The 144,179-nt window shown below is 39.7% G+C and overlaps 1 protein-coding gene and 1 long non-coding RNA gene across 3 annotated transcripts; one reads left to right on the forward strand and one right to left on the reverse strand.

The window, feature by feature from the left end:
* The first annotated feature begins 3,544 nt into the window (after nt 1-3,544).
* SLC39A8 (solute carrier family 39 member 8) lies at nt 3,545-83,576 on the forward strand. 2 transcript variants are annotated; one of them, XM_043571668.1, is made up of 9 exons: nt 3,545-3,776; nt 4,524-5,002; nt 30,936-31,098; nt 39,392-39,561; nt 40,651-40,773; nt 41,247-41,414; nt 78,779-78,986; nt 79,408-79,592; nt 82,066-83,576. In XM_043571668.1, the coding sequence occupies exons 2-9, from the start codon at nt 4,784-4,786 to the stop codon at nt 82,213-82,215; spliced, it is 1,386 nt and encodes a 461-aa protein (XP_043427603.1). In that variant the 5' UTR covers nt 3,545-3,776; nt 4,524-4,783; the 3' UTR covers nt 82,216-83,576. The 2 variants fall into 2 exon arrangements, with proteins under 2 accessions (XP_043427603.1, XP_043427611.1); XM_043571676.1 differs by lacking the exon at nt 3,545-3,776 and adding an exon at nt 3,955-4,096.
* Nucleotides 8,880-14,520, reverse strand: LOC122478034. Its single transcript, XR_006295814.1, has 3 exons — nt 13,919-14,520; nt 13,716-13,818; nt 8,880-8,975 (listed from the first exon to the last, which is right to left on the reverse strand). It is a non-coding gene; the product is annotated as an uncharacterized LOC122478034 (long non-coding RNA).
* Nucleotides 83,577-144,179: the final 60,603 nt, after the last annotated feature.

The raw sequence follows: 144,179 nt of genomic DNA on the forward strand, positions 1-144,179 counted from the left end.
TTATTAAAAAAAGGACTGGAGCCTCCACACCTTCTCCAGGGGCAGTCTGTCTCTACTTTCCATCAATGTCCACGAATTCACCAACCCAGAAGCTCTCTAAACTTAGTCCTTTTGGTTGTTGTTGTTCTTTTATGTTTATTTTTTATTTTTGAGAGTGGGAGAATGAGAAGGGAAGGGCAGAGAGAGAGAGAGAGACAGAGAATCTGAAGTGGGCTCCATGCTGACAGCAGTGAGCTCAATGCGGGGCTCAAACTCATGAACTGTGAGATCAGAACCTGAGTCAAAGTTGGACGCTCAACCGACTAAGACCCCCAGATGCCCCTGTCCTTTTGGGTTTTTATGGAAACTTCATTACATGGGTATGGTTGATTAAATCATTGGTTTTTGGCGATTGAGTCAATGTCCCTGACCCTAGGGGTCAGGGGAATGGGATGGAAAGTTGTAGTCTTCTAATCACATGGTTGATACTCCTGGCAAACAGCCCCCATCCTCTGGTGGGGGTCCAAAAGTCACCTCAGTAACATAACAAGAGACACCTTTGTCACTCTCATAACTTAGGAAATTCCAAGGTTTTAGGAGCTGTGTGCCAGAAACGGGAATGAAGACCAAGAACATATTTCTTATTTTAAATGACACTATCAATCTAGTCTTGAAGCCAAGACTACACTGTATGTTAGCTAACTGGGAGAATAAAAAAAAAAATCATTATCACACGTGCCACGTGAGGCAGCTCTCTGCTCACCACAGAGTCTGGTACCTAATGCTACTGTTCAGCAGGGTTTCTCTCCTCACCATCAAGCACAGATGACTTTATCACCCATCCAGACTCTGACTCTCCACACTCAGCTGCCTCTCTGTCCCTCAACCCGTGTATTCCCTCCTGTCTTTGCTCTGGCTCTGAGACACCACACTAAGCCACCGTGGATGCACTCAGTCTTCTAGACTGGGCTCTGACAAACTGTACTGGGACGAATGCTCCCCTCATCATACCTGGGTGCTGACATTCTGTGCTGGGGTGCATGCACATATTCTTGCCGCATTAGGGATGCATCTTCTGATTTTCCACGTTCCCTTCACCATCTGGATGCGTGTGTCAGCCTGTGTGGGCTCTAACTGCTCACACTAAGTTTCCCTCCTTCTTGGATATCCTTCTTCTCTTGTTCAGGTTCCAACACCCCTCTCTGGGCCACTGTGACTGCCCTCCACACAGATACTATTTACCAATGCTATGCTCCACCTCATGGCTTTAAGACTGGAGGGAGCAGAAGAGAAGGGACGGGGAAGAGGGGAAAGGGTTGTGCTATCGCTTCAATTTGCTTATTCGTCCTTCCACGGGGAAATGAATGCACGAGAAAGTTTAAAAGATGCCCATTTGCTCCTTATTTGCAAAAGTAACAAAAGATGTGGACTGAGAAAAATTTGAAGCTATTAGAAAAAGTAAGACTTGACTTTAAATATCGTTTCCACTGGAGAATTGAACTTGTATTTCTCTTATAGGTGTTTCATGTTTCGTTCTGATAGATGACTCCTAAATTAGACATTTATAAATAAGGCTGGAATGGATACTTGTTCTTCTGTCCTAACTTTCTTGTTTCATAGATGAGGGAATTGAACCTATCACCAAGTTTCTCAGGTGACATTGTCTGGAAGAGAAAGCATCGTTCAAGATCCTGGCTGGTGTTCCCGGCATTCTCCCCTAAACATTATCATTTAAAATTATTTAAACTTTAAGGCAAATTTCTGAAAGAAATTATAGCTTATAGCATTCCATTTTATATTTTAAACTGGAAGTCCTTTTTTCAGTAATGATATGGCTGATACAATGTCATATTTTGGTCCCCAAAACATTATCTGAGTAGTACTTTGGTGATTATGTTTCATTAGAGTGGAAAATCTAGAAATTAGCCTTACCAATTTGGTAGTTAGTAACTCGTAATTTTCTGAATGTCCTGTCTTAATTGCATGCCTAAATTATGTTAGCTGCATTTGGTAAAGTTGCCAAGCAAGTTGATTATTATTTTTTTAATTTATTGTCTTTCGGGGTTGATGGGTAGGTAAAATATACATACAGAGACATGAATGACTAATGCAAAAATTTCATTTAAAAAATCCATAATACAAAATTTGTATTATTATTATTTTAGAGAGAGAGAAAGAGAGAGAGAGAGAGAGAGAGAGAGAGAGAGAGAGAATGTGCATGTGTAAGTAGGGGAGGGGCTGAAGGAAAAGGAGAGAGAATCTTAAGCAGGCCTCATGCTTAGCATAGAGCCCACCTGGGGTTTGATCCCACGACTTTGGGATCATGACCTGAGTTGAAATCAAGGGTTGGACGCTTAACCAACTGAGCCACTCAGGCACCCCTAAATTTTATGTTACTTAAAGCCCATTTATATTTATGGAAAATCCAACATCTTATCAATGTTGCAGTTCAAGCTGGGAATGAACAACTTGGGTATGGATAAATGATCTAGAGCATTCATTAATTTCTAAGAATCACCTTGAGTCATTGAGGCCAAAGGGAAAAATAGGCAGCAAACTACACTTAAGAACCCAATAAAAATTGAGCACCTGAGTGGCTCAGTCAGTTAAGCCTCTGACCCTTGATTGTGGCTTAGGTCGTGGGCTTGTGAGTTTGAGCCCCACATAAGGCTTCATGCTGAGAGTGAGGACCCTCCTTGAGATTCTCTCTTTCTCTCTCTCTGCCCCTCCCCACTCTCTCTCTGAATAAATAAACTTTTTTTTTTTTTTTTTTTTTAAGAATCCGATAAAAATCTTGAAGAATCCCATCATCTGTGTAATTTAAGAGTTTAACTATGACATGAATTTACTTCTGGCCCTTGGGTGAAATATTTGCCCTTCTGTAATTTCACAAATTATTACTAACAAATGTTAGATTTTTATAATGGAAAGGGACAGAGCATCAGGATCATTTTGCTGATATTCCTCTGAGGCAGGAATCTGTCTACCACTTACCTGTGCGTTTGAAACACCTTCAATTGTGGAGCAATCACTACCCCCCAAGCATTTGTGCTTTATATTTCACAGAAACCGTCCTCCTGGTAATTTTGCCCTGTTACTGCTGCCTTCTGCTCTCTGTAGTTAGAATACAGTTAAACATTTTCCATATGATAGCTCTTCAGTTATGTCCACCCAAATCCTCATCCTTCTGGAATTTTCTCTCTGTGTCTCTGTTTTTCTCATTCACCTCTAAGTTTCTCATGGGAGAGGAGATTTTGTCCCATTCCTCATCTCCTTGCCTTTTTCTGCCCTTAGGGTCTCCTAAGATCTGATTTAGGAGGCTGTGCACTCTCCTGGTGAAAGGCAAGAACACTATGAATTCTTCCTATTGTATTTAGCCATGTAGCAGGGAATCAAGGTTTACTTTATTTCTGGACAGTTATATCCACCAGACACAACCTTTGTCCCCAAACACCGCCTTCACTTTGCACAAACTTGTTGACCTCACACCTAAGTCAGCTTTTCTTGAACCCTCATTTGAACAAACAAACATTCATTCTGATCTGCGGATATCCTGTGCGGCGTCAGGAAGGGCCGGCTTGGGCAGTGCAAGCTCAGTTAGCCTGCCACCACGCTGGAGATTTGGTTTCCTTTTTTCCTCCGGAGTTTACGAAGTGAGACAAAAAAGCAATTCCTGCTAACCTCTTAGACAATGCATGGGGCTCTTGACTCTATTCCAGGAAGTCAGTTTCATCAAGGTAACAGATCACCGAGACCAAAAAGGAGGCTGGGGACGCCGACAGGGACGTGGCATTCAGGTAACCCCCCAGGGTGCGGGTGGGGAGCCTGGTCGGACGAGGAATGCGCAGTGCACACGAAGAGGAAAGGCCAGCGGCCCTGCGCCCCGGCGTGGACGAGCGCGGGAGTTCAGGCTAGGGGAGGGTGTGTGTGTGTCACCACGTGCTAGAGAGGAGGGGACAGGGCCCGCCTCTTATCTGTCTGTAAAGGGCGCAGGGCCGATCTCGGAGTTTCAGAGCTGACTAGCCAGAGACAGTGTTGAGAGAGAAAGAGAGAAAGAAAGAGACTGAGACTCACGTGGACACACACAGAGACGCAGATACAGAAACAGACAGGCGAGGTGAGAGGTTAGCAGGCTAGTTTGCCAAGCCCAGAGAAGAGATCTGGGAGAGGGAGGGTCCCGTTTAGACGCAAAGCCCAGGACTTCGAAGGGGCTGTTTCCTGCAGCTCCTTGGGGACTGCCCGTCTCACCCCTTCCAAGTTTCCTCTACGGGAATTTAGCAGCGAGACAGGAAGAGGAGGTGGGGTTCTACCGTGCGAGTGGTTTTAGTTCTTCCTAAGCAATTGCTTGGTTTGGGGCTTTATATCCGGGAGGAGCGTGTCACCACACTATGCAAATCCTGGGACATTTGCAAACCCGGCTCCGGGGCAGTTGGCCCCACGCCCGGCCGGGCCTTCGAGGGCTCGGGCCACGCAGTGCTCCCGGGGCTGGCCGGCGTTGGCCCGCTGGCCTTTATCTCTGTCCCCCTTTGTCCTCTTTATCTTAGGCTCTCCAGGAGGCCCGGGGGCCCGCTGTGCCTATCGCTCCCCGCCCCCCGGCTGCACCGCCACTTCAATGCCCCGCAGGTCGCGGGCTGCGGCTCTTCCCAAGGCGGCGGAGGACCAGGGGCGCCCGCGTCACGGCTGACTCGGACCCGCGCCGACAACTGAACCGCGCGCGGGCTCTTGGGCACCCGCGCAGGTGCGCCCAGCGCGTCCCGGTGCGCTCCAGCCCGTTTCAGGCCTTCGAAAGGCAGCCCCGGCCAGGATGGCCCCGGGCCGGGCGGTGGCTGGGCTCCTGCTGCTGGCGGCCGCGGGCATCGGAGGGACGGCGGCGGGGCCCGGGCTCGCCTTCAGCGAGGATGTACTGAGCCTGTTCGGCGCGAATCGCAGCCTGTCGGCGGCGCAGCTCGCGCGCCTGCTGGAGCAGCTGGGAGCCGCCCCCGTGGAAGGTGTCGCGGAGCCCGGGCAGCTGCACTTCAATCAGGTACGGCCCTTCCAGTGTCCGCGGACACCCATGGACTTCCATTTGTGTAGGAACGCTATTTATTTGGGAAGAGCGAGGGAAGAAGACTTTCGGGGCATTTTTCAAGTGCGGGGCGGTATCTGATTGGCGGCACTTAATTTTCACCCCACTGGGCTTCTTGAACCAGGGTTAAAGGGCTGGTGTTGTTGAGGGAGCCAGAAATTGCAGTTTTACGCCTGATGAGCTGCGAGGTCAGACGCTTGTGGTCATAACATTTTATAGAAAAGTTTATGAAGTAGTCGAGGGCGGGAAGCACCTTTATGAGATGCTTTTTAGATTGGAACGGCGTACTTAAGTCTTCCCAGCAAAGATACTGGCTCACCTGGCACCCTCATTAACAGTTGCTTGGTGCACCCTCCTCATCTAACAGCTAAGAACTGCTGACGAGATACTTTGTAGTTGTCTTTCCTATGTAGGTTTCATGAGGCCTCCAGAGCTGACGGGTCTGTTGTACAGAGATAGGGAAACCAATGAGAGCTTGACCAAGATCGTATACCCAGTTGGTGCCGGAACCGGATTGAGTCTTAGTTTTCAGTCATTTGTCAGGTCAAACGTTTGATTCTAATATTCGTTCAAAATAAAAAATATATATATTTCTTAGTACATATACAGTATTAGCTGAGCATTTGGTAATGTCTTCGATTTAAGGACAGCTATGAGCTACCTAGGAGAATTTTAAGATCATACCTATTAGTAAATTTCAAAAAGGATGCTGTTGTAGATTCCTAGTCACTTCCATGATAAATATTCTATGATTATTTCTTAAAACCGTCAGGTAGGCAAAGGGTGCTTTTAGCATCCTCCCCAAACTCCTCCCCACTTCTAAAAATTCAGTTAACTCAGTGCCTTGATTTTTTTCCCCTTCTGCTCTTGTTCCACTAACAACTGAGGATGAATAGCAGTGTGCAGTATTTTGCCTAGTGTTTGTCACTTGTGGGCAGTGTTAGTTTGTGTTACAAAAAGTTTTTGTGTTCTGAGATGTTTAGGAAATACTGCATACTATGTATTCTCCACTCTTGGGAATTTAGCATTTTCCAATGTATCTAATCTTGGATGTCAGATAGGGAAACTGTAATCAAGTAAAATCCTTGCTAATACCACTATAGGTAGGTTTGCATTCTTTTTTATTAGATATATCTTTCCTCAATTAAAACATACAATATTCAAGAAGTAGAACTTTCTGGTGCCATGGGGTATCAGAGGGCGGCCTGCCTTTGACCATGAAGCGTTTTGTGGTCCGTTTACCTATGTTCTTTAGTAAACTGTATATAGTTCCATTTCTGGCATGACATTACATTTGGTTTAGTGTCTGAGAACTTACATGTTGGAAAACTGAAATGCCTCCATAGTATATAGATCTTTCAGAAAATAAAGCAAACACCTTCCTCAGTACTTTTTGTCTAGTTGCAGTCTCTTCTTTTCAATTAGGGGAAACAGCTGACTAAAGTATTTCTAGGTAGGAGTAGGAGTGGTGGGTCATATGCTTAGAAAGAAGCTTCAGGATTTCATTTGCAGCTGCATATCTGTGGCCCACACATTGTTTTGATTTAAATTATCTCCTTATCTTGTAGTGTCTGGAGGTGTAGATGAATTATAAAGTGACAAAAGACCCCTGAGCCATCTGTTGGCAAAGACACTGGAAAATATGCCTAGATTATTTAGGAAGATCAGTTAACTTTATTAGCAGTATGATCCCAGTTTATGAGTAAGTCGGATGCCTCAATAAGTAAATTATATGTACATTGACACCTTGTTTCTTGTTTCCATGTTTGCATATTTAACTACCTTCATTATGGCCTTCGTGGGCATCAAAAAGAGACATGAAGAAGCCCGTGATTACTTTGGAAACAAAGGGAAGCTGAGGAAGGTTTATCATGTAGTCAGGCCTAACACATATCAACTTGATGTTCTAAAAAGTCCTAAAGAAAACAATAGTCATCCGTTAAATGGTGACAGATGAAAGGCCATTCCTGAGAATCTGTTAATCTGCTGGCATTCATATCCATTCTAGCAGGACACCATCCAGTCTGGAACAAAAGTTAGAGCCATTAATATCTCTGTCTTAAAGAATGTATCTTCAGTTTCCTCACCTACAATGAAGTAGAATAAATAATACATGAACCTGTTGTGAGAAGCTTGACTTTCTGACTTTGAAAAAGGCTGAGAAAATAGAATTTATTTTGATGAGCCAGGGATTTATTCAGTCTTCTAAGAGATTTATTTACAAATGGCATTGCTCTTTGGATGGGGGCTGTGATGTTTCTTAGGTAGGCTTTTCTCAAGTCATAGACTACTGTATGCTGGAGGTTGGTTAGACAATTTTGGAAGGTTTTCTAATATTTTTTCCCACATCCTTAAGTACTATTAAATTAAGTTGTTGCTTTGGGAGACCAAAGTGATCTGAGTTTAAACTGGAGACAATGGAACAATTGAGTTTCTCCTTCTGCTGCTTATGGTTACTGGGGGTATAAAGAGCAGGTGGAATAGGCAACCCAGACAGCGAGGGGAGGGACCTGGGACATGAATGAGTCTCTGGGGCGCCATGACTGGGTGTAAGTCTGATCTATCTCGGGGAGTTCCTACAATAAACAAGGGCACCCCAAGGGGCGCCTGGGTGGCTTAGTCGGTTAAGTGTCCGACTCTTGATTTCGGCTCAGGTCATGATCTCACAGTTGGTGAGATCCAGCCCCATATCTGGCCCCATGTGGGGTGTGGAGCCTGCTTGGGATTTTCTCTCTCTTCTCTTTCTCTCTCTCTTCCTCTCCCTTCTACCTTTCCTCCACTCTCTCTCACTTTCTCTCTCTCAAAAAAAAAAAATACACAAAACTATCCCCCCCCCAAAAAGCAGGGGCACCCCAACTGAATGAATATCCTGGGTGATTTGATTTAGGGGATTTAAGAATGGCCTTAGTGGGACCTTTTCTTTGTTCCAGTGTTCACTCTCATTCTCCAGGTGTTCTTTTCTTTTAATTTTCTCTTCAAAAAAACCTCACCTCCTAGTTCTTAGCTGTAGATACTACCTAAGCAGCATGATAAAAAGGAAGACTCTCATCCTCCAAATGATAACACTAAGCTTCAGGAAATGACTCTTTTCAGATAAATCAGTCACCCAGGGAGGGATAGTTGGAAACGAGGGAGTGGGTGTGGGACTTTGGCATGTGAGGTGAACTTGTTTCATCCATCACTCAACCTTATGTTTCACTTCGCTCTCTTAACTTTTTGTTTTTTTTCTCACGGAAAACTCCCACTTTTATGTTTCCTTTCACATTCCTACACCTAGTTGCCTGAACCTTGTTTGTTTTTGTATTTAAAAAAATATTTTTTAATGTCTTATTTATTTATTTATTTATTTTTTGAAAAATTTTTTTTCTTTTTTTTTTCAACGTTTATTTATTTTTGGGACAGGGAGAGACAGAGCATGAACGGGGGAGGGGCAGAGAGAGAGGGAGACACAGAATCGGAAACAGGCTCCAGGCTCCGAGCCATCAGCCCAGAGCCCGACGCGGGGCTCGAACTCACGGACCGCGAGATCGTGACCTGGCTGAAGTCGGACGCTTAACCGACTGCGCCACCCAGGCGCCCTGTCTTATTTATTTTTGAGGAAGAGAGAGAGACAGAGTACGAGCAGGGGAGGGGCAGAGAGAGAGGGAGACACAGAATCTGAAGCAGGTTGCAGGCTCCGAGCTGTTAGCACAGAGCCCCATTCGGGGCTCGAATTCATAACCAGAGTGGAAATCAGACGCTTAACAGACTGAGCCATCCAGAAGCCCCTTGTTTTTTATTTTAGATGTTTATTTATTTATTTTGAGAGAGAGAGGGCGAGCTCCAGCATGCAAGCGGGGAGAGGGGGGGGGACAGAGAGTGAGGGGGAGAGAACCCCAAGCAGGCTTCATTCCTAGCAGTGGTTAGATTCTGCAAACTTCGAGATCATGACCTGAGATGAAATCAAGAGTCAGATGCTTAACCCACTGAACCACCCAGATGCCCCCCTGAACTTTGTTTTTAAACCTCTTCCAATTCGTATACAATCTTCCTAATGCAACACTTGGAGTATGCATCTCTCCTTTCAAAACTTAGCCATGAGCCTTCTCTTTGCTGGTGAAGTTTAAATCCTGAGCCTGGCATTCAAGGCCCTGTGCCTCTAGGTTGACCCTGAGATGTCATCCTACCTCTCCAGACCTGGCACTCACTTAACTAAACTAGTCACTCTTCTGTGAATTCACCTGAAACTTTTGCACAGCCACTTCCTAGCTAATTATCTTCCTTGTACCCTTCCTGTTTCCAACTAGGAAGTCCTTCTTTTCCTTGAATTACCCTATCAAAATCATATGTTCTTAAAAGCCCAGCTGAACTCCTCCATAAAACCTCTCTGGGGCATCATAGCCAGCACTGATTCACTGATTTCTGTCTTTTTTGAATTCCTGAAATAGTTTTTTTTAATGCTAATTACATTTAACTCTTCATGTGTTTAACAGATGTCTTGAATGACTACTATAATTAGGGTGGTCATTTTTAAAGTAGAAATCTGATCATATCACTCATCTTACTAAAACAATTAAATTCCTTCAAGATAAACTTCAAACATTTAAATGTGGCTTAACCCCTTTTATGATCTGGTTCCTGTGTATTTCTCAAGGCTTGTCCTTTGCCGCTATTCTCATCTTAATGGATCTCCCTTAGTTCCTCGCTCTCCCTATATACCTGCTGATGCTTCAGGTATCCGTGTAGGCGTTACTGCTTCTGAGAAGCCTTTCTTGATCTGCTCAAGCATTTAGTAGGAACCTTTCTATAATCCTATGTTAATCGGTGCCTATGCAATCATAATATAGTCTATCTTGCAATTATAATATAATATGTAAATAACATCATGAGTTACAATACACACATGATTGTAAACAAATTGAAGGGAAGGACCTGACTCATCTCTAGGGGCTAGTGTAGTGCTTGGTACGTAACACATACGTATTACCTATTTTTTGAGTGAATGAGTGAAGATTGTTTAATATAGGTAAAATAGTTTGGGCTTTCCCATGACGTTAGAGTTTATTGAGGGAGGTATGAGATATGCATACATAACCACAATGCACTGCAGCATGACATGTGTCATTAAACAATTGCAAACAAAAGTGTAACAGGATCAGCCTTGTGTTTTCAGAAGATTCTTCCACATGAGAGTGTGGAATGTATTGGGTCGGGCCAAGACAGAATGAAGGAGGAGTCTGTGGTGGTTTGCAAGAGATGTAATGACTGTGTGGGCCTGGAGACAGTCGGGAGGTAGCATAAAGACCCTACGTCTTGGAGAAAAGCAGGCAATAAAAGTGCCCCCAAATAAATATCTTCTACTTCAATCTTTTGCCTGTTGTGTCATTTAACTATTGTTAAATCTTTTCCTTCATTAGTTTCTGGCCTAATGATGCCAGAGGGAGAAGCAGTGAGGTAACTGTAGGCCTTTTATTTCAGTGGATGGCCTGGCTAGTGGTGTGTGGTGTGTGTGTGTGTGTGTGTGTGTGTGTGTGTGTGTGTTCATGACATATGTATTGTATGCATAGTTTGTTCTATTGTACTTTTTCCTGGGGTGGGGGTCATGGTAGGTTAGATGAGGGAGGTTGTGGGAACCGCTGACATGAATGGAGGAGAGAAAGAGCATCTGTTCTTTTGGCTTTTGTGTTCTGAGAAATGGCTGGGGTAAGTCTTCTAGGAATGCCTTCCAGCCTGCTCGTTCAGGTGAGAAATGAAGGGCGGGACAGAGGGCGAGGTTGCATTTAGGTCTCTGGTTGCTTTTCCTTTAAGACAATGTACCTATTCTGATCTATTACATCACTCTCATTTAAGTTGACAGAGTACAGTTAAATCATTGTTTCCTAGAGGTTTTGGGAAAACGAAGGACACTCGTAATTCATTTGACTGTGATGTCAAGAATTTAGTTTGCTTCTTTGCCAGGTATGATTGGAATCTGTCCAGGAAAATGCCCTTCATTCTTTCCATATTTAACTACTCTAAGAGTCACACGAACCCTTTTGTACAAAACACAAATAATTGTGTCTAGGAATTTATTTGTCTTGTACTATGTGCCATAACTCTTAGCCAGTTTATTTGTATTATCACATTTCATACTCCCAACCCTACGATAATGGCACCATTATTATCTTCATTGTCCACATGAGAAAAACGTGGTACAGAAAGATTAAGTAACTCACCTGGTGTCACATGGGAGGGGGTAGAACCTCAGGCAATCCTCAACGCTATAGGATAGTGGATTTTTTGAATTATGGTCTTGGAAATCATACTCTCTCTACCCTGGGCCACTATTACCTCAGATTTTGAATTGTGAGTAGAAGTTACTCATCATTGATCGCTTATCAGCTTATCCATTGCTTAGCCACTTGAAGGGAACTGTGCCAAGAGTATAGAAACTACAGTGGTGATAATGAGTCCTTTTCCTCAGAGAGCTTATAATCTAAATAAATAAGACGTGAAAGGTATACAAGGCAAACTGCGTAGTTAAGTAATCGCTAAGGCAAATATGGTGAGAGATATCACTAGGCTGTCTGTGGTTAACTGTCATATGAAGACTGGTGATAGCATGTGCTACTAGTTCATTTTTCTTATTTTTAATTTTTGAGAGAGAGAGAGAGAGAGTGAGAATGGGCGGGGGAGGGGCAGAGAGAGAGGCGAGAGGGAATCTTAAGCAGGCCCCATGCCCCGTGTGAAGACTGATGCAGGGCTCAATCCCACTATGTGAGATCATGACTTAAACTGAACTCAAGAGCCGGGTGCGTAGGTGACTGAGCCACCCAGGCGCCCCAGCATGTGCTACTAGTTTCAAAGGGTGAAGGGGGTGCCTGGGTGGCTCAGTTGGTTGAGTGACCGACTTCGGCTCAGGTCATGATCTCACCGTTCGTGAATTCAAGCCCTGCATTGGGCTCTGTGCTGACAGCTCAGAGCCTGGAGCCTGCTTCGGATTCTGTGTCTCCCTCCCTATCTGCCCCTCCCCTGCTCATGCACTGTCTGTCTGTCTCTCAAAGAATAAATAAACAATAACAAAAATTTTAAAAAAAAGAAAGGGTGAAAGATCATCATTTTGGGAAACGTTTCAGGGAGGAGTTACAAATCAGTAAATTCTCCTTTTGGATAAGTTTGCATATCTGGTTCAGTTTCTAAAATATTTGTTGATTGAACATCTGCTTGTATCAAATGTGTCTCGTACTATTAACCACAGAATGGACTTTCCTGTGGGCAACATGAATTCTTTTATAGAATGAAATTGTCCTTGATTCTTTCTTATATGATGAATTTTTCTTGGAGAAAATATTTTGGCAGCAATAGTTTTCCTAATTCTGAGTTTTAAGTCTTCCCTCTGAAAGGCATATTAATCAACTTGTGTTTTCCTATAGGGATAGACTCCGAGTAGGAGAGAAACACCTATGCCTCCTGTTAAAACTTTCAGTGCTGTTTTCACTTTTACTCTAGAAGGATTCTGGCAATGAATTTACTCTCTCTTCTGGCAGTTGAGAGGGTAGATCCTCCTTTAGGTGCCTGTGAAGCAACTGCCTTGCTGGCTGCACAGCACTGCAGAAAGTGGTTTGTGCCAAGGTGCTAGGAAGGAGTTGAAGCAATGAGGGAAGAGTAGGTGAGCAGAATGATTAACTCTGGCTGTAGGCAGGTCAATGCTGCAGTTAGCAGGAGAGGGCAGAGGTAAACTTTTTTCCTTACTGGGGATAGATCTTTATTCCTTGCTCACAGTAGAGTAGCTGGGTGGGGAGATTTGCAGTTTTTATGCTTGCCAGGATTCATGCCATATCCTGCTTCCTGATCATACCTATCTTGGGATATGCTGAGGTGCAGGGACTTCATTTCCCTGTCATAAAAACCCATTGCTGGGGTGCCTGGGTGGCTCAGTCAGTTAAGCATCTGACTTCAGCTCAGGTCATGATCTCACGGTTCCTGGGTTCGAACCCTGCATCTGGCTCTGTGCTGACAGCTCAGAGTCTGGAGCCTGCTTCAGATTCTGTGTCTCCCTCTGTCTCTGCCCCTCCCTCGCTCGTGTACTCTCTCTCTCTCTCTCTCTCAAAAATAAATAAACATAAAAAAAAAACATTGTTTTTCAACTATGATTGTTTTAAGTTTTCTAAACTTAAGGGTTTTAAATTTAATGTACACTAAATTTCATGTACATTTGAGTCCTCTATGTGATCAGTTTCTTTTGGTTGTAGTAGTAGAGATTGGGGGAGAAAAATAGGAATATAAATAGGAATGGAAAATAAGGCCTGAGGTTGAGAGGGATTGATATTCCTCAGGGAAAAGAGATACAGCCCTATATAAAGGGAGCTTATTGAGGTTGGTAATAAGAGTTTGTAAGTCACTTATATTCAGAGTGGCACTTCCTCAAGGGACTATCCATATTGCTAAGGGCAAACAGTTAATATTGGGGTCATTTACAGTGCAATTTATTTAAAAAAAGAATGTTACTAAACTGTAGACCACCAAAGAAACTATAGTTTTCAGAAAGTTTTCCCATTCCCAACTCTAGATAACTCCCCAACTCTAGTAGGTTCCTGCTTGTAATTGAAGCTAATTAATTTATTCTCAAACTATTCCCAGTTGTCTATTTCAGGGGCAAATGAGTTTGCCGAGTCTTGAGATTTATAAAGAAATGAAACTATCATTGAATTACCTTTGTGATGGAGGGATTTGGGAGCATAGAAAATCTCCAGAATGGAGCCTTGTTTCAGTTGGTTTCTGTCTCCTTCCAAAGATCCTCTGTTGTTTTTCTTGGCCTGGAGTTTAAGGAGAACAAAAACAAAAATCTGTGAATCTAGATCAAAGGTGTTAACCTGAAAAGTAGTATTATGCCTTGCAAGTCCAAGTATTTAATACCTTGACTTTTTTTATGACTAACTGAATGGCTAGAGAACAAAAAACAGGTGTGCCTTGATAAGGCCTCTAAGGCTTTAGTTCTATGAACCTAGCTCAAAAATAATCCAGAGTTGTCATCGATTTATTTGGTGAGCTTCTTAGATCTCTAACTATAGTAGAGAATACAACATAATGGTTAACAATTTGGCCTCTGGAATCAAACAGACCTGGGCTGAAATTCTAATTTGTCACTTATTACCTGGGGAATCACAGGAAAGTCCTTAACCTCCTTAATCCTTAGTTTTTACATCTGTGAACTGAAAAAAAAAAATGAACTGTACTCATAGGATGGTTGTTTGAACTAAAATATAAAAACAATAATAACATTTATTGAGCAATTACTATATTTTAGGCACTTCTATCTTCAGCGCATTATATGTAGTAACTCAAATAAATTTTTTTTCCCATTACCTATGTTACTCCAAATAATGAATAACAAATAAAGAAATACATGTAGAACATTTAGCGTCATGCCTGGCTCGAACATATGCTCAATGCATACTTTATAATACTGTGTTACTTGATATAGTGATAACTGTTCTTAACAAAATTGTCTTTCGCTGGAGGCCTGAGCACCCTAGTGTCGGTCAACTTACAGAGGAAAGCACTGCTATAAAAAGACAGTAAGGATTAATGAAATGAAAAGTTCAATGAGAAATATGCCAGTCCTAAAAGCTCAGTAGGAAGTATGTCAGTCCATTGACTTTGGTTTCAGTGTTAGTTTCCATGACAGCTCTTACCTTGAGAAAGTCTTTGACTGTTTGCTTCTGCTTCCCTTTTATCAAACACTGGGGATAAATTCCAAAAAATGTAAGCCTTTGGTGTATAGGCTAAAGAAATAATATTGAGTGTTTCAATGTGCGTTGAAGTTAATGAATATTTCTTCTCCTCCAGAGTTCTGCTGAGGCTGTGTTGTATTGTTTTTATCCAGCATTTACATCATACTGAAATGTGAATGGTTGGGAGTGCATGGTGTATTTCTAGAAATTGATCTAATTGCGGTTTTAAGTGTAGATTTACTTCAGGATCTCTGTATGGGTTTTATAAGCGGACAGAATCCAGGGTCCTTCACGTCTAGCTGGCCTTGTTAGTTGGAAAGCAGGTAAGAGAACAGGGGCTACTTTGGTCTCCCTGGGATAAGTTTGGCACGAGAGTTAGCTCAAACTTCGTATGAAAGGGAATGATAAAAAAGTAGGCTGATTCTAAGTTGGATCACAGATCCTGCTTCGTGCGAATGTTGAACACGTGTGCTAGAAAACACACAGCCTCTTTTGTTAAAAAATGCATGCTATTGATGATACCAGGCAATTGAATTTATATATCAAATCATGATGTTCTACCATTTTCTTTTTTTTTTTTTTTTTTTTTTTTTTTTAATATTTTTTTTTCAACGTTTTTTTTATTTTATTTTTGGGACAGAGAGAGACAGAGCATGAACGGGGGAGGGGCAGAGAGAGAGGGAGACACAGAATCGGAAACAGGCTCCAGGCTCCAAGCCATCAGCCCAGAGCCCGACGCGGGGCTCGAACTCCCGGACCACGAGATCGTGACCTGGCTGAAGTCGGACGCTTAACCGACTGCGCCACCCAGGCGCCCCTCTACCATTTTCTTTAGGAGCAGAGATCTCAGAATTTAGGGATAGTCTTTGCTTACTTCACCTACACACCTTAATAAGAAAAGCTACACATTGGCTCTATTTAAAAAAAAATTTTTTTTTAACGTTTATTTGTTATTGAGAGACAGAGACAGAGCACAAGCATGGGAGGGGCAGAGAGAGGAGGAGACACAGAATCTGAAACAGGCTCCAGACTCTGAGCTGTCAGCACAGAGCCCGACGCGGGGCTCGAACCCACAGACCGTGAGATCATGACCTGAGCTGAAGTAGGACGCCCAACCGACTGAGCCACCCAGGCGCCCCGGCTCTATTCTTAATCGTGGGATGAATGCCAGTTAAAGAAATATTCTGGGTAGGACCTTCACTCTAGGAGAGGAAGTAGGTTGTGTTCTAAAAGGAATGAGGTTAACATTTATGGAGTACTTATCATGTGCCAGGCACTGTGCTCGGTACTTCCTTATACGTCATCCCATTAACCCTCCTAATCTCACAGGATAAGAGTTCTAGGTATTCCCATGAGGAAAGCCAGTCTTAGCTAGGATAAATACGTCACTCAGAGTCAGAGCTCAGAAGTGGCAGAGTGAGGATTCTTTTCCAGAGGCACTGGACTTCAAAACCTATGCTCTTTCCATTTTGTTCCTCGTGCTGAAGAATATCATCCCACGGATGAGCTGCTTGATTTTCCGAAATGTCAAGTGTCCCCTACTTTCATCTATGTGCCTGGATGTCAAGGTAGAATTGATGCGAGCTTCTTGAAGTCACTGGGAACTGTACAATCGTTTGAAGCAGGAAGGTGTTCTCTGCTGATATTACTCTTGTTCAGAAAACAAGAAAAAAGTTATTATTATTATTTTTCCCCGCTGAAGTTGTCTCTGCAACAGTCAGGGCTAGCTCTAAAACCTGATGTTAATTCCTTCACAGCTATTTTTCAACCTTGCAATGTTATTTTCTGATTATTGGCATTAGACACTCAAAACAGTATTGGGGGAGAATTAAGACATACCAGCTTGCCCAGAAACTGAGACACAAATAAGTCATTTGGCAAAAGTCACCAAGTATCCAGATTTGTCTTGGAGAACAGACATTCCAATCTGAATGCCTGTTTCTTCTCCACTGTGCCGGTTTTGGGCAGATGCTATGTTACTGGGGCCCCTGTGCTGTGAATTCCCTGAATATCTCACGGTGTTTATGCACTGCTTTCTGTATATAATGGGCCAGTGGAAATATTTGAATTGCCATTCCGTTTTCTCACCTTCCAGTCACTCCACAGCACACTGTGGGCTCTGTCCCTAATGCTTTCATGAAATTACTCTGCAGGACATCACCCAGAACCTTCTTACTGCTAAATACAATGGGCGCTTCCCAGGTGAAACACACCCTTTCCTTGCCTGTGACTATGTGTGCTTTGATTTTCTTACCTCTCTTTCTGCTTCTTTTCAATTTCAGTGTTCTTTGCTCGTCTTTTAAGTATTAATGTTCCTCAGGGTTCTACCTCAAGTCCTCTTCCTTTTGATTTTACACACTCCCTCCACATAATGTCCATCTGTCCTCCGACTGAAGTTTTCACCTGTTCGTAGATGCTCCCTAAGGGGGTTGGCTGGGTCCAGATTTCTCTCTTGAGGTTTAGCCTGGCACATCCTGTTGCCGATTGATGTGCAGTCCTCTCCCGTCCCCAGCTCAGCAGGTCTAAACCTAATCCAGATGGAGCTCATCAACTCTATCCTTTCTCCATCACAGCCTCCTGGTAATTCCATTCTGCCAGTCTCAGTGATCAGCTTGGTTGGTTGACTAAGTTGAAAAACTGGATGTTATTCCTGAAACCCCTCCCCCCTTATTGCAAATGCACATAAGTCCTGTCACAGTAAGGTCAACATGGTTCTGACTCAATCTTTCTAAACTCCAGGGTTCTCTTTAGTCTGATAGGGATAATTTTACCTATTTTATGGGATTGTTGTGGAGATTAAATGAGTTATTGTATCTTGCCATTCTGTCATGTGCCTGGCATGCTGCAAGTGCTCAATACATGTCTGCCCTGTTTCTCTTGCTGCCACTGCATCCAGTCCTGTCCTGTGTCCCTTCCTATGCTCCACAGTCCTGCCAGATTTCATCTCTAATATGCAAATTTGATCATTGCACCCTCCTTAAATGGCTTCTCATTACTGTTAGAATAAAATCTAATGCGCTTGATATTCAAGACCCTGCAGTATATATTCCTACCCCTGTATTTCTCCAACCTTATTTCTCCTTTTTCCTTCACATCTCAACTTAGATAATTGCTTTCTCTTGGAAGCCTCTGACAATCCCAATACTTTCGGGTGGGTTAATTATCCTTTCTCCACACCCTAACACTTACCAGGCCATACTATAGTTATTTATATTTATATCTAAGCCCTGCAATAGTCTGTAAGACCTCGGAGTTTAGGAATCGGGTTCATTTCAATCACTTTCTCTCTTTCTATAGCATAGTATCCGGCATTTAGTAGGTATTTAGAAAATATTTGTTGAATGAATGAATAGCTCCAACATTTTAACACCAAATTTTATACTAACATATTAAAATAACTTAAAAAAAATTTTTTTTGTGTTTTATTTATTCTTGAGCCAAAGAGAGAGAGAGAGAGAGAGAGAGAGAGAGAGAGAGAGAGTCTATGAGTGGGGGAGGAGCAGAGCAAGAGAGGGACATAGAATATGCTGCAGGCTCAGGCTTTGAGCTGTCAGCACAGAGCCTGACGTGGGGCTCGAACTCACAGACTGTGAGATCATGACCTGAGCTGAAGTCTGATGCCCAACCAACTGAGCCACCCAGGCGCCCCTAAAATAACTTCTTAAATCAACCTAAATGTCTCATTTGATTCGAGGCAAACTAGCAATTCCTTTATTTGGTGCAGACAAATTTTTAAAATAGTATAAAAGAAATAGCATGTTAAAGTGTAACCTGTATAGCATCAGAGAAGGAAATAATAAAACTTTTATTTCTTCTAATTTCTGAATTTTGTAAAAAAAATTTTTTTTCTCATTTAGACTTGGATTTTCTCCATGGCTTATAGTTATAGTTCTTAGGGCAAGTTGGAAAAGTTGGTGTTAGTATAGCTTATTTGTAGTATCAGGGCCACACCGAACTGATTCCGGAAAAGTTTCATGGCATAGCAGAGAAACTTATGATTGGAAAATTTGGCTCTTCAGAGGTGAATAACTGGTAAATGACTTTCAGGTTATTGAGTTGTATTTCTCAGAATTATACTCAGATACTATGTGCGAGTAGTTTCCAATTTTTTAAATCCATCCTCCCTTTCTTTAATCTGTCAAATATGTGATTGTTATGAATTGAGTGTCTTAGATGGTCCAAAGCCTTATTAGGTGTTGAAGAAGATATAAAAGGACTACATCTATCCTTTCGAGATCTTCATGTGATCTTACTAAAGAGATATCCATTTTCATGAACAGATGATAATACAAAGAAGCACACTGTAAGTGCTAACCAAAAAATACCACGGGCGTTAAGAGTCTGGTGAGCATGCAGTATTAATCAGCGGAGGTGGGGGCCAAAGGTCAGGACAGATAGGAGTTGGATACTTTGAAGGGATATGTATCAGAATTCTAGGTAGGGATCATGGGGCATGCAAAGTCCCAATACAAGACTTGTTAAAACTTTTTATTTAGAATAAAGAGTTTGGGGCACCTGAGTGGCTCAGTCAGTTAAGTGTCTGCCTCCGGCTCAGGCCATGATCTCACGGTTTGTGGGTACAAGCCCTGCATCAGACTCTGTGCTGACAGCTCGGAGCCCCTTGGGATCCTCTGTCTCCCTCTCTCTCTGCCCCTCCCCTGCTCATGTGCTCTCTCTCTCTCTCTGTCTCTCTTTCTCTTTCTCAAGAAATAAATAAAAACATTAAAAAATAATAAAAATAAAATAAAATAAATCGGAATAGAGAGTTCCAGTATGCTTTTGGAGGATGGTAAAGGCAGTAGGAAGATTGGAGACAGGCAATTGAAGTTCTTCCGTGTTAGGACTTTAGATGCTTGGCAGAAGGAAAGTTTTTTATTTTTGTGTGGGGAGCTGTTTGAGTAGAAGAGTGACAGTGGCAGTGTTTCAATAGAAGCAATCTTATGGGGATGTAGGATAAATAGGGTGAGAGGTATATTAGGTAAGATCAATTAGAAGCTCCCAGCTTGTCAGTTAAGTGGTCTCTGGAGGCCTATGTGTCAGTCTTATGTGCCAGACTCACGTTTGTACTCTTTTGTACTCTTAAAAATTATTGAGAACACCAAAGACCTTCAGTATATGTGGTTTATATCTATTGATATATACCATTATAGAAATTAATGTTGAGAAGAATTTTAAATATGTAACATATTAAAAATAACATTAATAAGCCCAGACTATATTAGCAGTTTTTAATGAAAACATAATTGTATTTTTCATGATAAAAAATTAGTGAGAAGAATGGCATTGTTTTACATTTTTGTAAATCTCTTTAACATGTGGCTTAGAAGACAGGTATATTCTGATATATGCTCCTGTATTCAATTTGTTGTGACATATGTCACATAGCTTCTGGAATAGCCATTGTTCACTCATAAAAAAAATGCAAATGCAGTCTTGATATTATTATAAAAATAAGTTTTACCTTACACATTCTCTGAAAGGGTTTCGGTAATCTGTAGGGGTGCCTGGATGACGTCTTGAGACCTACTGTCCTAAAGATTTTTCATAATATTGGGGCTGGGGTGGATTAAGTCATTCCTTGTATGCAGAGGTGAGATGACTTTGAAGGATGAGCTCACCCTTGTGACATTTGCCCCAGTCCTGACTGGAGAGCAGTCATATCTTCTACACCTTATCTCTGAAGGGGCCGAGTGGAAGGCCCTTGGTGAGCAGCAAGACCCAAAGACCTTTTGATCCTGGCAGCAAATGGGAGAAGGCTGTCCTCACAGGTGATGGAAAGTAGGGGGGTTCCTGCTAGCTGGAGGCAGGTCAGGGTCAGAAAGTCAAGAATCCACACTGAGTGTCTGTGCTCTGATACCATGCCAGCTTTCAGGGGCAAGGACGCCTTGAGAAACTGAATGTGGATGGGACAGGTCTGAGACATGTGTCAACAGCTATGGTAAAATCAGAAAAGTCTTTAAACCTCTTTTAAAAAGTGTATCATAGCTTTTAAAGTTTCTTTTTCTCTAGTAAAATAAAAAAATTCCAGCTTGTCTTAATTGTGTTTGGAGGAACCTAGAAAAAGAGATTGAAGAAACTCCCCATGATTTAACTTTATTTTTCTAATTGGAACAGGAATACACATACATTGTCTAAAACTTGGCAAATATAGAGAAGCAGAGAGGAAAAAATAAAAATCACCCATAATTTCATCACTGAGAGAGAAACACTGTTAATATTTGAAGCATACATTTCCAGATTGGATTGAACCTTATTTATAGAGTGATGTCATTCGATACATACCGTTTCACGATAATATTATTTCCCCGAACAATGTATCACAAAGCAAGCTATTTTCTTTAAATAATATACCTAAGGCCCTTTATGGCTCTTCTTTAGGAGCAGCTTTGAGAGTGAATGTGAACGCGTGTGCGCACATGTGTTTGTGTGTGTGTGTATGTGTGTATTCTGCGTGGAAATGCATCAGCACTCTAGTGGCTTCAGTAAGAGGTGTGAGAAGAGTTGAGGGAATGATGGAAAAATGAATCGGGAAAACAGAGCTGGGATTGCTCAATTAGCCACCTCTTGAACCTAGAGATCACGTGTCTAGAATGTTCTTTGCGCAAACCTTAGAAAAAAATCCCTTTTATCTTGGTAAAATTGTATTGAGAAGATGTTGAAGAGGAAATGAAGAGGGAAAAAGTTCAAGAGAATGTTGCTTAGTGTGACTCAGTGCCATATATATATTGAGCAATACCAAGGGGGTTTGGAAGAGGTACTCAACGCTCCTTGTGACTAAGGCTTGGTAGTTCCATTATTGCATCAGCAGCAACTCTGGAAGTGGTGCTTTCAGTCATTCTGACTTTGAACACGCCTGCTGCCAGGGTGGAGCATCGAAATCCCTGGTTCCATGACATTGTGCAGTTACCCCTGAAAGGATGAACAGGTACTGTCCACGTGTTTCATGGTCAGAAAGGGCCTCCCAGTTGTTAAACTCAAACCACCTTTTCAACATTTCAGTATTTAAGTTGTTCTTTTGGGAGCTTTGGCTAGTCGCCACTTGGAACCACTCTAATGTATACCACACTTTCTGGGCTTGTTTGTTTTTTCATAATTTTCTTTAGGTTACTACTGTGAACTTAAAATGTTTTGCAGTTGTCTTTTAAAAATACTGTGAAGACAAGTGAGGGGTTCATGTATTCATTTACTCATCCATTCATTCCACAAGTATTTACTGAACCCTACTGTGTGCCAGGCGCACAATTTTATATATATACATATATATATATATATATATATGTATATATATAAAATAGCAAAATTGTTATATATATATATATATAATAGCAAAATTGTTAGTATTAGCATTCGTAAATACTGTGGTAAATGTGATCTCAAGGATTCCAGAGGTTTTGTTTCCATTAAATAATTATTTTGGATCTTCACCTTTTCCTCCTCTCAATACATTCCTAACAATCTATGGCCAGTCGTGCTGGTCTCACAGTCATATGGTTATGTGATGGTAGCTCAGGTGGATGAACCAACCTGGTGACTCCTCTGCTTGAGCTGCAAAAACATGGAATTGAAAATAGTAACACGGATGCAAAGCATTCAAAATGGCACACATACAGGTATTCCAGATTTGATGATCCTGTTACAAGAGTAGCTCATGGCAATGTAGCAACCATGGATGTGTGGCTGAGGGTATGGTACCAGGTTCTGGGCTGTCTCTGTGTGAGTGTGCCCAACATTCTTGTTTGGGTGACCGGTAGAAGGGCTATTTGAGGGGCAAAGAATCACAGCCATCTTGCATTTCTTCCTTAATTCTCACCGTGGTGAGAAAACCTGGTTGAAGTTTGATTATTCGCGAGGTTTCTCCTTGGGTAGAACGCTAAAAATGATCTAAGAGTAATTTAACTCTATGACTCATGTCACTTTAGGGGCAACAAATATACTCCTTGCCAGGGTCTAAGTGGTTCTCTCTTTCATTATTTGTGTTCTTCTCATTCTCAGTGTTCAGCCAAAAAAACATAGGGTTATTGCAGCAAGAGTATTGGCTTAGAAGTCAGAAAATGCAATAAGACATTGGTTTGAATTCTGTCTTTAACATTTATGAGTTGTTTCATCTTGGACAGCTTACTTTTCTAAGATATCATTTCTTTATCCCAGATTTCTCCTATAGCCTACTTTAGTAATTGATCTGGGAATTAAAAGAAATGGTATAGATTGAGCATGTATCTTTTATGTGCTTCTCAGTACTCCTATAATAACTGTTGCTTATAAAATTCATTTGCAACTAATCACATACTTACTTGTGTTACTGATTTCTGCCGACGGAAGTTTTTGTGGCTCGTATCTTATCTCTCCAGCCAACAAACGCACTGACTTAGCATTTCAGACTCAGCACATGTATCTAGTCTTCCAAGAAGCCTTCCCAGACCTCTTTCCTCATAATACCTTGCATGTATCTTTACTATTCCCCTTCCCACGTTGTACTATAGCTATATCATTTGTATATATATGTTTTATCTACTGAATGATGAGCTTATTGAAGATGGAACCATGTCTTTTTCTCAGCATCCATCAGAACACCTGGCCCAGAGAAAATGTTATCGACCTGTATTTGGTGAATGAATATTCACCAGTGGCAGTGAGGGAAAAGTAGGATTGGCTTTGATGAGAGTAGAAGTGATGAAGATTTTGGATGGATTCTTATTCAGACTCTTACCTGTCACATCTCTTCAAAGAATGGGAGATGAGTCATTCACTTGGGGTAAAGGGAAGGAGGAGTTGTTTGGTTTTCATCTCAGCTACATACACGGCAAATTCCAGAAGGTAGCCGTAGTTCCTGCTGTAAAACAACAGGTGTGGCAGTGCAGGGCAGGGTAGAGAAGTCACTAAAAGAAAACGAGGTAGACAGGGTTCTTTTTCAGACTTGGATTCTTTTTTTTTTTTTAATTTTATTTTAGAGAGGGAGAGAGAGTGAGTGTGCATGCATGTGAGTTGGGAAGAGGGGCAGAGGGCGAGAGGGAGAGAGAGAATCCCAAGCAGGCTTTATGTTCAATGCAGAGCCTGATGCAGGGGCTCGATCCCACAACTCTGGGTCAAGACCTGAGCCAAAATCAATAGTTGGACGTTCAACTGACTGAGCCACACAGGCTCCTCAGACTTGGATTCTAATCCCAGTTCTACCTCGGGCTCCCTTGGGGCTTGGTAATGAAATTTAAAGTTTGTGTGGCTCAGTTACTTGACATCCTAAAAAACTGACTGGACTAGATGTTTCATTCTAACTTTGACTGTCATTGAGTCTAAATGAATCACAAAGTGCTGCCTCTTCCTACGTTTACCTTCATAAGAGAAAACGTGGCACAACTAGCAGTGTCCTGATTGGGTTCGTGAACCGTTCAGTTTCCACAGAAGCACAGTTCATGGAAAAGCAGAATCTGAAATAATCTTTGGGGTGACTTTTGAATAGAATGATATTTCACTTTCAGTGTGGTGTGAAAGCCTTGGCATAGTGGGCACAGGATCAGATGTTCCTATTGTTCTTTATTGTTTAATCTGTGCCATTTGATGAGACAGCCAAGTAGAGAGAGCTGCCTATGTGTTGAGAAAAGGAAGAATGGAGAAGGTTTAAGGAGTGGAAAAGCTTATCGTTTTGTTTTCCCATAGGTTCTGGACATAGCTTCATTTCCTAGCTTTTTTAAATTTTATTTTTATTTTTTTCCTTTTTTTTTAACGTTTATTTTATTTTTGAGACAGAGAGAGACAGAGCATGAACGGGGGAGGGCCAGAGAGAGAGGGAGACACAGAATCTGAAACAGGCTCCAGGCTCCGAGCTGTCAGCACAGAGCCTGACGCGGGGCTTGAACTCACGGACCGCGAGATCATGACCTGAGCCAAAGTCGGACGCTTAACCGACTGAGCCACCCAGGAGCCCCTTCATTTCCTAGCTTTAAAAATGTCTTTTAGGATGATTACTTTATAGATCAATCAGTAGTCTTTCATTTGTAAGTGAAAAAAACTTAATTTTAATTAGCTCAAGTCACAAAGGGAATTCATTGTCTCAGGTCACTGAAGAGTCAAGGGGCAGAACCAGCTTTAGGCACAGCTCTAACCAGGGGATTAGCAACTGTGTTGGAAACCTGTCATCTCTACGCATTAGTTCACCTTCTTTCACATGCTGGAAACGTGGCCTAAGGGAACCCCAGGCTCATAGCAATCCTAGTCAAAAAAGATTTTTTTCAATAGCTCTAGGAGACAGTGGACTGGTCTGGGTCACGTGTTCTCTGATCAGCCCCAACTACATCACATAGAAGGAGGCTCCCGTGGCAGGAAGATGGTCTGTTACTGGATGATGGGGATCTCAGGCAGGCAAAAACAACAGGCATTCACTACATTTTACTGGCCTAGAGGACTTCTTATGTTTTGGGCTTTTCTCGCTCTTTCTTGTTCTCTGGTTTCTCCTGCTGCTTTTGCACAAATTATATATGTGTTCCTAAACTCCAAAGCTTTTCTCTTCTTTCTGAACTCTGTCGATCCCCCCCTCCTCCACTCTCCCTCCCCCCCCCCCCCATGCTTTTATCTCCTCACGGAAGACAGTCACGTCCTTATCTCTGGCCTCTACCTTTCTTGGAAAAAGCTCACTCATCATTTCCATCTGGTATTTCACAGGCCTTATAACTTAAAATGTCTCAAACCAAACTGGCCACCACCCTCCCAAATGTATTTCTTTTCCTACGTCCCCCAGTCACATCTGTGGCAACAGCCGCTGTCTACTTTCTCAAAGGCCTAACCTCAGAGTTGTTTTTGACTGTTTCCTCTGCCTATCATTTCTCCCTTACGGGAACATTCCTAGCTCTTTATCATTGTGTCTCATGAATTTATCACTTTTTCTCAGGTTTTGTAAACATTGGTGTGTGATTTATTTCTGCCACAATTATTAGATTTCTTAATGGAGGGTGTTAGGACTTACCTTTGTGTTATTTCTTTCTTGGTTGTCAAACTTCAACTTCCCCCACCTTCCTCTTCTCCCATCGGTAATTATACCCAGACTTCTAGGATTCTAGAAATTTTGTTAAATGAAGAAAATAATTTATGCAACATGTAGTACAATTACATGGTTATTATACTTGTAATATAGTACAACAGTAGTTGAAGCTATAAAAACAGATTGTATTCAAGAACTGTTGCAATAGGGGAGAAGGGACCTCAGTGTAGAACTGGGCTCATTTCCAAATACATCATGGACAAGTGGTGATTTATAACCAAGGAGCAAGGTGGGGTCAAGGAATGGAAAATTACTAAGAGGGAACATTAGGGATTTGGGGAGGAGGAGGATCCTAGGGATTTGGGGAGGAGGAGGATCCTACTTAATAGGATCCTTACTGAAGGCAGGCAGGAGTGATCAGATCCCAAGGATTTTAGCAGGATTCTTGCTAAAATGGGACAATGCAGACCCTGTGAGAATGGATGCAAGGCAGAGGCCTCAAAGGATTAGAGGAGCCTGACCAAAGTTTAGCCAAGTACAGGGCCTGTGTCATTATCTATGCTGTGTGATTTCAAATCTTGCCTAACTCGTTGGCATTTATTATTAGCAAGTTTTAACTGTACAAAATGTTGGGGAGGAAGTGCCCTAATCATTCAACCCTGTCCCTGTCCCTCCCTGCATCAGCATTTCCACAAAGATGTGTCCTGAAAAAGATGCAAAAACAAAACAAAACAAAACAAAGAAACGAACAACCGCCCCCACCCGCCAAAAAAAAAAAAACCCCACAAAAAAACACACCAACAAAAAGAAACCAAACCCAAAAATTTCTGTCTAGCCAGAATTGGTGAGGAAGAAGGAGTAGGGGAAATAGAAGAAGAAATGCATGGAACTATTTGGTTAAATGATTCTGGATATAATTTGAGATCTCGTTTATGATATGCATCTAACCCCCTTTACCTCTATATCTTCCTTACTTGGGTACTTCATCTGAATAAGACCCGTTTGAGATCGCCTTCATGTGGCCAAGAGACCAAAGGAGTTAAAAAAAAAATTGGAGAAAATGCTTTGAGAAAACAAGTCAACCCACTGAACATTAGGGTGGCAGGTGGTTGGAGTTTGCCTCTGATAGCACAAAGCTCAAAGGGCCGGCGAGCTTCCGGTGCTACCCTTGACAATAGCGGTGTTGTAAAAACAAATAGATGCCAAGGAGGAAAGCTCAGTGCATAAATGTAAAGCAAGATGGCAAAAAAGCTCAGGAAGTTTTATCAAGACGGGTACTATTCAGGCTCATCATCCGGGATTGTTCTATGAAGAGCCCTGGTGCCTCCCGCTGCTTTCATAATTTATTCATTGTTTGTTTTGGAGGTGAAGGGGTGTGTTTGAGAGGATGTTTGACCTTCCTTAACGGTTCAACCAGTTCTGTTGTCACCTCACTGCTCTGGCATTGGGCTCTCATCCTGTTTATCCCTGCTCTGGGAAACACCGCCCTTTCTTAGACAACTGCTTTCTTTGTTTCAGGTTCAACTTTGTTAAATCAAAGCATTATGGAAATCTAGATTGTAAAGCCAAATAGGCGGTTGTGTAAAGTTATTTGCATCCTACTTGCCGGTAGATAGCTATTTTAAATAAATCAGGCCTGCCATTAATTCAGTTTTGCCACACTGCTAGGGTTCTGCTAGTACTCTGTCCTCGTTCTCATTATAAGGCAAGGCCTAGAGTTGTGGTTTTTTTTTTTTTATTTAAGTTTTTCTTTAAATTTCCGTTAGTTAACATACAGTGTGATAATTAGTTTCAGGTTTACAATTTAGTGATTCAACCCTTCCATGCAACACTCAGTACTCATCACAACAGGTCCACTCCTTAATCCCCATCGCCCATTTCACCCCCCACCCCCCACCCTCACCCCTCTGGTAACTATCAGTGTGTTGTCTATAGTGAAGAGTGTTTCTTGGTTAGGCAAGGCCTAGAGTTTTGTTATCTCTCCACCTCCTCGTTCTTTCGGGGATTGAGTAGTTGCTACTGTCAAAGTGTGATTATCCGTGACCACCTGCCCCCCCAAATTTCTACACAGACACTGCACAGACCAGCAAGACTTTAAGCTGTCTTACACTATTGTAGTCCTTCGGCTGCGCTATTTTTTTCTAACTGTATGTAGGAGAGTGTCTTTAATGATGCACGGTGGGCAATTAACGCATTTTTTAAAAAATTTTTTTTTCAACGTTTTTTATTTATTTTTGGGACAGAGAAAGACAGAGCATGAACGGGGGAGGAGCAGAGAGAGAGGGAGACACAGAATCGGAAACAGGCTCCAGGCTCCGAGCCATCAGCCCAGAGCCTGACGCGGGGCTCGAACTCCCGGACCGCGAGATCGTGACCTGGCTGAAGTCGGACGCTTAACCGACTGCGCCACCCAGGCGCCCCAGTTAACGCATTTTTGAGGGTAGTGATTTTCAAACTGTTAACTGTCATTTACTGTAAGAAAGTGAATGTGACATTGTGATCCAGTGTATGTATACATGGTTTGTATAATGTGTAACTGAAGCAAAAGTGTCACTAAATGATATCTTGTTATGAGTGATACACTCCATAGTTCCTATTATAGTTTTTGCCTGCTTACAAAATGCTGACTGTGACCTTGTAAGTGGATTTTCTGACCCACTAATGAGTCACAATTTGAGCCTGAAAAGAACTGCCTAACAGTCATCAAGTTTTAGGAAGTCTAGGATGCTAATTCTGAGAAGACTTTGGAAATTATCTATGGGCGGCTTCCCTTTTCATCCTATTTCATACTTAGAGGAACTTGAAGTCCAAGTAGGTGAAGACTTCTTGTGGGGAAACAGTGCTGTCTTAGCCGCTATTTATGCTATTACCCACATTTAGTCCTGGAATCATGCAGTTTAACCACAGGAAATCTAATTTTTGAGGCTAGGAATTTTGCTCCTGGGTGGTTTCATGGTAACGAACAAAGTATTCCCACTTTCCTTCCTCCTATGGAGCTATTTTCTCCCTGCATTAGTTTATTACCCCCCTCATCTCTGCCTAAGGGAAGACTGCTAACACAACGTTGCATTGGTACCCCCTGTTCTAGGGATGGCACACAGCTATCATTGTCATGAAGCCAAACCCATTGTCATGGGTTGAACAAGGAACAGACTTAGGCACGTACTTAGGCAGTAAAAAAACAAAACAGAAGTCCAAATGCGCATTTTCTTTAAGGCAATTGCAGTTTTAGTTTTGACAGCTGCATACATCTCGGTATATTTGATGTTTTTTCATCATTTCTTAATACTTAGTAGTGATATCCTTATACTCACATCTTACATTTTTAGTGGCATTATTTCTGTTGTGAAGGAAAGGGCTTCATGGTCAAACAATTCACATCAACTTTTGAGTTCTCAAATACCATTCATAGAGTGTTGATCAGTTTGGGCTGCCATAACAGACTACCATAAACTGGATAGCTTGAACAATAGAAGTTAGTTTTCTGGGGCGCTGCGTGGCTCAGTTGGTTAAATGTCTGACTTCGGCTCAGGTCTGATCTCACTGTTTATGAATTCAAGCCCCGCGTCAGGCTCTGTGCTGACAGCTCAGAGCCTGGAGCCTGCTTCAGATTCTGTGTCTCTTTCTCTCTCTGACCTTCCCCCACTCACACTCTGTGTGTCTTTCTTTCTCTCAAAAACAAATAAACATTAAAAAAATTAAAGAAAAAAAGAAGTTAGTTTTCTTACAGTTCTGGAGACGGCAAGTCCAAAACTGAGGTGTCAGAAGGGCCTCTGTCTGGTAAGGGCTCTGTCTTTGGATTGCAAATGGCTGCCTTCTGTCTGTCTACTCACATGGTGGAGAGAGGGCAAGCAAGTTCTCTGGTGTCTTAAAGACCACTAATCTAGCTGGACTAAGACACCACGCTCATGACCTCATCTAACCTTAATTATCTCCCAAAGGCCCAACTTTCTTTCTTTCTTTCTTTCTTTCTTTCTTTCTTTCTTTCTTTCTTTCTTCCTTTCTTTTTTCTTTTCTTTTCTCTTTCTTTCTTTCTTTCTTTCTTTCTTTCTTTCTTTTTTCTTTTCTTCTTTCTTTCTTTCTTTCAAGTTTTTTTATTTTTGAGAGACAGAGAGAGACACATTGTGAGCAGGGAAGGGGCAGAGAGAGAGAGAGAGAGAGAGAATCCAAAGCAGGCTCCAGGCCCTGAGCTGTCAGCACAGAGCCCAACGTGGGGCTCAAAAGCCCCAACTTTAAATATTATATTAAGAGTTAGGGCTTCAATATGTGAATTTTGGGAGAACAGAGTCTAGACTATAGTACAAAGCTAAGATCTTAGTTTGAATATTGGCTGAAGCATGTAAAGAACTTTTCTCAATTGTACTTATTAAAGATAGACTCTTCTGTTTGAGTGAATGGATATTTTTCACACTCTATAATTCTTACAACAATTATTAACAATAGTAACACATTTACTTTCTTTTATATTCCTGGTAATGCAAGTATGTGGACTATGGTTTACAGTTAAAATATGCCCAAGAGTAAAGAGTAAGTAAAATGATACCTTTAAAAAGTTATTTTCATAAAGAATTTTTTTCCTAATGCAGGTTTTATTCCTCATTGATAGTTAATGAATTTCTATGCAGCCTAGCACTATTTTTAAAACTTTATATAGTATAGAACAGCTACCCGCTATCAGTGAGAACAATACATATTTTAGCAAACTACCATATGTACTAAAGATATGCTTTAAAACAACTTTTGTGTATTGGGATTATTATTGCTGTCTAGGAGCATGGATGAGTTTCTTAACCAAGAAACTGTAGAGGAGCCAGGTGTTTGTCTACAAGAAACGTTGCAGAGAGCTACCCCAATCGCCTACACAAAATATCCATTCTATCTAAAGAAAAACAGAGAGGGGAGATTGAGAATATAGAATAGTTTTAAAGCTTTTCATTTGACCCCTGTTGGTCCACTTTTAATATTTTTAAAGTCCTTGGAAATCCCCAAACTAGTTCTTACCTTTTTGGCTGCTCTAGGTAGACAAGAAGAGTTTTCTTCCCCCCTTGTTTTGCTATCTTTTTCTTATTTCTAGGTTTAAAGAGTTGTGGGCTGTTTTAAAATTACAGGGCTTCTGTGTAAAGTTTGGGCTGTGTATCTAGATAAAATATCCTGGGTCTCCTTAGAGTATCTTTGCTTGCATGCTTTTACTATGCTAACACATATGTTTACTTTGTTTCTCCTGTTTCAGTGTCTATCAGCTGAAGAGATCTTTTCCCTTCATGGCTTTTCAAATACTACCCAGATAAGCAGCTCCAACTTCTCTGTCATCTGTCCAGCAGTCTTACAACAACTGAACTTTCATCCTTGTGAGGATCGGCCCAAACACAAAACAAAACCAAATATTTCGGAAGGTATGTTGGAAGGTGTTTTTTTTTTTTCTTCTCCTGTTTGTTTGAAAAGCCTATAGGCTAGTTTGAAATTAAATCAACATGTTTCTTTCTCTGCTTTATTGCTTTTATTTAATCTACCTAGAACCTGTTGGTAAAATGCTTATATTCTGAAAGTGTTTAGAATAAGAATAATTAGAACTCATTTAAGCTTCATAAGTTGTGCTCTTCTATTTGTGGAGTCAAAGTTATATTTGGTACCAATTAAAAACTTTATAAAACATTTGTGGAGTCAGAGTTATACTTGGTACCACTTAAAAACTTTGTAAAACTCAATTCTTGATTTTAAACAATAGATGCCTTATACTGTACTTGTTGGATTGTATGTTAACTATTTGGCTCATAACTGATAAGGTGATATCCCTTACCTTGTGCTTATCTTATTATTTAAAAGCTTATCAATTTATCTGTAATTTTCAGTAAAGGGATAAAGGAATAGCCCACTTAGATTAAATATTAAGGTTACGAGTTATGATTGTTTTAATTTTCATTAACAAAAGAAAATGCCAGTGACTCCTCTTTAAGTGCCTATAATAGTATTGCCATACGTACTGCATTTCAAAGGAACAACCTGCTGCAAAGAAATTCTAAAATCTGAGAAAACAAGTGCATGCTTACTGTATAGTTCACCTACTTAACCATGTAGAAGAATTCTTTTCCAAATAAAATAAACTATTTCTTCCACGGGTCTGTTTTCCAGCTATGTGCAATTTCTTGGTACCCTCAAATCATTAACCTGACCAACATGGATATTTTAATTCTCTTTTTTTTTTTACATTGTTCATTCAATAAATGTTTTTATTTTAATTTTTTTTAATGTTTATTTATTTTTGAGAAACAGAGGGCACGAGTGGGGTAGGGGCAGAGAGAGAGAGGGAGACACACAATCCAAAGCAGGCTCCAGGCTCCGAGCTGTCAGCACAGAGCCCGACATGGGGCCAAAACCCACAAACCGTGAGATCATGGCCTGAGCCGAAGTCGGACACTTAACTGACTGAGCCACCCAGGTGCCCCAATAAATGTTTTTTGAATGACATGCCAAATGCTGTTCTGGGCATTGAGGATTCAGTAGCAAAGAAGAAAAATTTCCTGCCCTTTCAGGGCTTACAGTATAATGGAGAAGAGAAATAATAAACATTTATACAAACAAGCAACTAAGTAATGTAATTTCGGAGTGATAAATGCCATGAAGAAATTAAGTAGGTAAGGGATAGAAGGAGATAGCGAGTGAGTGTGATTTTCAATACATCAGAGAAGGCCTTTCTGATGAGATTACATTTGAGCAGGGTCCTGACTGAAGGTAAGGAGAGGACCACAGCAAGATGTTCTCTGGAAAAAGAACATTCTTGGTCAAGGGAACAGTCACCATAAGCTTGACAATGAGCTTGGCGTATGTAAGGAACTGCAAGAAAGCCTGTGTGTCTGGAGCATAGGAAGCAAGAGGGAGACTGGAAGGAAATGATGCCCTGGGCCGTGTAGAATGCAGTAAATTGACTGGGTTTTGCTCTGAATGTGGTATGAAGACACTGTAGGGTTATAAATGGGGGAGTGACATGATTTTGTTTGGATTTGTACAAGATTATTCTACCTGCGGTTTGAAGAATAAATTGTAATGTGGTATGAGTGGATGCAAGGGGATTAGTCAGGAGGCAGTTTCCCAGGGTTGGTGCTAAGGGTGATGGGGACTTGGGCTGAGATGGGAGAGGTAGAAGGGAGCAGTGATCAGATCCACGATGGATTTTGGAAACTGTGCGAAAATGGATTTGCTTCTGGATTAGATGTGGGGGTTGGGAAAGATGAGTCAAGATTTGACCCACAGAAGCTGGAGAGATGTTTGTGCCATTTCCTAGGGTAGAGAAAACCGGGAGCAGCAGTGTCTTATGGAGGAAGCAAGTGGTGAGGATTGGGTATAATTTTTCACATGATCAGTGTCAGACACTGATGTAGACCATCAAGGAAAGTTGTACAGTAGTCAGTGACATGCACACATTTGGTGTTCAGACAACAGGTCAAGGCTAGAAATTTGTCACCTTAGAGGTGGCATTTGAAGCCACTGGTCTGAGTGAGCCCATCTAACTTGAGTATGAAAGAATATAAAGAGAGAGAGGATAGAGAAGAAAAGGGACACCTCAACAAAGGAAGTGCTGATTCCACTGATTTATTCCTTTGTGAATATGTATGTACTTTGATCTCTCTCTATCTTCGTAACAAGAGTGGTAACAATGGCAAAAATAATGATGATAGTCGACTGTTACGCAGTATTTACTATGTGGGTGAGTACTGTTCCAAACACTTGACCTATGTTAACTCATTTAATCTTCATTCAACTATGTGCTGTGGGAACTACTGCTCCCATTTTACAGCCAAGGAAACGTATGTATGGAGAGCATAAAGTCATTTGCTCAAGAGTACACAACTTGCACGTGATAGAGCCTTTTTCAAACCCAGCTGTCTCAGCTTCATGATCCATGTTCTCTCTTATATTCTGTATTTACATTCATGTAAAGGCCCCAAATATACTTTATGAATATAATTAGCAGTTTTGTGAATAACAATAATTTCACAGCGAATTGTTTAAGCAAATATTTTTTCTAGATTATATACTAAATAGGAATATGTTTGTATTTCTACAAGTTTGTCTAATATAATTTGCATTTTGTGTTCAAAAGCAAATTCAGGAATGCTTTGTATATTAACTTTTAATAATAGCGTAACATAATAAAAACATAGATTCTGAAGTCAGTCCACCTGGACTCAAATCCCAGCTCTGTAACTTTCCAGCTATTTTGGGCACGTGACTATGCCTTTCTGCCTCAGTCTTCTTAGCTAAAACAGTACCTTTCTTATAGTGTTGCTATAAAGATTAAATAATATTTGTAAAGCACGTAGAATATAATATAGCATTTGCTTAGGCACTATATATATATGTCTGTTAAATAAAATATATCCACCATGTACATAATTCTGGGTATAGGAGATGAAACTTCAGAAAAAGCAAGTCCTCTACTCTGCATGTTAGTGACTGCATTCAAAAGTGTTTTTAACCCTAATTCCCAGATTTCCTCTATCTTAGGAACCGGGAGGTAGGAACAGGGAATTGGGAAGCAGGAAGTGAGGGGATTCCAGGGTCAACACTACAAAGTCATAAAATGGAAAATCAATAGTTCTAAGTTACAAGAGTAGGCAGGCACCAAATATTTGGACAGAGGCCCAAGAAAGACAGAACTGGCTCTTAGGGTATACATAATCTTAGGAATTGAAATGGGGCTGGAGTGGGTGGGATGGGGTGGGAGAAGATAGAGAAAAATTTCTGGAGAATTAGGGTAACTGGTAGAGTACTCTAAGATGTTTAATTTGACAGTATATTGCCTTTATTTGGTGCACTGTCTTGTTTTATTTTAGTGCAACTATGTGTGCTTCTGTGTTGAGCAATTTATTTAATATCTCTGTGCCTCAGACATCTCATCTATAAAATGGAAATAATTATACTACCTTCCTTCTAGAATTGTTGGGGGTATCAAATGAGTTAATATATGCAAGTGCCTAGAACAGTGCCTGGCACAGAGAAGGAAGTCTGTATTCATTCCTCGTATAAATTTGTTCATAGGTTCACTCCATTCCGTGCTCCTTGTGTAAGCCTATTCTTTTAAGTAATGAAATGCACTTGATTCTTGATGTAACTGTTTACTAATGTAGAGTCAATTCTGAGCTCATTCAAAAAATGAAAAACCAAAATAAAACTAATCCAAAGGAGTCGTGATATAAGGATTTTATACACATGTTTACACTGATGTTTCAGTGGGCAGATAAAATATTCTCATTTATCAGAGACCTCGTATTTTGTGATTTTGAAATTGCCTTTCAGGTGCTTTTCTAAGCTCTTATTGATGAATACCATGAACTGATAGTAAATCAAATTCTTGAGGAGATAGATGAATTGTTTTAACAATAATTTAATGATCCAAAATTGGTGCATTTTTTTGATGAGGTCACAGGATGCTGTTTAATGCAAATAATAAGTAAGAACAATAGAATTTTACTTGCACATCCCTGGAGATCACATTGTCCAATTCTGTAGTAGAATCGGTAACATAAGTTAAGCTCCAGAGATGTTGAATGGCTTCCTCCAGGTAGGATATCTGAGGAAGGATGAGAGCACAGGGCTCCTCACTCCTAGTTCTTTATATAACAATGAGCTAAATGAACTGAAATTTATATGGTGGTCTACTAACTAATTTATCATTTTTTAAATTATAAGGACATGTACTGGAGGCTTACTATATATACTAGGGACAACATTAACTGGCTTATTTTATTTTTGTAGAAATTCTATGAAATAGGAGAATTAAATGAGTTAGAGTAGATGCAATTTTTAGAAGAATCTTAACAAATAGTGGTCTCTCAATAAATGTTAGCTATTGTTACTAATTTTCCTTGGAAATTTATCAAAATCTTTCAGAGTTCACTAAGAAGAGAGAGAAAGGATCCTCTTTGAATCAGATCATTAGAGGGAGTCCTTTGTACATGTGGAGAGGGCCAAGTAACTTTCTTATAGTAATTTATTCTTTGGTGCCCCAGTTGAGTGGATGAATGGAATTTTTTTCTTCAATAATGTCCTGACAATACAAGAAGAGGAAGTTATGTAGTATGCTTAGAAGATGATGATTCATACCCCCCAACTTCCCCAAGTAATTCTGATAAATATATACAATAGTAACTAAGGTTGGAAAGATTAAATAGGCAAATTTTTTTTTTTTTTTTTGGCAAGAGTTCTGGGCTGTATGTGAATGAATGTCATGAAATATGTATGTCATGAAATATGACATTCACTAGTTCATTCATTAAAGAATGTGTGCTATTTTCTGGGCAATACTTTAGGCGCTAAGGATGAAAAAACATAGCTCATCTCCTTGAAAATGTCTTAATTTGTAACGTGTAGACAAATATAAAAGTGATAAAACTACTTTAGCACACACGATATGGTATATGGCCCAATTATCTTTAATCAAAGAGCAATGGGGACAGCTGCCTGGAGGAGCTAGGAAAGTTTCATAGAAGAGGTTTTGCAGTTGGCTTAGAGAAACTTGTGTGAGTTTCTTAGGCAATGAAAGATAGAAGGATGTTTTCAGGTAAACAACCACAAGTAAAGGTAATTCCTTACTTGGAAAGCATTGTGTTAGCATAAAGGCCATGTTGAGAAGCATGTAAATAACACTGGAGAAGTTGTGGGGAAGTCAGTTTATGAACAGCAGTTTTGAATAGGGGCACGAGATGACCAGTTCTGTTTTAGGATGTAAGTCTGGAGGCCATGTCAAGTAGGGGGAGGAAGACCAGACAGAAGACTCATAATGCATCAGAAGAGGAAGTAAGAGAGGCTGAGGGCCTCCACTCAAGGCACTGCCAATGAGGATGGAGAAGTTGGAGTGAGAGAGGCCTCAAGAAAAATTGATAGAGTTTGGTCGCCAATCATCTATGAAATGGACTGCTTGGGGTGAGAAATTGAAATTGATCCTAACATTTGTGCTATCTATGGAAATCACAGATTTCTCAGGGGAAGGTGATGTGTTTAGCATGTGTATGTGGTTTTTGCCTTAGTTTGGTACTCAAAAACTGCATTTTTATTTTAGTTTCAGCATGTGTCTTTCCTGTTTACCCAATGAGATTATAAATGTTTGTTGAATGAATGCATGCATACAGGCTTGTGAAGGGTAGAAGGCTATTTGTATTAAGGGGAACCACACATCAATATACCACGGCAGGAGATATGGGACGGAGAGCTTTCTCCACGTGGAAAGTCTAAGGAGAGTAGGTAGCTTGTGTTAGGTGATAAGGTAGTAAATGGGAATGAGGTGGGCCTTTGTAGTTCCGATGAGATGACTTTGCAGGGCCTGGTCAGGGGTCTGGAACCGATAGGAAAGCATCTGGAGAAGATAAAGTCATGGTCAGTGCTGTGATGAGTCTTGTGGTAACAGTAACATTTATTTTCTGTTCATTTCATTTGGTATGCCGTACAAACTAACTTGTATTGCTTTGTGTGTGTCTGTGCCTACACCATTTCCCAGTTCCACAAGTAGAAGATCCATGTTCCTCGTTGGCAGGAACCATGGTTTGGTCTATATCGTAGGCTCCATGAACATTTGCGAAGATTATTTGTAGGTAGAATCGCTTGAACTAGAATAATGGTGAGCAATCTTGTATTTAGGAAGCACAATGTAAAATTTTTACAGCTTTGTTCAGTTCCGTGGTCTGTTAAAAAGAATACCTTCACAGGAGTAAGGAAGCATATTGCTAAAATATGTTGGTCCTGGGGCCAGACTCCCTGGGCTCAAAATTCGGCTTGCCATCTGCATGACTCAGGCAGCTCATCTGAACTCCATGTGGTTTGGTTTCCTCAACTGTTTGAAGGAGGTAATAGGAGTACTTACCTCACAGGGTTTTGTGAGGATTAAATTAATTAATACATGTCAGTTTCTTGGCTTAGTGCCTGGCAATGGTGAACACTTATAAGCATTAGGTGTTACTATGGTACTCTACTGAGGGTGTCGGTGAGAAAAGAGGTCTAACATTTAAAAATGCTTTCTCCACATTTTAAAGAAGTGGCAATGCAGAGGCAGCTTTCTAACCTTTCATGTTGTCCTTTGTGCACAGCGTGTGAGGCATAGGCAAAGCCACGTGTTGCACAGTTCCAGGGGCCCATTTGTATGTCAGCCTGCACTGCCATCCGTGACTGTCCTGGGGTCACACAGCACTCTTCACCTGCACTCTGAGTGTGTCCTGAAACCAACCCCTCTAGGATAATCCGGAGGAAATTGAGGTCACATATGCCATTAGCTGATCATATTCGTTCATTTCATCGTAAGCAACATTTATTAAGCACCTATTGGGTACCAGGCCTTAGAGTTGGAGGTCAAAGACGTGTCATCTCCTTCTGTCACCAGAGTCTTCACTTTATAAGATATTTTCACCTTACTCTGAGGTTTGCAGGGCCAGTTGTGCAATGCAGCTTCTCTCTGGCTCCCATGTGCTGCCCTCCTGAGTGCTCACTGCACTTGGCTGAGTCCGGGTCCTGGAGGCCCCAGCTGGAAGGCCCAGGTGCTGTCTTTCCAAGGAGGTGCTCTCCACAGGCACCTGCAGACAAGTGATTATGACAAGCTCAGTGTCAGCAACTATGGTCACTTTGAAGCTACATGTACCCACCCATTTCCACCCCTACCCTCCACTTATCACCTTGAACCTTTTCCCTGAAAGTCACACTGCCTCTATATTCCTCTGAAAGACTCCATTTTATTTTATTTTATTTTATTTTATTTTATTTTATTTTTTTTAAAGATTCAATAGTTTTATTTATTTATTTATTGAGAGAGAGAGGGTGCAAGTGAGTGAGGGGCAGAGAGAGAGAGAGAGGGAGGGAGGGAGAATCCCATGAGGGGCAGAGAGAGAAAAGGAGAGGGAGAGGGAGAGGGAGAGAGAGAGAGAGAGAGAGGCAGGGCTCACCTATGGGGTGTTCACCCAATGCGGGGCTCGTGCTCACCTAAAGCAGGGCTTGAACTCAGGAACTGTGAGATCATGACCTGAGCTGAAGTCAGATGCTTAACTGACTGAGCCACCCAGGTGCTCTGAAAGGGTGAATTTTAAACCAGGCTTCAAGCTACAGATGAAAGTAGGTGACTTGGAGCCTGTGGGCCTCACACGGTTTGTCGTTATTCTAGATGTTGTCCTTGTCCAGATCCCCCCCCCCCCCGCCCCCGCCGCCCCCGCCGCCCCCTGCAAGCTATAACGTTCTTTGAGCCCATAAGCGTGCTTTAGGGCTGATGAAGGCTTAAGCACTGTAACTATGAATATTATTCTATAGTAATGTTGACAGCTTTCTGTATAATTTTCATTGAGAAGATCTTGTTTTAAAGAAGATATCTGATTCGAGCTTTTGAAGAAACAAGTTGTTTCAAACTTTTTTTTTTTTAACAAATTTTTTTCAACGTTTATTTATTTTTGGGACAGAGAGAGACAGAGCATGAACGGGGGAGGGTCAGAGAGAGGGAGACACAGAATCTGAAACAGGCTTCAGGCTCTGAGCCATCAGCCCAGAGCCCGACGCGGGGCTCGAACTCACGGACCGCGAGATCGTGACCTGGCTGAAGTCGGACGCTTAACCGACTGCGCCACCCAGGCGCCCCTGTTTCAAACTTAATGTACAGTAAGACTTCATTTTTGGCCCCTTTGCTTTGATTAATTGCTACTCTTTTCCTCTCATCTACAGTTTGGGGATATGGATTCCTGTCAGTGACCATCATTAATCTGGCATCTCTCCTCGGATTGGTTTTGACTCCATTGATAAAGAAATCTTATTTCCCTAAGATTTTGACATTTTTTGTGGGTCTGGCTATTGGGACTCTATTTTCAAATGCCATTTTCCAGCTTATTCCAGAGGTAAGGATGTTGGCTCTTTGTGAATAATTGTTTCTTTTAAATGTTTCAGCACTTTGTACATTTTAAGGCTCCATAATTCTCACAGCATTTTATGGTCTGGTTGATAGTGTTGGATGAGACAAAGCTGAATCACAGCAGAAGAAAAAGCTTGTCTCAAGCTACAGGAGATGTCAGTGTTGGAGATAAAATTAATATTCTAGGAGGCCAGCCACCAGGACGTGCCCAGACAGCATTGGGACACCTCTGAGGGCCTTAAAACTTTTTTTGTCTTCCATTTGGCAGCTTTAATTTTTCCACATACTTTTATTATTTATTGATTTTTCTAAAGAGCATGCAATGTCAAACTTACTGAAGATATACCACAAAATGTCCTTATATATTTACTATAGCTTTTACTTAAGTTTGTGTTTCTCGTCTGTTAGGAACACCTCGATTCTTTATAGTTTGAAACTCCAGCTCTTGCCCTGTGTCCTTTAGACAGTGGATTATTTCATTCTCGTGTGTGTGTGTGTGTGTGTGTGTGTGTGTGTGTGAAAATCTTTCTTGGGCTCAGCCCTTGAGTTCTTTATCTCTTTAGGACCTACCAGGACCCTCTAGGTTTAAAAAGGTCTCTCTTGGGAAAACAGTAATCCAAGTGGCTTTGCCATGTTTGCTTTAAAAATTTGAGTCTGGATATGATGGACAAATACATTACTTTTAAGAGAAAATGGATTATCAATGTCTCATTTTTTTATTACCCAGATCTAATATTATCTATAAAGATGAGAATCAGTGCTTCTTCTTTACTACTAAAAATTCCTCTCTCAAGGCAAATATTTCTGAAGGAACTATTTGCCAAGAAACTAGAAGATATTCTGGGTCTTTAATTAACAGAACTTTGGTTATAAGACCACTGTGTGATCTCTTACAGTTTGGTTACTTAAATTTCAGAGTTTTTGTTTTGTAATTTTTGTGGGTATTTCCCAATATTACCTCATCTGAAGATGGACTTAGAACTTTGGTAAAAATTGTATACTGAAAAATTTTGGTATCATTTTCTAAAAATCAAGTTAAAGTACTTAGTTTTACCCGAACTTTTTTCTCTCTTAGGCTTTTGGATTCAATCCCAAAAGTGACAACTATGTTGAGAAGGCGGTTGCTGTGTTTGGTGGCTTTTACGTACTTTTCTTTTTCGAAAGAGTGCTTAAGATGTTATTAAAGGCGTATGGTCAGGTAAATGGACTTTATTTAAAATATATGATGTTTGACCCCCTACATCTACTTAATAGCTGTATAGGCATATAAAGGCAGGAATTTTATCCTTATGATTCTATGAACTACTCAGTTTTTAGGCTGGTGAATGTGAGGAGAAAGAAAAGAGTCCATATATTAATAAGGGTAAGAGAAACACTTGATTCATACGGTGGAATTTGGAACAACAATTAAATGTCAAAAAATGTGCACAATTTGTATTCGTTCATGTTCATCAAAATAAGGAGGCATATGTACCCTAACATGAACAAACAGAAAAAACAAAATCTAATAAATGAAGATACATTTATAAATCTAAAAAGATTACATATTGAATAGTCATACAGATTTTCTCTTACAAATAAAAAGCACTAGACTCCCTGCTTTCTTGGATGTGTGAGGTACCATGTTTCCTTCTTATAACCTCTTCTTCCTTTAAAAATTGTTTCATGTAGAATGATCATACCCACTTTTCAAATGATGATTTTGGTCCTTCTCGTGAGAAAACTCATCAACCTAAAACGTTACCTGCAATCAATGGTGTCACGTGTTATGCAAATCCAGCTGTCACAGAACCTAACGGACACATCCATTTTGATAATGTCAGTGTGGTATCTCTCCAGGTATGGCATTTTCACTTTACTATATTGCATCCTTTATACAATGTGAAGACTTCTGTGAATGCAGCCAAGTCAATATTTAGACACTGAAGTGCGTCTCACTTATTCTTGTATATGTGGAAGTAAGTGGAATGTGAGTCTGTATTCTTTTTCCAATTTTCCTCCCTATATTTACTCTAAACAAGTGAGTTAAGCAAGAAATTGTGGGTTACTGGATCTGAGACTTCACTATTCCCTAAGATCATTTAACTGTATGTATGAGTAACTTGGATTTAGTGCTATGTAGCAAACTTAATCAGAGCATTTCTCTTATTTTGCAATTCTTTCAAGATCCAAAACCAAAGAAGCCCTTTGGGTAATTTTGAAACTGCAAGAAACAAAATTTGTAAGCTATTAAAGTCATGTTCATTAATTAATTGATTTAGGATTTGTATCTCCATCTTCTAAATAACGTTAATAGGAATCATTTCTTGAGTGAGTATTATGTGCCAGGTAATATGCTAGGCACTTAATTGTTTTGTCTCATTTACTTTTTATAGCAATTATTCAAAGTAGGGTTTATTTTCTATGTATTAGAACTGTTTCAGTTTCAAATGATGGGAATCAAACACAAATTATGCGTGCAGAAAGGAGAGTTTATTGGAAAGACAGTGGGCTGTCTAATGGAACAGCCAGGCTGTAGGAAGAGTGAGAACCTAGGGACCATTAGGACTGTTAGAACTCCTTTGCCCTCTCCTCCTTCCTGTATCTTAGAGCCATTCTTTCACTGTGCGGTGACTCCTTCCATAGGTGGGAAACACAGCCACCAGCAACTCCTGAGATTTATGTCTTATAATTTCAGCCACTAGAAGGAAATTTAACCTGACTCTTTCAGTTCTAAATACAAAATTCCTGGCAAGTGTCTCCTTGGTCCGGCTTGCATTAGATGTCCACTTCTAGACTAATAGAGTTGGGCCCCTTGTATGACTGCCAGGGCATATGGGTGGAGTAGAGGAGTGTTTAGGAAAAAGGGGTGCTCGGGTAACAGTGTCATTTGTGTTCATAATAATTCTCATTTGACAGATGAAGAAAATGGGACTTTAGATGTTGAATAACTTCTGCAGGGTCACTCAGCTAGTAAATAGTAGATCCAGAAGCTACAAAGTTAAACATAATGTAGAAAAGAAACATTGAATCAAGGAAAGTCTGCTAAGAAAAAACAAGTAGAAAAAAGATATCTGGAAGAGGTTATTATGGCAAATGACCTGAGTTTCCTTCTGGAAAGAAAACATGATCCATCATGTACTTTGCCCCACCTGATTAAGGAAAATCTCAAGTGTGTTTGAAGAGGCAGTTTTATGTTAGCACTAAACTAAGAGAGGAAATTATTTCATGCAATGTAATGAATGATGTTTTCATTCAAGATTTTGCAAAGAATATGAAATGTTCAAGTAGATAATTTCTCACAATAATTATAGCTAACATTTATTAATGCTTAGGGACTCTGCCTAGAATTTTAAGTGAATGGCCTCCTTGGACCCTCATCATAGTCTAGGAGATAGAAACTGTCATAATTCAGAGATTGTAGTTTAGAAAGGTTAAATAACCACCCCAAGGACACACAGCTCCTGCGTGGCAAAGCCTGGATCAGGATTGAGGCCATCTGATGTTGAAGCCTGCACTCTTGCTGGACTGCCTTCCTCAGGTCACAAATTCTCTACTAGAATCAAGATGATGACATTAACTCTTGACTTGATAAATATTAATTTTCTTAGAGGAAGAAGATAATTTGACCCTAGGCTGTTGCTTTCTGAGGGCAAATAAATTGAACTGCTCGAAAGTTTGATTTTAGTTTTAAAGTTTTTGGGATCCTGATTTATGATTTACTATGGCCAGAAGACATGTTTGTATAAATATTAGCACCCTGACAAAAATGGGATCCTACACATGATCCTGTTTCACATAATTTAGAAATATCAGTTGAAAAGTTATTCTTACTCTATTTCTGGTAGTGCTAGTACACAGGCTTTCATTCATTTACTCAATAAACATTTATCGAGTACCTGTTCACTGTCCTGGGCCCTGGGGTTTCAGAAGCAAATGAATTCTTGTGAAGCCATAGTTTATTTAGTAGACAATATAGAAAAGAGTAGAACAAGAAAATGTAGCAATACTTTGGTGAAAATATAGTATGGTGATGTGGGGTGACACGTGGGGGCTTCTTTGATCAACAGAGGTCCCTCCACAGATCAGCAGAGAATTGGATAATGAGAAAGAAGAACCAGCTATGCAAATATCTGAGAAAAAACTGTTCTAAAATCTTTGAGAGTGATCAAATGGGTTATATACAAGGGAACTGGAATTGAAATGGTATTGGACTTCTGATACCAATTCTGGAGACCAGTGGCACTATTCCTTTGGTATTCTAAATAGAAACAACTGTGGAATTGTAAACCAAGGTAAACTACCAATCTAGTGAGAGGGTGTAATGAAGCTAGGATTCTGGAAATATACTTCCAGGAATTAGAAGTCCAACTCCAGTCAGAGAAGATGTGTTCCAGGATGACAGCCATGCACCAGGCTTTGAGATGAGCCATGCAAATAGTCCTGACACTAATTTCTTATGGGGACTATTTTCTGGCCATCTGGTTGAAGGTATAGTCTTAAATGAAGATAGACTTAAGTACTGAGTAATGTCTATTATTTTCAATTTTCTTTTTTAAAAATGTTTATTTATTTATTTTAAGAGAGAGAGAGAGTGCCAGCATGGGTAGAGGCAGAGAGAGGTGGGGGAGGAGAGATAGAATCCCAGGCAGACTCTGCACTGACAGCTCAATTCCATGAACCATGAGATCCTGACCTGAGCCGAAATCAAGAGTCAGTCACTTAACTGCTTGAGCCACCTAGGAGCCCCATTATTTTCAGTTTTCTTTTTATATTGCATTAAAAAAATCCTAGAGGGGAAAACCAGCAGCAACCGCTTTGACCTCAGCCACAGCACTTTCTTACTAGACATGTCTCTGGAGGAAAGGGAACAAAAGGAAAAATGAGCTATTGGGACTTTATTAAGATTAAAATATTCTGCACAGGGAAGGAAACAATCAACAAAACTAAAAGGCAACTGACAGAATGGGAGAAGGTATTTGCAAGACATGTTGGATAAAGTGTTACTATCCAAAATCTATGGAGAACTGATCAAACTCAACACTCAAAAAACAAATAATCCAGTGAAGAAATGGGCAGAACACATGAACAGACACTTTTCCAAAGAAGTCATAGAGATGGCTAACAGACACATGAAAAGATATTCAGCATCACTCAGCATCAGGGAAATATAAATCAAACCACAATGAGATACCACCTCACACCTGTCAGAATGGCTAAAACTAACAAGTCAGGAAACAACAGGTGCTGGCAAAGATGTGGAGAAAGGGCAATACTTTTACATTGTTGGTGGGAATGCAAACTGGTGCAGCCACTCTGGAAAACAGTCTGGAGGTTCCTGAAAAAATTAAAAATAGAACTACCTTATGACCCAGCAATTGCACTACTAGGTATTTATCCAAAGGATACAAAAATGGTGATTTGAAGGGGCACATGCACTCCAGTGTCTTTGGCAGCACTCTCAACAATAGCCAAATTATAGAAAGACCCTAAATGCCAATCAACTGATGAATGGATAAAGAAGAAGTGGTGTGTGTGTGTGTGTGTGTGTGTGTGTGTGTGTGTGTGTATGTAAATGGAATATTACTTGGTGATCAAAAAGAATGCAATCTTGCCATTTGCAACAACGTGGATGGAACTAGAGTGTATTATGCTAGAGAAATAGGCCAGAGAAAGACAAATATCTTATGATTTCATTCATATGTGGAATTTAAGAAACAGAACAGATGAACATAGGGAAAGAGAAGGAAAAATAAGATAAAGACAAAGAAGTAGGCAAATCATAAGAGACTCTTTTACATAGAGAACAAACTGAGGGTTGCTGGAGGGGAGGTGAGTGGGGGGATGGGCTAGATGGGTGATGGGGATTCAGGAGGGCACTTGTGATGACCACTGGGTGTCATATGTAAGTGAGGAATCACTAAATTCTGTTCTTGAAACCAATACTACACTATATGCTAAGTAACTTGGATTTAAATAAATAAAAATAAAATAAAGTAAAATTGCTTTTAAAACACACACACAACAGGCACCTGGGTGGCTCAGTTGGTTAAGCGTCTGACTTTGACTCAGGTCATGGTCTCGTGGTTCATGAATTCGAGCCCCGCATCGAGCTCTGTGCTGACAGTTCAGAGCCTGGAACCTGCTTTGGATTCTGTGTCTCCTTCTCTCTCTGCCCCTCCCTGGCTGGTGCTCTCTCTCTCTCTCCTTCTAAAATAAATGAAAACATTAAAAAAAATAAATTAAATAAAACACACACACACAAAATTGAAAGCAGTAGAATTTTAGAAATACCCTAAGAGCTAAGATATTGCTTTAAGAGATAATAGAGTAATATATATGATAGTGATTTTAATAATAAAATTAAAATATTTTCTAATTTGGGGCACCTGGGTGGCTCAATCAGTTAAGCAGCTGACTTCAGCTCAGGTCATGATGTCACGGTTCATGGGTTTGAGTCACAGTTCATGGGTTTGAGCCCCACGTCAAATTCTGTGCTGACACCTCAGAGCCTGAAGCCTGCTTTGGATCCTGTGTCTCCCTCTCTCTCTGTCCCTCTCACACTCACCCTTTGTTTCTGTCTCTCTCTTAAAAATACACGTTAAAAACCTTTTTAAAACATTTTCTAACTTTTAAAAATGTTTATTTATTTTTGAGAGAGAGGAAGTGGGGAAGGGGCAGAGACAGAGAAAATCCCAAGCAGGCTCTCAGCACAGAGTCTGATGCAGGGCTGGATCCTACGATGGTGAGATCAGGAGCTGAGCTGATATCAAGAGTTGGATGCTTAACCAACTGAGCCACCCAGGTGCCCCTCTAATTTTTATATGATAAAAAGGATTTAACCTATATGACCCCATTGGAAGAACAGGACATGGAAAATTCATGGTTCATTTCTGAGTCCAGAAATGCCTTAAGAATTTTGTTGATGATTCTTGTTGCTATTGCTTCAATGAAGTTTTTTTTTTCCAAATTGAAAATAATAAGAAACTAAGAGTGAGTTATGAAAGGTAGTCTAATTTGACATTCTATCAATAGAAAGTAAATTATATGACAATCTAGATAATAGTGTGATTCCAGATTTTGCTAGAATATAGGAAGAACAAAAGCATTGTTACAGAATAATTAAAATGCATGTCTTAGGGATGTCTATAAATATTCATCCAAACAATTCTGGTCCATCATAGAATACTCAGCTGTGCAATTTAGTTGCCTTTGGTATTTTGTCTGTGTTCAGTCATATAAAAACCAGAGCTTTACACATTAAAAAAAATGTATTGGCATGAAAGTATATTTATTACAGTAAGAGGATAGAAGATATTTTATTTAACAGTTTATTAGCTTGATTATAACTTTATCTTTAAAATTTTTTAACATTTATTCACTTTTGAGAGGCAGAGAGAGACAGAGTGTGAGTGGGGGAGGGGCAGAGAGAGAGAGGGAGACACAGAATCTGAGGCAGGCTCCAGTCTCTGAGCTGTCAGCACAGAGTCCGACGCGAGGCTCGACCCCAGGAACCGTGAGATCATGACCTGAACTGAAGTTGGACGCTTAGCCGACTGAGCCACCCCGGCTCCCCAGTAACTTTTAAATATTTAGACAAATTAGTAAGACTTCCTTAGTACCCTTGCTTCAGATCCTGTAAATGTTAGGCACCATAATGCATGTAATGCACAGGTGTATGTGTGTGTGCCTTATTCAGTTATTGCCATTAGGTGATGTTTCACAGCTCTCCCAGTGACACTTGTTGCTTTCTTCTTTTCTCTTTCTATTATATAACCCTGTGAAATCATGTAAGTATCTGTACAGCCAGATGAGTCTTTTCCCTGGGAATCTATAGCTTTAGAAGGACTGTATTTGTTAGGTGTTGACTTCCTAGAAATGTCAGGTACTCTGGAGAGTGTTAGCTTTTTCTGGGCCACTAGAGGGACCATGTGACTTATTTCTCCTGTAGTCTGTAATCAGTCTTTTTTCTAAAGGAAACCTTTTGTGCTTCCATTGGGGAATTGATGCCAATAAAGACAAAGGGATGAGTCACCTTTTTTTCCCCTAATAAAAGAACAATTATTATCAGCCATTTTTAGAAGTTAACTATGGTGAATTTTATGTTTAAAATTGAGGTGCAAAAGGGCTGCCTGGGTGGCTCAGTCGGTTAAGCATCTGACTCTTGATTTCAGCTCAGGTCGTGATTCGTGAGTGTGAGCCCCACATTGGGCTCTGTGCTGGTAGTGCAGAGCCTGCTTGGGATTCTCTCTCCCTCTCTCTGTTCCTCCCCACTTGCGCTGTCTCTGTCATTCTCTTTCTGTAAATAAGTAAATAAATAAATACTTTAAAAAACTGAGGTGCAATGAAGTAGAATTTAGCTGCAAAATGTGGTGATGTTAGAGGCACTCACTTTGTCAATAACTGACATGAAGCGATAATCTCCAAATTGAGAGATTACATTTTTGAGGTGCTTGGGTCTTCATGTGAGTCCAGTAGATGTTAAATACACTTAATTCATTCATCAAACATTTACTGAGTGCCTAATATGTGCTTGGCACTATTCTAAGTACTGAGTATACATCAATAGGATAGAATAAACTTTCTGCCCTTTCATAACCTAACTGAAATATACCAGAGTGTGGAAAGCATTCTTCTTTTTAAAAGTAAACTCCAGGGGCGCCTGGGTGGCTCAGTCGGTTGAGCGTCCGACTTCAGCTCAGGTCATGATCTCACGGTTCGTGAGTTCGAGCCCCGCGTCAGGCTCTGGGCTGACATCTCAGAGCCTGAAGCCTGCTTCCGATTCTGTGTCCCCCTCTCTCTCTGCCCCTCCCCCATTCATGCTCTGTCTCTCTCTGTCTCAAAAATAAACATTAAAAAAAAAAAGTAAACTCCACACTACACGTGGGGCTCGAACTCACAACCCCAAGATCAAGAGTTGTGTGCTCTACTGACTGAGCCAGCCGGCACCCCTACGTTCTTTTTTTTAAAGTATGAGATAGAAAAAAAAAACTGATGAGAAGCCCTGTCTATATGTGTGGGGCTTATATAGGTCTTTTCTCTTGGGTTCTTGGTTTTTCCCCATTCCTGCCCAGAGGTGGGAAGGCAGGTGTGTATTCCTGGCTGTCCATGTTGGGAGTCGTGTGGGAACAGAAGGGGACTGGGCACTGGGCCTATCTGACTTCATACCCCTGTCTTCAGCACCACACTTCATTTCAGCTTTCAGTTTTCTTTGGGTCCTTAAAGGAAAGGTCTCTCTGCTTCAATTTTCTCAAAGTCTGAGTCTCTAGTCATCATTTGGGGTGGTTGCCTTGATGCATGGTCTTGGGAGCAAAGATCTGGGGTTCTGATTGCTCCCTTAATAAACTTACAGTGAATTCTCTTCTTTTCCCTTTTAGTGTTTATTTATTTGAGAGACAGAAAGAGAGAGAGAGAATCCCAAGCAGGTTCTATGCTGTCAGCACAGAGCCTGGCTCAGGGCTCTATCCCATGAACCGTGAGATCATGACCTGAGCTGAAATTCAGAGCTGGGCGCTTAACCAACTGAGCCACCCAGGTGCCCCTGAATTCTCTTATTTTTAGTTCCACTCTTCTTCCATCACCTTGAGAAGTACTTGGTGCCTCCATTCCCTAAAGTTCTCTGAGATTCTTGGTCCCACATCACCTTGTTTCTTGTTGACTTTTTTCTTGTATGAAGTCAGTTAGAACGATCCTCCACTTTTCATCTTCCAAAATAAATATCTCAATGTTGTCATATCATCTGCCATGCTTTCTGTCCTGTGACATTATGACCCTTTTATTTCTTTATTTTAAGGAGTTTCAGGAGGGACTACAGATAAATATATATATATATCCATTCTGCTGTATTTCACTCAAAGCCTACTGATTGTTTAAAATCACAATATTTGAAGTCATACAGAGAAATATAGGTACCATATGTTTTCACTCTTATGTGGATCCTCAGAAACTTAACAGAAGACCATGAGGGAGGGGAAGGAATTAAAAAAAAAAGTTAGAGAGAGAGGGAGCCAAACCATAAGAGACTCTTAAAAACTGAGAACAAACTGAGGGTTGATGGGGGGTGGGAGGGAGGGGAGGGTGGGTGATGGGTATTGAGGAGGGCACCTGTTGGGATGAGCACTGGGTGTTGTATGGAAACCAATTTGACAATAAATTTCATATTAAAAAAAATAAAATCACAATATTTGGAAAACAGAAAATGGTTTCTTTCCTATATGTGGTTATATCAGGCACTAGTTAAAACTGAAAACTGTGTAAGTAATAAGATTATGTAAGAAGTTATATTCATATTTCTTGATTGACTGGTATTTATGGAAAAGCAGATGATGTCCCTGGACAGTAGTGAAGAGGAGTTCTGGGTAGGGATCCAACATCAGGAGAATTTGCTCTCACTGGATCTCAACGCTTCCTTGCCCTGCAGGCCATTTTATTTGGCTCTAGTCTTTGTGCTAGAAAGTCACAAAACTTGATACCTGATTCCTCTCTGAATTTAGCCCACTTCTCTAATACTAACTACATTTTTATTCATTTCTAGTGAACCTTTTCAAATTTTTAGGAATATCTGTTCTAAAATCTTCTCATTACTCTGCAAAATACCCACTCCTACCTTTGCTTCTTTAGTGAGATGGAGATCGTTATTTGGAATCTGTGAACTTGGCTGTCTCATGTCATCTCTTATGTCCTGAAAACTGCTCTGTTTCCTTATCTGCTCTCCACCTTCATATTTGTGTCAGGACTTGTATCCTTTCTCTCTCTGTCTTTTTTTTTTTTTCTTTAAGTTTTTTTTTTTTTTTAAGTTTATTTTGAGAGAGAGAGGGAGGGAGAGAGAGAATTCCAAGCGGGCTCTGGGCTGTCAGCGCAGAGCCTGACATGGGGCTCAGTCTCACGAACCATGAGATCATGACCTGAGCCGAAATCAAGAGTCCGATGTGGACGGTTAACCGACCAGGCCACCCACCCAGACATCCCTCCTTTCTCTTTTTAAAGCAAGTTCCTCCAAATGTGATCATCTTTCCCATGGCTTTTTCCTGTTTCCATTTATCTTTCCTGAATCTCTACTTCTCCCCATGTCTACAAACATGGGTTCAGGTCTTTTTACCTTATTCTTTCTTCCTGACTCTGCTACTCCCCAAGAGTTTTCAACCCTCCCTCTTCCCACACTGTCCAGCCTCTTGAAAAACTAATACCGAAGACTCTGTGTCAGATACTTTCTTAAGTACTTTATGTATATTAATTCATTTATTCCTTATAGAAACAACCCTATGAGGTCCGTACAGTTATTATCTCCATGTTAACAATGTGGGAACTGATGTACAGAGACGTTAAGTAACTTAACCTAAGTCACACAGGTATTAGGTTAGGATTAAACCCAGAAACCCTGATCCTAGGCCCGTCTGTTAACCCTTACCCTGTGCTACCCTGCCCATTATTTTCACTTGCTAACTAGTCTTTATGTGTGCCTTCCTCTTTTTAATCATTTCCTCAAATATTTAATCATGTCTGATTTAAAAAAAATTACTACCTGTTCTCTGAAATTTCTTATTGGGTGATACAAGTGATTTTTCTAAGTGGCACACTATATTCTTTTTTTATAAATGTTTATTTTTAGGGAGAGAGAGAGAGTGAGAGCAGGGGTGGTGCAGAGAGAGGGAGAGAGAGAGAGAATTCCAAGCAGGCTCCGCTCTGTCAGCGCAGAGCTTGATGCGGGGCTCGAACTCATGAACTGTGAGATCATGACCTGAGCCGAAATCCAGAGTTAAACGCTTAACCGACTAAGCCACTCAGGGGACCCCACACGCCATATTCTTAACATGCATTCTCATTCTTTTTGAGACATACCTGTAGTTTAGCACATACTTGAGTACTTCTTATTGGCTGGATGCTAGGAATATAAAGGAAGGTTCTTCACCGAAAGCCATTCCTTCCCTCTTGGAATGGCTTCTTAGGTGGCTTCTGTGATGCTGCAATAACCTTCACCTGTCACGTTAGCTACTACTTCCCTGGTGTTGTCTCTGAATCTCCTTTCCCTTGCAGGGCGACTGGATGTGGAGGAGGAAACAAGGGTTGTGGCGTTACACAGGGCCTATGTTCACGTCTCAGCAGTAAAATGTTAGTTGTATGATTTGGGGAAAATCAATTAATGTCTCAGAGCCTTTGTTTGCTCTTCTGTTAAATGATGAGCAAAAATCCTTAAGCTAATGATTTTTTTGTTTTTTTTTGCAAAATTAAATAATTTGTTGCGGGTTACTTATGTAATGGTGTGTCTGATACATTGTATGCATATGATAAATACATATTTCTCTTCTTCCATTTGCCAGTTTTTATCTTTCTTTAGTTTTTAATCATAGCGATCTCATCAAATCCTATCAACTGAATCTTCATTCCTCCGGGAATAACTTCTAAATCTATATGCTTAATTATTTACACAACATCCTTTACAAGAGGGCTTTTTGTACTAAGCCACAAAGGCTTTTGAGTCTCTTTGTATTTTTCCACTGGGAAATGCAGTGAAACAGAGAGTAACACATTGAGAGGATAAAATACAAAATTTCACGGTTCCTTATCTCCTTTATTTACCTTTTTTACAATTTGAGCACTTTTCCTAAAAACTAAAGTTTGATTTTTAAAACTTGAAGGCCATCTGGTAATAAAGACAACCTTCCGAATGTAAATGCTTGCGAGTCTGACATTGACTTTCTGTTAAATAGACTAAAAGAATTTGAAACATTTACTCTTACTTAATGAAACAAAACTTTAAAGGCTAATTTAATTTTCCATTTGAATGATATTATCAGTTTTTGTGGCCCAGATTCTCTATCAGAGTTGTTCAGCTATGCACTTCTAAGTGCATTTCTGTCACACTCTGACACATTCAGTTCAGTTGAAAGGACATTCCTAAAGATGTTCCTAAGGGAAATCCCTAAGGAGGGACTTAGGGTTATCTGCTATGACTCCTTAAATTAACCAATCATTTGGGCAACTAAGACATCCCTGACTTCACGCAGGGAGGCTGGCGTTACCACTGACGCATTATATCTTAACGAAAGAACTTTGGTACTACCAACTACTAGACAGCTGGGAGAATCCAATAGTTAATGTATATGAAAGTGCTTTTCAAGGTAGTCAAATCTGTACTATTCTGTCTATTTGCTTAAGGACAGACAGTTGCTTAAGGGTTTCAGTCAGGGACTGCTATGATATCCAAATGAAAGGGGAAGATATTAGCTAATCTCTTGATAAATATTATATGGTTACTATTTTTGTGGCGTTTAAAATTTTAATCAATTGATATATACTATCAGGTCCATGCAAACACAATTAAAGTGTTATGAACTTTGACTCTTGTGTATAATTTGTAGACTTTTAGGGCATTCTTTCCCCTCTGTATATATGTACATACACATCCTATTTAATTTCTGTTGAATGAATAAATATCTGAGAGTAAAAAAGAAAAGAGAAAAGATATTCAAAGACAAGACTTCCCACGAAAAATCTTTTCAGTCTCCCTAGAAATTGACATAGATATGTTGACTAATTCCTATCCTATTATTCCTATCCAAAGAATCTTTTAAAATATCCTCAAAGGATCCTACTCAGAGTAGACAGAAGCTTTTTATGAGTTATCAGGATAAGATGCCAAAAATGTTTTGGTTTTGAACTTGATTTATAAAATGCAGAGTAAGATAAAAAAACAATTCTGTTTGATGTTGGTGGGAAAGAGGGAAAGACAAATATGATAAAAGTTCCAGTAGTATTGGTCAGTCTTGGCAAGAATTGGGTCTTCTAGGCTTGAAAGACCAAAAATGAGCATATGAGCCTGGGTTATAGAAAAAATTATTGTGTGATTGACCCAAATTAGGCAGTTAGGAAGAGATGCTTGGAAGAGAGCTGGGTGGGGGTGGGACAGCAGAAAGGAGGAAAGATGATTAAATTTTCTCTAAGTAAACATTTTTATTGAGACAAAACATACAGAAAAGTAGATAGGTCATCATTGTACAGTTCTATGAAGTTTTTAAAATTTTTTTTTAATGTTTATTTATTTTTGAGGCAGAGAGAGACAGAACATGAACAGGGGAGGGGCAGAGAGAGGGGAGACACAGAATCTGAAGCAGGCTCCAGGCTCTGAGCTGTCAGCACAGAGCCTGATGCGGGGCTCGAACTCACAGACTGCGAGATCATGAGCTGAGCTGAAGTCGGAAGCTCAACCGACTGAGCCACCCAGGCGCCCCTCTGTGAAGTTTTACAAAGTAAATTTGTTCCTGGAACCACTACCTATACCATGAAACAGGATATCACTGGCAATTCAGAACCTTTTTTTTCCCTTCTCTTGTGGTTGGTTATACCTTTCCATCCAAAGGAAACTGCTCCTATGAGCTTTAATGTCATGTAGGAGTTTTTCATAGAGTATGTAATCTTTTGTATCTGGCTTCTTTTGCTCAATAGCATTTTTGTGAAGCTCATTTATATTGTTGCTTGAATAGTGGTTCATTCATTTTCACTGCTTTATAGAATTCTATCATATGCATACATGAATTGTATCAGTATCATCATGAATTTAACCTTACCATGCCTATTCATGCTCTTATATTTTTATTATGTATCTATATATCCACAAGTATTGTATTTCTCACTTTTAAAACTGAGAAAAATAGTATTTTGGACATTTCATTGTGCAACTTCCTTTTTTTTGCCCAGATTTTAGTACTTCTATTTCTACTTCATTCATTTTAACTGCGTGATGTTACCACTCCTTGTGATCCATTTCCTCTAACGTTGCCTTTTTCTCTTTTAGCTTTTTGCTATAACAACAATGCTGCAATGTGCATTCTTATCCATGTCTCATTGTGCCTGGGTGTAGAGTTTGTCTAGGGCTGAGGTGCATGCTAGTGGCATTTTGTGTAGAACAATTCTTTGTGTTAACTCACCCTGTGCATTGAAGGATATTAAACATTTAAGGCTCTCGGGGTGCTATTTGTCAGACATAGCACTCCAGTCCTTAATGACAACGGAAAAATAGTCCCCATTACCTTCACACTTCTAAATGCCCTTGGATGACATTCTGATTCAGAGTCATTGACCTAGAGCTTTCTTCAACTGCAACTTTGTGAGACAAGAAAATGATTTAAAAATGACTGTTTTCTCTCATCTTTTGAGGATGGTAGAGTATCATTCTACATACACAGAAGAGAAAATAATTTATTAGGCATGATGGATACCTTAAGGCATTAAGACTTGATTGTCTTGCAGAACCTCTGTGAGAAAGATTGGGATATATAGCTAAACTCAGAAGAAATGGGTCATAGGGTATGCTCACAGATAATTTTACTGAATAGCATTAAATTGCTCTCCAAACTATTATGCTTTTTACATTCTTGTCAACAGCAGAAGAGAGTTCACATTTTCTTTAGCAATACTTAAAAAAATTTATTGCTGGAGCACCTGGGTGGCTCAGTAGGTTGAGCATCTGACTCTTGATTTCAGCTCAGGTCATGATCCCAGGATTGTGGGATTGAGCCCCACAACGGGCTCTGTGCTGATTGTGGAGCCTGTTTGAGATTTTCCCTTTCTACCTCTCTCTTTGTCTCACTCTGCTCTTCTTCCCTACTCATGCACCCCCCTTCTAAAAATTAACTAAGTAAAAAAAATTTATTGCCAATTTTAATGAGTTTTTTGTGATTAAAATAAATGATATCTTTTTGTGATTTTGTGATTTGCCTTTGTATATTTCTGATTACTGGTGAAGTCGAGTGTCTCTTTATCTGTTTATTGATCATAAGCTTACTTTTGTGTTTCCTGTTCATCTATTTCCCGTACTTTTAGTTGAGTTTTTTTATTGATTTATATTAAAGAAAAAATTATTCTGATGCTTGTTAAAATGGTGAAGAGAACTTTAGTCTAGACTAGGGTCGACTCTGCAGAGGACAGGGATTGGACTCAACCTGGAATACAGCAAAGGCAGCTGAGGATTTGTAACCAACAAGCAGAGTGAAAGGGTCAGTGGATAGGAAATTGTTAAGAAGAGACATCACGGGTAGGGGAGTCCTTATAAAACTGATTTGACAGGATTCCTGCTACAACTGGACCCTGCAAGAACACACACAAAAGCCTAAGATTGAGGCCTCGTTGAGAAGAGGGCTCAGAGGAGCCTGACCAAAGCCTGATCAGAGAGTCTTTGTCATTTGTAGGAGTTTTACATATATTCCAGATCCTAATCTTCTTTGAGTAAATGGGCTACAAATATATTCTTGAAGTCTGTGATTTCTTTTTTCACTTAGTTTATATTTTGTTTTTAGAAAGTTTTAATTTTCATGCCAATATATTAATACTTTCTTCAGGCTTTCTACACTGAGTTTTGTTGGAGAAACTTTCCCTTTGTCAAAGTAAAGAAGATATGTTTCCATACTTTAAAAAAAGTTTATTTATTTTGAGAGAGAGACTGTGAGAGAGCATGCAAGGGAGAGGCAGAGGGAGAAAGAGAGAGAGAGAGAGAGAGAGAGAGAGAGAGAGAGAGAGAGAGAGAATCCTAAATAAGATCCATGCTGTTTGCACAGAATTTGACATGGGGCTGGATCTCAGGAACTGTGAGATCATGATCTGAACAGAAATCCAGAGATAGATGCTTAACCAACTGAGCCACCCAGGTGTCCCTTTCCATACTATTTACTAAAAGTTTTAAGTTTAATTTGTCATGTGGAATTTATTTTTCTATATGATATAAGAAAAAGATCTACTTTTTTTTTCTGTATAGATAGGCATTTATCTTAGCTTCTTTTATTGAATAGATCATTTTTATCTCTGCTATATATGATGTTTCTATTTATCAACATGTCTGTATGTGGGTTTTCTATTCTTTTTTGTTTATCTGTATATTAAAAAAGTTCCTGGCTTAATACCACATTACCTTAATTGTTATAGTTTTTAGTAAGCGTTGAATTTTCTAAAATAAGACTCTGCACCCTGTTTTTTTTCATTGAAAATTATCTTTGTTCTTCCATATCAATATGGTTTTTTTGGATTTTTATTGACATTGCATTGAACTGAGAGATCAATTGAGGGACAGCTGACATCTTTATAATATTTCAGATTTTTCTTGTTTTGTGATTTTCAGATATATTTATTCCTAATTATTTTGTAGCTTTGCAGGTATTCTAAGTGGTATCTTTTTCCTACTATATTTTCTTTTTATTTTTTAAAGATTTTTATTTTATTGTTATTTTTTAATGTTTATTTATTTTGAGAGAGCGAGACAGAGAGCGCAAGTGGGGGAGGGTCAGAAAGAGAAGGAGAGAGAGAATCCCAAGCAGGCTCTGTGCTGCCCGTGCAGAGCCTGAAGTGGGGCTCAATTCCATGAACCATGAGATCATGACCTGAGCTGAAATCAGGAGTTGGACAATTAACTGACTGAGCCACCCAGCAGCCCCTAGATATTTTTATTTTTAAGTAATCTCCACACCCAACGTGGGGCTCAAACTTAACAACTCCGAAAGCAAGAGTCTCATGTTCTACCGACTGATCCAGCCAGGTGTTCCTCTACTATACTTTCTAATTGGCTATTGCTTGTATGCAGAAGTGATAGATTTTGAAAAGTAACTGTATCCTGTAGCATTGCTGAATTCTCTTACTATTTTTTGAGTTTTATTTGCTTACTTTTTTTGATTTTGTATGTAAACATTGAAGAGCAAATAAGCACATTTTTTCCTTCTTTTCTAATTGTCCAAAAAACTCTTATTTTTCTTGCCTCATTACATTGGTAAGGATTCATGAGATAATGCTGAGTAGAAATTGTGATGGTTAGTATTATGTCTTTTTTCTTTTTAATTTTTTGACAATGATGTCTTTTTTTAATAATTTTTTTTTCTTTTTAACGTTTATTTATTTTTGAGACAGAGAGAGACAGAGCATGAACGGGGGAGGGTCAGAGAGAGAGGGAGACACAGAATCTGAAACAGGCTCCAGGCTCTGAGCGGTCAGCACAGAGCCCGACGCAGGGCTTGAACTCATGGACCGCGAGATCATGACCTGAGCCGAAGTCAGATGCTTAACCAACTGAGCCACCCAGACGCCCCTTATGTCTTGTTTTTGAGTTTGATGGGAATGCTTTTAAATTCAGTAGGTTGCTTGCTTTAGTTTATTTTTTTAATAGGTATTTTCAATTAGATTAAGAAAGTTCCTTCATATTCATAATTTACTAAATGTTGTTCTCAGTGTTAGATTTTATTGGATTTTTTTCTTTTTCTATACTATAACCAAATATGGATTATCTATAATAGTGAATTTTTTTTTTTGCTTTTAGAATTGAGGACTGTTCAATCAGGGTGAAAGACTAAATGAATAAATAAGTTATTTTTTCTCACAAAAATTGTGTCATTTCTAGACTACAGTGTTGTTCATTAGAGGTAATTGATTAGTAACTTTAAAAACTGCCATCAAAGAACTTGAGTCGGATGGATTTGAGTTTAAATTTGGATTCTGACAACTAATCAGGTTCCTTTACTTTTCTAAAACTTACTTCCTCTGTAAATTGAAAAAATGTCTACCAGTCATGATTATTACTAGGATTAAATGAAATATTTTAGAAGTAATAAATAAGCATAGGTATGCAGTAAATATTAAATCGTATTACTACTACTACCATGCTATCAAACATCACCATATTCCTGAGAAACAATGGCGGGTTAAGTGAGGATAACAGTGGACAGGATTGTGTATGGACTCAAAGCCACAAAGTCCACTCTTTCAATGGCAGAATCGAGCCGCTCTTGACAGGGGATTTGGTAGACAGTTGTGGCATCACATGTCAGGTTTATAAGCACATGTCAACTGAAAAGAGGAGAGCATTTTATCCATATTATCTCTTGTGAAGATATGGTGGAAAACATTTTAAAGGTTTAAAAATGGATGACGTATTTCAACGCGGGGACCAATTTATAGCTAAGAGTTGTATTAATGAAGGTTTCTAGAATAATGGAGGAGAACAGAGCTTTCATGGCAGTTTGCAGAGAACAAAACCACATAGCAAGTTTGAATAAAGGATCTGATGGCAGTTGAATTGAATTGTAATGTTGATTTGCTTACTTTTCAAAAAAAATATCCTAATGTCAAGGTTCATTAGGTGGACCACTTTGGTGGTCTGTTAGGTGCACTTCGGTGGACAGAGTCCTGTACATGAGGCAATGCTATCTACAGGAACATTAAAGAGAAAAAGTGGAAGAAAATGGCCAGGGTCTGGGGGGGGGGGGCGGATGGGGTGGTGCTATGTTTCCAACTGTGAATAGAGGAAACCCTGTGGGTCCCCGGTATACAGTAGATTCTACTTGATATGATGTGTCTTTGTTTACATTGCCCAAGCACAGTGTAATGAATGAAAATAATAGATCAGCTTACACAATAATGAGTTTATTTGAAGATGGAAAACTGGTGTGGGGTGGGAGAGAAAATTTTGGAAGAGTTTTTAAGAAAGAGGAGATTGGGAGGATCTGGCCTGATGGCTGAAACTGTGAGGAGAAAAGACAGAGGGATATTAAAAGTGTGAGCTAGATAAATCTTTCCTCAGTGTTTCGGAAAAGGCTTTGGTAAATAATACATACGTTTTCAATGCTTCTGAAGCCAGATATGGGCTGTAAGGAGAGGAAAAGCTAGACTTGATAAGTAGAGAAAAAGACTAGGAGAATGAGCTATTTCAGTGAAGGGAAAAACAAGATTTGGGAAATCCAAGGGAGATTTCATACAAGGAGGAAATTAGAGTGGACAGGTAAAGCTTGAGGATGCAGAATAGAATGGAAGTCACGGTAAGAATGTCTGTTGGAGCAAATTCCTAGAAAAGAAACAAAGAGGGACTTCGTAAACAGATGGAGCTGTTAATTATGAAAGGAGAGTTCTAAGATGGAATTCAATGTTGGAGCGATTTATATTCTGTTAGAATTCTATTCCAAGATGGAGTGGAAGGTGGAGAACGTGTCTGTGGTTAGAGGAGAAGGAGTATGTGTCAGATGGCTTCCATCTCAGGCAAAGGGGGAGTAGCAGTGAACGAGCGTGGGGTTGGGGAACAATGGAAAGGGTTTGGATTGGACTCTGTTGATATGGGGGAGGTGACTAGAGATCATAACAGATTGCTGGGCAGAAAGGCAGAATTCTCAGCCCTGAGCTTGTGTCTTTACTTTCAGGGTTGAACATGTTGAACTTTATAGCCCAGGGCCCACAGACGTGGGCACCACTCTGCACAGATGTGAGACAGAGAGAGCAATAGTCCATCTGGGTAGAGTTGCAAACTATTGCAGACAGAGAGAATGGCATGCCTGCTATCTTTAGAGGATGGAAAGTGCAAGGAACCAGGCCATCACATATGAAAGTAGCTTGCTCCTATGCTGAAGTTCCAGAAACATGATTTTGCATTCTCTTTCCTGGAAAGCTGTCTCTGCACAGTTTCTTTTCTCTAGTCTCTAAAACATAGTCAGTGTCAAGTACATGTCAGATTTCTATTACTTGTCACTCCTGAATAATTGACAGCAGTGATGGTGATGGTGGTAGTTGGTGTGTGACGACGGTGGTACCCAGCACGTGCAGGGAATATACTCAGTACTTAACAAACACTATTCATGCACAACCTTGATTGGTAGGCGGGATTATGTCCATTTCACAGATGAGGAAACTGAGTTTCAGAGAGGTCAGGGTTAATTTGAACTTAGAGCAGTCATATGCAGAGTGCTTTTAACACAGCTAAGTTACTTCCCGATTTGCATGCTTCTCATCAGCTAAAATGAATACTTTTTTTTTCAATATATGAAATTTATTGTCGAATTGGTTTCCATACAACACCCAGTGCTCATCCCAAAAGATGCCCTTTTCAATGCCCATCACCTACCCTTCCCTCCCTCCCACCCCCCATCAACCCTCAGTTTGTTCTCAGTTTTTAAGAGTCTCTTATGCTTTGGCTCTCTCCCACTCTAACCTCTTTTTTTTTTTTTTCCCTTCCCCTCCCCCATGGGTTTCTGTTAAGTTTCTAAGGATCCACATAAGAGTGAACACATATGGTATCTGTCTTTCTCTGTATGGCTTATTTCACATAGCATCACACTCTCCAGTTCCATCCACGTTGCTACAAAGGGCCATATTTCGTTCTTTCTCGTTGCCCCGTAGTACTCCATTGTGTATATAAACCACAATTTCTTTATCCATTCATCAGTTGATGGACATTTAGGCTCTTTCCAAAATTTGGCTATTGTTGAAAGTGCTGCTATAAACATTGGGGTACAAGTGCCCCTATGCATCAGTACTCCTGTATCCCTTGGGTAAATTCCTAGCAGTGCTATTGCTGGGTCATAGGGTAGGTCTATTTTTAATTTTCTGAGGAACCTTCACACTGTTTTCCAGAGTGGCTGTACCAATTTGCATTCCCACCAACAGTGCAAGAGGGTTCCTGTTTCTCCACATCCTCTCCAGCACCTATAGTCTCCTGATTTGTTCATTTTGGCCACTCTGACTGGTGTGAGGTGATATCTGAGTGTGGTTTTGATTTGTATTTGCCTGATGAGGAGCGACGTTGAGCATCTTTTCATGTGCCTGTTGGCCATCTGGATGTCTTCTTTAGAGAAGTGTCTATTCATGTTTTCTGCCCATAAAATGAATACTTTTAATGAAATCCAAACATCACAAAAATGTGAGAAATTGAAATCACAAAAATGTGAGAAAAAAATTCTTGCCTACTTGACAAGCAAGCATCTATCATGTACTTGGTACTCCTTAAAGGTACTTATAGACATGTAAAAAAAAAAATTGTAGGGGCGCCTGGGTGGCTCAGTTGGTTAAGCAGCTCAGGTCATGATCTCACGGCTCATGAGTTCAAGCCCCACATCGGGCTGTGTGCTGACAGCTCAGAGCCTGGAGCCTACTTCATGTTCTATGGCTCCCTCACTCTCTGTTCCTCCCCAGCTCATGCTGTCTCTCAAAAATAAATAGACATTAAAAAAAATTGTACTGTAGTGTGATGAGTACTGTAGTAGAGGTACGCACAGTTGCCAAGAAAGATGTGGCACACATTAAGGTGGGTGGCAATCCAAGTGAAGTCGGCATGGGTACTCTCCTGAGAAGGTGATGCTTGTACCCATCTTTTTTTTTAGAGTTTATTTTATTTTGAGAGACAAAATGAGAGAGAGAGCATGCACGAGGGAGGGGCAGAGAGAGAGAGGGAGAGAGAATCACAAGCAGGCTCCGTGCTGGTCAGTGTAGAGCCTGACGCAGGGGTCAATCTCATGAACCATGGGATCATGACCTGAGCTGAAATCAAGGGTCAGATGCTTAATTGACTGAGCCACCCAGGCGCCCCGATGCTTGTACCCAACTCAAAGGGTGGGTGGGAGGCTGCTAGGTAAATAAGATTTGGTGAAATGGTAACCGAGATGCAGAGGATACTTCCAATTATTATTTTTAAACATTTGGCCATTTAAAATTTTGAAAAATTTAGGGAAATGTGCCTATAGAGTATTCTTAATCATTCCCCTCAGGAAGCTTTTTGATGAAGCACATTAACTTTTGCAACAGAAGAATATACATGCCCACCAATTATTATGTACAATATAAAGGGGTTCATGAACCCATTGAAGTGCTTCTAGAACCTCCTAGATAATCCCTCTGATGTAGAGGGATACTTGAAAGAAGAAAAGAAATGCCTAGGGGTAAAAGTAGGTAGCACTGAATAGTAGGTACTTTACAGCTCTTATTATGTTGGATTCTTACAACAGGCCTGTGAAATAGGTATTAAATTTATTTACAGATGAGTAACTTAAGACTCTTAAGTCACTCACTCAAGTTCACCCAGATGATAAATGGCGAAGCTATGATGAAATCCCCTTCTGGGGTCCTGATTCCCAATTGCATATTCCTTTCGGTACACGTGACACTAACTTCCTAAGGGCTGGGGGAACATTGCTATAATCAGTTCCGATTTCTAACAATGAATTTACAAGTGAATTTCTGAAATACAACTTGAAGTGAGTTGAGGATTACCTGCACAGTGAAACCTCCTTAATTTTGATTCTACCAATCTGTCGTAGCTGATGAATTATGACTTGTTATATTTTGTTTATATGCTGGGCTACATGCTGGGCTGTAGAGTATCTTGGTAGTGTCTGTAAGAATTGTTTTGAATAATTCTTATAAGGCAAGGTGCTCCTAAGGTTTTTAAGTGACCTAAAGAAATAATAACTGAGTTGTGATTAGGTAATTAATACGCTACATTAGTTTTATCCCTACAATGTGGCAGGTTTTCTTCAGGACCTCTACCCACCCCCCACCACGCTTGCTGTGGGAGCCATTTGCTGGTGTGAGTTGTAGAAAGCAATAAAAGTGTATTTATCTAAACACGTTCTGTACTAAATTGCTTTCACTAATCAAGCAGGACTTATCCCTATTTAGAAGAATTAGTGAGGTTTTACTCAATTAAGCTTGATGTCAAGTTAATTTTCCCCCTATTAGTATAATGAAAAATTTCTGTGTTGCTCTGTCATGCATGCTGATTGGTAAAAAAAAAAAAAAAAAGGAGAATGGATGTCAACACATTTTTCTTTTGATGAAGGAGGAAGAAATTTAAGAGGTTCAAGTAAATTATTCTGGACATCAGAAAGTTGCTTAATTCTATTGTAAAGAAAGCCCAGTTGCAAACCAGCATAAACAATGGAAGAATTTAAATATACGTTCTATTCCTGGTGTGTCCTGATGTTAAAACATCAGTTTTTTTCAGAATTTTTAAAGATTGCATTATAAAGGATGTTCAATGTCATAAATACTGGACTGGCCAAAATAAGCCTCTGTCTTTTCTTTGACTTCTGCTATCATTTGAAAATACTTATAAAGTGCTATATTCTTTACATGCTCCATCTTGCAGTTTGGGAATAATGGATCAAGACCTGGTAAGTGATTTTTACTCAGTAGATTGCATGATGGAAAATATGTCAAAGCTTGAGTTGTTTTATTGTAATAAATGGAATTTATGTCCCAGGGAGAAGTGCTTGGGGAGATAGAATTTATTCTACATTCGGTTATTCTGGGTTATATTTACTCCATATATTTTAAAATAAAGATCCTAAATTAGAAAGATCACAAAGTGAAAGCATCTTGCAAATGACGTGTGGACTTGCCAAGATGTTTTTTGAGTTTGATAGTACTATACTATATAGTAGAGTATTAGCAGATTGTCACACACACACACACACACACACACACACTCATCTGTAGATATTTATCTGTCTCTCTATTCATATATATTCATTTTTATGTCTCAGGCACGTGTCCAAATCAAAAATACCACTTTCAAAACTATTAATACTTCACTGATAATCTTACTCAATAAAAAAAATAATTGAGGGTGTCTGAAGACCAAATTAGATGCTCATTTAAAAAAAAAATTTTTTTTAAGTTTATTTATTTTGAGAGAGACAGAGACAGCATGAGTGGGGGAAGGGCAGCTAGAGAGGGAGAGAGAGGATCCCAAGCAGCCTCCATGCTGGAGCCTTATGTGCTGGCCCACAGAAGCCGTGAGATCATGACCTGAGCCAAAACTGAGTTGGATGCTTAACCGACTGAGCCACCCAGGCCCCCTGTAAGAAATGTACCAACAAATTAGAGTCAGAGCATTGATTGGGTGGTGAAATTTGATTTTACAATATGCCTGCTTTTTAGGTAGGGAATTTCAGACCTTTTCTGAGGCTCTCATTCCAATTAAGTTAATAACTCATTTATTTTCGTAAAGTAGTGACTTTCTCCTGTTTTTACCTTTGCTTGCCATATTAGTCAGTGGACCAATCTATTCAGATGTATTATAAATTTTGAGTTCTTATCAGTAGAAAAGAGAGAGCCCAATGTGTGAGCCCAGTTATTTTTACAATGGTTGGGAAATTATTGCTTTTTATTTTTGTTATCAGGCATCAGAATATTAACAGTAAAAAAAGAACAAACTTTATTTCATTGAATCTTCTACTTAGGAATATTGAATTGCTTAATGAAAAAAACCTTATTGGGAGGGGGACAAAACATGAGTCTCTTAAATATGGAGAACAAACAGAGGGTTGCTGGAGGGGTTGTGGGAGGGAGGATGGGCTAAATGGGTAAGGGGCATTAACGAATCTACCCCTGAAATCATTGTTACACTGTATGCTAACCAACTTGGATGTCAATTAAAAAATAAATAAATTATAAAAAAAAGAAAATGACTTTTTTTTAACCTTTAGAGCAACTTAGTGAAAGTAGATTATAGTCGAAAAAAGTTCCATAGCTGAGAAAGCACCAATAAAGATTATCTTTGCAGGTTCAGTAAACCTTGCAGGTCTCTGGTCTGATACTTTCTAGTTCATCTGCTTTAATTAGTAGGTAATAAGGTACATATCAGAAAAACTGAAGTGAGTTTTCACTAATAGTTTTCTAGGCTGCAAAACAAACACCTAAATCTAGAGATTGTTTTACCTTTTTTTTTCTTTAAAAATGTTTATTTATTTATTTTGAGAGAAAGAGAGAGAGAGAGAGAGAGAGAGAGAGAATCCCCAGCAGGCCCCATGTTGTCCATGTGGAGCCTAATGCCAGGCTCAATCTCCTGAACCATGAGGTCATGACCTGAGCCAGAACCAAGAGTCAGATGCTTAACCAACTGAGCCACTCAGGTGCCCCAGAGACCCAGAGATTGTTTCACTTTGGGGAAGTAAAATGACAAAAATCCATTACTGGGAAGAAACAGTCCACATCTTCTCTGGATTCTTTGTAGTTTTGGTGACTTTGATAAAAATTTCAGAGTCGTGTAACTTGTATATTAAAACAATAATGGCAATCTTAAATTGGGACTTCTTTTGTGATAACATTTCATGTTCTGATTGACGTTCTAGTCTGTAAGTCAAATCAGTGAAGCTACATTAAAAGACAAAAGGCTGACATCCATTTATTCATTCTGTCATTCACTCACTTGTCATGTATCCTGTGATCACCTGCCCAGTGCCAGGCTCTGTTCTATGTTTTTGGAAATAACGTTGTGGCAAATTAGAATATGTTCCTGCTTTCTGGCACTCTTTTTGTTCCAATGGGACTCACAGCTCAGTGTCCTAGGGTTGCATATGATATTGAGGAAATTAAAAGTTGGTGATGTGATGATGTCTGAGTGGCTACTTTAGTTTGTGTGGTGAGGGACATATTTAAGCTAAAATTTGAATGATAAGAAGCAACTATCCATGCAAAGATGAGGGAGAAGGAGGTCATGGCTGAGGAAACCGCCAGTCCTAGGTCTGCAGGGTGGGAAAGAGTTTGGTGGGTTTTAGGAATAGAAAGAAGGTCAGAGTAGCTGGGGCACAGTAGATGCTGGTATAAAATGATATTGGAGAAAAATCGAGATGTAAATCTTTCTACAAAGTGTTACTGTGTTCTAATATTTAAATACATCCGTAACCTCAAATGAGCTTCTGGTCCTAAAATTACATTTTGTTAAATGTAACAAACTCAGGAAGGGGCAGTCAAGAAAGCAACTGTATTTTTCCATCCATAATGTGGTCTGTAAACAACAGATTATATGGATTTGAAAGTCCAAGGATGGTGTCTTTTCCCCTCTATGACTGGAAGTATTTTTGGTGTGTGTCAGGTGTTGGCAAACCTCATAACATCAGCTTGGTGTATTTTACTCAAAACCAGAGATTCTTGAATCACCGCACCTAACAGGATAGAGGCTGGTGGCAGCAATAAACTAATCCATTCTTGTAATAAGGAACTACTGAACTCAGAATTTCTTGTTTGAAAAACTCAGTTCTTTTGAGCAGTCTCTGGCTTTTATTGCATGGGCCTAGGAGGCAAATCCTGTGGGTTCAAGTCCTGGCTTTTCCATTTTTAGCTGTGTGTTTTTTTTGGTCAGGGCCTTATCTCTAGTATCCTTGTTACTTTGCCTGTGATTAGGGTGTTAGAAGTACTCATCCCATGGCATTCAGGAGAGTGCCTTGAAAACAGTAAGCACTCAACAAGTGTTAGTTGTGTTTGTTGCCACTATTCTTATTTTTATGCCCCTTTCTCCAACAATCTTCTGAAAGTGTGTTGTCTCCTAAAGTTAGATGCAGGGTGGCTGCTAATAAGTCTTCTGCCCTTTAATGGTCACTGGGATGGGGGTAGGAGCACTCTGAGATCTGTCCATTACAATGTAATTTCCACATTCCACTTCTCTAATCGCTTTAGCAAAAACAAGGCCCATTTCCCCATCTTTTTTTTTTTTTAAAGAAAACATTTATTAAGCACCTACTAATGTTAAACTCTGGGCTGAAATGAAAACAAATCCTTGTCTTCCAGGAGCTTTTGGTCTGGCTCCACAACTTTCATTCACAAAGAAATGGCAAGGAAAAAAAAAAAACAAACAACAAAGGACAACAAAAACACTTCTGCACTTTTAGAGTTTTTTAATATAGATGAACCAATTTGGAATTGATTAACGAACATTCTTCTATGCACACCCTTCTCACGTTGTACGTAAGTGCCCGTATGTTTGCTCTTTGGAGAGATTGGAATAGATGCTTCGTGTGACAGTGATTTGTGAGCCTGTCATGAGAGAAAATGTACTTTACTATTATTATGCCTTCATTTCTTCAGACAACAAACATTCAGAGTGCCTGCAGTACTAAATGTTGGATGAATAGGGGTGAACAAGAAAGAGAACAAAATTCCACGTCTCCTAGAGATCATGGTGTGCTTGTTTGGCATAGGCATTTAAATCCTGTCTCTGCTCCTCTCTAGAGGTAGGACTGAGCATCGTTATTTAACCTCTTTATACCTTAGTTTTCTCACCTGTAAAATGGGAATAGGAACCACATAGGGCTGTGGGGAAGATTAAATAACTTATACTATTGATGTTATCATTCTTACTGTTCTGTGCTAATGATTATGTCCTGTGCCTTCCATGTTCAATTCTCCACTATAAAACTTCCTAAACTGGGGAACAAATCTTCAGAGGGTCATAGTGACATCGTTAAGAGGAACGAGGTCCTGGTGCCCTTATCTCCTGTACATTTGTACTCTTCACTTTCCAAATATGAAGTAGAAATGGGCTCTGATGTCTATACTGAAATATAGACCAGCCTGCTGGCTGCCCCCTCACGGAGAACAGCTTTTTATTTCTTAAATTTTTTTTTTAATGTTTATTTTTGAGAGAGACAGAGACAGAATGAGAGTGGGTTAGGGGCAAAGAGAGGGAGACACAGAATCCGAAGCAGGCTCCAGGCTCTGAGCTGTTAGCACAGAGCCCGACGTGGGGCTCGAACCCACGAGCTGATGACCTGAGCCGAAGTTGGACGCTCAACTGACTGAGCCACCCTGGTGTCTCAGGGTTTTTATTTCTAACTCTCTGTTGCTCATTTTGATCTATCCCAGCAGACTGTTTATTTCTTAACACCTCTCCTAGTGTCCTAGTTACCTGCTTGATCACAGTGACTGCAGTTAGTCCTTGCTCTTGTCCCTTCTGTCATCTCTCCTTGCCTCTTCTCATGTTTCCCAAGCTTCTTGCTCTAAGGGGCTTGCATTTCTAAATCTCCTCTGCCAATCAGAGAGCACTCCTTCAGCTGTCGAAGGTTGGTTAATCAATAATTTGTAGTACATTGGGTGGGATCTTCTACATTTCAGTTCTTTATTTTTTTTAATGTTTATTTATTTCTGAGACGGAGAGAGACAGAGCATGAGTGGGGGAGGGCCAGAGAGAGAGGGAGGCACAGAATCGGAAACAGGCTCCAGGCTCTGAGCTGTCAGCACAGAGCCTGACGCAGGGCTCAAACCCACAAACTGTGAGATCATGACCTGAGGTGAAGTCGGTCGCTCAACCGACTGAGCCACCCAGGTGCCCCAACATTTCAGTTCTTTTGACGTAACTCATGTCAAATGGTAGTTACACAACAGGCAGTTGCCACATGGGGCCGGTTCCTCTACCACACCCCATCCTAACCCTCTGTCCTTGTCTGAACTATTCTGGAAGCTTTGATGCTGAGCAATGTAGATATTCATGTATTTTGGGAACACTACTTTTCAAGAGCCTAGCAACATTCTCCAGCTTACATTAAAACTTAACCAGTTTCCTGGTGCCTCCTGACTCCCTTTAAGACTTCTCAGTAACAGTTCAGTAACAGTGAGGGTTGTGCTGGCCCAGGCACACATTATGCAGGCTTTTTATAAGAATGATATCCTGCTTCCCGAACGTACCAGAGCGTTAATGCTATCTCTATCTGTAGTAGCAGTAGGCAGCCTTTTAGAGTGGTGTAAATAGTCCATTAGGATAACTGCAAATACTTAATTAGTGTATACTTTCAATTCCATTGGCAAAATAGTAGCATATTTCTTGAAAACCTGTCAGATTTCTCCTAAGTTATTTTTGTCTAAGACAGTAAAATGATATGGTCCCAAACTGAACATGAAAGGCAATTATTTCAACTCCTAAAGACCAAAACAACTTTACTCACATTCCCCTGAAGGGATGGAGGGAAGGGAAACAATTTTCAAGGTTTCTGGAAATTGTTATTTTCCTGTTAATGGCTATTTTCATTAGCAAGGAGAGTTTTGGAAATAGTTACGAGATTTTCCTAAAACCAAATGACTAAAGACTGAGCACATTTGAATTATATTTTGTGAAACACATTAAAGATAAAATTGATTTCTTCTTTCCAATATGAAGTTTCATTTTGGTTATAGTGATCTGAGACTGACTTTTCTGGGATGGAGGAAGGACAAAGGAATCACCAACTATGAAATACATTAAGACTACTAGAAAATACAGTCTTAAAGTAAAGCCCACTAAAGTGTGATATTTGTATGGCACTAACTCTTTATGATATATTTATATCTATTTAATCCTTTTTGTAAATTTTCCCATTAAAATGTATTTCATGGTTTATGTAGAGTCTGTGAGCAGTCAGTGTAGAAAGAGCATTAGACTTTTTATATCAGTCATGTTCTTTCCAGAAAGAGGTGGCACATTCAAATAAGGATAAATAATAAGTACGAAAGGGACACTTTAGAAAACTCTGAGCAAGGTATATGTGAACCACAAAGGACAGTGCAGTAAAAGTGGGACTTGGAATCATGGAGCTATGAGTAATCTTACCAACTATGAATAATGAAAGGGAAAAGGGAAGGAAGAAGTTGGTAGAACCTAAGAAGTAGTCTTGTACAGAAAAACACTGTGTGTGGAACAGTGATCTTTACTGAGGTACGTAACCAGCTCAAGTTACCCCTCAAGGAAGGAGCCCATGGAATAAGTACCTTTGTCTCCTTCTCCTCTTTCCCTCCCATTTTATGTTAGAGCTCTCTGTTTGGAACCAGCTAGAAGCCAGGCACATGGGAGCCCTTTGATGCAGTTGGTACTGGTCTCATAGAACAAAGAACTGGAAAAAGAAGGGTAGAAAGTGGGTCTGGAGTGGGAATTGAAAGATATCTGGTATACTCCACCCCTTTTTTTTCTCTCAGCCTCCACTCTTGCCCTTCATCTGGGTGAAAAATGCATGTACCCAGCACAGAGACTGCATAAATCCCCATCAACTACTGTGTGCTGTATCATCCTTCTGTGATAACAATTCAATATGCAATCTAGAACTAAAATGTTGGCCACCGCCAGTATTCTTCATATAAAATACCAGGGGAGGGAGATGGGGGGAGAGATGCAATTAAGGAATATGAATTTAAGTTACAGCTGATTCTGACTTCTGTAGATGGTTATAAGGCCTAGGTTGGTAATTATAGCTGCCTCCTTCCACTAAACCTTCTGTATTTACCTCACTGTCTGGCATCACCTTGACTGATGAGGTCCTTTTCCAACTGAAGTGACCCAGATCTTCATTCCTGCAAGATCTGAGTCCTGGGTGGTCTTGTCCTTACTGGGTTGTTGCTGTTCTTCCTTGACCAGGATCACTGGAAAAGGAGTATTAAGAAGTGCCCCACTGAATTTTCTGAGTTCCAAACATTATTCTTATCTTTATTTTGTAGCAGAAACTCAGGTTTTCCTGATCACGGTGTGTCATCATCTTAGGCAACTTAGTGACTTCCTCATCTACCTATTGGTTTAGGGATACAAAGAACTTTAAATTTCCTGGAGTTAATCTCTACTTCCAATGAATCAGAAAATGATGACCATGTTTCCTGGTGGAAGAATTATTCCCTTGGACATGAGGACCTTCAAACTCACCAAGTCCAAGGTGTTGGGGACAGGAAGCAAGAATTCTTCAGGTGGGTTATTAGGTGTAAACATGCAGTGGGCCACCTTAAGGTTTCTGGATCTGTGCATCCTCTATAGCAGTGATAGCCCCATATATTCGGCTGCTAGTGTCAGCCACGTATCTACAGCCTACGGGCAGAACTCCAAACTCTCAGGGTTTTTCTCTTAGCTTACATTCTAGCTGAGCCCTCAGCAGGTCATTCCATATTTCTGTCCAGTTGGTTTCTTTGATGAAGAGACAAGTGATATGACTTGTGAATTCTGAGGATTGAGCCCATTGTCTCATTTCTTTTGCTACAAAATGGTTTGGAGACCATTTATGAAGGTTATCTTGGCTATTTATCAGGTGTACCATTAAGTCCATGAATGATGGTGCTAGCAGAAACACTGAAAGCAAGGAAGGCATATTATATATGCCTATATTTGTGAGTCCAAAGAGTACCCCCTGTATGATGAGGAATCATCGATGCAATCATCCTGCCTCTGTGTACAGCCAGCTGGGCTTTCCTGCCCCATTGAGCAATGATGCCTTTTTTGAGGGATTCAGCATTAATCCTGGTTTTTGACAGGTTGGACATTCTTCAGTTTTGGCAAGCCAAATCACTTTGGCTAGAGGAAGAGAATGCTGAGCTGTGAATAGTCTCCATCCCCACTATTCTGACCTTTTTGTTTATGGGCCCATTAAACAAACATTGAGATGGCTGATGAAAGATACCAGGTGAAGTTTACAGTTAGATTATTATTATTTTTTTTAGAGTTTACTGATTTATTTTGAGAGAGAAAGAGAGAGTGTGGGGAGGGGAGGGGTAGAGAGAGAGGGAGAGAGAGAGAATCCCAAGCAGGCTCCACACTGTCAGGGCTAAGCCCAATGTGGGGCTCAACCTCATGAACCATGAGATTGTAACCTAAACCGAAACCAAGAGTCAAATGCTTAAACGACTGAGCCACCCAGGAGCCCCTACAGTCAGATCTTCTTATTCACTTTGTTATCGAGACTACCCTTATGATAGCCCCTTATGAGATTTAACGGAATAGAATTATCTTCACACTCTGCACCTTTTACAAGAGGTCCATCTGTATGTTTCTATCCAGATCTCCTGTCTACCAATTTCCAATTTTGGTTTTTGGAAGTTTCTGGCCACCTAGCCAACTTTTTAACCCCCACTCACTAGTTAGTGTAGATCTATATCTCAGTCATTTCTTCTATGTGAAGTTTAACACTACACTCAAAAGTTCTGCCCATGTGAAGAATTCTCCTTTATCACTGTATTTTAAGTTTATTGTGAGTAAAATTGTATAGCTGGCTGGTGCCGCAGCACTTACAGATCTCTCCATAGTTAACTGGCTTTAGGGAACTTTCCATGAAGCCTATTGTTGTTGAAGGAAAATAAATGAAGCATAAGGTTCAGATACCACGGAGTTCTAAGTCACCTGCCATTGCAATTTGTTTGTATCTTCAAGACTGGTGTGGGGCTGTTCTTATATATACAATTTAATAACGGAATGCTGATGTGAACAGCTGATTTTATGACTTACTGGCCCAGATAACACCCAGTTCAGAGAGCAGTTACTAAAATCTGCAAAGAGAGTTGTGACCTTCATTTGAGGATCATGGACAGCCTTAGATGACCAAACAAATGGGTATCAGAAAAATAAATACCCTAAATTCTCCCTCCTTTCTCCCACTGAACTCTCTCTAGAGCTACCCAATGGTCAATCTCAAATGAAAACCAGAGGACGAAGAGCCTGTAGAGATGGCTCATTCAGGACAGAGCAGGGTGAGAGGGTAGAGAGTTATTCTGGAAGGGCAGATAAGAGCTGTTTATTACAGGCCTGGAGTTTGAATCTTGGTTGTTCCTTTCTGGATTATGAATTCCAACAAGACAGAGATTCTCTGATTTATATTTCTGTCCACAGTTCTTAGCACAGTTCTCAGCACAGTTCTTGCCAGCTATAAAATAGGTGCTCAGTAATAATCAAGTAGCCTAATCCCAACGGCTCCTGTGTTGTGTGGCTTTGACTAAGTCATTTGTATTCTTGATTGTCATTTTCATTATCTTTAAGAGTACCAGTGTCTGTTCTGTTTCCCTCATGAGGATGTTGTAAAGGTCAAAAAAACAAAGACATTAACATATGGGTGCTTTGTAAACTGTTTTAGGTTCATAGCAAAATTGAGAAGAAAGTATAGAGATTTTTCATGTGCCCTCTGCCTCCACACATGCATAGCCTCCCATATTATCAACATCCCCCACCAGGTCAGTACATTTATTACAACTTATGGACCTACACTGACACATCATGATCATCCAAAGTCCATAGTATGCAGTTCACTCTTGGTGTTGTACATTCTGTGAGTTTGGACAAATGTGTGATGACATATATCCATCAATGTGGTATCATGTAGAGTATTTTCACTGCCCTGGCAACCACTGATCTTTTTACTGTCTACATAGTTTTGCCTTTTCCACACTGTCATATTGTTGTAATCATACAACAGGTAGCTTTTTCAGATTGGCTTCTTTCACTTAGTAATATGCATTTAAGATTCCTCATGTCTTTTCACAGCTTAATACTTCTATTTTCTTGATCTATTTGTCTTTCACCATTATCACACTGTTTTGATTACTGTAGCTATATTAGTAAGTCTTGAAGTCATGTAATGTGATTCCTCCAACTTTGTTCCATTCCTTCAAAGTTGTATTGGCTATTCTAGGTCTTTGGCCTTTCCGTATAAACTTTAGAATCACAAAATACCCACAAAATAACTTGCTTGGATTTTGACTGGGGTGGCATTGAATCTTTAGGTCACATTGGGAAGAACTGACATCTTGACAATAATGAATCTTCCAATCCACAAACACAGAATATCTCTCCATTTAGTTTTTCTTTGATATCTTTTATCATAGTTTTGTGCTTTTCTTCATATAGACTGTGTACATATTTTGTTAGACTTATGCCTATTTCATTTTGGGGGTGGTGCCAGTAAATGGTTTTGTGATTTTAAATTCAAACTCCACTTACCCATTGCTGGTATGTAGGAAATAACTGGCTTTTGTACATTAGTCTTGTTGTACAACCTTTCTATAATTGCTTATTAGTTCTTGGACCTTTTTCGTCTATTCTTTTGGATTTTCCATGTAAACAGTCATGTCATTTGCCAACAAGAGAGTTTTATTTATTTCTTCCCGGTATGTGTATGCCTTTTATTTCCTTTTCTTGTCTTATTGCATTAACTAAGACCCAAGTAACTTTCTACAGGACACAAAGCTATGAAGTAGCTATGCCCATTTGATGCCAAGACACAGATCTTTTAATCTTTAAGCTAGCTTGCATTCAGTGCTCCTTTCCTTAAATATCAACCCTCCCCCTTCTTTACAGCTTCTTAAAACGATATTGTATCATTTTTATTTATATTACATTAACTTTTGTTTCATGGGCACAGAGTTTATATATTTCTTTGCATATAAGTTTCATCTGTTGTTTGTTGTCATTTATACTTCCTTTTGCCATCTTCATTATGCTTTTTAGTAGGTTGTTCCTTTCCTCTTGGTTTGGTTTTATTTTTATCAGAGTGCTTCCTCTGAAAAATTCTTTCAGCATGGGATTTAGAATTTGGAATTTAACTTTTACCTGCAATAGTTGTTTACTTTTACCTTCTTATCAATGAAACATATAGACAATAAACTATAAGAACGTTTTTATTAATCATGGTTCATCTTGACTCTCCCAATGAAGAATGAGGTCTGACTGTGCTCATGCTGGACTTTGCAGCCATTAATCTAACAAAAAAGTTTCATTTTAGTGGGATAGCACATGCTTTTTTTCAATGCAGATAAAATCTGGTAGGCAGCCTGTTTTTCCAGCTTTACCTTGTTTGCTGATGATAATTCCTGAATAATGACAAGTTCACTTTTCCCTCTTGCTAGTTCTCATCCTGTGGCTTGAATGTTTTGTTTTCCAAGTATTAAAATGATATACAATAAGTGCAAAAAAGATCCAGGACACCCATAAGAGATAACAAGAAAAAGAACCCTCAAGGATTATCCATAATGGTGCTGTCTCCCAAGGATAACTGTGATTACCAATTTTGTAAATACCCTTCCAAATATGTTTGCACTTAGACCATCATGGAATTACTATAAGATGCATTTTACTTATTTATTTAATTTATCTTGACAAAATATTTAACAAAAATATTATATTTATTTAAATTTTTATTTATTTTAATAAAAGATTGGCCATGCTGAGAAATATATATTTACCTCAACACTGTGTTTTGGACATTTTTACATGTGGAATAGACATTCATCATCCCCACTACTCTGCATAATACTTCACTGCACACATAAGATGTATTAATATGATTCATATCCTACTGAAAGATAACTAAGTCCTTTTTTCTTTCCTCATTTTTCTCCTCCTCACCCCCTTGTTCTTCTCTGCTTCCTCCTTTTTATTCTTTTTCTCCATCCTTCATATCTTCCTCTTCCTTCTATTTGTCTTCCTCCTCTTCCCTCCTCATGCCATACCTCCGCGTCTTCTTCTTTTTCTCCCCCTTGTGCCCTCCTCCTCTTTTTGATGGCCCTTCTCTTTGCTTAAATGTAAAGGGTTCTGCAATAAGTCTACTCGATTTTTTCATTTTGATTTTTTAGTACTTTAGTACAATCCCAACGGATTGTAGTCTGTCCTCTGCTTTTATAACTTTGGTCTGTGATATTCTTTCTCCCTCAGTTCCAATTAGTGTGCACTTTGCTTTGACTTTTATTTCCATTAATAACTAAGATGAGAGATGTTAAGAACCTTACTGATGATTCCACAGTAATTCTTGTCAAAGCCAAGCTAGGACTTGGTTCTCCTGGGCTTTAGACCTAAGATCTTTCCACTAGATTGAGTTGCCTCATCATGGGTGAACTTAGAAATAGCCTCAGATTTATTGTTTAAGTCACACAAGGAAGCAAGCAAGCAAGCAAGCAAACAGTGAAAACAGTAAACAAAAATAAAAGAGAGAGAAGAATACTCAGTAACTTAACCAGAAGAACTTGAATTTAGTGTTTCCTCTGCTCAGTAACTTAGTACTTGGTGAATTAAAAATAAGCTCTTTGTGAATGTATGCCTACTTATGTTTGTTCCAAAATTATTAAAAATGTATGACTGTTAGCCTACCCAACAGTGTCATTTGAAACCTAAGTTTATAGAGCTAGAAGGAAGCATAATAAACACAGTAATATCTGTACTTAGAGGTAAGAGACTCATGCCTGATATATTAATTTAATTTCTTTTTCAGAATTAAAGGAGTTTGTATACAGACTTTGTACATAATATCAGGTAGTCAAAATTTAGTCTTTTATTCTTTTCATTAAATCCTCACAAGTAAATAAAGAAATATAAATATTTGATTAGGTAAACCAAGTTGGAAGATGAAAACAAGTGGTCTTATTAAGTGTCACTTGGCACTAAGTTTTTGTAAAGCCAAGGTCTCTTCCTCAATGGCTTTTCTCATGCCCACTTCTGTTTCTTTGGCAATTATTGCTTCCTGTTCTGGGGCATTTCTTACCCAAGTCACCCATATGACCTATACTAAATTGTGATTGTTTAGTATGTTGTCCATTTAAGATATATTGACTATTAAAGTAAGTAAACAAGGAGGCCATTAGACTGAGGTGGCTCTAATGCCTTGGCAGCCTATGTAATCAAACCAAAATCTAAGCCTGTAAATGTCTCAAAGTTATGAAATCGAAACCTAAAGACAATTGGTCACAAAAAGCCAATGGGTCTTTAAGTTATAGCCAATCAGTACTTTTCTTGCATTGCTTCTGCCTTGTCTCTGTAACAGTCTCTCCCTTGCGCTCTTGTCCATGGAGCACTCCTAACCACACCTGGTTTGACAATGCCCAATTGGAATCAATTTTCGCTCAAATTCTTTGACTTTTAAATTTACCTCAGTTTATCTTTTAACATTGTAAAGTAAAAAGACCACATTTGAAGACCAGATGGAATTCTTTTTATGCCGCTGAGATTTACCTTTAAAACAAAGGGAGACTGAACACTTATTCCAACATTGCTTCAAGTGTTTAGAAGAGTTTTTTGGGAGGTGGCTCCGTCGGTTAAGTGTCCGACTTCGGCTCAGGTCATGATCTCAGGTCCATGGGTTCGAGCCCCGCATTGGGCTCTGTGCTGACTGCTCAGAGTCTGGAGCCTGCTTCAGATTGTGTCTCCTTCTCTCTCTGCCCCTCCCGTGCTTGCACTCTGCCTGCCTCTCTCAAAAATAAATAAACATTAAAAAATAATAGAAAAATGAGTTTTTTTGAGAGAAGGGGGTATTCTTGTGAATTGCCTTCAGAACCTATTTTGGACAAGAAGTGGTCCCCTCCCCACCCTCCCACAAATTTGAAGTAGTAAAACAGTTACTAAAATAGTCCACGTATTTCCCTTGCATCCTTGGATAAGTTCAGCAACATTTCTGTATTTTTAGTTTCTTCAACTCTAAAATGATGATAATAGTAGTCCTTAATTCACAGAGCTGTTCCAAAGGAATTAAATATCTCAAGTGCTTAGAGCAGGGCCTGGCACATGATAAATACTTTATGCCTTTACTGTGTCTATTCCTACTAAGATCAGGGCTCAGGCTACTTCTACAACCACTGCTGCTACCAGTAACAACCCCCGCCACCCCCCACCCCCCCGCCCTTGCCCTTTGCATGTTCATTTAAGAACATAGTGGCTCCAAATGACTTTTGGCTGTGTGTACAAACAAAAACATTCCCCAAAGATGAAAATTTGCCACTAACGACACGGTGAAAGGATGTAAATTGCAAGATCTAAAGTCAGCTCTGAAAGAGCCAGTCCCCAAAGTGTTTTGAGCAATGAAGTGGCATCGAAACAAATCTAAAACCTTGCAGATGATGGCTCTGAAGGCAGCTCCTCTCAGCCGGACGTATAATGAATGTTTTTTACAAAGTCAATCATATACTTTACATCACGTTTCTCTAATACAAATGCGCTTCTTGAAGATAGAAGTTGCATTTTCCACTTGTGTGCCCTTCCCATAGCATCCAGGACACTGCTCAATAAATGTGTTGATTAGCTGTTGAGGTAGAGTTGAGGGGAGGAGAATTAGGAATAAAACGCTCTCCAGTTAACTGCAAATTGCATCTCTACTTAAAAGTAAATTTGCATTTTAGTTTCTTTTTCTACCCTTTCTGGAAAATGGCTCGAGTTGGTGTTTGGCATCTGGTTTTATGCAACTTTGTAAATTTTATGGAAATCTAAATTCTTTCAAAGGTTTTGTTGTAGGCTTTTCTGTTTTTATTCTTGTTTCAAAACGGACAGAGGTGTTAGTGCAAAGGCACGCCTGTTCCAATCACATTTCCTGAGATGTAAAAGAATCGTTGAATTTTAGAGATAGCAGGGAATGCATTATTACAGTTTAATCACCCAACATACACTACCTGGAACACAGCAGAAACTTAATAAGTCATTGAAAAGTAAATGAATCATGTAGTATGTTATCTTCATTTCACAGTTGAAGAAACTGAGGCCCAGATAACCTGCTCAGATAATGTAGGACGGATTACCATAAATGTTCTTTGATGTCATTGTGCTTTAAATGTGGGTTTCACATTTACATTGTAGCATGGAAAAAGACTTTACATTTGGTCTGTGAAAAACTTCCTTTATTTTAAAGTATGCAAATGAGTCAAATTCTTCAGTTAGTATCTGTTGCATTTTAGGAAGGCAATAGTAAGAACTGTTTGTACAAATCAAAAGGATTTTTTAAGGGGAAACCAAAGTAAAATGTCTTTTGGGTAGCTCATTCAAGGCCTGTCAGTCTATTCATTTCCTTTCTCCCTATGGTAAGTTTTTGTTGTTATAAATGATTAGGAGTTCTTAGCCACCATGAAAGACTTTCTGTTGGAACCATTTGTCTTTCTCAATACATAACACATCTCCTACTCCTTTCTGTGTAACTCTCAGACTTTCAAGAAATGTAGCTTAATTTGTTGGTTGATTTTCTGTTATTTTACAGGATGGAAAAGCAGAGTCGAGTTCATGTACCTGTTTGAAGGGACCCAAACTGTCAAAAATAGGGACAATTGCCTGGATGGTAACCCTCAGTGACGCCCTCCACAATTTCATCGATGGCCTGGCGATTGGGGCTTCCTGTACCTTGTCTCTTCTTCAGGGACTCAGTACCTCTATAGCAATTCTGTGTGAAGAATTTCCTCATGAGTTAGGTAAGGGGCTCTGATCATACTGGAAAAGTTGGTTACTTCTCGATTTCAGTGGAGTGAGACATTTTATTTTATTTAAAAAAAATTTTTAGCATTTATTTATTTTTGAGAGAGAGAGAGTGCACGCGCGTGAGTTGGGGAGGGGCAGAGAGAGAGGGAGACACAGAATCCGAAGCAGGCTCCAGGCTCTGAGCTGTCAGCACAGAGCCCGAGGCAGGGCTCGAACCCATGATCATGACCTGAGCTGAAGTTGGACGTTTTACCGACTAAGCAACCCAGGCGCCCCTGGAGTGAGACATTTTAGGTGACACACTTAAAAATCCCACTGATGCATCTAAATGAAGGAGCCCTTGTTGGATATTGATGCTTATCTTCTGTCATCCAAAAATAGCAAAAACTATTTGGTATTTTCTTCTTTTTCTAGGGGACTTTGTGATCCTACTCAGTGCAGGAATGAGCACTCGGCAAGCCTTGTTATTCAATTTCCTTTCTGCATGCTCCTGCTATGTTGGGCTGGCTTTTGGCATTTTGGTGGGCAACAATTTTGCTCCAAATATTATATTTGCTCTTGCTGGAGGCATGTTCCTCTATATTTCTCTGGCGGATATGGTAAGAAATTAAAATTTTTTATCTTGTTTTAATTTAAAATTTAGAAATAAGCATCTGGGTTGTGAGTTGACTAAGGGTGACCCTTCTACTTTCCACAGTGTGGAAATTCTGTCATTTAAAACATTCCTGGCTCAACAGATCATTCTTCTTGTACTCATAGTAACTTGAAAGTGATTCTCATTGATCGTTTGATCTATGATCTGATTGATAAAAGATGAAATGATTTACTTTTGCCGAAGTAGAGGTATTGGCCCCGGTTTTTTGCCTTGTGGTAGGTAAGCCTTGTACTCTATTATAGTATGTCCCCATTGGACCTTCTCCCCCTCTTTTGTGAGGATGTCACATTTTTTATTGTTTAAAAAAATTTTTTTAATGTTTATTTTTGAGAGAGAGAGAAAGAGAGAGACAGAGTGCAAGCAGGGGAGAGGCACTGAAAGAGAGGGAGACACAGAGTCCAAAGCAGGCTCCAGGCTCTGAGCTGTCAGCACAGGGCCCAATGAGAGGCTCAAACCCATGAACCGTGAGATCATGACTTGAGCTGAAGTTAGATGCTTAACCGACTGAGCCACACAGGCACCCCAGGATATCACATTTGGAAGGGAATAACTTGTTAGAATAAATAGCATTTTGTTATTTCAGAGTTTTAAACAGTGAGAGTCTTTTGGATTAAACTAAAACTGGTAAATTGAAATTGGACAATATTTACATGGGTTGGTATACATTTGTATCTGTGTTTATGCTGTGTCTGTGTCTTTATTTATGTGTGTGTGTGTGTGTGTGTGTGTGTGTGTGTAAAAGAGAATATCAATGATCCTGTGCCCTGTGCATTTTCAAAGGTATCATGGACAGCTTTCTAGAAAATGAGAATGTGCTACAAATAAGCAATTCAAGGAGCATTTCCTTTGCGTTTGGAACTGAATATGTATCACACACATAATTTAATAATTTAGTTTCCTTCATCTGCATTCTCAGCTCCACATGATAACCGTCTCGCTCTGCTCACTGTTCTGTGCAGGCCCTGATCAGAGCAAGAACGTCATCCCTCAGAACCATCACTGCATTATAGTGTTCTTCACACAATTCGTGTCTCATACTGTATTTGTGCCAGGCCATCACTTTTCTGTTCTTTGTTAGAAGAGCAGAATATCAGAATTGTTCCATTCAAGGAAAGGATACTCATATGTGACGTTGTATGTCCTACAACAGTTTGCTTTTTTCAGAATAATTTCACAGCTTTCACTCATTTTATCCTGGTAAAACAACCTTCTTAAATCAGGCACATGGATTGATTGGGTTCTGGAGGCCTCTTGGATGCTTTGGTACAATGCACCATGGTGTGTGTGTGTGTGTGTGTGCACGTGTGTGTACGTGCGTGTGTGTGTGTATGTATGTGTGTGTATATATATATACACACACATATATGTGTGTGTGTATGTATGTGTGTATATATAATTTTGGAATACATTTTGAAAAGCTGGCATTTACAGATCTATTGGAGCCTTTTCAGTAGAGTTTATCTGCTGAGAAAAGGTAGATTTTAAGAACAGAAGCTGGAGTTTTAATTGCACTCACTGTAATGAGATTGTTATAGCCTTCAATCCTAGAAGAGTACATAATTTATTTGAAAACGTTATGATTTTGTGAGGGGTAGAGCAAGCAGAAAGACACAAATTTAAGAGAACAGAATTAAATGTATAGCGATTCCTAAAGATTTATTTAATCAGCCACTATTGATTGATATTTCTGTGCCTGGCCTGGAATTTGCAAGGTGCTGGGGACACTGGAGTGAGCAAGAAGAGGCACACTCCCTGCATCTGTGGGGCATTCTGTCTTTAAAGAGAGGAAACCAGAAATTCAATGAATAAAATCATACACATGACTAAATAATTACAAATAAAAAAAATCCGTGAGCTAAGGAGAAAAGCAGTACATGTGGCGAGAGATGAAGTTAGGGGACTCTAGTGTAAGTTAGGAGGGGCTAAGGGAAGCCTTGCTGGAAAGTATGATTTGAAGCTGGAACCTGAAGGATGGAGCTTATTGAGAAATTAGAGGGGGAAGAGGTCAGATAGCGGTTTGGGTGGGTGTGATGAGTTTGAGGATAGAAAAAGTTTGGATGCATTTGAGATCCTGAAAGAATGGTGTGAATGGAGCATAGAGAGTAAGGCGGGAGAGAGACAGACAGGCGGACAGACAAAGAGAAACACAAGGTATAAAATGAGGTAAATCCTGTCCCACTGATTAACTCAGGTGGGGAGCACTACTTCTATACTTTTATTCTTGTTGATGTCTGGTAGGGCTAGATATCCCTTTTATGCTATCTATGCTATGCTATATCTATATGCTATGCTAAATAAAACATTTAAACATCTGAATTAAGTCATCACTGCCCCAACCCCGCAGAAATCTCTAGGCGGCTGTTTTATGTTTTACCACCAGATGGCGACAGTTATCTAACAATGTATCTTTCTCTTAGTTTCCAGAGATGAATGATATGCTGAGAGAAAAGGTAACTGGAAGAAAAACCGATTTTACTTACTTCATGATTCAGAATGCTGGAATGTTAACTGGATTCACAGCCATTCTTCTCATTACTTTGTATGCAGGAGAAATTGAATTGGAGTAATAGGAAATGAAAGATGCTGTTGTCAAGGAAGGCATTTAATAAATAAAAACATCTCCAAAGGGATTTTGAAGCTGATCCTATTTAGTTAAAAGATAATTTTGTTTTCAACTGTAGGTCAGGAAAACTGATTATTGTTTTCAGATCTGTGAAATAGGCCATTATTTGTTGTTAAAGATGCTTCAAAGGGTTTTCGGTTCCAGTCTGAAAAGGCAGGTACACGAGATCTTTGGTCAGTACCCACTTCTTCATGTTTTATGCATTCGACAATCATTTAGACATGAAGATCCAGAGAGAGAAACACAGGCTAGGTTGTATAAGCCTTTAAACCTCTGTGGCAGGCTCAAAAGCTCAAGCGGTTTCAGAGTGGTTTTCTTTCAGTTAATTTGTCCTAGTGCTTTCACAGGCAAGTACATTAAAATGTGGAAAAGAAGCAAAATGCATGCAACACAGATCTAAATGATTCCAAGGCCTTAATGAACCCAGGAAAGAAAGATTGCTCATAGCTTTTTTTCTGTTTTATATCTCAGTTAGGGACTTGTAGGCTCGTTTTAAAAAATTATCCTAAAATAATATGAGTTATGCAATCAGTAAAGTTTTGTTAGCCCTACTAAGTTCAGACTTTATCTGACACCTCATCTCCAAGTGGAAGCTCTCCCTGCTCCCACACAAATGCAGAATTGCTTTTTTTATGGCTCAGGTGTAATTGCATCGCAACCCAGGGCAGAAAGCGTGGGGCCGGGGACCACTCGGCTACAGCGAATCATGTATTTGCATCATGAAGGGAAAGACTATGTTGGTTTATAGAAAGAAACTGAATGTAAGTTTAAGCAATTTTCTTTTAAAATTCAACATAACTGTTTAGCAGAGTGTATTTTAAATCGGTGCAAAATAATAGCTGGACTGCTGTATGTCAAGGACTGATTAACTAGAAAACCACATTCCTTCTGGGCGATTGAGAGCAATCATAACATTCCTCTTCTGTGCTCAGTCCACATTTTTCCTCTATGGCATACCTTGAAAAAAAATTCCCCACACCGTGGTTATTTTTGTGCCTTTTGGAGGTGAGACGGCCTGCTTGCTCATTTAGCAGATGGAGAAAGTTGGTCTGCAGTTGAACATCCTAACCCCAATTCACACTCCCAAGTCACTTCAGGAAAGATGACTGACAGTGAGGAAAGTGATTGATAAAAGCCAACAATGATCTCAGGAATTAACATTTTCCCACAGACCATGCGATGGTGTCACCTAGCAATAATGCAGAGTAGATGAATATTTAACATGTATGTTAATGTAGATTTCTCTTTATAACTGACAATTAAAAACATGTTTGTTTGACCAAATAGTAAACACCTTTGAAGCCATGCATTGTGTCGTTTGTTATTCATTTTAATATATATCTTTTTTTGAGTGACTTCCCTGTACCTGGTGTTACGGGGGAGAGAGAGAAATAGGAAATTGGTGATGTGTTTATTGCAAAGATATTCAGCAAATAAATATGGAAAGATTAATCAGTAAACATAGAATCTGTTTTTATCATTTAATCTGTTTACATTCAGTCTTAAGAATAATCGTTACCTTTGAAAAAATTTTTTTTAACTTTTATTTATTTTGGGGACAGAGAGAGACAGAGCATGAACGGGGGAGGGGCAGAGAGAGAGGGAGACACAGAATCGGAAGCAGGCTCCAGGCTCTGAGCCATCAACCCAGAGCCCGACGTGGGGCTTGAACTCACAGACCGCGAGATCGTGACCTGAGCTGAAGGCCGCTTAACCGACTGAGCCACCCAGGCGTCCCAATCGTTACCTTTTTATTTTTTTTTTAATTTTTTTTTCCAACGTTTATTTATTTTTGGGACAGAGAGAGACACAGCATGAACGGAGGAGGGGCAGAGAGAGAGGGAGACACAGAATCAGAAACAGGCTCCAGGCTCTGAGCCATCAGCCCAGAGCCCAACGCGGGGCTCGAACTCACGGACCGCGAGATCGTGACCTGGCTGAAGTCGGACGCTTAACCGACTGCGCCACCCAGGCGCCCCTCGTTACCTTTTTAAAGCACAGACTGTATGTCTGGGTTAAGAAGCTATTTACAACATGATATTAAAACAAGATAGTTTAACAAACTCTCATTTGTTGCATGTGGGTTATCGGGGTGCTTTATATTACACTTTCTGTGTGTTGATCTTTTGGCCGTTTTCCTCAACTGGGAGGAGAACAGAGGCAATAGGGCAGGAAGGCCCAAAAAGCAAAAAGAAAATTGCTACTTACGTGAGGTTATGGTTGCATGTAGAAGGTAGGATATATAGAAAGCCGTGAGTAAATTTAAATCCCAGGTAACAATTCAAAAAATCAGTTAACATATCTTATACAGAGGCATTCATTATACTCCTTGAATATTCTATAATTTTTAAACCTTAAAGATGCTACTGTGGCACACCAAAGATGATTTCAACGCATTATATTTGGGGTTATGTACTTTGACTTTTGCGTAACTGAACTTTTAAAAATGCCTACCAATAGCTGGCATTTTTTGAGTACCGAATCAGACCCTGTCTTAGTACTTCCAGGCTACCAGACTGGGGCGGTGGGGGGGGGGGGGGGGTTATAAACAGCAGAAATGTATTTCTCACCGTCCTGGCCCCTGGAAGTCCAGGTCCAAGGCACCCTCAGGTTTGGTGTCCTCACGTGGTGGAAGGGTAAAGGAACTCTCTGGAGCCTTTTGTTTAGAGTACTAATCTCATTCATGAGGTGCTCCACCCTGATGACCTAAGCATCTCTCAGAGCCCCTGCCTCCTACTACCCTCATCTTTAGGGGTTAGGATTTCAACATATAAATATTTGGGGGACACGGTAGACCCCTATTAGCATGCCGATGTGGAGAAACAACCCACCCGAAGAACCCGAGTCTCACAACAGGTTATTCTCATGCTCACAGGTCTGCCGGTGACGTTCAGCTGGTCCAGCCCGGGCTCTGCTGGACGGCTCAACTTCAGACTGGGGGTCGTCTAGGTTGGGCCCCCGTGGCAGGAGGTGCTGCAGTCATGTGGCAGAGGGCACAGACGTGCCGTTCTGGTACAGGAGACTGGAGGAGTACAAACGGTTTCAATTTGCTTTAAGTGCTCTCCAGAGACTGTTACTTTACCTGGTAGAAAACAGCTTATATCAATACTAATTCACCCAAAGCTCCCAGAATTACTTTTTTTGAGAATATTATTCCTTCTAGGAGAATATTATTTTCTTTCCCTTCAGTGTTATTATGTGCAAATGTGTGGATGCAACACTGCTTTACCCCAAGTCAAGATAATTTGTTTTTCTTCAGTTTGTGAGTCGAATTCTGCCACGCTCATTTCTACGGGCAGCTGCTTAGCATAGCCAACACGAGAGTCCAGTTATGTAACAGTCCCTGAAAGGCATTTTATAATGATCTGGAGATGCTTAGTAAACCCCGCCACGCCTAAAAGTTCCTGCGACTGGAGCTCAAATTTTTAAAAAATGAATTAATTGACAAGAACCAAGACAACACGATGGGTTTACCAGGCAATTAGCGTAGGTGTATTAACAGAGCTAATTACTGATGGCCTGTGCCAGGGGAAGAATCGCCAGTCTGCTCTCCATGCTCTGATTGGCATCGCCTTCCTTTGGGTCTCCCCTTGGTCTTCTTCAGTGGGCTACCGTGATTTCCAGACTCCGTGTTTATTTAAGGTTCATTACAGGACAAAAGATTCTTAACCCTGCAATAAATCAGGTCCCTAACACTGATGTTGCTATAGCTGCTTTCTCACTGACGCTCTGCCTTCCCCAGCTGTGTGTGTGTTGCAATAACTGTGCAAAATTGCATTTCCCTTCGCTGCCTCTCTGTGCTGAACACACACAAGGCATTCTCTCATGGCCATTTCACTTCCTATATGGGAGGCTCCCCACTTCTGTATATCTCATAATCGACGACTTTACTAGTAAAATTTCAGGTGAGCTATGGCAGCAGGATGAACTAAAAACCCCAAATACCCATCCATTAATTCTTTTTTTTTATTGTAATTTTTTTTAACGTTTATTTATTTTTGAGACAGAGAGAAACAGAGCATGAACGGGGGAGGGGCAGAGAGAGGAGGGAGATACAGAATCGGAAGCAGGCTCCAGGCTCTGAGCCATCAGCACAGAGCCCGACTCGGGGCTCGAACTCACGAACCGTGAGATCATGACTTGAGCCGAAGTCGGACGCTTAACCAACCGAGCCACCCAGGCGCCCCCCCCATCCATTAATTCTTAAGAGGGGCATTTCCCTCTATATTTTAATGTTTCCAAATGCCATGCTGCTGTGCCTGGCAACCAGGTGGCATTGTTGAGATAGAGTTGAGTGAAAATGAAAATCATCTGTTGGGATCTGGTAAGGCCACAAAAATGCCAGAACCGTAAATAATAATAGGCGTCTTACACATGTCAGGTTTACTTTCCTTTCTATAGAATGCAGAAGCAGTGTGGGGCTAACGTGGCAGTTCCCTGGTCATTGGGGATCCAATCTGTCATCTGTGGCTTCTGACTTCAAGATGACTTCATGTTCTAAGATATTTGCTAGAGAAATCCAGTCTTAAATTCTAAAGTCCACATAGCAGGAGGAAGAATAGGTAGAAAACCAAAAAATTCCCACCTAGCTCTTCATTCCCCGTAAACGAGCTTTCCCAGAACATACAACAATTTCTACTCACATTCACTGGTCAGAATTAGTCACTGGCCACATTAGCTTACAGGAGAAGCTGGGAAACATTGCTTTTAGCTGGATACACTATAACCAATAAGATCAGGGTTCTGTTACCAAGAAGAAGCAAAGAGGGATGTTGGGTAGACTAGAGACCATCTCAGGTCTAGACAGGTTTGTGTCTTGGAGAACTTAATATTCTAGATGGTTCTGACACAACCAGTTTGGGGAAATCGCTCTTTTAGGGATTCTCATGACTTCTTTCAGATTAATTCCCTGTCACCCTGACCATTTTCTGGCCCACCTGATGCGTCTTACCTTTTTTTTTATTAAAAAGTTAAAAAAAATATTTTTATTTATTTTGAGACAGAGAGAGACAGAGGATGAGCAGGGGAGGGGCAGAGAGAGAGAGAGAGAGAGAGACAGAATCCGAAGAAGGCTCCAGGCTCTGAACTGTCAGCACACAGCCCAATGCGGGGCTCGAACTCATGAACCATGAGATCATGACCTAAGCCAAAGTTGGACGCTCAACTGACTGAGCCACCCAGGTGCCCCTGATGGGTCTTACCTTACAAACAGTAGTGCTCATACACATTTGTACTTCCCTTTATAGTTCCTCTGTCTCAGCCTATTGTGAGTACTATTTATTTACCTGGAAGACATCCTAGGTCTTGTATAAGATGGTCTAAATTCTAAGGAAACTGAAACAAAACTCTTTTAATATGGACCTTGATATTTAAAACCCTTGATTACCAGACTGATTAAGCCTGATTACCAGGCTTATATCGAAACTATGAAACTAAATACTATTAGCAGATTTGGGCAAAAATAAAATAAAAAAAATCATTTGTGTATTCTCTCCTCCACCCAGGTCCTCACAGCTATTTAACATAAGCAAATTTGGAACAAAAATGTTGTCTGTTACTTGATTTTGTAGATAATTAGATGGGCCACTGGAGACCTCAAATCTCAAGGTCATTTAGCTTGGATGTGCACAGCAAGATTACCAAAGAACAGTGTTAATGGTAGGGGTTGCACGTGTTAAACTTCATATGATGGCTTAATTCCTACTGCAGTGACTGTGCACATTATCCCCCCAACTGTATAGAACAATCTGGTAAAACTCCAGTAAGGCAACAGGCAGGTAATTTATGACCATGTTTGTGGTCACCAAAGGGATGTTGAGGAGGGTCATGAAAAAGAAAAATAAAGATGTAAAGTTATGAATTACAGGGGAAAGTCTCCTGTAGGAAGAATTCAAGTCAGAAATGGCTCCTTCCCTCAAAACGCTGAGGACGTGTAGAAAACCTGTGTCTTTCTGTATTTTGTGGCAAGCTGCACCAGCGGGCCCTGCAGAATGCTGGGCATGAGCTAGCTGCAGTCAGGATGAACCCGGGGGACTGGCGTGTGACACCCTCCCAGGAAACAGAGAGGCTGAGAGTTTGCTGGCAAGTGGCTTTGGAGGCCATGTGAGGAGAGTTGCTGCTGCATTCAGCTAGACCTTCAGTCCTACAGGGTTTTGGACAAAAGACACATGAATATTCCCTTGACCTAGTGTGAACCACGTGGTAGGTAAGAGATCCTTTTGATCTGGAACAATTTAAGGTCATGACTAAGAGGGGTACCATCCAGAGAACAGAGAAGGTTAGTACTGGGTGGGCCTCCCGAAAACCGAGACTTTGGTGGGACAGCTGGAGAACTAGAACATGTCTTTGAAGAAGAATCCTAAAAGCACCAACAAGAGAAAGGGTTAACCTTAAGTACCTGTCAGTCCCGAAGGCACGAAGCTACACGTTTTGTACCCACCAAATAAGAACTTTCTGCCTCTTTTTCTCTTCTCCATCCAAACACTTAACTTGGTAGGGGCCAGAAGCCACAGTGAGCGGACAGGGGGAGTAAGAGAGGTAAAAGACAATGGTTTCTTCCTACGTGTCTTATCTCTGAATAAAGATGGAAGTACTGAGTCATATATTGTACTAGATTCTTTCCATAATTGACCTGAGACTGCATGATTGTAGGACTTGATGTCCCCCCCCCCCCAAGTCCTGTGTCATAACAGTCATTTTGCCAGCCCCGGTTTCACTCAGGGGTAGAAGGGCTGCCCAGACCCCAAGCCCCAGGTTCCAGCAGGTGGGGAATAAAATCAAAGTTATTTTTGATTCGCCCTGTGAGAATAGCATGTCAATATAATGATTACATAAGCACTGGAAAAATTAGTACTCACGGCAACCCTGGGAAATGGATTCTATTTTTTTTTAGTTTATTTATTTATTTGTTTAATTTATTTTCAGTTAATTAATTAATTAACTTAGAGACAGAAAAAAAGAGAGAGGAGAGAGAGAGAGAATCCCAAGCAGGCCCCTCACTGTCAGTACAGCCCCTAATGCAGGGCTTGAACTCACAAACCTCGAGATCATGACCCGAGCTGAAATTGAGAGTTGGATGCTTAACTGACTGAGCCACCCAGGTGCTCCTGAATTGATTTCTGTTTTTAATACCAGGTCAGGCTGGAGCTGAGAGCTTGCAGAGGGACCACATGATCTGGGTGCATGGTTGGGGCAGAGCCTGAACGAAGTCCTCCCACATTCAATGCGGACCCCATGCAGCAGCTGCAAAGAGCAGAAGAGCCCCCTCCCCCTGCAGTAGCCCCCCGGGGCTTTCTACTGAGAGAGCTCAGCATGGTGCTTAGTGTACAGAGAGGCGTGTAAGGAATTCTGTCCACTAGGGCAGCGCATGTATTGAAGGGTGAATCTGGAGCTGAGGGGTAATAAATTGGTAAGTGGCAGAGGGAGTATCACCAAAATGACATTACTCTGTATGATGGCCCTTTGTGCATTTGTTGTTGGGGATGGAAACTGTACAGAAAGGAGATCCCCACTCCACACTCTGTATCCTGCTCTTTGTCCCAGGGGACTGACTTGTATGGCCACCAAAGGGCTTCATCCATGGGGAACCTCAACAGGAGATTGGAGGGAGAGAGGAGCATGAGGATAGGCTGTCAGTTTCCTTGACTCTCTTCCCACTGGGTTCCCTTGGGTTGTCCGTGGTGCATAACCGAGGGGCAGATCCTCTCTAGACAGTCTTCTCCACAGCAGGGCTTTTTACATTATCCACAGTGAAGGGCCAATTTGCTTTTCTTATTTCCATTTTGTCACAGGTTGGTACTTCTGTAAATCGGATGCAGAAGAATTACCAGAAAAATGAAATCAAATTTAAAATAGAGACATAGATAATCCAAACCATTTTTATTCTTCGATACTGGTGACAAACAAGTATTCTATCAAATTGCCATTGGGATTTGTAAATGCTTACCCTCAATTTCTGCTTCATCTAACAGCTACTGGGCCAGAACAATCTGTGGATCTCTCTCCTTTGCTTCTGGCAAGCACTCTCCCTGTGCCCTTGGTCTGGGGATAGTAATAGCTCAGCTGCTGTAAGCCCCAGATCCACACAGCAGGCTGCCCTTCCCCTCGGTCCCACTTGCATATTTGCAACTGGACTCTTGGTGAATAAATGAACCCACTTCACCTTACCCTGGGTTCAGTGGGCCATTTGTTTCCTTTGTGATTATGAATGATCAGCAGTAAATGTCTTAGCCTGCAAGAGGAGGCCACTCTGTGAATTAGGGGAGAGAGTAAGACACTGAAGTAGGTAAAATAGGAGTAGAATTAGTGCAATTTGGAAGCAAACTGAAAATTCAGTTTCAGGCTAAAGATGATTAGAAGACATGCATGAATGTTCTTAGGTTAACAGGGTGGAATTGGGTGAGACTAATTTGTATGACGGACTATGCAAACAGAGAAGAATATCCAGGATGTTTTGAGAGATTAGGTATGAAGTGGACGTACCACACTTCTGGCAGATGAATATCTTTTGCATAGATGAAAAAATCCCAACTACCTGTGTGACAGTGTTTCTTAACTGTAAGCATCACTTCTTTTTAAATAAAGATAGATTTCTAGGTGGGGAAGAGTGAATGAATACATTTCTATAAATACTTACTGAACAAGCAGTTTGTGCCTTATGAGAATCCTTCCCATGTAGATGTATTATATTCCTTCATCGAAAATGTACTGTGAATTATTATGAAGCATATCTGAGTGAGGAAACCAGAGAATCCAGCCTATGACCACAGATGGGGGTGTCCTCCTATTCTCCACAGAAACCTGTAATGGGATTCATTATATTTGTTAGCTTTAATGTTGCAATTCTTTTTTTTTAATGTTTATTTTTGAAGGAGAGAGAGACAGAGTGCAAGTGAAGGAGGGGCAGAGAGTGAGAGAGAGACACAGAATCCGAAGCAGGCTCCAGGCTCTGAGCTGTCAGCACAGAGCCCATCTCGGGGCTTGAACTCACAAACCGTGAGATCATGACCTGAGCCAAAGTCGGGACGCTTAACGGACTGAGGCATCCAGACACCCCTAATGTTGCGATTCTTGTCATTTAAAAAAGGATTGTCAATGAACTTGGAAACATTGATTTTAGAAATCTTAGAAACTGGAAAGTACTTCCAATGCATCTTTCTTCACCTTTGCTTTTTGTCTTTCAATAAAAAAGTCTTAATGTACAAGAAGAGAAACTTCAGAAAACTATGTGAGCATTTTATAGATGCACGTGAGAGCAATCAGCTGCATTGTCATAGTGATCCCTTGCTGTGTTAAGGTGAAAGAAGTTGACAATATTTTATTTTATTTTATTTTATTTTATTTTATTTTATTTTATTTTTTAATTTTAATGTTTACATTTATTTTTGAGACAGAGAGAGAGACAGAGCATGAACAAACCGACTGAGCCACCCAGGCACCCCAACAACATTTTAGAATAGTGAATACTAGGGATAAGATTGTATAAGATAGGGGTAGAGTTGCCCTAAAGTCTTGTGTTCACAAAACCAGTGAAAGTGGTATTAAAATCACTGCCAACACAGAGCAATAGACTTCTATTGATGTTGCCGTCAGCTCTTCTGGTCACGGCTTCACTCTTCGTCTTAGAAATTATTGTTGCTCCCTCCCCAGGGGTTCTGAAGGGTCTTTCACCCACAGCACCTACCCCACCTCTGTGCCAGGAGCTAGACAAGTGGCCCCAGCTGGGTCAATCCTAATCTTTCCACACGACTTCCCACAGCTGGGGTGAAGATTCGGCGCTCTCACCTTGACATGACTCTAGAGCCACTGGTGGTTACATCCCCAGCATGCAGAGAAACTTGGCAGACTGAGGCTGATGCCCAGAGAGAAGGAGAGCTGGGGACTAGGATGGAAGGAGAGTTATTCCCTCCTCAGTGCTTCTAGCCTCTGACATCCTCATTCTTCTGCAATTCCTTCAATTCTGTGAGTTATCCAAGTCTAAAATCTATCGAGTCTAATGTTCTCTATTCTAATATCTCCATATGTCTATTTTTTTTCTTTTGCTTTAGGTAATTTGAGTTTCTCTCACCTTCTTAAAAACTTTTAAAAGAATATAGCAGTTAATATTTATACATCAAGCACAATTTCTAGCTTTTCTAGCTCTTGCATTTAGCGTACCCTAAGTACTTTTGGGACCTTCCATTGTCAAGGTTTGCGGTTGACTTCCTATTTGGGGCAGAGTATAGCAAATCTCCATTATGTTCCGCCAGCGGTAAACTGAGGTCCTTCAAAACGTGCAGATAATATCCACTTTATTTTTTACTTCACTTTGGAACACAGAAACATTGTGGGTATTTTAATTTTTGTGGTTAGCTCTGTTAGTGTATCAAAAGTGATGACTTTTCCTCAGTAGTGACTCAAAGAGAAGGTAGCATTCAATGACACCGAAACTCTGGAACTAAGGGGCCCTCAGTCTGTAATCTAAACAGGCTGAGGTTCAGAACAGATAATGGTGTTGAAATCATATTCTATGTATAGAGCTATGATTTTTAATACCAGGAGCAGGATAACAGAGGGAATAACTCATATGCCTTGACAAGCCATGCAAAATCAGACTTTTTAGGTAACTCCAAGGAAGATGTTTTATGTAGGATATGAATCTAGGCCATACTTCATACACCATGTGTTCACAGAAAAATGTAGTTTCTTAGCAACCATCACCTGGTTGTCAAGTTCTTACTTGATTTTTATAGACACTTGGCTTTTTTAGGCACATGCCTCTCTAATACTTAAACATAATATCCAGGTTAATATTGGAATAATTACATTTCACTTTCTTCCAGAAGATACTTTAAAAACTAACCCTTCAAACTTTACCTCTTTTTTTTAAAGGTAAACTACCGCAGGGAATCATTGCAGGGAATAAGAAAAAAAAAATCTGAGTTTGTTCTCCTGTTAATGAATGAACTCATTCATTTGTTTAATAAAACATATATCTGATGTCTACTGATGCTAGGTCCAGAGGATACAAAGGTGAGAGCTCATGTCTGCTCTCAGGAGGATCATGGGGATGCAGTCACATAAAACAACAACAACAACAACAACACACACACACACACACACAAACACACACACAATGATAACACTTTTCAAGGTATTATGATAGTAGACACGGGCAGTCAGATAAGCAGACACATAGACAAATAATAATTAAGCACAATGGGGAATTCTTAGGCTGGACTTAGAGTCAGATAAGCAATAATTCACAGAGGAGATAATATTTGACTATTTGACCAGCTTTCGTGAGTAATGCTTAATTCCTTTCTGAACAGACTTTCTCTCCCAATCCATGGCTGGAACCCAGAATTTCACTCTGTGATTTAACTTGAGATGGAAGGCTTTTGCAATCAATGATATCAAATGATACATTTGGTTTCACCAGAGTAATACTTTTTGGTATCATGACACTGGTATCATTTATCCTGTATCTACCTGATGGATATCCACGGGTACCAAATGTATATATTTTGATACTTAAAAAATTTTTTTTCTTAACGTTTATTTATTTTTGAGGGACAGAGAGAGATAGAGCATGAGCAGAGGAGGGGCTGAGAGAGAGGGAGACACAGAATCCAAAGCAGGCTCCAGGCTCCGAGCTGTCAGCACAGAGCCCAATGTGGGGCTCGAACTCACCAACCGTAAGATTGTGACCTGAGCCGAAGTCGAACACTTAACTGAGGGAGCCACCCAGGTGCCCATATGTTTTGGTATATTTGCACTGCAGAGTGTACATATGTTGGAGGTAAGGTGTTCCAGATAAGATGATGGTATCCATTGATACTGAATGTATATTTTTTAGTATCATTTACCCTGTAGACTGTAAATACATTTGAGGTGAAGTGCTCCAGATAAGATGAATACTACTAACACTTTAATGAAAAAGTAAATGTAAACATTAAATTAATATTAACTAAAAACAGCAGGCTACTTAGCAGTATACACTCTATAATCCCAATTTTTGTTTATGTACATATATATGTATAATATACACAGATAAGAAATATATTTTCTAATGCATCAGCAGGGGGTATCTCTGTGGGATTATGAATCGTTTTAAATGGGTCCTTTGTAAAATATTAAATTTTTTCAGTTTCCTTCAATAAACATGTATATAACAGTGTTTCAGAAGAAGAAATCTCAGTTGTTGTAAATTTGAATCATTCAAAATTTGTCCTTATTAATACTTTCTTAAATTTCCCCAGTGAACATTTAGTCTAAAAAAGCTAATAAATGCAATCAGCAAAAAAAGAGAAATGCTCCCAATTTAGATGATGGGAAAATTTACGGGTCCATACATATTACGTGTGTAACATCTTGCTATGCTCTTTCTCCTTGTCTATCAGTTGAGGCAGTAATCGCATTCTCTGGAGCATTTTGCCTTCACATCTGCAATTCTAACCCCTTCACCAGAGATTGGTTAGGCGTAGGCATATGAAACAGCTCTGACCACTGAGATAAGACAGGATGTGTACTGAGAACTTTCTTAAAAGGCATGAGGAAGAGATATGCTCTATTTCTTTGGGACATTGTATCTAGATGTGATATATGGAGCAGCTGTTTTTCTACTATTATAGGTCGAATTGTGTCTCTGTCGCCTCCACTCCCCCCCAAAAAGATATGTTGGAGTCCTAACCCCCAGCACTTAAGAATGTGACCCTATTTGGAAATAGGGTAAAATTGCAGATATATATAATTGCAGATATAATTAGTTACAGCGAGGACATATTGGAGTAGCGTAGGCTCCTAATCTAGTATGCCTGATGTTCTTACCAAAAGGGGAAGTGTGGATACAGATATACACACAGGAAGAATGCCATGAAAAAATGAAGGCAGAGAGATTGGGGTGACGCTTCTATGAGACAAGGAATGCCAGAGATCATCAGCAAACCACCAGAATCTAGGGGAGGGGCATGGAACAGATTTTGCCCTTACAGCCCTGAGAAGGAACTAACCTATGCACACCTTGATCTTGGACTTCTAGCTCAAGAACTGTCAGAAAATACATTTCTGCTGTTTAAGCTATCCTGTCTGTGGTACTCTGTTATGGCGGCCTCGGCAAACTAATGCAGGCGCCCTGAGAGGAAATAACATGAAAGTGAAGGTGAGTGCTGTAGAGGTGAAGTAGAAAGTGCAATGTCGTCCAATGTGCTATCCTTGGCAGCTGAATTAACAAACCTACACCTTGCAGTTCCGCTTCCTTGGGACTTCTTGATGTGTGCAATATCACTTTTCCTAGTTGTGCAAATCCTTTTGAGTTGCTTTCAATTACTAGCAATTAAAGGAAGTTAACAGATTCATCCCTCTCTGGTGTTCTCTTTTGCAACCCAACTTTTGATGTCCAACACTGCCTCCTGTCCCCCTTCTCCACAAGCTCCCCGAGATGTCTCTCCATATGCCTGACTCAAGAGGAATCATGCCATATTTGCCCTTCTGTGGCTTTTGATTATTTCACTTAATATACTGTCCTTCAGGTTCATTCATGTTGTCACATATTGCAGAATTTCCTTCATTTTTTAGGGCTGAATAATATTCCACTGTATCTATGTACCACATTTTCTTTGTGTATTCACTCACCAATGGACATTTGGGTTGCTTCCATATTTGGGTACTGTAAATCATGCTGCTATGTACATGAGAATGCTAATATCTTTTCAAGATCCTTATTTCAAGTCTTTGGAATAAATACGCAGAAATGGGCTCGCTGGATCATATACTAGCCCCATTTTTAATTTTTTTTTAGGAACCTCCATACTGTTTTCCATAGTGGCTACGCCATTTTGCATTCCCACCAACAATGTACATAGGCCCCAATTTCTCTACATCCCTGCCAACACTTGTATTTTGTCTCCACCTATCTAAAGGTATCTTATCTAGAGTTATCTAAAACAGTCAGAATCATAGAATTGAAGAGTAGAGCCATGGCTGTCAGGTACAAGGGGAAGGAGGTACTAGGCAGTGGGTAATCAATGGGCACAAAGTTTCAGTTCAGCGAGAGGAGTAAGTTCTAGAGATCTGTGATAAAACATTGTGACAATAGTTAACAATATTACACTGCACACTTAAAATCTTGTTAAGAGGGTAGAACTCATGGTTAGTGTTCTTACCATAAAATAAAATAAAAATCCAGGAGGAAAGAGGGATAAATCATTTTTTTTCCCCCCTGAGATTGCCCTGCTTCTGAAAAACCCAGAAGGAAGGGTGGTATCTTTCTTTTCCCACCAGTAGGAGTCAAGTGTAGCCATGACCACTGCTCCTCCATTTAGACAGCAGCATTTAATGAGGAGAGCCCAAACAGCCCTGCCTCTCGAATTTTTCATTGTTATACATTCTTTACTTAATGCTTTAGGGAGTGCCCAATTGTTGCAAGGTAGAAAAAAAAGCAATTTCAAGCCTATGCTCTAGCTCCTCAGTTTTTAGAGTTGGCTTTTGGGCCGGACTCTCTAGGACTGAAGAAAAGTAGCTATTTTCATACACTGCTCTGGTGGAGAGAAGCTTTGGAAAGCTGTGTGGTTGGACATAATCTCCAAGAGGAAAAGAGAGAAGAAAGTGCCTAGAAAATCAAAGAAGTCTTTGAGACGGGCTGTTGCTTCTGAATGCCGGCCAGTTGGAACTCCCCTCCCTGTACAGCCCAGTTAGCTGCCAACATTAGCGGTCTCTGCACAGGTACAAGGGCCACAGGACCGCGACCGTGCAGCAGCGCCTCTGCCTTTTGCTGACAGGATGGATTCCTATGACTTCTTCATCTTCACATGGCTTCCCCAGGTCCTTAACTTGCTCAGCTGACTCACACCTCCACAGGGAAATGGGACATGGGTTTTGAGGAAGAAGATACTCACATAAACTATCCAGCCCCTGGTTTCCACGTGGAACTCCTTGTTAGCTGTCCAGCTTCCTTTTGGTGCAGAGTAGGAGTGGGGTGGGTGGGTGGTACCAGGAGCCTCTCTTAGTGTAGCCCTGCTTCATCGTTACCCCAGAACAAGAAGGTGGTGGTGGCTGACTTTGGGCTGGCATGGCTCATGGTAGAAGAGAAGACACAGCCCAGAGACCTGCGAAGCCTCAAGAAGCCAGACCGCAAAAAGCAATACATGCTGTTGGGCCACCCCTCCTGGATGGTACCTGAGATGATCAACGGTGAGTGGGCTGGCCCCACCCGGGCAGGGCTGCGGCCCCCAGTGCCTAGCCGCCTCCATCCCCTCAGCTTCTCCTTTGGGTCCTCGTTTCCTTGCCACTGTAACAGATCACCACCCACTTGGCTTAAAAAAAAACAAATTATCACACAGTCCTGGAAGTGGAAAGACCAGTTGGTGTTGGCGGCCTGAAGCCAGGTGTCACCTGGGCTGGGTTCCTTCTGGAGGCTCAAAGGGAGATCCCGTTTCCTTTCCAGCTTCCAAAGGCTGCCTCAGTCCATGGCTGGAGGCCCCTTCCTCTGTCAAAGGCCAGGACCCTGGCACCTTCCCGGACATCCGTGTCCATTGTCAAGTCTCCTTTCGTCCCTGCCCCCCCTCATAAGGACTTTTGTGGTTGTATCAAAGGTATTCTCCCCATCTCCAGATCCTTAACTCAATCACACCAGCAAGTCCCATGCAAGTGACATCTTCACAGGCCCCAGGGATCAGATGGCGGACACCCTGCCCCGCCCGGGTCCTCTCTCCCACTCCATTTCTTTTTTTGTCAGGCCTGTAACACAGTGGCCCACGTATGCCCACACCCTGCGCAGGTAACATGCAAACAGAGTCAAGGCAGGCAGAGCCAGGGGCATCTCAGTGCCAGCACTGACCAGTTGACGTGGACCCCTACATCCCACTGTGATATCTTAACCTGCAAGCCTGACAAAACTTTGGATTTTTTACCCTGGGATGTTGGTATGGACTTTCATCTTATTTACTCGTTCATTGAAAACATGGTGGTAGATTGATATGCAGAGAAAGGTATTTTTGAAGGTGGTATTTTCCTGCAGAAGAGTAAACAGTGGGAAGTGTCTTCCCTGAATACTTTGTTTATCGGAGCTGAAATGAGTGATTTGTGAGGTATCCACACGGGACTTGTGAAGATAAAAACTTTCTTAAAAAGGACTCAGAGGGTGCAAAGAAACTAGATCATCCTTCAACCTGGTTTTAAAATACAGAACTTGCTATTGCTATTTCAAGATCAGTATAAAAATAGATAATATTGAGCAGAGAACATTTTATTAAATACAACACTTGTATTTTTTTTAGCGCTGATCTATTGTCAATCAATCAATAAATATTAGCCATTAACTGCTTCTGCTATTTTAAATTACAAGCTACACTATTTCTTCCATATATCATTTACACACACCACTTACTAAGTAGTACTTCTGTTAAAAGTAATTTTCCCTTTGAAATTTCTCTTATGTATATAATTATAAAAATGAGGTTTGGGGATAACTATAGAAATATTTTTTGTATTAAAAATTTACTATGAACTTATTTTCAGCTGCTTTTGTACACTAGATTTTTTTCCTTCTATCACCAAAAACATCTGTTTTTGGTTTATTAATTTTTAAAATTATTTTCTTTCTTTAAAAAATAACATAGAAATAGCAGGCTTACTGAAGGGGAAAGGATTTTGGAACCAAAGAAGCCAGACTTTTAGTCCTAACTCTGTTATGTATTTGTTATGTGAACTTGGTCATACATCTCTGAACCTCAGTTTCCTTATCTGTAAAACAGGGATAATAATTTCTATTTCACAGGATTAAATGGACCATCCGTGAAATATATCTGGTGAGTGGTGGACACTTGACTCATTATTTTATAAGCTGCTTTATTCTCTAACACTTAGGTATAGTGAATTGTTTCTATTTCACAGTAACAAGGCCACAGAGCTGTTATCATTTATTAAAAAAATTGCAATTGAAGGTATTTTTAGGGTTCTACCATCATGTTAGATTTGCTTTCTTTGAAAGTATTATATGGGTAGCAGGATCTTTAAAAGAGCAATCCTTAAATGCCATTTTCACTTAAAATGTTGGAGTTTTGCAATAGGTTCTTTAGATCAATAGAATTCCTGCGTTGATTCAGATGGATTCAGCAAATGACTTAATTGGCATCTTGACCTTACCTGACAGAGAACTTTGCTTTGGTTCTTTGATGATTTCCATTACTTTGTAGTTTGTGGTGGTTTTCAGACACACGTTACTCAAAATGTTACAGATTTTTTCCTTTCCTATATAGCCTCTGAAGGGAGGAAATATGATTCTATGTTACAATAATAATATAGCACCTGATGCTCTTCAAAGTTTTTCTTTATTATATTATTTCATTATCATATTAACTCTATACAGTACACAAGACCAAGAATATTCAGATGAGGAAACTAAACCCCAAAGAAATAGTGATTTGTCTGAAATTACAAGCAGAATCTAGAATCCAGTGTTAATATCACCTTTTTAAGATTATTTTTCCTGCACAAGGTAGAGTTGGTTCTTTGTTTTTTAATTTTTTTTTAACCTTTATTTTTGAGACAGAGAGAGACAGAGCATGAATGGGGGAGGGGCAGAGAGAGAGGGAGACACAGAATCGGAAGCAGGCTCCAGGCTCCGAGCCATCAGCCCAGAGTCCGACACGGGGCACGAACCCACGGACCGCGAGATCGTGACCTGGCTGAAGTCGGACGCTTAACCGACTGAGCCACCCAGGCGCCCCAGGTAGAGTTGGTTCTTAAGCTTTTTTGGATCCTGGAGTTATTTGAGTTTCTGATGAACATGAGGTGTCTCTCTCCACATGACAGTGGAAATAAACATATGCGCACAGATTGTCTGTACTTCATCTCCCCTCCCCGATTCAGGTAGTTCATAAACCTCTGGTTTTAATAGTCCACTTATGGCTCACATTGCATGGAACCTGCTAAGGCAGCCTGGTTTTGCTGATTTATGATACTGCGTTATATGTAAGTGTGCGGGGATGTGAGTACCTGAGACCCACAGCACAAAACCAATAATGCGCCCTGTTATCTTTCACCACAGAGGAAGGATAAAGGTTGGTTAATTCATTCATCCTGTGTTCTATGGAAAATGGGTAATCTACAAAATGTTAACATCTTTTCCTAAGAAAAAAGAATGTTTCACTCAGAAAGGCTTAGGAAATGCTGCCTATTACAGTTGTCTCATGGAGATTCACTTGAGTTTATCAAAGGCCCTGGCAGTCTTTCAGTAAAGAAACCAGTGTAACTCTTTGACCCTGCTTCTCCCCATGTTATCAAACGTCATAGCCTTCCCCCCTTCCCACCTCCCCCCACCCTTTTTGGAGAGCTCTTATACCCAGTAAAGAACAATTTTTCTTCTTGCTTATTTGAAAGAATTTTCCTGCCAAACTGGACCCAGGGAGAGAAAAACTATGTGTGTGTGAATGTGTCAGGATGCATCTAAACCAGCTTCAAGAAGGGAGAAGAGGCAATTATGTTAAACCTTCTGGAAATGCACAATCATCAAGAAAGTCACACTTAATGGAAAAACAACCTGGTCCCTATTCCTGTGTTTATTTTTTCCTTCTTAAACATTTCATGACATTTGCCACAGAGTGAAGAAATAGCTTTGGTGTAGTTTACTCTCGCAACCTAAATAAATGGTCCAGAAAAATGAAAGGAATTTAGGCCTACATCTTCTGTTCATTGCTTATTTTTCCTTTTGAATTTTATTTTGCTTCTCTTACTGTGGGAATAGTTGCTGAAGAGTTTTAAGTGTGAAATACTTTTGTGAGTCAAGTCTGTTTCCTCCTGAGGGGAGAAAAAATTACCAGTACCAGTGTGGATTTATTTGTAATGGTCATTAGCCATTTTCATCAACCAGAAATACAAGCTTTTAAAAAGTGGAGTGGTTAGATTTGAAAGCAGGTTGGCTGGGGTCTCTTGGGAAGTGCCTACTGTGAGTAGTCACTGGAAGAAGATACCCAAAGAAGCCTCTGGCATAAGGGAAGCCCCATTCCATGTTAGGAAGCAGTTTTCAGACACTTTTTTTTTTTTTTTTACAGTAGGACTAATTATTTACATGAAATCTTATTTGGAAGCGAGATATGAAAGAAGAGACAATAAGACTGGTTGAAGTGTGGGGACTTGTTGCCTGCTTCTTTTGTCCTCATTTTTTTCTCCCAAGATTGTCTCTGGGAAAGCTGACAGCTCCAGGTTTGACATCATATCCTTGATAAATTTGTCAGTTTAATATATTAAGTGGGAGACTTAAAAATACGTTTGAACTTTCATAATTGTAATTGGGACTCTAGAATGGGAGTTGGCAATTTTTTTTTTTTTTCGATAAACAGCCAGATAGTAAGGATTTTATGCTCAGTGGGCCAGGGTGTAACATTAAAAACATTGTGGAGATAATTATATAACATGAAAGCAAATGGGTTTCCACAAAATATTTTGGAAAAATTTAAAATATAATAATAATGGTTATTGGGCACAAGTTTTTATAATATAGGTTGGCTAATGGGAAGAATTGAATTTTTGAAAATAACATTTTGCTTAATTGGAGTTCGAGTTAGCAAATCAATTGCAAGTGTTCATCTGTAAAAACATTTCTTAGCTTGTGGATGTACAAAAATAGGCAACGAGTGAGATTTAGTCTGTGGGCCATAGGTTGTCGATTCCTTCTTGAGAATAAACTTCGACTGGAAAATAGCAATTAGGAGATTTCAGTTAGCCATTAAAGTGCTTTTATTTTCCAGCGACAGCAATGAAACACTTTCTCACCGCTATCATATTGGCAATGCTTTTTCTCTTTGAAGGTGAAATTACAATATCCAGTGTTGTGGATCGTCAGAAAAAGAGAATTTCACATTTCCTCAGTGGGAGTCTGATCTAGGATAAAAGTTGTCAAAATGTGTCAAAAAACCTAAAAAAGTGCACATTCACTTTGTTTGATCTGGTGATTTAATTTCTAGGGATTTAATCCAATGAGGATTATATTGAAGAATTTATGGGCAAGGTTATTCATCATGGCACTGCTTATCATAGTGAAAATTTGGGTGCATCTTAAATGCTCAGCAATAAGAGGATCAGTGAAATAAATTATTGTAGAGCTATAAGAGAGATTGTTAGGCAACCACTAGAAATTACATTGTGGAACTTTATTGACATGGAAAGATTGTTTTCAAAAAGTAAGCTATGGACATTATGCATAGTATGATCCTATTATTGAATGGAAAATATGTGAAGCATACGTGCAAAACAAAATGAAAGACTCCATGCCAAAACATTAATAGCGCTTATTCGTGAGATAAGAATATAGATCATTATTAGTAGTAGCACAATAATCAGTACTATTTCTTGGGTGCTTAGCAACCGCAGCCACTCTGGGAAATGCCTCACATGCATAATCTCTTGTAATCTTTAAATCAATGGTATGAAACAGGAATGCTTATATCCTCTAATATCATGGGGATGCTGAGGCTTGGAGAAGTTAAGTAGCTTCCCCAATTGACACAGTTGGAAATGACGGGTCTGGGTTTTGTTCTCAGAGGCGTCTGATCCTGGAATTTGTACTACCGTCTCACATGCCATACTGACACTCTTATTTTCTTCAGGCTAATTTCTATTTCTAATCTTGCTCTAAAGTATCAGTGCTGGGGGCGCCTGGGTGGCGCAGTCGGTTAAGCGTCCGACTTCAGCCCGGTCACGATCTCGCGGTCCATGAGTTCGAGCCCCGCGTCAGGCTCTGGGCTGATGGCTCGGAGCCTGGAGCCTGTTTCCGATTCTGTGTCTCCCTCTCTCTCTGCCCTTCCCCCGTTCATGCTCTGTCTCTCTCTGTCCCAAAAATAAAAAATAAACGTTGAAAAAAAAATTAAAAAAAAAAAGTATCAGTGCTGTTTTTACAAAAGTTGAAGATGAGAACATTGGGTGCAATTACACTAAAACCACCGAACTGCCATGTGGAACATTTAACTGTTTCTTATTCCTTTACTGCTGATTCTGGGCATTTCCATCTACCTGTCTGTTCCATTGGCTCAGGGCTTCCATGAAGATTTGGAGGACAGAAGTCATTACTCTAGCTACCGTAAACAATAGGTGCTCCAGCTGCTTCTAAGTCTACAACCAAGCCAAGAAAAATTTGTTTTTTCCAAGATGAAGAATAATCTTCCATACTCTAAAGGTAAATTCCTTTGCTCCAAGAGACCATCTGACTCTAAGAGCTTTTTAGAATCAGTGCAAGAAGTGGGAGTAGTTGTCACCTGGTGACCAAGAAACTTCCTCTCACTTCCTCACTATTCCCCACCTCCTCACCACATTCCCTCAAAAGCAAATAGGAACAGCATTAGCCCAGGAGGGGAGTGTTAACTTATTCAAATTAACATCTTAAGTGCTTACTTAATAATGTGTCTATCAGGCATAAATTATCACCTGGATTCAAACTTCATGATTTTTTTTTTCTGTATGCTAGACCACAGGTGTTATAAAAATGATAACTATTAAACTCCGACATTTTCCATTCACTGAACAAGATGAACTGTTCTTTCCTGCTAAATTGCTCCTTAAGATAATGAGTCCTGTCACCAAAGGTCTGTGATCATCTTGCCACTTTGGTTTGTGTGATTACTGGGTTACAGAGCACAGTCAACATGATCAATTTTTTTTTCTGACCTGTTTTGTCACATCTTTTGTTCCCAGCTCCTTGAAAATAGGATGATGGGTAAATTTATCCTTCTTAGGAGTTATAAAGAACCATAGCTTTATTTACTGAATGCAAGATGCAGGGGAAATGGCCTATTGTGAAATGATGCCAGATCACAGATAGACAGGTAGGGCCATGTAAAGCTATTGCAGGAGATACATGAAGAATTTTGAAACACCGGTAAATTAAAAGTGATTTTAAGTATAAGTCTAGATATTGAATTGAACTTATAGTAGTCATTATTCACTCTGAATCATTTTAGAGTAGGCAAACATCAAGTTGTACAGTAAAGAATAATAAATAGTAAGTATAGTAATTGAAGGTGGGGTGGAGGATACAGGGAGCTAGTATATAAATATAGCTCTGAAGTCTTTTTACTTCCCATTCATTTAACAATTAGTAGTTCTTTAAAATAAATTTCTTTAAAAAATAATTTCTGTTTGGGGAACAATTAGTCTGATTTTGGGGACTTTGCTCTCTTATGTTGTGCACAGTCTCAGAGGGGGAAAAGGAAATCAGTTCTGGAGGACAAGATGGCTGCAGAAGCTCTAAGAATCATGACCTCATATCACAGTATTTGAAGGAATGTGGCCTTTTCTTGTATTCCTTTCTCCAGAGCTCTTTGACACTTCCCTTCAGGTTCGTTGACCTACACTGAGGCCAATCACTATAAAGGGGAGTGGAATTACTGTGTTTGGCTTTTAGGCCAATCGTGATTCACCCCCAAGGTCTAGAGAGTTCAACTTCCCTTGTGACCAAAGGCTTCTTGAAGAAGGATGGACACAGTTTGGCTCCTATTGGCACAAAGGAGAGTGAATGGTTGCTGGGTAGACAAGCTATGGTTTTTGTCAAAGTTGTTTTTGGCCAGTTAATATTACCAATTCTTGTAAAAAAATTTTTTTTGACTCATATCTTTTAAAAATTCTTCTCAATTCGCAGTAGTCTAATTCTTTTTCACATTATTAATTTTCTTATCAAGCTCATTATTTTTTTTTAAATTTTTTTTTCAACGTTTATTTATTTTTGGGACAGAGAGAGACAGAGCATGAACGGGGGAGGGGCAGAGAGAGACGGAGACACAGAATCGGAAACAGGCTCCAGGCTCCGAGCCATCAGCCCAGAGCCCGACGCGGGGCTCGAACTCACGGACCGCGAGATCGTGACCGGGCTGAAGTCGGACGCTTAACCGACTGCGCCACCCAGGCGCCCTGTCAGGCTCATTATTTGTAGACAACAAGTCAAATATTTTAAAAACATATGACTCAATATATAATGTTTTATTGTAATGATATTTTTAAACATGGATTTTATTAAGGCGTCTTTTTAGAATCACTACCTAAAATTTCAAGATCTAAGAAATGAAGTAGGGGAAGGGAAAAAAATTATAGTTTATTGCAGGAATAGAAAGTTATGGTACACACACAAACTTATCTATTTCTTTGGGCTGTGCTAATGGGAGCATTTAAATCCCTACAACTTTGCATTGTTTGTTTGTTTGGTAGTTGGATTATCTGAGATGAAGGATAATGTTATGGGCTGAACTGTATTCACCCCAATTTTATATATTGAAACTAACTCCCCCCTCTTTTTTTTGGATTTGTCTGTGGTTTATTGATTATAATACCCAAGACATAGATATTAAAAGAAAAAATGCATAAATTGGACATCATCAGAATTAAAAACTTTTATGCAAACTACACTGTCAAGAAAGTGAAAAGGGGTGCCTGGATGGGTCAGTCAGTTAAGCATCCTATTCTTGATTTCGGTTCAGGATGATCTCATGGTTATGAGATTAAGCTCTGTGTCAGGCTCTGTGCTGACAGCATGGAACCTGCTTGGGATTCTCTCTCTCCCTCTCTTTCTGCCCCTAACCTACTCTTTCTTTCTTTCTCTCAAAATAAATAAATAAAAATTGAAAAAAAAAAGTGAAAAGAGAGCCCACAGAATGGGAGAAAATATTCACAAAATATTTGATAATGGATTAATATTGCAACTATATAAAGAACACCTACAACTCAACAACAACAAAAAAATCAATTAGGGGGGCCTGGGTGGCTTAGTTGGTTAAGCGTCTGACTTTGGCTCAGGTCATGATCTCACAGTTAGTGGGTTTGAGCCCCGTGTGGGGCTCTGTGCTGACAGCTCAGAGCCTGGAGTTTCCTTTGGATTCTGTGTCTCCCTCTCTATGTGCCCCTCCCCCACTTGCACTCTGTTTCTCTCTGTCTCTTGAAAATAAATAAATGTTAAAAAAATGTAAAAAAATGTTAAAAAAATGTTAAAAAAATAAATGTTAAAAAATAAAAAAAAACAATTAAAAAATGGACAAAGGACTTGAATGTTATTCAACCCAATGAATACATACAAATGGACTATAGGACATGAAGAGGTAGTCAACATCATTAGTCATCAAGGCAATGCAAATCAAAACCATCATGAAGTACCATTTCACACTCACAAGAATGAATATAATCTCTAAAAATGGAAAATAAGTTTGGTGATCTTGTGGAGAAATTGGAACTCACACATTGCTGGTGGGATTGTAAAATGCTGCAGCCTTTGTGGAAAACAGTTTGCTGTTCTTCAACAAGTTACATATAGATTCACCATAAGATCCAGCATTCAACTTTTAGGTGTAGAGCCAAAGAACTAGGGACAAGGGGCTCAGATGCTTATAAGATATCTTAAAATAAAAATAATATATGTCTAAGTCTCATGAAGTGGGCTTTGATATATCGTTCCTCCCCTTCTTACTAACTTTAAATTTCTTTCTTTTTTTTAAATTTCTTTTAATGTTTACAGAGCCCACTGTGGGGCTCAAACTCATGAACTGTGAGATCATGACATGAGCCGAAGTTGGATGCTTAACTGACTGAGCCTCCCAGGCACCCCTAAATTTCAAAAAGATGGTACCAGGCATATAATGGATACTATGGAAAAGGTGCAGAAGAATCAGTCATTCCTGGTGAAAACACGTAGTGTCTATGAAATTACAATGCAGCTATAAGTCTAGGTTTTTTCCCTGAATGCCAGCTATACCTCTCTCTCACAGCTTACTTGAGTCACTGCCCAGAACCAATGGATGAATGGGAAATGCAGCAAGATGTGAAGCAGAGTGTTAATTAGTAGCAATGAATGAAAACTCATGATTTGTGAAGAAATCAGAAGCAGAACTGACTGTAGGAATTCCTGTGATTCATATAAAACATCCTGACTTTCTGAGCTATAAAATCCTCTCTTGGTTAATTTGAGTTTTATTTCTCTTGCCATTAGTAAATTATATATAATATGCCATATGGTCTGGAACTAAAATTAATTCAGCTTCAAGAATTTTGTATCATTCTTTGGTATAAATATCTGAGACCTTGAGTGGAAGGAAAAATTCTTCCTCTATCCTTCAAGGTCTTCCAGCTGGACTAAGAATTAAATTGACATAAGAAAGATTAACAGGAAAAACTCAGAGTTTTATTATGTGCATACAGAGGCCCAATAATGAAATTGAATAATAAATTGATCAAGGCAGGCAGTTTTTAATACTTTTTAGACAAAGGAGACAAAGACAAAGATAATAAATCTGTGAGGAATTGACAGCACAAAAGAAACTTAACATTGGAAGCTTGAATTAATAAGGAATTATAAACAAATTTGGGCTGGGGTATTACACTAGTAAAAAGTAACAAGAGTTGTTTGTTATATATCCTTATATATCCTTATATTGGCTCTAAATTTTCCATCTCTGGTGATTGGGACATCTCTTTTCCTCCTGGTACAGGGAGTGTACCTATCACATGGATTTATTTCCTGCTTTCCAGAGGACAGAGGAGGATCTGAGTGTCCTTCTGCACAGGCTGTCTTTTAAGTAACTTATTTAAAATAATCAATATGGGGGTTCCTGGGGGGCTCAGTCAGTTAAACGTCTGACTCTTGATTTTGGCTCAGGTCATGATCTCAAGGTTGTGAGACTGAACCCTGTGTTGGGTTCTGCCCTGGGCACGGAGCCTGCTTAACATTCTCCTATTTCCTCTTCCTCTGTCCCCACTGTCTCATTTTCTCTCTCTCTCTCAAAAATAAAATAAAACAAAATAAAATAAATCAGCATGCCAAAGTGGACCATCTTGGAGCATCCTGCCCTTGGCCCGTACAATCTCAAAAGTTCGAGATTGAGAATGTTTTCCTTTGAGTTGCATTTAGCATAGTAATGGTAGGAATAAACTTAGAAAGTATGTCAGCTTAAATCATACCATAGAGACTTTTATACCGTAGAATAAAGGAGGGGGTTGGAAACAGTGAGGTATTTAAAAAAATATATATACCTCACTATCTTATAAAGGGAAACACCAATATATTCAGCAACTAACTCTCCAAAATTCACATCCAGCAGGCAGGGGTAATAATCATGACTCAGCACTTCTAAGAAAGAATGAGAAATACTCAAACTGACTTTTGTCAAGATTAACTGGAGAAATTTCTTAACTGAGTTGGAAAGCTTTTCATGATGGCTAATTCAGACTTCTTGATTTGACTCTTAAACTCCTGCTTCCCCTGGGTATTTAGGCCACAATGGCTGACTAGTCTCACCTTACAACATCAAGATGCCCCCTGGGGCTGCTGGCAGCCACATCACCATGCTCAAGTCCATTTCCTCCCTGGCTCCTAGACCACACAGTTCTCAGCCTGTGCCTCTTCAGAAACCTCCAAAACCCTTTATCTTCTTCTAGATGAGCGTGTTTCCTGTTTTCCTGAGAAAAACAACAGAGAACTTCCATAAGGTGCCACTACCACTTCTACACAGCTGTATGCATCTTCTTTCTCTTCTGATGTTATAGATGTTACCAAAGAAAAAAAATTCTAATGCCTCCCCTTGTCTATTCAGACTGCTCAGCAATTCTTCCCTCCTGTTCTTTGTAATCAAATTGGTCCTTTCTACCTGAATATTCTAAGACTGTAAATATACTTTTAAAAAAAGTTTATTTATTTTGAGAGAGAGAGAGAGGCCAGAAGCAGGGGAGGGGCAGAGAGAGAGAGAGAGAGAGAGTAACAGATAGCGAGAGAGAGAATCTCAAACAGGCCCCAGTCTGTCAGTGCAGAGTCCAATGTGGGGTTTGAACACACAAACCTCAAGATCATGACTTGAGCCGAAACCAAGAGTGGGCCATTGAACCAACTGAACCACCCAGGTGCCCCGACTGTAAATTTGCTTTAAAGTGTCATATATATTAAAAAAAAAAAAAAAAAAAAAAAAAAAAAGGAAAAAAGAAAAGAAAGGAGGGAAAATAAAGTCACTTCTGTTGACCTCTCATTTCCTTCCATTTTCATACCATTTCTCACCTCCTATTTAGAGCTAAGGTTTTGAAATGAAATTTTGATATTGTTTCTCTCCAATTCTTCTTCTATTCTGTCTGGAATTCAATAAAATCGGGATTTTGATCCCACCAGTACATGTAGCTGCCCTTGTGAAGACCATCATTCACCTCCACGTTGCTAAATAAAATTGTCAATTTCCAACTCTCATGCTGCTGACTTCGAAGCATTTGTCATCTGGTTCATTCCCACTCTTTGAAATGTGCTCATCACTTGGCTTTAAGGACACTCCACTTTTCTGTCTTTTCCGATTACCTCCCTGGCCACTCCTCAGTCTCTTTGAAGATTCCTACTCAGACCCTGATCTTTAAATATTGAGGTACTCCAGTATTTAGACATTGAGCTTCTCTTTTCTTTAAAAAAATTTTTTTTAACATTTATTCATTTTTGAGAGACAGAGGGAAATAGTGTGTGAGAGGAGGAGGGACAGAGAAAGAAGGAGACACAGAATCTGAAGCAGGCTCCAGGCTCTGAGCTGTCAGCACAGAACCCAATGCAGGGCCCAAACCCATGGACCACAAGATGATGACCTGAACTGAAGTTGGGTGCTCAACACACTGAGCCACATAGGCGCCCCCCAGCTTCTCTTTTCTATTTACACTCACTTCTTAGGAAATAGCACCCAGACTGCTGATTCACAGTTTTTTGTCTCCAGACCAGATATCTCTCCTGAATTTCAGACTCATAGACCCAACTGCCTCTACTGGACAATGCTATCTGGGTATCTAACCGATGATTTAATATTCATGTCCCCAAACCTGCTTCTCCTATTCTTCCACATCTGTCTTTCCAATTTCTTGGATAAAAAGTCATGACTCTTCTCTTTCTTGATCCCACATCTGATTCTTCCACAAATTCTTTTGGCTCGGCCTTTAAATTTTTTTCTAGAATCTTACCATTTCTCACGACCATCACAACTGCCAGTCTAGTCTTATCCAACATTGTTTCACAATGAAGTACTGGAATACCTTCTACCTGGTATCCCTTTTTCTGTTCTTGTGTCTCTGGTAGTCTCAATTCAGATGCCGGAATGATCTTTTTATTTATTCAAAACAATTTTTTATTAAATGTCCATTCATTTTTGAGAGAGAAAATGAGAGCGTGTGCAAGCAGGGTAGAGGCAGAGAGAAACAGGGGGACAGAGGATCTGAAGTGGGCTCCGTGCTGACAGCTGAGAGTGTGATGTGGGGCTCAAACTCATGAACTGCAAGATCATGACCTAAGCTGAAGTCGCAGGCTCAACTGACTGAGCCATCCAGGCACGCCCAAAGTGGTCCTTTTAGATGTAAGTCAGTTCATGTAATTCTCTGTGCAAAATTTTCTTATAGTTTCTTCCCATCTCATTTGGAATAAAAGTCAAAGGTCATGTTATGTGCCTCCCATGCTGGAGTTATTATGTGTCACCTCATCTATTTTCTCCCTCATTCACTTCCTTCTAGCACAGTAGACTCAGATGTTCCTCTGACAGGCCAAGTATGTTTCTGCCTCCGGCTTTTGCAGTTGGTGTTTCCCCTGCTTTGAACATTCTTTTCCCCAATATTTGTAAGGCTTGCTCCCTCATCATGTTCAGATTTTTATTTAAATGTCATTTTTAAAGGCCTTCTCATATCAGTTATTAAAACTTCTGCCACCTCGGGGCACCTGGGTGGCTCAGTTGGTTAAGTGCCCAACTCTTGATTTCGGCTCAGGTCATGATCCCAGGGTCATGGGATCGAGCCTAGTGTTGAGCTCAGCACTGAAGGTGGAGCCTATTTAAGATTCTCTCTCTCTCCTTCTGCCCTCCTCCCGTGCTCATGTACTTTCTGTCTCTAAAAACAAAACAAAACAAAACAACCCAAAAACAAAAAAACTGCAACCATCTTATGCCTTGCTTTATATTTTTCCATGGCACTTTTAACCACCTGACCTCGGGGCGCCTGGGTGGCTCAGTTGGTTGGGCATCAGACTTCAGCTCAGGTCATGATGTCACAGTTGACAAGTTCGAGCCCCACGTCGGGCTCTGTGCTGACAGCTCAGAGCCTGGAGCCTACTTCTGATTCTGTGTCTCCCTTTCTCTCTGCCTCTCCCCAGCTCATGCTCTCTGTCTCAAAAATAAAGATAAACATTAAAAAAATTTTTTTTTAAAAATAAACAAACAAACAAACAAACAAACAAAAAAACAAAAATAACCACCTGACCTGGTAGCTATTTTACTTAATTGTTTGTTGTCTGTCTCTCTTCTAAAATGTAAGCTCTGTCATGGTAGAGGTTTTGACTTCTTTGAATCCAGCACATAGAGCAGTGCCTGGCACTTAATAAGTGCTTAGTAAATATTTGAATATATGAATGTATGAATAAAATTGGATGGTCATCTAAATGTGACCTGTACAATTTTCCAGGAGATATGAACTAAGTTAGTGTTGTAGAGCATTAGGTTTCTGTTTTTTAACACAGGAATTCTATCTTATAAAAATAAAAGGTATTCTTCACATTGATTAGATAGACATTATTATAACTGGTGAGCCAATATAGGGAATTAAATAAAATTAGTCAAGCCAAAGGTTACACTTTTCGTTGTTCATTTATAACTCTTTTTCCAAAATAGATTTTTGTTCCCTGTCACTTCAGTGGTTTTGAATGCTTCCCTATATTTTTTGGCTCAAAAATGGATTATCTCTGTAGGTCATCTGTAGAAAAGCAGAATTTGTCACATTTATAAATGATCTTTTGAATGCCAACACAGATAGCAGAGTAGAGGAAAGTTAGCTAAAGTTAGGTTTTTGAGTAATTCTCCAGGTCTGAGTGGTTTCAAACTGTAGGGTGCATAGGAACCCCTGGGGCTGGTCGTTCAATACAACTTCCCTGGCTCCACTCCAGACTTGCTCTTCTAGAATTTCTGACAACCGGCCCTGGGAATCTGCACAATGCCCCCAGGGATTCTGATGTAGGAGCTCCTGGACTTGGCTTTGAGATACGAAGCTTTGATCATTCAAAAGATGTCTAGTGTCTTTCCTAGAAATCAAGCAAAGGTTCGTGGTAAGAAGAAAAGTATCATAAATTTCATACCTGTGGAGACCAATTATCTTGCTATGAATGGTGGCTTGTCTGCAAACTGTCCCCAATCCCCAGGGTGCCATCTTACATATGTGCTGTGGTGTACAAGGGGAAAGCAGTAATTTCAACTAAGCTCTGCTTGATCAATAGTAACCTATCACCTTTACTGAAAAAATAATTCTGAGGAAATGTCACATAACTGTAGGTGGTTAGAATCACCTCCTAGCCGTGTTTGCTGACTTATCATGATCTACTCCACAAATGACTGCATTTTTTTGGTCCTAGGGTTTTGTCTCCTTGCTCTTTCTTTGTCCTAAGGGAATCAGGTGATGAAAGGGGTCAGAGTATGACACACTGTTACCATGGAGACCAGAAGCTACTCAGCTCCTGTGTGGGTTGTTTCACCACCCACCCCCCCCCTTTCCAACCAGCTGTTATTTCACCAGAGTAAAAGGTTTTTACCAAGTGGATATATGAGCCTTTGAAACCTTTTCCTTTAGCTGTAGCTTGAGTGAGAGAGGAACGCCACAGATCACTTTTCATTATTTTGAGACAAAGTGCCAAGAAAATGTTGGGTTTGGGGTGGTGAAATTTCCTGTCATCATGGTGTTTGGTTTCTGGACTTGTAGTTATTTTGTTTTAAGCTTTTGGTTAGCATATTATAATCATGAGTGGGAAGACGTGGAGTGCTTTTAAGCACTCACCTCCTGCTATGAGAGAAGGAAATGGCTATGTTCATAATTGCAAATTATTTGATAAAATTCTATCCACCCCTTTGAGGACTTACTATATCCAGGCACCCTTCTAAGTACTTAACATGTATTATTTCATTTAACCCTACCTCAGACTATGAGGTGAATTTTATTACGTCCATTTTATAGGTGAGGAAGCTGAAACACACAGAGTGTAAGGGACCTGTGCATGCAGACTTTCTAGTGAGGAAACCAGGAGAAGAGTAAGGGACACAGAGGATCCACACGTGGACTAGGATCACTGCTCCGGAGAAGCTACTGCTGAATCCATTGTGTGTATTGTGATAGCGCTGCTCTATAACTGTAACCAAGGTCATGTTCGTGTTAGATATGAGTGTGTAAGTCACAAGGCTAAATCAATAGCTATTCCAGCAAGTTGTGAAATATCCTGGACTTCTGGTATAGCTGACACTCTGGTGCCTGGACCACAGCCTCTGAGCCCAGCTCTCATTTCAGTGGTAGTTGTGGTGGGCAGGTCTGCTGTAGCTTAGTCTCACCTCAACCCAGCCAACCACCACCTGGAGCCCAGTTATGGGTCTTTCTGTGCTTTATCCTAGGGTCTTCTCTGACTCTAGGGGCTTCTTATGTTGTGCACAAGAGCATCCAGATATTGCAGGAGAGTTCATGTGCTTAGGGACAACTCTTAGACAGTGGGGGTGGAGGTGGGAGATTAGTGCATAAATGCTCCAGCCTCCTATTGACAGCTGGGTAATTCCACAAGGCATTTTATATGCTTCTCCAAGGTCCTGGTAGAGACAAGAATCCATCCTTGAGGAATTCATCTGTGACCTCGAAAAGACAACTTACAATAATTTGTCTATCTCCTGTCTCACTCTCTCCACTTATTTGCTCCTGTTTCCTGGGATCAGTTCCTAAATCAACTATGTACAGCCAAGTCTTTGTCTCAGGTTCTGATTTCTGGAAGGAACCCGAACAAAGAAACAGAGCCATTTATCAGTGTTCAAAATTGTGATGATTATGCTATAGGGAGAGTATAGAACCAAAGTATGATCAAGTCCATGTGCTCAAGTCACACTTGTGTGTGTGTTTGGATTCTGGCTCCGTCACTATATACTTCATAACACTGTCAATCAGATATTTTGAGCCTCAGTAACCTCAAATGAAAAACTGGGAAAAAAACTACTACCTTGTAGAATTGTTGTGAGCTTGCTCAGAACCCTGACAGACCAGTCTTGGTGCGGCTGTTACCCTGTCCCACCTGTGGACTCCCACCCCTCATGACCAGGTATTAGGTGATGCTAAGCTGGGAAGGAGGGAGAGCGTGAGATAGTCATGAAGATGTGCGTGTGACAAATAAGCACTCAGAACATGCATTTTGTTTTTTTGGGAGAATAAGGAGAACTAAATGCTGGCTAGTGATCTCTGTTTATAAAATATGGCAGAGGATTTGTGAGTCTATGTTGTCTCAACATTCTTATAAGGAATTTTATAAAAAGTATATGGTTTCTTCCATTCTTCTTAGACAAAAGAACTCTGAGTCTACTGTAACATACAGAGAACTCTAGAGACTCCCAAAATGCCAAGAGCTTCTATGTAAATTACACCTCCATTTATTAAAATGCTTCTACTTTATTAAACTTTCTGTCTCTTGCTGTTAAAGAGATGTTACAGTGAATGGGAACAAAAGTGGGTGAGTGTGAAATGGATCTAAAGTTGCCATGGAAACAGGTGGTAAAACCAATCAGTGAAGAGATATGTGTTCATCCAGGAAGTCTTCAAATTGCCCCCAAAGGCCATCTGACTATAAGTGAGCTGCATAACCAGAGCTGATGCCCTGTGCCCACTGTGCAGCCCTAAATCTAGGTAAGGGTAAGACAAAGCTTATCTTTCACAGACAGCTATATGACTCTGAAGATAATAGAAGTCATCTATGTGTCGATTCCCTCCTCTGCCTTTGCAAATAAGAGGAGACGTAGTGAGGAAGGCAATAATAATGACTTACATGTGAATTGCTCCTTCCGTATTTCCAAGGGGTTTTGTGTTCACTGACCCATTTGATTCTATAAGACAGGCAGTCTTGGCCATACGACACCAGTATCACAAAGAGCACAGAGGCATAGACAAATTTGTTTAAGGTCATACAAATAGTAAGTAATTAAAATGGAACTAGATTCCTGAACTCTTGTTTGTGCAACTTGTTTTTTTTTTTTTTTTCTGCTAAGATATAGCCCAGAGATATATTGGAAGAGAATAGAAGACTTGGGTGTCAGTTCCTCTGCCACTGGGAAGAAATCCTAACGGTGCTGTTGGGAGCTCAGGTTGGAGTGCTAAACATGGGTCCTCTTCCTCTCCTTTCTGTCCTCCATTTCTGTCCTTATCCAAACCTCAATGTTTTTTTCCCCCTGCAGCAGATTTTCCTCCATAAAAGTTTTCTGAAGTTAAATTATAGCCACATATATATCCTTCTCAGAGTAACTCAGGTGGTAGTGAAATATTGTGATTTATATATATATTTTGTGATATATACATATATTTATATATATATATAAATAATTTATATATTATATATATATAAATATGTATTTGTCATTCAGATGACCAAATCATCCAAGGTTCCTGGCTTAAAAGTTCCCCAAACTCTTGGAATTCCTTGAGTGATACAAATAACAGAAACATAGTATTGGGTCTCGGGCCCTCAGTTTCTGAAAGTGCATAGAGCCATAAAGGTGAAATGGGTATTAAAGGAGTAAAAACCAAAGCAAACCACCACCGCTTTATACAGGTAAAGGTCATACACACTGCAATATGCTTTCTTACTTTAGTCCTTCTCTATACTTAGGGTAGGTGAACTGCTATCACAAATACACTCTCAAATGAGTAATGGCTTAAGCACAATAAAAGAATATTCCTGACTCATGCCATAGGCCTCAAAGGGTCGATAGGTCAGAGATGCTGTTCTCCACTTATCCTTAGGCTTGAGGCTAATGGAAATCCTACCTTCTTCAAGGAGTGGCTTCCAAGTTCATCCTGAGGGTGTTTCTATTTCAGTAAGCCAGAAGAGGAGAGGCTTAGCTTGTCTTTATGGGCCAGGCTTGGATCACAGGCATTCATATTCAGTGGCTTCACCTAATTGGAGGGGAGTGGGAAATCCAGTCTGGGTGCCTAGGAAGAAGAGACTATGGACTCTGGAGCATAGCTTCTAATCTGGGATAACTTTCCCCTTCATCACCCCAATAACCTATGTTTCACTGTAAATAGAGTGTTACGTGGAGATACCAAGAAAAGCAAAGAAAAGCAAATTTATGAATGTTTTCTTTATTCTGAAACAGAAGTTTATCTTTGGAGGTATCAACCAGTAATCGTGTGGTCTCTTGACTCCCCTCCTCCCTTCAGCGGCAAAATGTTCTTGGGGGAAAAAATAAACTGTCACAGAGACTCTGCCTAAAGGCAAACAAAAGAAGGGGGAGATACTGGGTCACCAAGGAAGGTTTGTAATATTCAAGATTTTCAGACTTGGGTGGACAGTACATCTCATCTCAAGTTTGTTTGCATATTCATTTCCCCAGTGACTGGTTCTAAGGGAGAAAGCCTGAGGCTTTTGCAATTGAAGGGGAGGAGGACCAGAACAGTTAAGGGGCTTTGGGAAAGGAGACATTCTCAGGGCTTGGTTTTGAGTGGGGACTTATGAATCGTCCCGTAGGGGGTGTGACTTGTCAGGTTCCTTTGAAATCACTGGTGCCACAAAGTCCAACACTTCTTTGTACTTCCTCATTAGGTTGATGGCACCACTGCATCTTTTACCCACCATGCTGGGTTTTGTTTTAATTTTTACTTCTGTCTCACAAATGAACTCCCTTCCTTCCTTCCTTCCTCTTCTTTCTTTCTTTCTTTCTTTCCTTATTTATTGTTACATAAATTAACCCATTTATTGTAAGCTAGCAATGTTTCAAATGGTGGAGCTTCTATTGCCCTTTCAATTCCTTCAGCCTTCGGATGGCAGATTTTCCTGTGACAGCAGAAGTGATGTTATAGGCTCAGGCACCACCAGCTACACCCTAGTGTCAGACCCCCACAGCTCATCTTTTCATTTTGGTTTTGCCACAGAAGGAGAAAGTGTGCTCTGTATGCTGGGTTATTGCAGTTTTCTTCACCATTTTTTTTCTGAAGGAGGAACCATAGTGGGTCCTGTATTTACCTACAATTCCTACTTTCTTGGTGCATTTAGCCGTGTCACTGGAAACCAGTTCTGAGCCCAGAGAGACAAATGAACTCCTTTAAAAGCAGCTCTTGATTTCCTCTTCTCATTATGTGTCTTTCAGAAATGCCTCTTACAACCTTCAGCAGAGTGTCGTGTGTACAATTTCCTTATATTAGGAAACCATAAACTGGAAGGTAAATAACAAATATAACCAGTATAAGACCACAAACACAGGTAATGTGTAAAAATTGTGATAAAATATATGTGCTTGGAGAAATGTTAACAAATCATTAGCTGTAAAGCAGGGATGAGATTACACATATTATTTCTTTTATATTTACAACAAGGTATGAAGCAGATCCTATCCCATTTTTTAATACTTTTTTAATACAAGGGAAAATTGGGACATAGAAATTATTTAGTCATCTTTCCAAGGTCAAATGGCTAGGTTATATAAAGGATTTGAACTCAGCTTTCACTCCAAATCCTGTGGATTTAATCATTATACAAGATTATTTCAACCTGGGGATTCATACACTAAAATATTTTCCATTTGCTTTTAGCTACTACTTGAAAGTATAAAATAGGGAGTTGGGTACTTGATGGAAATGATTGAAAATGATTATCTTCAAAGTAACTTCTTAAGTTCACATCTGTGCATCGTATTGGACAAGGTGTTAGGAAAAAATCCTGCCTCTAGAAGCTTATGCTTGAAAACACCAATACTTGTCAGAGCTGTGTTTTAATTGTATGTCAGTGTTAACATTTGATTGCTGGTTTATCCTTTGAGATTCACTTTGGATACTACCACTTGCAAGAATCTTTTCCTAGGTATTCTCAGAAGAAAATTTCTTCCTTTTTTTATACTCTAAATATTTTGTCAATATTTTACGTACGCCATGGAGTTCTTACACACGCCTCTTTCTCTCACACAAGGGTTTTTGGGAAGCAGGGCCATATATTGTACATATTTTTACCCATCATGGTGCCCTTGCCTGGAGTTTTATACATGATAATTGTACTATAAACGTTTGTTGAAATGAGACTGAATATCTTCCTTTAGCTGAAATATGACCCCTTTTTTAGTTTTACCTTTTAATGGAGAAAATTATATCCTGAATTTAGGTTTTCTTCAACCTATCTTTCTCCAAGGAGTCTTAGGAAAGAAACACTTGAACATAAAAGTGGTATATAGGAGAAAATTTGATTGATTGGATAATTTAATCTTTCCAGGTTTTTCCAATTTGTGTCATCAAATTTTTTTGGCTTTGATAGTAGATCGGACTGGATATTTATTAAAGTCATAACTTCTAATGCTTAGATTTTACTCGTGTAGGAGATACACAGCTATGTAGACACTGATTCTAGTGTCATTAAAAGCAGTGCATTATCACATTGTAAAAATTGAATTATGTTTTGTGAAAAATAAGTAGACTCCCAGGCCCAGAAGAGAGAGTGTTCATTCACTGGATTCATGTATTTGCTTCTCTAAGACCATTTTAGAAAGAAGATGATCGAATTCCATTTCAAAGAATTTGAGGGTTAAAGATTTTACATCTTGTAAGCAATGACAAGAATATTGATCTTCTTAATACTAGTGTGCTAAAAATAAGGAAAAACTTCTCCTTGCTCTAGAATTAGAATTAATGTTTCTTTGTTCATTCATTCATTAAATTTTTTTTTCTTTATTTATTCCCTGACTTTTGCTTCAAGGGAGCTTTGAATTTCTAAGGTAGTTTCTCTTCCAAATTGGTTAGAATCAATTCAATGCTTTAAGAAATAATTGGTCTCTATTACATGGATCTTTTGATTATTTCCCCGAAGTCTTTCTTTTGAAGAGGGAATGACAATGATATTCCTTCCACACAAAGAAATCATATTCATTGGTGTGCAGTTACATGGGTGAGTAACTGTAATGACATACACTCTCCAAAAACTATAATAAATGTCTCACTCAAGTTATCACATTATAAGTAGGACAAATGTAAATTTGGAGAATTTATAAAAATGTGAATATTTATTATTTTGTAATTAAAATGTTTATTTATTTTTGAGAGAGAGAAAGACAGAGCATAAACAGGGGAGGGTCAGAGAGAGAGGGAGACACAGAATCTGAAACAGACTCCAGGCTCTGAGCTGTCAGCACAGAGCCTGACGTGGGGCTCAGACTCACAGACCATGAGATCATGACCTGAGCCGAAGTCGGACGCCCAACCAACTGAACCACCCAGGCACCCCAATATTTTGTAATTAAAATGGATAATAATGTGGTATGTTTTCTAAAAAGTGCTTGTGCCCATCTTAGAGGAATCTTGAATCCTTTAAGTTTCCATGTTTCTAAGGTGCCTTTTACATTTCAAATATAAGGCTTCATTTTGTTGACCTATCGATTGGTCATCCTCATTACTGGGCGTGTTGGCAGAGTTAGAAGTGTTCTGCACTGTGATGATGCACTGTTGTTTGCTGTCTTCTGGCAAATACCAAAAAAGAAGGAAGCATAAAGTGGATCAAAGTATCTTTGATAGAAGCTTCTAGCAGGACCAATTGGGGATGAGACAGTATGTCATTTTTCTGAGTATGTACAACTTCAAGTGACTTATTGAAAATTACATACTTATACCTAAGTTCTTACAAGGGAGTGTGGGGAGAGGTTTTTAACAGTAGGTCAAGGAGAGAAAAGGATTTTATGGGTCTCTGGGAGAACTAGACAGGAATAAGAAATCACTTAATTAGCATTTAATCCACATGTATTCTGACGCCTGAAAGCAGTGTTCTGTTTTAGAATGAAATGTGTCCCCGTTTACCTTCCACAAGTTTGAAAAGATAAAGCATTACATTTTTAGAGAATAGGTTGATTGATTTCCTGTTGGCTTCCCCTCCCTCATCATCCATGTCCCTGGGGTGGCCCTCTCCTTAGGGTGGTAGGAAAGCCTGGGAAGGGAGCACAAGTTCAGCAGTGAACTTACTTACTGATTGCTCTGAATCCCTGCTCAAAGTGCCTCTGGGCTTCCCGAGCATCTGGTAATTCCTTCCAAGAAGTCTGGATTAGACCAGACGTGACACTGAAAGTGTGAATTTACATGACTTAACCCCACTGATTCTTTGTTTCTTTGTTTATTTTTGAGAGAGAGAGAGAGAGAGAGCATGCACACACTAGAGAAAGCAGGGGAGGGAGGGGCAGAGAGAGAGAGAGAGAGAGAGAGAGAGAAAGAATCACAAGCAGGCTCAGCTGTCAGCACAAAGCCTAATGTGGGGCATGAACTCACAAACTGTGAGATCATGACCTAAGCCGAAACCGAGTTGGATGTTCAACCGACTGGGCCTCCCAGGCGCCCCAACCCCACTGATTCTGATGGCAGTCAGCATGAGAGGCTAGAGGACCAAAGAGCTTCTTTCTCTTTATTTTTTTAATTTAAAAATTAAAAAAAATATATATTTATTTTTGAGACAGAGACAAAGCATGAGCAGAGAAGAGGCAAAGAGAGAGGGAAACACAGCATCAGAAGCAGGCTCCAAGCTCTGAGTTGTAAGGACAGAGCCTGACGTGGGGCTTGAACTCACAAACCATGAGATCATGACCTGAGCTGAAGTCACACACTTAACCAACTGAGCCACCAAGGCACCCCTAGCTTCTTCCTCTTTAACTGACAGGCTCAAGTTGTCACTTGTAAGTACAGTGAGTCATGAGACCATGACCTGAGCTGAGATCAAGAGTTGGATGCTTAACTGACTGAGCCACCCAGGTGTCCCAAAACTCCATACTTTTTAGAATGAAGGTAAAGAGTTTTTGTTTCATATTTTTGTTTGTGGTCCAGTAATTTTATTTGTTTATTTTCTTTTCAAATTTTTATTTAAATTCTAGTTAGTTAACATACAGTGTAATATAAGTTTCAGGATCAGAATTCAGTGATTCATCACTTATATGCAATACCCAGTGCTCATCATAACAAGTGTCCTCCTTAATACCTATCACCCATCTAGCTCACCCCCCACTCACTTCCCTTTGTCAACTGTCAGTTGGTAAAACGTTTTTAAAAATGCATTTCATGTCCACCATATTAAGTATTTAGAATATTTTAAAAAATTATTATTATTATTATTGAGAGAGGGAGAGAGAGAATGAATGGGAGGGAGAGGGGCAGAGGGAGATAGAGAGAATCCTAAGCAGTCTCCATGCTTAGTACAAAGACCCCCCCCCCCCCCCCCCCAGGGTTTGATCTCACAAACCGTGAGATCATGACCTGAGCCAAAATCAAGAGTTGGAAGGTTCACCAAACATCCCACCCAGGTGCCCATTAAGTATTTAGAATCTAATTCAGTTATTCCCTGCTCTTCAAAAGTTTGCATTATGCCACTTCGCTTTTATGAAAGACCTACATTAGTACCTGTTTTCACTGAAAAAAATCCAAAGAGGATTTCTCCTTTTACAAAGAAAGGTGAAAAGTGAAAAACAGCCTTCGGTGTTATATTTGCAGCGAGCAGTTATAGAGGCAGCCCTCACCCAGAGCAACAAGAGTGGCCCCACCTAGCCCCTTCCCCAGAAACTGCACTCAGTATCTCAGTTTTAAGCTGCCATAGCTTTGAACTGTGTCGTGAGCATCTGTGCTTTATTTCAATTTATTTTGTGCATCCTTTAGCAAAACATGTCCTATCAGAAAATCCTAAGGTAATTTATTTTTGGGGTCTAAGGATGCTTGAATATTTTTTTCATATAAATTAATGGTAATTGTTTCTGTGCCTAATGCCATTTCAGCTTATGAAAATTTTCATAGGAATTCTCTCCTTTCAGATAGTGGGGGAAACTTGTATGAAATATGTTTTTGCCTCAAAGATGTAATAATTTTGAATAGAATCTGAATAATTCTAAAATGACTTGCACACTAGTAAAAGCAAATTGAAAGGTTCTAAGAAAATGAAAATCAAAAGATGGCTATTATACTCCATATTATGTATTGACTCATGTAGTTTTTCTTGTTTTCCTTTTATGTCTACTATTGAATATAGGTCAATCACTTTATTTTGTTTTACTATTTTCAAATCACAAAGCTAATAATATTTGACATGGAGAAGAATAGATTATGATATATTATTTCTATCTTGGTGACACATTTATTTTTATATAAAGTTATTCTTAAAATGATGTAGTAAGAAGCACTTCCAGAAAACTGGACCAAAAATGGATTTCCAAAAATGCATTCCTCTGTAAAAGCAACAAGAGCAAACTCTTTCTTTGCCTGATAAACAAGGACAGTGCAAAAATTATCAAGATCAACTTTTCCAGAACTCTGAAAATTAACTAAAAGCTTGCCACAATCTAAAGAGGATTTATTCAAGTATTTTTTCAATAGAAGTTTGGTAAGAACCGTGAACTTGGTGGATTTAAAATTTTCCCTGTCCCATCACTGTCTAACTTTCTCTAAGATTGGAAGGTTGCTGGTTTTCAACAACTCCAGAGAGTTAACTATGTAACGTGTCTTTAGCTTGCTTGCTGCTAATGACAGCATTACCAATGGATAGGTGAAGAACACCAAGCTGGGGTGGAAGGAAACAGATGCAGACACCCTCTAAGGATTCCTCCCAATTTTCTCCTTTCTAAGAAGAAGGTGACACGATTTTAACTGGGAGAAACCACTATTGCAAAGGAACAGTGCCAGGACAGAAATGTAGTCCTTAACACCAGAGGCTTTCCATTCTGAGGGGGTATCTTTCCCCTCTCCATTAAGTAAAGACCCTGGGCTCACACCCTCCTTGGAGGAATCCATCATTAGCTGAGCTCTCCAACACTGCTCCCTTCCAGGCAGAAAATAAGACACTTTAAGTCTGACATTGTTTAAAAACACCATGAAGTTAAAAAAAAAAGTATACTAGATAAACAGATACATGAACCAAACAAAGAATTTAGAATAAGCAAATAAAATCTCAGAGAAATGAGGATTGTGGCAGACAGTGAAGGTTGGCTCATTCAATGTTCTTGCCAACCAGCTTTTGCTTTGTCTTCATCTACTATAAGAGTGTGGGAATTCAAAACCTACCATCAAGATGGCCTTGCAGAACTTTGGTTGGATATGTGACACAATGGTAGATCATGAGATATAAGAAGTCTGTTAAGGATTTCTGGGAAACTCTTTGTTTGCCTATAAATGTATTGCTTCTTTTCTTCTTCCTTGTTTTTGCCCTCCCTTCTTCTTACTACCACCTGCAAGATGGCTGGAGGGCATTCACCACATACCTTCCATAAGGGAAAGATAAGGGGAGGAGAGACTTTGCCCCTAACACTTTGAACTGCCAGCAACCACTTCTGAATCTTTTGCTGTTTGCGAAAGGTAAGCAGTTTAATTTGTTTAAGACACTATTACTTAGATTTTCTGTTACTTAAATGTGTAAGTAATGCAGATAGGAAATTGGACATAAGAAAAAAATTAGTTGTGAGACAACTCATTGGTAATATTTAGTATGAAAAATACAGCTTAAATAAAGAACTTAATGGATACAATGGAAATAAACTAAAGAGCTAGAAGAGGAGGTCCAAGAACTTTCTCGAGAAGCATCAGAAAGAGATAAAGATACGGACCATATGACAAAAATTTAAGAATTATGGAAAATAAGGTATTTCAGATGGCAAGACAAGCAATAAATAGAGAGAAAAAATAATTGAAAACAAAATGAGTAAGATTTATTTAATCTAACAAAACATGTTCCTGCAATGAATTGACAGATTTCATGTGGTGTGAAAAAAAATAGGTAAATGATAACTTATACATCTGCATATTATGATGCCATGTAAGAACATCTAAGTGTAAAAGAAAAATTCCAATAGCTTCCAGAGATTAAAAGCTGATTGCCTCAATCTAACAGGAATTTCATTGTTATCAGTTTGTGCAATTGCAATGTTGGATAATGGAACACTATTTTTAGAATACTGAATAAAAAGATATTTGAATCTAGAATTTTTTCCAGCTGTATTATCATTTAAATGTGTGGAAAAAAAAGCCTCAAGTGCACAATGCTTCAAAAGACTCACCACATAATGACCCTTTTTGAAAATACTCTAGGACAAGAGTCAGAAACCGTGGACCATAGGCCCAAACTGGTCCACCACATATTTTTGTAAATAACGTTTTATTGGAACACAGTTCTGCTCCTTCTTGTATGTAGTATCTGTGGCTTCTTTTCAGCTATGATGGCAGAGTTGAGTGGTTGCAAGAGTCTGTATAATCCGCAAACCAAAGCTATTTGCTCTCTGGTCCTTTGCTGAAAAAGGTTTGTCAACTCTTGCTCTAGGACAAAGTACTCAAGCAAGGAGAGAAACAAATCTAGGCTGCTTCAAAATAGAGAAGTTAGGATGAGTAACTAACTTGGTTGGGTTCACTGTTTAAATAACAAAGGATGGAAGCAAGCCAAAATAGATCCCAAACAATCCAGAACTGAAGTGTTTTATCTGATGATCACACTGTTGTGGAAAGGCCAGAGAAGGCAAGTTGATGTTAAAGTATTTGGCTTGTTCAGGCAGCACTGTAGCAAAAGGGTCCTCAGGTTTGTGTTCCACGATGGCATCACACCTAAGGAGGCATCATTTACATTATAGGTACATCTAGAGAGATCATTAAGACTTGAATTCCAGCCCTCACATTCCTACCTTTCTTGCTGAAGGGTGGAGTGGGGGTGAGGCCAGAAGTATATGAGTTGCCACACTGTGATGTCTGAGATATTGAGAGGGCAGCACCTGTGGGCATACAGCTAGTGGGGCTGCTGCCTGGCAGGCTCTAGAAAATCCTCCTGACTAATTAAAAATGATTTTTTTCTTTGAGGAAGTGTTGTCTTTCCTTAACTCATACAAATTTGCCTCTGAGCTAGCAGTTGGTGTTTTAAAAGGGAAAAATCTAGCTATGAATAGGCTTAAAAATAATAGGAGAAAGTAAATGGATATATGCTATAAATAAATTAGTGATACCCACCAGAAGCATGGAAATAGACCAGCAGAAGAATAGTCTATCCATCCAATGGAAGATAGAAAATGAGGGGGAACCAGAAAGTATGGTAAATAGAAATGCAAAATAGTCTGTAAGAAATACATCCAAATGTAACTATAATTACAATAAATATAAATGCAAAAATCTGATCCAAAGACACAGATACTCAGATCAGATTTTAAAATGGCAATTGTTAGGCAAGAGAATCAAATGACTGTATCTCCATGGAAACACAGACATGACATAGTAGTTGTCAAGTGATCATTATTACTGTGCTTTTTCTGTATTGAGTTAATTATTCAGAATCAAAGCAATATCTGATATCCTGGAGTCAAAGGTAGATATCCTAAGGTTTTACTTTCCAATTAATTATCTGTGCCAGCAGTGACTCTGCTTAGTAAAGTCTTACCATGACTTAGTGATCAGAAAGAAAACTTTTAGGATAATTCTCAAGAGAGCCTTTTACATGGAAAAACTTTTGCCTTACTAAAAATAAAACTTAATGAAACAATACTAAATATCATAATTTTGACAATTTTGGTTAACTTACTCGGAACCAAATTTGTCAGAAAAGAACGGTCAGCTGTGATAAAAAGGGTGATTAAAATGTGTACAGCGTCACAAAGAAGTTCACAGTGTCACATATTTTGCATAAAAGTTCACTAGGTCATTATGAAGAACAGAAAAACTATAATTCAATGAGCTTTTTTATTACACGACTACTTGTTTAAAGTACTGGTAGGTTTCTTCTGTAAACTTGACTGTTTTGTTTAACTTTGGGTCATTAAGTTGCAGACTACTGAATATGATGTAGTTTTGTTCCAGATGGTAGGAAGTGAAATTTTCTCCTGTTTCTATGATTAAAAATCACACAAAAGGAGTGAAACCCACAATGGGTAATATGAGACTGGAGAAGAATTACTAATTTTCACAAACAATAAGCACCTACTCCAAAAATGCATCTTAGTGACAAAACGTAAAGTCATACACATGGTACATTCTATTTTTTTGGAATTGGTGAAACAAAAATCATTCTAAACAATATTACTGAGATTGATCACCACTGTGGTCCTTCACAATGTTGTTTAATATCTAAGAATGTTTACACTGCAGAATTGCAAAATTTCCACTGCTTTGCTGCACCTGGACTGGTAATGGGAGAGAATGATAACATTCAGGGAATAGTCGTATTGTAATAGTAACCATTTCAGTATCTTGTTCGTCTACAAATGTTTTCTACAACAAAATTGTTAAACCTCCAAATATTCCAATGTCATGAAAATTTATAGCTAGAGAAATGGGAGGAAATTAGTTTTGGTGGCTTTACAAAGGACATTAAACTAGAAGCCGGATAAAGCTATTCCTTTTGGCTAATGCACTAAAAATGCCAAAAGAAAGACATACTATCTGTGTCTGCTTAGAAGAATTTGGAAGCCAAATATGTTAGATTCAGCTATATAGTCAATATCTTGTGTCCAATAGTGAGTTAGATTGAGCCCAGGGCAATGGGAAGGACTGAAGAGAGGAAATAGATTGGCTGGTGAGGGCAGAGCATCCAGTGAGTTAAACCTTAAGGAAAATAGGAAGGAGGAGAGCAATAATGAGGTCCTCTTTGTTCTACTACTGGCATTTTAGCATTGTTTACCCAGGACACAGCTGGAAACCTTGTGATTACTGGTAATATTGCTGAGACTTATTTGAAAAATGGTAGCTTTAAGTGCAGCACACTTACTTGACATTAAACTGCTCATAAGTAAGTACAAAATTTCTAGCGGCTCTGGCTTCCTAATTAGGCTAAATTTTGGTTGCCTCTTTCTAGTAAACAATATCAGTGTTAAATCAGAGATGAAAACAATTAGAGCAATTTCTGTATCTTCTTTCTTTACATACATATGTAATATATTTTTTGTCATTTAAAAAGTATTTATTAAAAACCTAGTATATGTCAGGCATTTTGTTTGGTGCATTAGTTAACTCTGGTTAGAATAAAGTCCCGTCATTCAAGGAGTTAACATTTTAGTGTGAAGACAGGGAAATGAATAGGCTATTACAATACGGCATATGGTTCTAAGATGTTTTGGGAGCCCATAGGAGTGTCACTTGACCCAATTGCAGCTACCAAGGATGGCTGCTTGGAAAAGTGCAATTGTTAGCTGAAATCCAAAGCATGCAAAGATTAGCCAAAGCATCCAAAGCATGAAGGCTGGTGGGGGTAGGTAGCAGGTGTGGAAGTGTATTCCAGGCAGAGAAAACAGCCTGTGCAAGGTTCAGTTGCTAGAAACACTGTGGTTCATCCAAGCAACTATAAGGAATTCATTATAATTCAGGAATAGAGCAGCAGGTTGGAGGAAGGGGAGAAAAGAGATATCATTAAGAACTACTCTGTAAGCCAAGGTAGGGAGTTTGAACTTCATGAAAAAGGCTCCAGAAGCCAGTGGAGGGGTTGACAAGGGATATAAGGTTATTTGCACTTTAAGAAGGTCATTTTGGGAGAAGTTTGAAGAATGGCCTGGAAAGGAGAAACCTGGGGGGCCATACCAGAAATTGGGATACTATAGTGTAAACCATGTAAGAAATAGAGGTGGTTCATTTCATATAAGTAGTTGAGTGAATGGAGACATGAGAGGGAGAAGGGATGATTGGAGTTGATGACTGGTCAGACATAAGGGAAGAAAGAGAAGTTAAAGCTGATTGCCAGAATCTGTGATTTGGGCAACTGGTGGATGATGATATTCTTGAAGACAGGGAAAATCAAAAGGAGCCTTTCATCTCACGAGAGGTTTTAAACAGCATTGTATGCTTGCCATTGTGCCTGAGCTGCCTTCTATTTCAGGGATTCTTACTGTTCCTCCTTCACATTCCACAGTTTGGTTCTCATTACAAGACTTCCCCCATTATTTTGTCTATTTTCTCTGTCTCTCATTGGGATATGTTTTCACTTTTATTGCTGCAATGTAATGTAATGTAATTCAATTTAGTTTAATTTTAGAAGGGGGGAGGGGAAGAGAGACACAGAGAGAGAGAGAGAGAGAGAGAGAGAGAAAGAGAGAGAGAGAATCCTAAGCAGGCTCCACGCTCAGTGTGGAGCCCCATATGGGGCTCGATCCCACAACCCTGGGATCATGATCTGAGCTGAAATCAAGAATTGGATGCTCAACAGATTGAGCCACCCAGGTGCGCCTTATTGGGATATGTTTTGTTTTTATTTCATTAAAGGATATTGCTGGTCAAAATTTTTGTTGTCAGCCCCAACTCTGTAAGTTTTCAGATGCCCCAGGAGCATGAGAAAACTGTTACCAACGGCTCCCTCAGTGCTGTCTCTCAGATCTCTACTTTAAATTTGCATTTCTAATCCATTTAGGACTTTGAGGTACTTAGCAATAATTGTCTTCTTATTGAGCTCTTTATTGCCATGATGCATCAGTTGCTTGAAAATTTGTTTTTAGATTGATTGTGAAAGATTAGCATCGGCTACACTCAACCACAAATACTCTTGTCATTTACTTGTGACAACATTGAGGCCTTAAAGGCTGAAAACTGAGTGAAAGCCTTGACACAATTACCAACTTTCTTATTGTGTTAGTTTCCTATTGCTACTTTTACAAATCACCACAAATTTAGAGGCTTAAAACAACGTAAGTTTATTGTTTTATAGTTTTTTTTTCCTTTTCAAGCTTCTAGAAACTTTCTTTCTTTCTTTCTTTCTTTCTTTCTTTCTTTCTTTTCTTTCTTTCTCTTTCTTTCTTTCTTTCTTTCTTCTTTCTTCTATTTTTCTAATGTTCATTTATTTTTGAGAGAGAAGGAGAGCATGAGCAGGAGAGGGGCAGAGAGAGAGGGAGACAGAGAATCTGAAGCAGGCTCCACGCTGTCAGCACAAAGCCCAACGTGGTGTTCAAACCCATGAACCGTGAGTTCATGACCTGGGCCTAGATCAAGAGTTGGACACTCAACCAACTGAGACACCTGTATTTCTTGACTCAGGTCCCCTTCTTCTATCTTCAAAGCCATCAATTGTGGGCCAAGTCCACTGTATAACTCTGACCTCTTCTACTTTCTCCTCTTCCCATTTTTGCAGACTCTTGTGATTACGTAGGGTCTAGTTGAATAGTCTATGATAACCTCTCTATTTTAAGGTCAGATTAAGTATTAGTAACCTTAATTCCATTTGCAACCTTAATTCCCATTTGCCACTTACATAACACACTCAGATTCCAGGGATTAGGGCATGGGTGTCTTGGGTGTGTGGGTGGATCATTATTCTGAATACCAGGCTTATGAAATCCCATTAAGCAGCATTTTATTTGTCAAGGTTTTTCTTCTGTTTTTTTTTTTTAATTTTTAAAGTTAAAAAAATTTTTTTTTTTAATGTTTATTTATTTTTGAGACAGAGACAGAGCATGAACAGGGGAGGGTCAGAGAGAGAGGGAGACACAGAATCCGAAACAGGCTCCAGGCTCTGAGCTGTCAGCACAGAGCCCGACGCGGGGCTCGAACTCACGGACTGCGAGATCATGACCTGAGCTGAAGTCGGACGCTTAACCGACTGAGCCACCCAGGCGCCCCTAAAAAAATTTTTTTTAATGTTTATTTTTGAGAGAAAGAGACAGAATGTGAATTGTGGGAAGGACAGAGAGAGAGGGACACACAGAATCCAAAGCAGGCTCCAGGTTCTGAGCGGTCAGCACTGAGCCTGACATGGGGCTTGAACTCACAAACTGAGATTATGACCTGAGCCCAAGTCCGACGCTTAACTGACTGAGCCACCCAGGTGCCCCTCTTCCGTTTTTCAAATGTAATTGCATCAACGTAATTAATAACTTTCATGAGGCAAAGTACAATGGGGAGTTCTCAGTTCGCAACTTAACCTTTGATTCATGAATGGTTTACTTCTCTCTAATGCCCATTCTTCACCTGGCTTCCAGGGCATTACACCCTCACAGCTGTCCCTCTGTCTCATGGACTACTTCTAAGTCTCCCTTGCTGGGTGTCCCCATTTTCTCTGAGCACATAATGATAGAGTGCTCCAAAGAGTTCTTTGTCCACTGCTTTTCAGTATTTATACTCACTTCCTTGGCAACCTCACGGACTCTTAAGGCTTTAATATCACTCATAAGCTGACAATTTCCATACTTTTATCGCTGTATTTAGACCTCTTAAATTCCAGACTTCTGTATTCAGCTACTTCCTCTATATCTTTATGTGAAAGTCTAACAAACATTTCAAAGCCAACATACTCATAACTGAATTCCTGGTCTTCCCATTGAAACCTGTCCCATTTGTGATTTGCTTTATCTCAGTTGATGTCAACTGTATCATCCCAGGATCTTAGAATAAACATAGTTTTCCTTGAGTTCTTCTTTTCTTCATACCCCATATCCCTTCTGTTGGAAAATCTTGTGGCTGTGCCTTTAAAATATATTCAGAATTCATCACTTCTCAACACCTTAACTGCTATCACTTTGGTCTATAAACTATTTTCAGGACCTCAAGACCTACATAACACTGTTGGAGGTTGTCTTGTAATAAGGAACACTGTACTCAGAAGCATGGTGTACAAAATTGAAGAATCTGCTATTTTACATGCAGGCAAAATCTTCATACTTTTATCATATGCTTATATACCTTATAGATTCCTGGATACATGCACTATCAAGTACAAACTTTCTTCAATCCTAGTTTCTAAGATGTTTCATTCTTTAAGAAGAAAGGAAAGTCATCTGGCTTTAAAAATTATAGCAGCATTTCAAATTGCTTTCCATGACTGGCCAAATACAAAAATGTTCTGAATATGTTTCTGGTCAAGGTAGATGCAGATATACTTGGATTTAGATTATACTCACTTTATCAAACTGTATTAACACTTACTTTTAGTGGTTTGAATAAGAGACTGGGAGCACTACATCCTGATTATGTAGGCAGGCAGACATCAACCCACAAATATTTTATGCATTCCTTTATATACATCCCAAATACCTGATAGTTCCTGACCAGAGTAATAGCACTAGGCTAAATTTGATACACTAAAATAATTTTTAATTACAGACAAGACTGCTTTTGATTAAATTGTCAATTTGATCTCCCATAAAAATGAAGGAGAAAAATAAAATTTGCAGCCTGGGTAGAGATCACGTCAAACTTCCTGCATCAACGCATCAACTGATACGGTGATTTTGCATTAGTATCTTGAATGCTTCTTTATTACTAAAAAAGTTTGTGTTTCTAGTTGCTGGTTCTGATTAATTTCTTCCTCCTTATTGCACCCTGTTGGGGATGTTTGTTTGAGATAAATATTCTAGAAAAAATTTCCTTGCTATTCTTTAGCTATCTTTGCAAAGTTTTCTTCATGGTGTTCGCTTTTTTTTTTAAACAGAAATATTCAAAATGAATTGCTATGGCAGCTTGCACACTGGAACTTCCCAAATCAATTGTAATGTTTCTTAGAATATTGATGAGAACACACTGTCTGCCCCCAATGATGGCCCTGAACTATTTTTTGTCTCTTCTCCAAAGAAATCTATCAAAGGAGAGAAAGAAGATGACGTGGGCCCTCTGAAATAAAACACCACTGAGAAAACCTTCAGGAATAGAAACAATAATAAACAAACAAACAAACAAACAAATAAAGGCAAAGTACAGAAGATCCTAAAATTTAGGAAATGAATTTGAAGGAACAGTTAGGAGGGAGAGAGAAAAAGGACTCCTATTAGGCACATCAGTTACTCTTCCTCCATTTTAGAATACTTTCTACATTAAGCAATATAGGCCCAAAGGACTCACAGAAAAGGCAGGAATTATGACCTCTGCTCTTACATTTATGCATCCCAGTGGCTATCCTGCTGACTTAGCACAGGCTGCAACATTCTCTTTTCATTTGGGATCTGATTCTCCAGCTCAAGAGCATCTTTGGAGACCTACCTGACATTAAAGACAGAGCAATTGCTCAGCCAGATTTAGCGTCTCCATAAAATAAGTGACAATAATTTTCTCGATTCTTACGTAAAGTGGCAGGTAGCATTTCCCAAAGATGATTTCCATAGCTGCTCTCAGCCCATCTTTTAAAATACTAAAGGTATAGGTCCTAATTGGCCTCTGGTACACATTTCTCCTGTGAGTGATGCTAGGGTGAACGTAGACATTAAGTGTGACATCTCTGGGGCTAAACTATCTGGGTTTAGCTGTAAGTCACCGGTCACTGGTTGTACAACCTTGGACACATTAGATAATTTATGCTTCTCAGTTTTATTATTTATACTGTGGGAATGGTGATAGTAATAATACCTGCCTCATAAGATTGTTGACAGGATTGGATTAACGCTTTCAAATGCTGGTTAATATCATTGGGATGAGTGGTTCAAATTTTAGCAATGAGATGATGGGTATTGAGGAGGGCACCTTTTGGGATGAGCACTGGGTGTTGTATGGAAACCAATTTGTCAATAAATTTCAGAAAAAACAAACAAACAAACAAATTTTAGCAATGAGAATTTTTCTTAAAGGTTTAAGCCAGATTATTTACTCTAAAATAAGAAGGAGACATTCTGAGGGAAGTGGACTCTTTTAACCCCCAGAATTCTGAAGAATACAGGATTGAACATTTTTACCAATATTGAAATAAATTGTATTGTAAGAAGGTACCCTTATGATCAGAAATAGATGCCTGAGACTTTAGTAAGGTAATCACAGTATTTTTACCTGGAAGAGTAAGTTCTAAATCTCAAAACACTAGAGTTGGTTTTGTATAAGTCTGTCAAACAATACGGATATCCAAGAGCTTGGCGTTCTTAATTGCCAGGAACTATCTAAAAATTAGATAATGTTATTTTGAATCTGTCCTCCTATTACTAATAAGAAATTGGGATAGTTTAACATACTACATGTGTGTTTGTTTATATGCAAACTATAATATTGTTGATGAACAAAAGCAAACAAACAAATAATTATCTGCCTTTTTAATTCTTCTGGCTATTAAAAACTGCAAGCCTTTGCTTGGATTCCCATGAGTTTCCCTAGAAACTCAATTTCCAGGTTGCCCTCACCTCACTATCCAGGGACTATGTGCTCAAGGAAAGGAAACTGTAGTTAAGCTTGTTTCAACTGAATTCAATTCAAAAGGTTATTAAGTGGCTACTATGTGCAAAGTTCCTGTCAAGGACTGAGAAGAAATATCAAGGGAAGACAAATACAGAGGCAAATAAATTCATTAACAAATATTTGTTCAGAGCTGCAAGAAACTTAGTCTATGCAGTGCATAATATGATAATATGGCACACTTAATATTATAGCAATATGTTATACCTGATGGTCAATGATGCTAGTGAATCTGAGATATTCTGTTGTTTTTTAAGTACTATCACGTGGAGACTGTTTTACTGTTCTTGACCCTCTCCTCCAACCTAAAATTCTCTGAAATCCAAAAGCAATTTACTTTTTCCTCACTTAACTCATCAAAGCCTACGATTTTTGTAGTTACTTAATTTACAAGATTAAATTGTATTTAATGTAGTTATTAGTTGTATTTAATGTGGTAATTAATTAACTAATGCATTGATGTGGTTATTGCTACATCAATATCTGATATCAGATATCAGAATTACTAGAAACATTCTCAGCTAAAACACTTACTGTGTAACCTTGAGCAAATCCTCTAACCATTTTGCGTGTGAGTTTCCTTCTGTTTAAAATGGAAGGTAATAACAGCACTTATCTCACAGGACTATAAGGATTTAAGTTATTAATAACATGTAAGTATACTTAGGAAAGTGCCCTTATTTTGTAATCATTCATTATACAGGTTGAATTAGAACTGAAAAGTGTTTTTGTTACTCTTTTTTGAATCACACTGAAAACTAAAAATAATCATACATTTAACTGACACAAACTGACATAAACCATGTCACTAAATAACGCACATAACATTATCTTGAAAAGCTGGAAATGAAACGATATTGGAGAAGACTGTAAGGGAGACTCTTATAATTTGCTAACGTTGCATGTATGACCATTGATTTTATTTTCAACTTGATTTTCATAAAGTGTAACTTGCAAACTTGCCTACAAGAAAACAATTAGAAATTATGATTAAGGTATAATTGACAGGGGTGCCTGGGTGGTTCAGTTGGTTGAATGTTTGACTCTTGGTTTTGGCTCAGGTCATGATCCCAGTGTCGTGGGATAGAGTACCATGTCAGGCTCCATGCTGAGTGTGGAGCCTGCATGAGATTCTTTCTTTCTCTGTCTCTCTTTCCTTATGCCCCTCCCACCTTTGCGTGTTCTCTCTTTCTCTAAAATAAATAAAAATTAAAAAAAACAGTGAGGGTACAATAAACATTCTTTTGAATGTATAGCTGAATTTATAGGAAATTTAGTGATACCCACATGACCAAAACAAAGAATGAACTAATATACAGCTAATTTCGTGGTGCCAAAGTGACTAAAAGAGCCGGACTCAATGGTCACATGAGGCAGGGAATTAGACTTGGACCTTACCATCACAGAGAGTAGGAACTGGGACCTCTCTACTGCATCCCTACTCAAGTATGAACAAGAAAAAAAAGCTGCTTACAAAGGGTGGAGATAATGAGGATGTTTATTTCTATTTAGTTCCTTTTTTTTAATATATGAAATTTATTGTCAAATTTGTTTCCATACAACACCCAGTGCTCATCCCAAAAGGTGCCCTCCTCAATACCCATCACCCACCCTCCCCTCCCTCCCACCCCCCATCAACCCTCAGTTCGTTCTCAGTTTTTAAGAGTTTCCTATGCTTTGGCTCTCTCCCACTCTAACCTCTTTTTTTTTTTTCCTTCCCCTCCCCCATGGGTTTCTGTTAAGTTTCTCAGGATCCACATAAGAGTGAAAACATATGGTATCTGTCTTTCTCTGTATGGCTTATTTCACTTAGCATCACACTCTCCAGATCCATCCACGTTGCTACCAAGGGCCATATTTCGTTCTTTCTCACTGCCACATAGTACTCCATTGTGTATATAAACCACAATTTCTATATCCATTCATCAGTTGATGGACATTTAGGCTCTTTCCACAATTTGGCTATTGTTGAGAGTGCTGCTATAAACATTGGAGTACAAGTGCCCCTATGCATCAGTACTCCTGTATCTCTTGGGTAAATTCCTAGCAGTGCTACTGCTGGGTCATAGGGTAGGTCTATTTTTAATTTTTTGAGGAACCTCCACACTGTTTTCCAGAGCGGCTGCACCAGTTTGCATTCCCACCAACAGTGCAAGAGGGTTCCCGTTTCTCCACATCCTCTCCAGCATCTATAGTCTCCTGATTTGTTCATTTTGGCCACTCTGACTGGCGTGAGGTGATATCTGAGTGTGGTTTTGATTTGTATTTCCCTGATGAGGATCTTTTCATGTGCCTGTTGGCCATCTGGATGTCTTCTTTAGAGAAGTGTCTATTCATGTTTTCTGTCCATTTCTTCACTGGATTATTTGTTTTTCGGGTGTGGAGTTTGGTGAGCTCTTTATAGATTTTGGATACTAGCCCTTTGTCTGATATGTCTATTTAGTTCCTTGAGTGGAAAAAACTCTCTTAATAACTTGTAATCATGTTTCTGCCACTTATGTGTGAGGTTTGCGTTTATACAAACTGCATTATATATAAATAACCAAGCTGAGAAGTTTTGCATAAAAAATGCTCAGCTAGTCTGAGAGTGGCTGGCAGAAGTAACTGTGTACTCTTTCGAATAGCTGAACCTTAAACTTAGTCTGCACAAGATGGTCACAGATAGAGCCCCTCACAATCCAAAACTCAAAACAAACAAGGAAAATCTACTTGTGGTTAGTATCAACAGACAGACAAACAGTAGGATCAGATGCTTAAGGGCTTTACATATAAGAATTATTAGCAGACACTATGAGCTATAGTTTCAGCATATAAAGATGAATTAAAATCAGAACAAAAGACAGCATTATGAATAAAAAGTATGTTTAAAAGGAAAATAATGAAATTGCAGAAATGAAAAGAAAAAAACTATTAAAAGTACAATGGAGAGGTTAAATAGATATAGCTGAAGAGTGAACTAGAAAATAGAAACATAGATCTGAGGAAATTAGCCAGAGGCAAAACAAGAGTTAAAGCGACAGAAGATATGAAAGATAAGTTGAGCAATATGCCAGATATTACAAAAATATCAAAAGTACTTTAATAGGACCTTAGAATGAGTGAGAAGGGTTAAACAAATACTAAAAGCCTCCTCTGTACAAGTATTATTCTAGGTACTTGGGATACATCAGTGAAGAAAGCAAATAAGGATACTTACACTCATGTTGTTCACATTCTAGCACAGATGACAGAAAATTAAATATATATCTATGGGTATAATACATACATATATACATACATACATACATACATACATACATCATAGAATACAGTTAATAGCAAATGTGCTACAGAAGGAATAAAGAATAAAATAGGATAAGGTATAAGGAGTATGTATGTGTGTGGGAGGGGGATAAGGTTGCAATTTACAATAGTGTGGAAAAAGTAGACTTTGTTGACAAAATGACATTTGAGCCAAGATTTGAAGGAGATGAGGAATTAGCCATTCAGATTCCCCTGGGGACTTTTCCATTTAAATAGTTTAAAAGCCCTCAGATAAGAGTCCATCTGGGGTGTTAAAGGTTTTTTTGTTTATTGTTGTTTCCCCAGCACAATGAATATTAACTGAGATATAATAGCAGGTCAATAAATATTTTTTGAATCAGTGAATGCGGTATATATATCCTTGTTTATTTCTATTGTAGAGTGTCTCTTTTCCTTTACTTGACTTCCCTATTTTCTTCCTGAACTTTGTCTCAACAATCTGTATAGACTTGTCTTGAGGATTATTATGATTTTGATGCCGCACTATCAATGTGATACATGTAGGCAAGGAACAGGTACATGGGGATTTTGTGGTGGAAGCTTGTGGAAATTCTTTTTCTCATGGTTTCCAATTTTTTTAAATTAAATGGGAAACACAGCCATTACCAGAGAGTGAAGAAAATGGAAATGGTGGTAGAGTTTGAGGAGAATAGAAAGTATAAAATAGTTATCTGGGAGACTAGAAGACTGAGTTAGAAAGAGAAATATGATTGGATTCTAGAAAGTTCTAAGAAATATTTGCGGTTAGTATTCAAGTGGTATAGTGAGTCCAGTCATAACACCAAGTCTAGCATGTCTAGCATACCAGGTACAGGGCGTGCGGGGAATTGTATTTATCCTGTGCTGGGTCATGGTCAGTCATAAACAAGGGAATGTGAGAAGAACAAGAAAGTTATGGCTTATGCAGAAGAGTTAGTATAATGATGGGCACGGAGTTCCAGGTAAAAATGGAGGCAAGTGAGGATATGAGGAGGTGAGTTTAAGTTAAAGGTGGCCAGGGGAGAGGGAATTAAGATAGTGGAAGAGCATGGAGACTCTCAGGTTGTCTTGTCCCTGAAACATAACTAGATCAGGACCAAACCATTTTGCATACCTAGGAAATTGATCTGAGGATTAACACAACAATCTACATAACTTGAACAACAGAACTCAAGAGGTATGCAGTGCAGAGAGTGAACTTGGGGAGAAAAAAGCTACGCAGGGTAGGGAGGTATTTTTGCGGAGAGAGGTCAGAGAAATGGGAGAGTGTGACAAATTAGGAGAGTGAAGGAAAAACACACCCCCAAAAGTTGCTGGAGAGAAAGAATGAAAACACTCACAGGGGACTGAACAAGAAATTTGTTCCCCAAAACCACTGATGGGAAGAAAGGAGAGGGTTTTCAATACCACCAGGATTCTATAAACAGTGGAGTACAGAGTCTGAAGTTCTGGAGCTCAGTGCCTGGAAGTGCTCTGGTGAGGAAGTAGGTGAGTCCCTAAGAGCAGGCAGAGGGGTCTGAGGGGTCTTTGTACCACACAGGGAGAAGCAGTTCCCCTGCATGGAGTGCATTTGGTAGAGGCCATACGGCCTTCCCACAGCAAAGGTCTCAGTGGAACCCAGGAGCAGCCATGTTTGCTGGTATTGGTACAAAGGCACCAAAGGGCTTTGAAACCTGGCTCTGGCTGTGTGTTGTGACTTGCCATAATCTCTGAACCTCTGCCACTGCATGATTGCATGAATGTTTTCTGGGGTAAGTTGGTGTGAGAAATAAGCTCACTGACCCAATCAAAAGAGAGACGTGAAGACTTGGAACATGGTGAAGCAAGGCTTTAATCAATGTTCTTGCAAGAGCAGGAGTCTGATGGACAGGCACACTCGAGACTGTTACAGCAGACAATTTATCTCCTAGAGTGGAAGTCTGTCTCTGATTCCTCATTGGCTGAGTACTACAGAGGTTACAGCCTTACCTGGAAAGTCACCTATGCCGACGTAAGGCAAAAAATAGTCTGATTAGAAAAAATATTCCTTGAGGTGATGCAGAGAATTAGTTCTTTGATGCATGCTTATTGCAAAGCTTGCAAAAAATAAGCCCGCAAAATGGAGAGAGATAGAAGAACCAGGAAGTGAAGTGTCTAAGGGTTTGGGACTCCATTGTGGGAAGTGAGGGGTGTCGAATTTTCAATCGGTTGTAAAACTATTGTTAACTAGACAGCACAGCTTTTATTTGGTATTTCTGAAAATGAATCATCTTACTCTCACAGCCAGCACATGGCCATTGACCAGCAAGACCCTCTCCCAAAGAGTCTGCATGGGTTTAAGCTGCAGGGGTCTCTGAAGTTTGGGGTTTGAAACACAACCCCATCTGAGATAAAATTTTAGAAGGAGGTGCCGCCCGGCAAGCGGTCAGCTTGGACATGGAGAGGGTAGAGGTGGAGAGTGGATGGAGGCCTGAGACAAAGGAGGGTTGCTTGATCACTGGTCGGTGAGAGTGCGAAGTTCCTGTGCCAGAGACTAGGGAGCTGGGTGAAGCCATTTCCATCTCTCAGGCACACGCACACCACATTGATCCATCCCAGTGGCTAACAGACACATGAAAAAATGCTCAACATCACTCATTAGCAGGAAAACACAGATCAAAACCACAATGAGATACCACCTCACACCTGTCAGGATTGCTAACATTAACAACTCAGGCAACAACAGATTTTGGTGAGGACGTGGAGAAAGAGGAACTCTTTTGCACTGCTGGTGGGAATGCAAACTGGTGTAGCCACTCTGGAAAACAATATGGAGGTTCCTCAAAAAATCAAAAATAGAACTACCCTATAACCCAGCAATTGTACTACTAGGTATTTATCCAAAGGATACAGGAGTGCTGATTCAAAGGGGCACATGCATCCCAATGTTTAAGGCAGCACTATCGACAATAGCCAAAGTATGGAAAGACCCCAAATGTCCATCCACCGATGAATGGATAAAGAGGATGTGTGTATATATATATAATGGAATACTACTTGGTGATCAAAAAGAATGAAATCTTGCCATTTGCAACAACATGGATGGAACTAGAGTGTATTATGCTAAGCCAAAGAAGTCAGTCAGAGAAAGACAAATACCACATGATTTCACTCATATGTGGAATTTAAGATACAAGACAGACGAACATAAAGGAAGGGAAGCAAAAATAATATAAAAACAGGGAGGGAGACAAACCATAATAGACTCTTCAAATACAAAGAACAAACTGAGGGATGTCGGAGGGATGTCAGGTTGGGGGATGGGCTACATGGGCAAGGGGCATTAAGAAGGACACTTGCTGGGATGAGCACTGGGTGTTATATGTAAGTGATGAATCACTAAATTCTATTCCTGAAATCATTATAACTTGGATTTAAATTTAAAAAAGAAAGAAAAAAAAAGGTGGCCAGTGGGTGAAGCTAAAGGGAGATGAGAGAATATTTCGAAAAGGAATAGCAGAAGGAGTTGCATGCTTAAAATTGACACTATGGAGGACTGAAGGTATCGGTAAATTTTATTGTATAACCATGGGAGTGGGTGGCTGGAGTGAAGTGGGGGGCATGATATCTGGAGGAGGGCAGATTAGGAACAGGGAGTTCAGAGTAGAGGGGATGGTCAACTTCAGTGATTCTCAATCCTGGGTGCTCACTAAAATCACCTGAATAATTTAAATAAAGTATGAAATCTAGGTTCCATATCAAACCAATAACACCAGAATTTCTGGGAGTAGAATTTTTCAAAGTTCCTTGCGAGGGATGCCTGGGTGGCTCAGTAGGTGAAGCGTCCTACTCTTGATTTTGGTTCAGGTCATGACCTCAGGGTCATGAAATCAAGCACCCTGTCGAGCTCCCTGCTGCACGTTGAGTCTGCTTAAGATTCTCTCTCTTTCTGCCCCTCTCCACTCTGCCCCTCTCTCTACAATAATAATTAAAAAAAGTTAAAGGTTTCTCATGAGATTTGGTTTGTAGCCAGAATTGAGAATCACTGGTAGCACGGAGAGAAAATAATGATGGAGAAAGAGAAAATGCATCAGAAGGTAAAACCCTCAAAGAATGGAGTAAGGGAGGTGGTGACCAGGATGTAAGTAAATAAAACTGCTACATACATTTGTGCAACAGTAGTAGTGCCTAGATGTGAAACATCTTGATTCAGTCCACAAGAATGCTTGAGGAATGTTTGGATTGCCAAGCCCCTAGAAATAGCCCAGTTTTGGAAATGATGAAAGAACCCCCTCCTTTGGTTCTGTCTTTAGAGAATCCTTCTGGTATTTTGATTCTTTTTTAGCAACCCTAGGTGCACTTAATTCTGCAACTGTGGTATGTAGAATAAAACTGACTCTCAAAATCAAAATTTTCTATACAATGCAGAATGGAGGAAAGAATGGTGAAAAATGAATTAAATACATATTTCTAATGCAGGATATAAATGATCTGGAAATCTGCAGCTCCCCAAACAAACTAGATTAATTTACATTAAAAAAAAACCCCAAATCTAATAGTTAATGCTCACCTTGAATACTCTGCTTTAATTATTCAGGAAGTTTTGCTGGTGTTCTGATCTGCTGAGGTAAAGTCTCCCACAAGTTTTATGTTAAAAGATGTGAAATCAGCCCTTACTGGGTTGAAATTTAAATTTCCTTTTGTCCTTGCAATCTCTCTTGATTCAATTTTGCAATTCTCAGCAAAGCTGGCTGGGCCGCCAGACCTTTTCACAAATTATCATCGTGGGTACTTTTCCCAGTAATGACTTGGTCTTCTATTATATGTTGAAAAGGTAGAGCATAAACCTATCTCTGTGTTCTTCATGGTTATGCATTGTTGTTATCATATGAACACGTTTAAGGATATTGATCTAAATCATGCATCTTTTAAAAAGATAGTGGAAGTAGACTTTTGATATTTATATGTAAAACTGTAGTTGGCAGGGATTATTGCATTTGAGAGAGTAGAGAAGGAGGTAATAGCCCTATTTTTCCTTTATACTCTGAGAAAATTGTGTACTGGATATGCCGTTGTGTTCTCCCATTACTCTAACCACAATAAGAAGAGTCATCTTTATGAGTAGATGGGAAGGCAGCACTTGTGTACCTGTAATTTAAAGCCCTGTGATGTTTTTGTCACATGGCCTGAGAGCCAAATGTATTTGGAGGTCTAATATTTTTCAGTTCTGAATTTGATTATTCCTTAAGAGCTCACAATTCAAATGTCAGTAACACTAGGAATCTATATCATATAACTTCAGAAGGCTGAAGACTTCATTTAGCTGAGCACAGAGACGTACATAAAGAAGATATAGTGTTTTTTTGGTAGGATGTCAGAACGAGTGTGTGAGGCAGGCAGGGAAGGTGGGAGAAAATCAAGTAGGGGTACAGACAAGGAGTGGTGGGAGCTCTATAATTATACTGGGGTTTTGCTTTTTGCCAGGCTTGTCTCCAATGGGGGTATGCAGAGTGGAGGGTTAAAGAGACCATATTTATTTGTGAATTAAAAAAAATTTTTTTGCATGTGTTCGGGTGTGTGGGGACATGAGTTCATATTATAAACAAATTCCTACAAAGGAATGTTTGATGTGAGGAGATCAGTGAATCATCAAGAAGAGAAATTGGTTTCTCCTTAATAAAATGTCAATTGCAGGTGAAATTACCAAAGATGGGAAGTTATAAGAATATGAAACCTTTTTTAAAATCAGTCTTTAATAAAATAGAATCCAGGTAATGAATAAGGGTTTCACATTAGAAGCTATTTAACAAAGAGACATCAGAAGAGGCTGATAATAAAACTTTCCTGGCAGTCATCATCTTGGAATTCTACTTCATATAATTAAACTGAGTCAGGGAAAAGAAAGAAAAATAAAATATAATATGGAATCTTTTGACCTCGGTTCTAATTTGATTGATTCATACTGGCAGAAATGCATCCTAATGTCTACATTATTGTAATGGAACAACCTTTTATTATTTTTATGTTAATTCAAGATTATGGTATCAGTTTATTCATTTCTTCAAAAACTTTATCATAGAAATATAAATGTACTATTTCAAAGTAAAAAGCAAGGGCCTTGATTTTACACATACATACACACGTGTGCTCCTACACACTATATATATATATTTGCATACACGTACCATACATATATATCTATACATACACACTTAAACATATACAAATACCTACAGGCACACACGTACACATGTATACTGTATACGTATTTGTGCATGCATAATACACATTTATGTCTGTGCGCACACACACACACACACACACACACACTAGGGTGACCTGGATGAGCTTAAGGCTTCAGGGGAGATTAGACATGTGAGATCCTGTATCCCCTTGCCCCCACCCCCAAGATAATTATTTGAGTAAGTTGAATGCATACAGACGTTTGTATATTTCGCTGAAGGAGAAAGGATGCTGATAGAAGGGCAACTGGGGCAGAGAAAAGACAGAAGGAACAAATATTGGAGGGATAATATGGTGGCTTGGTACTGTGTCAATTTAGCTAAGCTGGAACTCTATTCCCTAGAATTCCTCTCCTGTATAGCTCAGAGTTAGGGCTGGCTGCAAGAGAAACTTGAGAGGGATATGGAAGCTAGTAGTAAAGCAGTGGCCATTACATTAAAAACGTTGGTATAGGAAAACAGATGATGTTCACACACCTTGTGGCTCATCTAGTCACCCATTTGGGGGCATCGGCGGGGAGTCTGACTCCTGAGGTGCTCCTCCTTCAGCTTCTCCAAGTCCTGGGCCAAGTGCCTGTACATCTCAAGGGTGAAGGATACCAACTTTTCCTGCAGACTACCAAGGCCATCAAGGATAGAGACAGTGACAGACACAGAATTCTATTTATCCTGTGTGTTCTTGTGGGGTCTGGTTTGTCATTAATCTTTTCCCCATAATGTCTAGCTTTTCTTCTGGGAGCTGAGTTTTCTGAAAATCAGGCCCAAAATATAATTATAAAGGTGGCTGTACTATATCATTTTATTATATTATGTATTATATATTATGTATATATGCACATTGAATTTCTAACCTTAAAGTTTCTCTTGTGTAAAAGTTGGAGCATTGTTTGGGAAAGAGTAGAATCCTGAAAATTGGGATGGAGAAATATGGACAGGTTCTGATGAAGTCATATATTTCAACAAGCCTGCTTTTCAGTAGAAGCAACCTTTCTTCTCCTCTCCTTTCCTGCCTCCATGGAGATAGCTGCATTGTAAGAGATTGCTGATACTCCTCAGGACCTACTCTTAACATCTGTTACTGCTTCTAGAACCATAATCAAGTTCAAGAATATCCAAGAGGGTGAGGAACAGAGAGTTTTCCATGAGGAGTTATACACTAAAATAATGGTAGAATTTTGCCAATTCATAATGATAGAAACCTGAGAATATCAGAATAGAGCCTCAGGAAACAGATCAGACTGAATTCGCTGATATGGACACATTGAGCAGAGATTCTCAATTCAATATATTAACATGAGCAGCTAAGAGGAGCTCTAAGATTTTTTTTTAATTAGCTGACTAAAACCTGAATCCAAGATGCCCTACATGAAATTGAAGTTAACATGTCAGAACTTCCATG

The sequence above is a fragment of the Prionailurus bengalensis genome, chromosome B1 (assembly GCF_016509475.1).
Source record: "Prionailurus bengalensis isolate Pbe53 chromosome B1, Fcat_Pben_1.1_paternal_pri, whole genome shotgun sequence".
NCBI classification, from domain to species: domain Eukaryota; kingdom Metazoa; phylum Chordata; class Mammalia; order Carnivora; family Felidae; genus Prionailurus; species Prionailurus bengalensis.

Excerpts from the sequence above, each read along its gene's own strand:
- SLC39A8 (XM_043571668.1), top strand. The coding sequence starts at position 4,784 with ATGGCCCCGGGCCGGGCGGTGGCTGGGCTCCTGCTGCTGGCGGCCGCG. Across the intron at positions 39,562-40,650 it reads TTTTCCAGCTTATTCCAGAG|GCTTTTGGATTCAATCCCAA; the intron begins GTAAGGATGTTG and ends TTTCTCTCTTAG. Across the intron at positions 78,987-79,407 it reads AGAATTTCCTCATGAGTTAG|GGGACTTTGTGATCCTACTC; the intron begins GTAAGGGGCTCT and ends TTCTTTTTCTAG.